Source organism: Lissotriton vulgaris, unplaced genomic scaffold (assembly GCF_964263255.1).
Source record: "Lissotriton vulgaris unplaced genomic scaffold, aLisVul1.2 SCAFFOLD_370, whole genome shotgun sequence".
NCBI classification, from domain to species: Eukaryota; Metazoa; Chordata; class Amphibia; order Caudata; family Salamandridae; genus Lissotriton; species Lissotriton vulgaris.
Genome location: NW_028247800.1, coordinates 1297744 through 1441922, shown reverse-complemented (window position 1 = coordinate 1441922; position 144179 = coordinate 1297744).

Genomic DNA, 144179 nt, shown 5'->3' with positions numbered 1-144179 from the left:
TAATACTTCACTGTAGTTCACACATTAACACTGTCCTGGGAAAGGTTACACCTCTTTAGTACCACTGTAACACAGAAAAACAGCAATAGCCAACTGAAAGGTGAGCAGTCTACATGTTGCGGAGGGCCTTCGCAACATATATCACTGCATTTTAGTGACTTTCATTCAATTTGAGCTTGAAACAATATTTTGTTTTGATAAGATCTGCAAATTATACAGCAGATAATGGAGTATGTGACAAATGTGGCAAATCCATGACTATGCATAATCTGCTGCTGCCGCGGAATCACCCATTTACAGTGGCCCAGCTTATGGCACTATATTAGGCAAAAAAGCACTGATAATTGCAAAGTTTTGACTCCATATTTCCTTCGGTGCTCATGACGAGCCCAGCTCGTCATGAGTCACAGTGGAGCTGTGCTCATGACGAGCTGGGCTCGTCATAACGGCTGTGCGTCACCCACGTTCAATTGATTCCCCACCTGTGCGGGCGAATTAATCCGTAGGCGGGGTCGTGACGAGCCCAGCTCGTCATGAGCACAGCTCCACTGTGACTCATGAAGAGCTGGGCTCGTCACGAGCACCGCGGCACCGCGCTCACCCCTGCCTCCCGGCACCGTGGGGGAATTACTCCCGCAGTGAAGGGATTAAATGAAAAGGCTTCTCACGTTTCACTAAAACAACACAAAATCAGAATGGGAAGGAGGAGTGCTAGTGCCTACTATATACAGAGAAGCACTTGCAACAATCCCATGGTAGGACTGACAATACGTGCCGCATCTGTCCTGCTTCCTGTCTATCTCCGAGGTGCTCACAGAAGGTGGAGCTCGCTAATATGAGCAGAAAGAACTTAAAGAACAGACACCCCACTTTAGAGCACCGGTGACTGCATTTATTCTCTCCCAACAAATTATCTCATTTTTGTAATGTGAATAGACAAAAATAGATTATAGTGAGAGCCACTGAAATTCTCCAATTCTGCAGTATTTTATGCGTAATTATGGATTTGCCACATAATCCGACATCTGCTGCATAATATGCAGAGTTTAATAAAAAGCCATAGTAAACTGATCAAATTTACTATGACGCAGTGACATGTTGCTGCATAGTGGAAGAACTTTCGCAGAGGTTTACTGATCACGTTTAAGCTGCTTATTGCTGAAGTTATGTTTTAAACTGGTACTAATGAGATGAAACTTGTTTCCAGACAGTGTTAACCTGTGTAAAAAATGACAAAATAATAAAGTTATACTATCCCACATTACGCTGCATAATTTAGTCACCCTAGTTATACTATCCCGCATTACGCTGCATAATTTAGTCAACCCTGATGCATAATTTGGTCCCCCCATTGGAAAGACCTTATTCTAGTGCTGCTGTTCCTCCTTTGGTTGTACACTTTCTGTGGAGATGTTCCTACCATCTGTGGCTTCACAAGTCCAAATCTTGCTCCTCGGCCTTTCATTTCTGGAAAAAAAGCGTGAGGCGGTGCAGGAAACCTGCCTTTTCGGCATGATCAGACCAGATTTTGTTGCCTTTTTCTGGAAACTATTATGCTGGTTTTTAAACTATGTATAACTTAACCCCACTAAGCAGGAGTAAAGTGCCTGTGCTCCCCTTTTATACATGGTTAAACAGGCTTATTCCTAATTGACACATTTAACATGCCTATAAATCCATACGTTATGGTCTAGATTAGAGAATGCACTTTGGGCCTGGAAATTAAATGTCACTTGTGGACTGTAGCACCTATTGCGAGAGCCACAGAGTGGGCCTGCAAATCATGGCCTCAGGTCTACCATTGTAACCTGACTGCTGCAGGTTAAGACCCACAGTGGCATTATTAATGGTATTAGAGAGGTTTAATGTAGTTTAGGAGGATGAAATTTGAAATTTTAGTTGAGCATATGTATATAATTAATGGTTTTATACTTTTTTTAGTAGCAGGATATTGGGTTTTTAAGAGATAAGGATGGAAAGACTTTTAAGAAGTGTATATTTTAAAGTAAAGTGTATGATCCAATTTTCAATGATATGCAAATTAATATTTTATCATTCCATTATTTATTTTGTTAATAGATTGCTTTTTTATTTTAATTTAATGTTAATAAAATACATATTAATGTTATTAACTGTAAGATATATTTACTTTAAATAAAAATAATAAATTATTATTTTATAGAAATTTTACATTTTATACATTTTCTGGAATAAAATCTAATTTAAGATTTAAAAATATCAAATATAAACAAAGTAATCTGAATATATATTAATGGTGTAAAAATTTAACAATTAAAAAAAATAAAAGTAAATGGGCTGCTTACGATCTTGGCCAAGGCAATAATACTCCGTCACAAACATGCCTGATATCCCATCCCCCATATTGCAAGTTACATAAGATATAATGGAACTTTTAATATGATGGATGGGATATCTTTCACTTTTGTTACATATTATATATTATACATATTATATGTTTACTTAAACGTAACAATACTTTTGTTCTGATATTTCTGTTCTCAATATAGGTTAAAATCAATATTTTTAACAACAATATTTGTGGTTTTATTAGTTAAGTATAGGAAGATGATATTTTTGTTTCCAGAGATTTTTGTGTTTTGATATTGTATGCATTAATATTATGTCAGTAATCCATAGCGAAGGATAGGCTTACGGAAGAGGATGAGGTGAAGAGAGAGAAGAGAGAGGTTAAGAGAGGGGGAGGTGGAGCAGAGGGACAGATGGTATTAGGTAGGAGGCTGAGGCAGGTGGAGGATAGTGAGAAGAAAGTAGGATGATGAGGGGTAGAGAAGGAGGGGAAGTTAGAAACACAGGAGGATGAGTGGACGAGTGAGAGGAGGGCACGTAACAGAGATAAAGGTGAGGAAGAGAGAGAAGTGTGAGAAAGAGAGAGAAGGGTGAGGTGGAGGAAGAAGGGTGGGGTGGAAATAGAAGGATGAAGTCAAGTGAGAGTAAGTTGACACACAGTGAGAGGATGTCAAGGTCAGCAGAGATTAGGATAAGGCAGAAAGGGAAGAGGTTGAGGTGAGAGAAATATGAGGGTGACATGGAGAAAAAGAAAGACACAGCACGGAAACCGATGGATAAGGTGGCGAGAGAATAGGATGAGGTGAAGATAATGAGGTGGGAAGAAGTAGAGGACCAGGTGAGTAGGACAGCAGGCTGAAGGGTAGAGAAAGGAGACTGCAGTTAGCAAAGAGTAGGAGACAGAGAGAAAAAAGCGTGAGGTGGAGAGAGCAGAAGATAGTTTTAAACCTCTAGAAATACACAATTAAAGCTAGCAGACAGAAGCCAGCAGCAGGAATGTTATGCAGCTCACATCCATACAAGACCATCCAGCATGTCCAGACCCAGCTCTCAGACACTTGGTAAACTCTGGACAACCCAAATTATCTTTATGGCCCTCCCATGCTTCTTTATGGCCCTTGTGGCGTGAACTCTGTGTCTTTCCACTAGGTGCATTCCACCAGACACGTGTTTGTGGTGGGTTCAGGACAAGGGGTGTAACAGTAACCCCAGTAGCCCCTGCAGTGCAGGGGGAACTCTTCAGAAGACTTCTCAACTTTGCAGATGGCCTCCATTCAGCACAATGCCAGGTTTAATATGATAGACTCAGGAACGACTTAACATATTCTGCACAGGGAGGGCATCATTTTGTGTTACGCCACTGTACATTAAGTTCTTGTGTTCCAGATAGAGGAGTTTGATACCATTAGAGGAAGGGAAGGTCTAGTGACCCTGGACTAAACACGTGTGTATATCATGCTATTAACCCCTTCACTGCGGGGGTAATTTCCCCCATGGTGCCGGGGGGCGGGGGGGGTGATCGCGGTGCTCGTGACGAGCCCAGCTCCTCATGAGTCACAGTGGAACTGTGCTCATGACGAGCTGGGCTCGTCACAACCCCGCCTACTGATTAATTTGCCTGTACAGGCGGGGAATCAATTGTACATGGGTGGCGCGCAGCCATTATGACGAGTGCAGCTCGTCATGAGCACCGAAGGAGTTAATGCTGGTGGCCCATTTCGAGGTCTCGCCTATGGACAGCTTTAGTGGTTGCTGTTGAAGTCCTATTGTGGGCAATACCACTGCTTACAGTGGCTCTTTGATTTGTGGTCAAACTCGTTTGCTTGCATTTTGCTGGTGTCTTTCGTTCTGCTTCTTGTGTTTGTCCCTCCCATGGAGCATACGTTTTTTACCTCCTTTTTGATTGGATGACTTGTATCCTTCCTCAGCGCCTAAACAGGAACTGCTAGTCAGTCAGTCAAATAAACTTTATTCGGTTTTACATCAAAAACCATAAAAGTTATACATATAAGAGTGCATAAAAACATAAAACAGATACATAAAACAGTAATTCATTAAAACATATTGGAGTCAGATCTCTTTTATAGGTTATAAATAAGGCCCAAAGCCCACCCTGTGTTTGGGGTCTTCATATGTAAAATACCGCAAGAGCATGCACAATATCAGCTAAACCGTTAAAGCCTTAAACTTCCACTATCTACACATCCATACAGGCCCTTGATTTCACAGTAGCTTTTAAAAATCCTACTATGAAAATAATGCAGTCCTCTTTTAGCAATTGAAGGTACATTAGGGCAGGACGGGCCTGACTAAAATTCAATCTTTTTAAAATAGGAACCAGAAAGCACCTTCGTGGAGTTTCATACAACTTACATAGAAACATAAAGTGTAGCAGATCCTGCAGAGACTGTCCATCGCAGCCGCAGGGAGCTAACACTTGGAACTACTATTTTCTTTTGTTTTCATAATTTTATGGGAGTGCTGTGTGTAGATAGCCGAGCAGTGGATGGTAGACGTAGGTGATTAGCCTTTTGCCACGAAAGGGAACTAATACGTTGTACTTCGTGAAGCACCCTACCCCCTGCCCGTTGAAGCCTAACAGGATAACGCCTCAAGTTTTTACTGATGCTCCACATTTTTAAGAGTGTCTTCCCAATGGTATATTCTACCACTGATTGATAAAGGATTTAGGACAGGGTGAGTCTTTTAGGGGACCCAGACCTCCCATTTCCTTTTTTGGTCCTGATGAATACCGGGGATTTCCCCCATATGGTTGAAACATGTTGACCGATACACTACCAACACATAACTGAGATACGTAGGTCGTAACTCCCCTTCCAGTATCTCACCCTTTATTTTAATATTGTCCAGTTGCTTTTTCATTAAAATTCTTTTACAAAGCCATAACCAGGACAATTTTTAACACTATATTTGTTTTTTGCACCTACACTTCACAACCTGCTCCACTGCAATCCAGGTTTCGAAGCACACCCTGGTGACGCTAGGCCACCAGGGTGGACCCCGATGATGAAGCAAGTCACCACTAGGTGGTGAGTGAGGGTTTTTTTTAACAAGGAATATTGATTCCATGTTTGGAAAACCTTCTACCTACTCATCGGGTGATACTCCTTCATTTGTTTTCTAATGTAGATTTCCCCTCACATCTCGCCCCCTTTATGCTCGTTATTTCTCCCCATCAAACTCATCCTTTGCGTCCCCATCCCCATGCTCCACATTACTCCTGCTATGATGTTGACAGTGCTTTATTTGAGCTGGTGGTTTCTGGTGCTCTGCACCGCCACTTAAATGGTTTCCAGTGCTCTGCACTTAATTGTCAACACAGCACTCAGGACAGTCTTTCACATGGTGGCGTTGCTCATCTAATTTCGAGATAAGCAGAACAACAGTTGTTTATGAATACAATTTACATTACAAATTGCTAATACCTGCCTCCCCAGCCATTCCTTTACCTTTGGGGAGCTGGAATAATCTGAACTGTCAAACTTGCAGGCGAAAAAGATGGTTAGTAGTTGTTTTGGCAGGGATGACAGGGGCAATGGGTGGTGCAAGCTGCAGTGGTGTCCTGGTCAGGGCCCTGGCGCTTATTATTTTACAAAGAAAGCACTGGATATTGACTTGCAACCCTCACCTCAGTTGCTGACCAGCCCCTCTCCATCACATTCTTATTGCTTTATGATTTCCTTTCCTTTTTAGAGGTCCCACTCCTTTGTATTTGATGCATTTTCACATATCAACTACAAATGGTGACGTTCACCACTCCAAGAATGGTGCCTGCAGGCAGTTATGCTTGAGTGCAAATATGTCATCATGCTGCAGCAGCTCTTTTTGTTCTTTTTGCTTCTGCTATTCTACGTTGGCAAACAAGCATGTTTTCTTTTTGTGATGCGTAACAGCTTGGCAAAGTCAGACCGTCATGCTTAGTAGAGTGAGGGCTGCATTTTGGCCCATATGGAGGTATTGGGTGAGGTACATGAAGTTCCAAGAAGTGATGGATACATAATGAGGTAATTTAGTCTCTCTAACACACAGAAGACATGTATAAAAACACATACATCACTCCTTTTAACAGTCTGTTTGTAAAATCACTACTCAAATGCAGTAAGAATATTGTACAACTACTCTTATGTAATACTTTATTACTATTCTGTTTCTGCAGTGACAAGTCTGCTACCAAAGTAAGCACAATGTTGAGAGTAGTCTGTGAGTATTACCTCCTCATTTTCCTTTCTCATCCCATCCTATGGTGGAAAGAAGCCCAGCATTTCTGCAGACACCCCTAGAGCGATCCCTAAAAATAGGAAGATCCTGTTCCCATATTAGCCCATAAAACGAGTCCTAAACCTTCAACCATCCTGGTTATTTTATCTGATGTGCAAGCCCTTGTTGGAGTCCTTAAACTCTATCTCTGTCCCCCGGTGGCGTAGCTTGCCAGTTGCCTTGAGGTGAGTGGAGTGCAGGTCAGTGCGGCAGGGAGTCCATGTTTGATTCCTGACTTGGCAGATATTTTTCTCCCCAGTTGGGCGACCAATACTCTTAACATCTTCCACCGTGGACTTGATGGGGGGAAGTTATGTGCTTTCTCCCAAGAATGTGCCTTTCGCTGTAGCCATGTTGGACTAAACCAGTAGTGTGTTTGGTGGAGTTAGCTGGTGTTGGAAATGCTTCTGTTCCCAGGAACAGGACCTCTCTGGTTTGCAAGGAGGAGTGTGTGCCAAATATTAAATGAGACAGAGGAGGCAGGTAAGTGCTTCTAGCATCTAGGTACTGCCTCTAATGATAATTGTGGTTGCCTGGGTGAAAGTGTACCAGCTGTTTGTTATGGAGGAAATGCATTTCTCCAAAAGGTCTCACCTGATAGAAGTTCTTGTGCTGACAGTCAGGTAAGAGTTGAGAGCATCTCCGAAGGCAGGATACAAGGGGGATATGTGACATTACAACACATGCCATTACATCGCATGCTCTTGCAGCACCAAACTTTACCTCGACATTCTGTTGTGGGAGTGCTGGAAGTTAAATCCAACACCTTCTACCCACTGCTGCACACCTTTTGTGTTGCAACGCACATGGCATGCGTTGTAATGTCACATATCCCCCTTGTATCCCCCTTGCTACAAGCTCTGATGTCTGAAACCTTTAGAGAATTAATGGGTCAGCACAAGACCATTAAACATTCTTCAGTGGTCATGCCTTCATTGTGCTCTTGTCATAGGCCAGATTAGGATTTGGGCTCTTCAGAATTGCCAGATTTATCAGGGTGAAACACACAAGATGATGGACGGAATGTTGCACATTGACAAAACATTCACCCCCAGTCACAGATCTGGGTTTCATCCATTATTATTTTGCTCACTACACCACCCCAGTTCAGACATGGCCATATGCAAATAAGTCTTGACCCTGGACCGGTTTCAGGCTATCACCGTCATCAGCCTGTATAGATTGACTCCAGTGGCATAGTAAGCACGGGACCCATGTCTGGGCATACCCTTCCCACATAGGGTGAACAGCAAAACACACAAGATGATGGACGGAATGTTGCAAAGATGATGTTCTCCTTCCTTAGTCTGTCTCTCAGGGCCAAGAAACCTTTCCTTAAGTCCACAGTGGGTTTGGAGTAATCTTGTGGCCATTCCATTTCATATTCTGGGTTTTTCTTGCTACACCAAAAATGGCTTCAGTATGTTCAGACCGTAGTGGTTTACATATCATTGGACGCGGACCTGCCCTGTTCGTGGTCTTGAAGGCTGGCTCTCTGTATGCTTTTTCTAGCTCGAAAGGGTGATTGAATTTGATGTTGGTGACTTTGGGGATCATGTCTTCGATTAGAGCCATGCAGGACCCAATTTTGTCTTCCTCCCCTTCCGGGACACCAAGAATCCTTATGTTACTCCTCCTCCTGTTGCAGTCGTCAAGTTCGGCTGTCTGTCTTTCCAGTATTGCCGTTTTCTCCGTTAGTGCCTTGAGGGCTTTATTTGTCTGGTGGTCTCTATCTTCTATATCGCTAACCCTTTGTTCAACCACCGACAGTCTATTGTTCGCCGCATGGATATCTGCTCTGACTGCGGCCAGCTCTAGTTGTATTGCGTCCGTAGTTTGTTTTGTAGTTTTGGCTAGATCATGGACCTCCGCTAGCTTTTTCAGGATAATGTCCAGTGTGCTGTTAATGTCTTGTTTTTGTTTGATGGGAGAGTCTGTTAGTATTTACCCCCTGTTTTTCTTGGACTGCTGTGTGATTTTGCCTTCGTTCCCGGCCATGGTTGTCAGGCCCCTCTTCTCTAGTAGTGCCTCAAATCTTCTTTACCCTGTCCGCGCTGTGTTCTTGTGCTTTCACTCTTGGGTAAGACTGCTAGGGTCCACTTTGCAATCCCCTTAACTCAGCGCTTGTTGTATGGTCTTGTCTTGTTGCCTTGTGGAGCCTCCTCGCGTTCCACTATCCTTTATGGCTTCTGACGTACTGGGGATCGTCTCCTGGTCTTGCTCAAGTTGTTTTCATGCAGCTCTCGTTGGCGCCACACTTTGGTCAGCGGTATCTGCATGCCCCTCTTTTTCCCTGCTGTCAGAGGTTCTGCCCCCCCAGGCCGACCCACCGGTTTGCGGTATTGTAGCTGTTTGCGCCTCCCTTCTGCCCCTGCTGCGTGTATTGCTTGCTTGGCTGGCTTTGATGGCTGAATTTGGTAATAGTTGTTGTTGACCTTACTTGGGTGTTCGGGTCAGCTTTTGATCAGTTGGTATCTTATCCACCTGTTGGTCGCTGTTTTTGTCTCATTTGGGTTGTTTAAGGTTATGTTGGAATCCCTCCCTTTGGGCAACTCTTCTGGCTCTCGGCAGTGCCTGACCTTGGCGTGTTCCGGCCTCTACTATGTGTCTTTCCTCTTTTTTTTTTTTTACCAAAATGACGAACCCCCTTCTAAGTTTCGTTTTTTTTTTTATTTTTCTATTTTCGGGCTTCCTGTGCGTGGAAATGCACCCTTCTGCAGATCTCCTTTGGTCTTTTTGGGGCTTATTTTGCTTTCTTTCTCCTTTATTTGTCCCTTTTCCAGTTGCTCCTCGCTCCCTCGCTCGCCCCCCTCACTGCTGTGCCCCTCTTTGTTTGCACGTCTTGTAAAATGGCGGCCCCCATCGGGTTACATTCAGTTTCAGTTTTGATTCTGGCTCAGGCTTCAGGGGGACGTCCCGCAAGGGTGCTCAGTGGTTCTCGGGCTCACTAACCTTCAGGTAGGCAGATTTTTATTCGGTTGGCTCGCACACCTGATCCGATCATCTTGCAGGCGCCTTGGTCGAGGATTTGTTCTCTCTTTGGTGAGTAGGGTTATGGAGCTTTGTTCTTTGTTTCCAAGATGGCGGCCCCCACTCAGTAGTATCGGTTTCGCCTACAGCTGGGCTATTCTCACTCTTCTACACCCCCGGGGGTGTCTTGCGAAGGGGTCCCCAGCAGTTGCAGCATCCAAATAATCCTCGATGTTGGCCTTCCTTACATAGTTTCCTTGTGGGCGTTTCTCTTCTCTTCTAAGTCGCTATCTTGGATGCCTCTGCTTAGGGGCTGTCGGGGATATCTTTCCATGACTTTGGTCGCTATAGCTCACTGAAAATATTCGGTTTTAGCTCCTTCTTCCTCTGGTTCCTTTCTGATTTTCTTGAAGGTGTCTTTATCCCATCTTAGTATGGCTTAAGTTCGGGAAATCTTTGCTCGCTCACATGATTTCAGTAACAGAGAAGAAAGCGCTGAAACTTCGATGGTGGATTCTTCAAGGTAATATCAAGAGGGCGTTCCCCTGTTGCCACTATATTCAATAATCCTTCCCAGAGAAGTTTTAGGGAGGCGCTCTGGAGGAACGCTAGACTCTCCCTATTTCTGATCAGTGCTTCTGGAAAAACGGAGCTATGGTCCATTCCTCCAAATAGAAGGAGTTGACTACCATACTTCTGGCTCTGAAATTCATAGCCAAACTTGTTCAGAGTAAGTCTGTGATGTTAAGGAGTTCAGATCTGTATTTGGGCTGATGCCAATCTGCTCTCTTTATAAGCAGCTGACATCAGTTGGGTGGACAACTTGAGAGCAGATTCCCTGAGTTGAGAGCTCCAATCATCTTAGAAGTTCTGTTTTTCTCTAACTGTATTTTAGGCCTTCTACTTAAGATTTGGCATACATGCGGTGGATCTCTTTGCCCATGGAGACAATGCTCGTCTTCCACCTTTGCTCGAGATTTCAGGTGCTGGGATGTTGGGGAGTAAATGCCTTGATTTATCTTTGGCCAGGGCTCTTTTCCTTTCCTGCCTACCAAGTCATTCTTAGGCTAGTAGCTCACCTCCTGAGGATCTTTCTCCCAGTTTTTCATCCTAATCTCTGGAACCCAGAGCAGTGGCATAACGAAACTTGAGGGGACCCCCTTGTAATGTACATGAAGGGGCCCCCTCCGGACTCAACCAGAAGCTCTCAGACCAGGGCATTATGCTGAGGGGGCCCTCTGAGGCTCGGGTCTCCCCACACCGCGGGAGCCTGTGTTATGCCACTGATCCAGAGCAGGCAGCCTTGAGTTCCTTGCACATTTACAGAGCTGTTTTTATCTATTTAGAGATTGTTTCTTTCTTTTGTCAGTGCAAAAAGCGCTTTGTGAATTTTGGTCCAGCAGCGAAGGGTAGTCCCTCTTCCTCCTCAATGTTTTGCAGTGGGTAAGTGTCACTAGTTCTTATACATTGAGGGTCAGATGTACGTAGGGAAAAGTTTGCCATGACCAAATAGCAAATTTTTGTGATTTGCTATCTGGTAATCGCAAACACCAATGTACGAAAGTGTGCTTTACACTTTCTGCAATTCCCAGTGGGTTGCAAATAGTCCTACCTCATTAATATTCATAAGATAGGTCTCGGGTTGCGACCCAGTGGGAATCGCAAACTCACAGAGGTGGTGGCATGTTGGGGTAGGCAGACCACCATGTCTGTGACTGCTTTTCAATAAAGCAACAGCTTTTTTTTATTTTTATGCAGCCTGTTTTCCGTAAAGGAAAGCAGAATGCATCTCAAAAAGAAAAATGAAAAGTTTTCTATAAATTTTTTAAGAGTAGGAAGTGGCCCATGGAACCACTGCCTTCTCTAGAAAAGTGTTTTTAAAAACATTCACAAAGAGAAAGGGGTCCCTCCTAGTTGAAGTAGGTGGTAAAATGCGAAATTATTTGCGACCGCATTTCAGTTGCAAAATGTTTATCCATACCAGTGCAATTCGGTATTAGGAAGTGACACCCTAAACATGCCCCTTCCTAATACCTATTTGCGAACCCAATTTGTGATTTGGCAAAAGGTAACCAAATCGCAAATTGGGCCTTTGTATATCAAAAATTGTTTCTTTTACGTTTGCAAAGAACCAGATTCTGCAAATTGGGCCGTTTGTGACGTCAAAAAAGTTTTGTCCATCTGGCCCGTAGTCACTCAGGAGAGGAGGGACCTGGGGCCAGATGTATCAAAGGGGTTTGCCCATTCTGTGTCTATGGGGAAATGTGTTGATACATATGGCCCCTGGTCGCATTCAGGGTCGCTCTACTCGAGGCATGGTTGTTTCATGGGCTGAAGCACAATGCGCCCCAATCACAGACATTTGTCAAGAGGCTTTGTGGGCTGTTCCTTCGACCTTTGCATCTCATTACAGACTACAAGTCAGCACTCAAGGCCTCCTATCCTTTGCCAAGTAGGTTTTGTCTGCTGTCTCAAGATGATTTGTTCATATTTTTGCCATCAGACGGACAGGGTGTCTCAGACTTATGACTGGTCACTCTTGTGTTGTTCTTTATCTCATTTCCACAGCTGCTGTGTGGCCTGGGTGTGACCTTACACACAAGGACGGGGATGACGAACGGAAACGAGGAGGTCATGTTTGGAATACTTGTTGATAATCACATCACTCTGACTTTTCGTTTCTCGTCCCAGGGCTGCCTCCCTCCCTTCCTCCCTCCTGTTCGCAGCTTCAACCTTAGGCTGGGATAGTTGCATCAGGAAGGTGGTCTGGTATGGACCCTTGTATGGGTATTGTGAGAGGAACAGGCTCTTTTGGTTTTTATGAATCACTTATGTCTGATGGAGGCGAACTTCCTCACATGTAAGGCCTGGAATAGAGAAGGAAAAATCGGAGCAAAGTGATTGCCAACAAGTAATTCAAACATTATTACAACTGTTAATTCATTTAATTGAATGACTCTTAACACAGTTCCCAATTCTCAAAGGCAGGGATTTAAACGTCACATATTTAATTCTGTAGTTTGACTCCTACTCTTTAAGTGAATCCAGACTTGAATGGGATTCACAAAAATCATAGCAGTCCGTTACTTATAAGACAGGTGAAAATTAACCCGTGCAGATTTTTGACTAGGTGAAAAATTCAAGTGAGAAAACAGCACACAATTATGCGTTTTCAAAAGCATTTTTTCTTCTTTTGGTGAAAATCCAGTAACTATAAGTGTATTCCCTTTGATTGCCAGAATGGTCCACTTTGAGCAGGGAGATAGCTTTGGGGGATGTTTGGAGTGTTACTCCCCCCCCATAATAAATGTATTATTTGATCAATAGTTGGGTCCGGGAGATTTCAGTCAGATATGGTAAGATGGCTGTTCGATTTCACCTGAGATTTTTAAATACTCAGACAAAAACACACATACTCATCTCTGTTTTGAAGGACTTAAAACATGGGGGCATATTATCAAGGGGGTTTATCTCCGCTTTTTTGGCTTTAAAAGCCAAGAAAGGTGAGATAAAATTATCTCCCTATTACCTAGCTGTCGCTAACACCAGTTAGCGACAGCTAGTAGGAGATAGCAACCATCTTGGGCCTCGCTTTACATGTCAGTGACATTTATCACTAATGACATGCAAAGTGGGCGTGCCAAGATGTTAGCGACTGGAAACAGTCGCTAACATCGCTATCTCCTATTACCAACTTTTGGAGATATTCGCGCTAAGCGCGATTATCTCCAAAAGCTAACACCTGCCCCTGAGCAGTTCTTAGCCATGTTATCCAATGGTAGGTGGATAACATGGCTAAGAGCATTAGATCTGTAATGCATGAATATCGCTGACTTTTCAGCGATATTCATGCATTTCGGCCGATTTTTATCGCTTATGAGATAAACCTTGATAATAGCAAGGTTCCTAAGCGATAAAAATCGCCGCAGCTCGGCGATAAAAATATTGCCGCTAAGCCAACATAGCGATAATTATCGCTAGTTGTTGGTAATATGCCCCATGGTTATTTTAGAAAATACTATTTTATACTTAAGAATTACGTACTATTTACGAAGAAGCAAAATCCATCATAATACAGCACAATGCATTAGAGGTTAATCACAAAATATTTACTTGAGTCGAAAAACATATACTAAAATATATGTTGGCTGGTCTAATAAATGGATTATTTTCTATGCATTTATACATTGTTGGGAAATGAGAAGAGAGAGAGAAGAAGGGAAGATGTAGAAGAAAAGTAAAGAGTAAAGAAAAGGAGATGAGGTGGTTTGCTTACGTTTATTCATGATTAATTAATAACAATGCATATTCAGAGAGGATTCATTTTTTGTAGGTAAAGGTAGTAGGCGAGCGGTTTTAGAGCTAAAAGTATTATTATGTAATAAATTAACAGCACTTCTAATGAACCAAACCCATGCCCACCATGTATGGTATGAGATGTTATTGTAGTTCTTCCAGTTGGAAAGTATAATGTTAATCCCTATAGTCAAAAAAGGTTGATAAGCATGTTATCCCACGAAGTTAGGCAATTGACCAGTTGGGTAAGAGTGGAGGCATGTATACCCAAGGATAAAAGAGGATGAGTTAAGGACAATTTACCATTGAAGATATTGCAAATTATGGTTTCCATTACTTTCGAGAAAGGGTGAATGTAGTTGCAGTCAAATAGTAGATGATCTAGGTCATCTAGAAGCTGATTGCAAAGCCAACAAGCCTCTGAAGGCAAAGGCCCTGGTTACAGAAGCTTACAGGAGTCCAGTATGATCTATAAGCAGTCTAGAATTTGCATTGCAACAGTAAGGGAAAAACTTTATATTGCGGCAAACATTTCCATATTGTATTCCAATTATTTGGAGGGATGCATTTGGTATTTTACTAGAGCAAGAGTCATCCAATTTTCTTTGAATCTTTTCTGTCTCAGGTTTGGATATTTTTGTAGGGTTTTATATATTGCTGAAGCTGTATGGGGCTTTGAGATACGTTTCTGAAGAAAATTTTAACAGTCAGATTTATGTATCCTTTTAGGTCCCTGAGTGCTACCTGTAATGTTAGAAAATGGTAAAAGGCCACAGACAGAAGACAAAATTGTTTAGATCACATGTCAAAGGAAACAGAGTTTTCGGGTTGAGTAATATCTTTGACAAAACTTATTTCTGGAGATGACCATTGTTTCCGAATGTAGGGGTTAGGGTCTAGTTTAATAGTTTTGTTAAACCAGAAGGACCCACACTCTGATCCCTTAAGTTTATAAGGGAAGCATTTGTCTGGATATTCAATAGCTAAAACAGAATCATTAGCAAAGCGGAAGGAGGTAGATACTTTTAGTTGTTTGATTGTTAGGATGCCAAGGAGAGAGATTGGGTGGAACAACTCTGATTCAATATCAACCCAGGCCGGTTGGTCTACAGCTGTTGGGTGAAGCAATATAGTGTTAGCCTAACCAAGAAGGTTATTTAAAGGTTTTTAAAATTTGGAAAATTTGGACCTAGACTGTTGGCAGTTTGAAGTTTATGAAGAGAGATTCTTGCTCTTTTACCTATGAAAAGAAATGGAAAGGCTAGCTGGAAACATGCCTAAGAAAAAATAATTTGTGGTGCAAGAATCATTTTAACAGATTCTACCCGTCCCCACCATGTAATGAATTTTGGTGACCATGCTTCTGTTAATTTCTTGACTTTAGACAGGAATGAATCTTCAATATGGGCCTGGGTATCCGCAACAGTACCTTCAAATTCAATACCCAAATATTTCAGTTTCTTCGGTTGCCATTTCGAATTGAAGGTATTTGCTACGTGTGGAAGACAACGTTTATTTAGGTGGAAAATGTCAGTCTTTTCCTTAATCAGAGTGTATCCTGATATACTTGTAAAGGATGCTATGATCTTGAGCATTTCAGGGATGGCTGGGTCCACATCCTTGGAAAAGATCAGCTCATCATTAGCGCACACCAACAATTTTTGTGAGCCATTCTTGAAGGGGATACCTTGAATTAGTTCTAATGGAGTGTCAGAACGGTTCAATTGACAGACAGAAGGAAAAGGAGAGGGGACAATGGACATCCTTGTCAGGTACCTTAAGATTATCTAAACCTATCTGACAGATAGCCATTGATTTATTACAAGCTGAGGGGTTTTGATAAATAGCCATAGCCATACGAATAAAACAAAAGGCTAAGTTACATTTTTCAAAAGTTGATCCAGACAGAAGTGCATCTCATATCCAAAGTCTATAAGGCCTGCTCCACAATGATCCCGGTTAACAATGACAAAGTCCGTAGTGCATGGGAGGGAGACGGACGACTAATGGGCCAAATGCTGTGCGGTCACGAGGGACATCTCTTTTAACAGCCGGCATAAACTGCTGCATTTTAAATTCCTGCGCCGGATCTACATTACGCCAGCCAAAGCTCATAGGCTTGACCCTACCAGACCCCATACTTGTAGGAAATGTGATGCTCCACATGCCGATTTTGCACATCTTACCTGGACGTGTCCCCAGTTACTCTAGTATTGGGAAATTGTTCAATAAACTCTAGGCAAAATGACTAAACTGTCCCTAATCCCCACTCCTGAGGTGGCGCTCCTAAGCTACACAGTGAATTTCCCCAAACCAGTGCAAAAAAGTGCATTCCGTAGCTTATTGTTGGCCAAACAAGAAATCTCCCTTCACTTGGGACGCAAGACTATCCCACCTTACAAAGCTGGTTGAACAGTTTAGCTTACTGCAGTACCAACAGTAAACTATATTCAAGCACAATGCCTTGCTCTTCCCGCCCCAAGGACATCTGGGACCCTTACAGAACCTACGTTGACTCCCTATACAATGCCTCTGGTGCACAGCTGGGGTCAGGAATAGTCCCTACTGGGGTGGGTTAGATGGTAAAGAGTATATATACATCACACTTCACATTGTGGGTCCTACTAATGCGCTCTTAATACCGCCCACGCTGGGCTACGACCTAGATGAGCACGAGCTGCCTGGCTATACCCCAAAGACCGGTCCTGTCGTCACCACACAGGAATCCGCTGGTAATAATATTCTAATACACCTGTATACATGCCGGGATGTAAGTGTCAACTGCTGTTACTCGAAGCTTTGATAAAAAATATTACGCACCATGGTCGATTTTGGTATTTAATTATGGAATGCAATGTACTACAATGTACATCTATGACTACAATGTTCTGTTGTGCAAAAAATGATCTATAAATACAGTTTAAAAAAAAAAGTTGATCTTGAAAAAAGTCCATGAGCCTTTTTTAAATCTCTGCATTTAAGGCCATAGCCATAGAGGGAAAAGGGGTGTATTTTGCCTTCTCTATTACAATGCAGAAAGTTTGAATCTTTTCACCTGCCAGGCATCCCTTGACAAAGCCAGTTTGTGAGGGATGAATGAGAGATGGGAGGACCTTTTCCAATCTTAAGGCTTGGACCTTGGTATATATTTTATAATCGGTGGTAAGTGGGGAAATGGAACAGAAGTTGTTAATTTCTAAGGGGTCCTTACTTTCCTTAGGTATTACTACTATATGTGCTTCAGGAGTAGAGCCCAAGAGTGCACCTTTCAAATAGAATTACAAACAGTGCCAGAAGATGAGATGCTAAGATATGTTGAAAGGTCTGATAAAGGAAGCCGGAAATCGATCTGGACCCTGGGCTTTTTTCAGTGTAAGAGATTTGATGGCTGTAAGAATTTCTTCCTGAGACATTGGATTATCAATAATTTTCAGATCACTATCTGAAGGGGTGGGAAGTTAAAGAGGATCAAGGAACTTTTTACATGCTTCCAAATTAGATGTAATACCTATTTGGGAGGGATTATATAATTCTGAATAAAAACACGTGGAATGCTACAAGTATTTCAGCTGGATCTGTTTATAACCTATTGTTTTTATCTTTAATAGCTGCTATGTGAGCAGATTTCTTTCAGGGGCATCTCGTCCATTAGGGCGGAGGAGCATCGTCCCACTGCTTCTCTCAGTGCAAGAAGCAGAAACATAAAATGGTATTTTAAATACCATTTTATGTTTCTGCTTCTCATGCTGCGAGAAAGCAGAATTGTATGCCTGGTTGGGGTGGGCGGGGCGGGAAGGAGTGACTTGCCCAATGCTGTGGGCCCTCACTGTTTGGTAGGCCCTCTGGGGCCGACCAAACCAGTCATGCGCACTTCCATTTTCTCTATGTAGCCTACATAGCGAAAATGGCCACCCTACAGGCACCCAGGTTGGGCGCCGTCCGCACCAATCACAATGCTGCCATTGCAGCATTGTGATTGGCTTAGGGGATGGGAGGGAGGATGCCTGCTTCCTTTTCCTGCCGGAGGCAGGAGAGCAGGAAATCAACAGTGAAACTCGGTACCCGACTAGGAGCAGAGGTGGCGCCGGACCCGGTAAGGTACTTTTTGTTTTACTTTTTAAATTCTCGAACGCCCCCCTCCCGCACGAACCCTCCACCTGCCCCCCACCCGCGAGTCATGCCGGCCACGACTGATTTCTTTGTGTCATTGGGGGTAAGCAATCTTCCGACTTTGTTGCGTTCAAGAAGATTAGTAGCTTTAATATTGGTAGACCATACATGTGTTCTATGTGCTCTATTGCTTACAATGATATTAAATACATATTTAAGCTGTCTAATTTGAAAGGTTATTGATGGACCAAGGGTTGAGATTCTACATTTTTCAAGTGAACCTATTTGTTTCCCCAGACGGCTTAGTTTTGCATTGAGCCGTTTGTTTTCATTTGATATTATGGCTGTCATGTTGCCCCTAATACTGGCTTTCAGGTCATCCTATATTGTTTCCATATCCATCTCCGGGCTAACATTCGCCACAAAAAAATTAGTTAAGTATTGTGTGATGTGATCTCTTGGGTCCATGTCCACTAACGCCTCATTGTTCATTCTCCTGATAGCTTGTCTTATTTGAGTCGATAAGGGGTCATATGTCATGACCACCAGCAGGCAATAACTCCTTTGTCTAATGTTCCTTTCAAGGAGGGCATCCTGGGATGTATTTAAAGCTCTTTTCTTAGCTCTTTTAACCACCCTTGTTGGATAAGCCCTTTGTACCAATTTGTTCGGCAAATCCTCGGATTGCTCCATATATGCCTCTGTAGAGGAACAATTCCTTCAGAGGCCTATACGGAGCAATCCGAGGACACCCCGGGATGCCCTCCTTAAAAGGAACTTTAGAGAAAGGAGTGATTGCCTGCCGGTGATCATGACCTATGACTCATTGTCGACTCAAATAAGACAAGCTATCAGGAAGCTTGGTCACTACTATCTACAGGGGAATTTAAGATGCCACCTCCCAGTTTCGCCTTTAAGCCAGCCTGTAAGTTAAAAGATAAGTTGGTACACACCTGTCCGATGCAGTGCATAAAACACTCAACAGCTCCTCCCGGACACTACCCTTGTGGGGGCTGTTCTGTATGTGACCTAACAGAGAAGACCAGTTGTTTGCAGTTGCTGAGTGGTAAAATGTGGCATCAGAATAAATTCAGTAACTGCAATACTTCAAATGTTGTATACAGACTAAGATGTGAGTGTGGTTTATAGTACATAGGTTTAACCACTCATAAGATCAAAGTACGAATTCAAGAACATCTGAGTACTATAAAGGCTGAGAAATTAACAACAAGATTAGCACGCCATTTTAAAAAACAACGCCACAATCATAGAGCATTGAAATGGACTGTTCTAGAACGAGTAATTTGTGCAACAGGCGATATAGAAGGAATCCTTGCGAGGAAAGAGGCTTGTTGGATTTACTCTGAAAAGGCTGATCAAGCAGGTTTAAATGATTCCATTGAGTGGACTAGGATCAGCAGATAGGATTTATGAGAGCTTATCCTAGAACATACAGCTAGCCGCTGATGAGAGATGACAGCGGCTATCCTGGTGTCAGCGAAAATTGCAACGTTGGTTTCTGTGAGGATGACTACTGTGGTCTTAGGAGTTGAATTTTCAATAAGGGAGTGCGTACCAATAGACTAAAGAGCAATTAAGTCTGTGAAAACTGTTGAATGGACTGTGATTGGTTACTAAATGAGGTCCCCATTGGTGTAGTTTCTCCAACTTGTAGGTTGCTAATTTCACCTCGATAAAACAAATCTCTTTCTAAATAAAGAAAGGTTGCCTTAATGTACGGGTTATGGTAAAATCAGCATATTGGTGGTATCCATATTTAAGGCACGATAGAGTTGAATGGTTCCCAAGAATGATGGCCGGCTAATAATAAAAACTGTGCAAGTGTTTAAATTGGATTCATACTGGATGGTAATTGTGAAGCGTAGAATAGGCGCGACAAACCTTTGGAGTAAAGTGCAGGATTCACTTCATAATGGGTTCCCGGGGGGACTTGGCACGAGCCGGTGTCCCCCTGGGATATTTCGTGCAATGGGACTTCCCACACGGCGCGATTGGATGGTTGGGGGAATTGGGAGGGGCTGTTGTTGTGCTCAGGGTGGGAGCGGGAAGGTGACGTCACTCGACAGGAGTGAGGGAGCGGTGGCGTCGTGTTTTTGAGCGTCAGCTGAGAGAATTCCTGTCAGCGTTTGACAGTTATCGACTGTAGCGTTGTTTTCAGTGTCAGTGGAGGTGCGGAGAGGCAATGTCAGCTGACGACATCGCCAGGGAGGCGATACGAGAGTTGGTGGTGGTCGGGCGCACAGATTTATTGCGCCAAGGAGCCGTCATGGAAGGCGCAGTGGAAGTGAAGCGTCCGAGGCGTTTGGCGGCTGAGGGGGTGAGTCGTGCTGTTGCGGCATGTAGGTCGGTGGTGAGCTGCTCTACAGAGCCTGCCTTTGAGGCCGCACCGTCATCATTAAGGCCCCGTCGAGCTCGCTCAGCAGGAAGGAGTGCTAGAGGAAAGAAAGCCCCAGCTTCGGTCCCAGGTGTTTTGAGGGAAGGTCCGTTTGTTTTAGAGCTCCAGGCAAGGAAGAGAACAGGGAAAAGAGGCGGAAGGGCCAGCATTGCCTTGGAGAATAGGCAGCAGCAGGTAGAGCTGAGTGAGGAGGCTATGTTTAGTGAGTACGTCACAGGAGACAGAGTTGCGCCGCAGGCACCAGGTGTGTTATTTCTTCAGAAAGACGCTAATTTTCAGGAGGAATTCCCTCAGCGAGATATGCTGTGGGCACCGCTAGCAATAAAATTGACATAGCGCCAGAGTTGTGTTTTTGAGGTCAGGCCAATGCGTTGGTGGACTACTCCAGCGACAGTGCGGAGGAAGATTTTTGTCAGGTGGAATCGGTGGGGTCTGAAGGCGCTAGGAGTGGAGAGCCGGCGCCGTCCGCCCGCGGCATGCAGATTCAGGAGATTTCAGAATTTCAAGAGGTTTTCCTGCCTAAACCTCGAGGCCCCCCGAAAGCGAAAAGGGGCACGGAGTCCCTGCATGAGTAAGACAATACTGACTTGTGTACATATGACTTCCAGCCTGTTGAGGGAGGTTTGTTGGGCAGAAGGGGGGGGCAATTTCTGGTTGGGCGGGGGGTCAGGGTGCGTGTGGAGTTGATAACAGGGGCAGTGATGTGGTAGTGGTTTTTCCGGCCACCTCAGCGCCACCCACATGTGGAGTTTGATTCAGATATGGGTCCACAGCAAGGACAGTGGATATGGGTGAAACACTCTGATGTGCCTAAGAAAGTCTTATCTGGAGTACACATGGATCAGGTAAAGGGTAAGTTAAGAGCAGTTCCTCGCTGGAGCGGCGGGAACTTGGTAGCGGACTCTGGCTACAGGTCTGTGGCTCAGAGTTCTGTTCCTCTTATGGTGAAGCAAAGTGCGGCTTTCACCACATCACAGCATATCAGTAGCGAATCTGGTGCGGATTTAGGTTCATCGGCCAGGCGCTCGCAACAGAGGCCTGTGTCCATTTGGGTAAGATACGATGGTGGCATTGGAGATGGCTCCATGCCGAGCACGAGTTTTGAGGATTCTAGGATATCTGATGATTATGGTGGTGAATATGATGATTTTGACAAAGAAAATGAAGAGAATCCAAGGGAGTGGGGGTCAAGGGAGGTGGCTCCTGGCTTGGGCGGTCAAGAGTTTGGTGTGAGGGGGGGGGTCATCTCACATCTTCTAGTGTTTTTCAGAGAACTGGAGCGGTTTTCTCTGCAGATCAGGGTCAGCGTGGCGGACATCATCAGCGTGATGGTCTTAAAGAATTTCAGCAAGGGCTACACAGCTGCCATCAGGTAAGGAAGACTGGTGGGCTGCATGGACACGGCCTTTGGTGAGCGGCTCACGTGTGGGGCCTGGGGAAAGTGGTCTTGAAGGGTGTGCGAAGGTTCAAAGTGAATTGAACAAGGTACCGCAGGAAGCACCGCAGTCAATTATAGAGTCTAGGGGTCAGGTGGAGGGAGGTGGGGGGCAAGTCCTGTTTCATCTACAGGTAGTTCCTTGCAGAGTGAGGGTCCAGGGTTTGATCGTACGAAACTACCCTATATGGGTCTCGCCATGCCTTTGGGCACGCATTTATCACAAAGAACGAGGCAAAGAATTTAGAGTCATGATTATGTGGACGTTTTCCATCTACTGCAGGCTAGGGAGGGTTCGAAGGAGGAGGAATTGGAGTTGTCCCGCTGCCCCAAAGTGCCTAAGACCATAGAGAACTGGACGGCTGCTTTGGTGCAGAGCGGGAATATTGTCGTAAAAATATCGACTAACCTTAATATCGCTGCAGAAATATCTACAAGAAGAAATATCGATGTCAAAAATATAGTTTGACCAGAATATCGACAGACAGGTAAGTAATATCGTTAACATTAATATAGTTGTAATAAATATCATCTACAAAAACATAGTTTACAAAAATATCGTTTTTTAAGTAATTATAAGTAATTTAGTGTTTTTAATGAGTATTGGTTGTCAAAGTAGTATTTTTTGTAGTATTTTATTAGTTAATAACGTATTTTATGTTGAATTTAGTGTTAATAGTTCCGTAGCGGGTTGTGGGTTTATAGGGGAGTAGGGTGGGAAGTATTTTAAATATAATAAAATAATTGATTAATTAATGTGTTAATTGAATATAAATAGTGTAATAAATAATAGTTAATTAATTTCAATTAGTTAATTGATTAATAATTATGTAAATTAATTATGTTAATTGTTTAATTAATTTTAGGTGTGTGTAGTGGAATTTTTAAGTGAAAATGTAGTGAATTAAATACATTTTAATTGGATAATTATTTAATTAATGATTAATTAAATAAAAATAAAGATTTGTTAATTTTTAAACAATGTAAATACATTTAGTAATTTTTACCCCTACAATATCCAATACCTTCCTTACTGTTGCACCCTCTGGAGTGGGAATAGTAATTTTTACCCCTACGCTATTCAACGCTTTTCCTACTGTTGCATCCTCTGGAGTGGGAATAGTAATTTTTACCCCTACGCTATCCAACGCTTTCCCTACTGTTGCACCCTCTGGAGTGGGAATAGTAATTTTTACCCCTACGCTATCCAACGCTTTCCCTACTGTTGCACCCTCTGGAGTGGGAATAGTAATTTTTACCCCTACGCTATCCAACGCTTTCCCTACTGTTGCACCCTCTGGAGTGGGAATAGTAATTTTTACCCCTACGCTATCCAACGCTTTCCCTACTGTTGCACCCTCTGGAGTGGGAATAGTAATTTTTACCCCTACGCTATCCAACGCTTTCCCTACTGTTGCACCCTCTGGAGTGGGAATAGTAATTTTTACCCCTACGCTATCCAACGCTTTCCCTACTGTTGCACCCTTTGGAGTGGGAATAGTCATTTTTACCCCTACGCTATCCAACGCTTTCCCTACTGTTGCACCCTCTGGAGTGGGAATAGTAATTTTTACTCCTACGCTATCCAACGCTTTCCCTACTGTTGCACCCTCTGGAGTGGGAATAGTAAATTTTACCCCTACGATATCCAACGCTTTCCCTACTGTTGCACCCTTTGGAGTGGGAGTAGTAATTTTTACCCCTACGCTATCCAACGCTTTCCCTACTGTTTCACCCTCTGGAGTGGGAGTAGTAATTGTTACCCCTACACTATCCAACGCTTTCCCTACTGTTGCACCCTCTGGAGTGGGAATAGTAATTTTTACCCCTACGCTATCCAACGCTTTCCCTACTGTTGCACCCTCTGGAGTGGGAATAGTAATTTTTACCCCTACGCTATCCAACGCTTTCCCTACTGTTGCACCCTCTGGAGTGGGAATAGTAATTTTTACCCCTACGCTATCCAACGCTTTCCCCACTGTTGCACCCTCTGGAGTGGGAATAGTAATTTTTACCCCTACGCTATCCAACGCTTTCCCTACTGTTGCACCCTCTGGAGTGGGAATAGTAATTTTTATCCCTTCGCTATCAAATGTTTTAACTAATAATATATTTTATATTTTAATTATATGTATGTATTATTGTTGTTATATAAAGTAATGTGTTAAATATATGTATATGTACACATTTATTAAGTTTATAATGAAAAAGTGTAGTTAATTTGTTTTAAATAGTCAAAAAATAAAAGTAATGTAATGTATTTTGTTAATAGTACTTATATGTATTTATTATTTAATGTAAATTTAATTAATTTAAAAGTAGGGGTGGGCGGAGAAATACGCTCCGTTCGCGGAGTTTGCGAAGTTTCGGCAACTTCGCACTTCGCGGAGAGCGCGAAGCTGTCGTCTACTTTGCTATCTACAGCGTCGCGTAGTAGTTTTTCTTCCTCCCGCGCTCAATAGCATTCTCGCGTGCGCGGTAATGACTTACCGTGGTTCTGCGTTCTCTTTCTCGCTTTTCTCTCCCGGTCGCGTTCGCTACGATGTTTGGAATCCGGCCGCACAATCCAACCCGACTGTGAGAATGCGATTACGTCATTCGGACGCGTGACCACGTCATTAGGACGCACGATCTTCTTACAGCGCTATGTTGGTAAGATCGTGTTTCCGAACACGCAGAAACTGCAATCTGGCACAGAATATCTCTCGAGCATGTTAAAATTTTCTCTAAAATGTTCATTTAACCCCTCAGATTGTGATTTGGCTGTTTGTTTTTGGGCTAGGAGTCCTCTTTTTGTTTCTACTCTTTTTTTCAAGAGAAAGGAAGTGCCCCTGAGTCTCCAACTTCCTGTTCCTGTCCACCAGGCTCCTCCTAGTGCTTTGTCCATGTGGTGTTCACTTTCATTTGGAATTGGAGCTGGAAGGATCACTCTTTGTGTTTGTCTGCTGCAACATAGCATTTAATTGTATTTATTGAGGAATTTTGGATTTGAACTTTTCTTTCACAAGTAAGTTTGAGAATTGGTGTACTGTATAAATGGTTTTTTTTTAACTACAGTTTTCTGTGCTTCTTAATCTTTCCTAAATATTATTATTGGGGGAGGCCTGTACTGTTTTGGTATGTTTGCACAGTGCTGCAACGCGACCTTACAGTTTTTGTCGTCTTCGCGCGCTCAATGTGCGTGCTCAGGGGCGCGATCACGACGTTTTGTTCAGTTCGCGCCGCCGAACATGCCGAATTTGCATTCTCGCGAGCAATATCTCTCGAGTTGCCTAAAATATTTCCGAAAATGTAGATGCTGTTCATTTTGCTAATAGAAACTCCTCAGGTTGTCATTTGCTCGTACTTTTTGGAGCATGGACCACTCACTGTTTCTGTCCTCTATGTACCTTGTTTTTTGAGGGTGGCCTGGCTTGGTGGCGGCCATGTTGTCAAGCCAAGCATTGTCCTTTTGCCATAGGAATGTATTGTCTATTTGTCTGTCTTCTCTTTCTTTTCCTGTTTTTGGGGGTGGCACTGGCCCGGCCATGTGGGGGCGGCCATTTTGTGTGACCTTCCATCCTGGTTGCCACAGGCCTCCAAAGTAGTGTGATTTTTTTTCTGCCAGTAGGCCTAGAGTCCCAGAGATAGTCAGCGGGGATGCTTGATGTAGCGGTTTCCATTTTGTCTGTTGAATTTAACATCATTTAGGGCATGGGTGGCAATGCATTGAATTTTCAGATGTGGTGTTTGGGGTGTAGTTAACTAGTTAACTCATTGGGGGAAAACTCCAAATGCCTTTGTTGTTTGTGTTGTTGTGTAACTTTCAAACCTTGTAGCCATGGGGATTTTCTTTTTTGCATTAAGCTGTGATGTATGCATCCTCCTTTTTCTGGCCATATAGGAAGGGATATAGGCCTGGTTGAGTTTATTTTTTTCTGGCCTTTGCCCTTTACCCATGTACCTGTGATGAGTGCCCATGTGGAGCTGTGGTGGTAGTAGTAGTAGTAGTGTGCCGTTTTGTTTTTGACAAATTGGCCTGTGTCTTGCCTTTGCTCCTGTTGGCTTACTACTGTTCACATCCCCATTGCTATCTGCTGCAGGTCACTGATGCTGCATCCATGATGCACAAATAATGGCTAAACAAGTTCCACTTCCACAACATTTACATTTTAAATATTTTCTATTCTTACTCTTACTGGATGTACTAATACTTCTAGTAGTAATTAAAGCTAAAATAAATCCATATTCGACTGATGTTGTTCTGCCTTCTTTGCTTGTAGGTGCACAAAAGACTGGAGGAGGTGTCTGGCATCATTCATCGCCTGTTCTACTGCCAGACGTACGTCCTTCTGTATTACGTCACGTGTGGTGTGAGTGACTAACCTGACCAGACATCATTCTCAGCAACTTGTGCAACTGAGTGCTGCTGCTGACATCTGAAGAAGATGGGCCCAAAGAAAGCAGGTACCAGGTCCTCCAAAATAGTTGCTGAGAAGAAGGAAGAGCAGAAGAAGGAAGTGCCACTTAAGTCTGGTGTTGACCCGAAAACCTTTTTTGGGAGAAAAAAAAATACACCTGCAGCAGCAGTGACCGTGGTCCAAGCTGGGGCCAGCACCTCCGCATCAGTGGGCCCAAGCCACCAACCCAGGCCCAAGCAGATGAGTGGGGAAGAGGTAGCCAGCCTAATGTTGGAAAGCAGTGATACTGAGCATGACCTGAACTTATCGCAAAGTAGTACACATTCCACGCAAGAGGGAACACAGCAGAAAAGTGGTGAACAACAACTAGCGCCCGCAATAGTAGAAGTTCAACAACCACCGCCTGCAATAGTACATGCGCAACGAAAAGAACAACCACAACCACCACCTGTAATAGTAGTTGTTGTTCCTCCCGAAGTCGGGGCAGTTCAGGAAATTGAGCCTGATGCAGAGCAAGAAGAGGCAGCACATCCTGCAGGAGATCTATTGGGTTCCAAATCCCCACCAATGAAAAGGAGGGTTAGTCCATTGAGTTCTTCGCCAAGCATCCCTTCTGATGATCTTGATCTCAATTGGGAGCCAGAACGATCTGAGCATGAGAGGGAGAGACATCCCAAGAAGACCAGGCTAGGGAAAAGGAAGGTTCCAGGAAGCCTACCACTTATGGAGTGCAATGTTCAGCAGCCGGATAATGATAATGATGGTGATGAAGAGTCAGACCCAGTCATCACAAGCATTACTCCTGGCCCTGAGGACATGGAGACCAACATTTTTACCCTATCAAGAATGGCTGCGACTAGGGATATAGTAGCATGCATACCACCAACACAGGCCACACCAAAACTACCTCCAGCTTCCATTTTTACATTTGCACACAGCCGGCAGCGTCCTACATCCAGCACAAGTTCCACCTCAGCAGAAGGAGGTAGTGGTACTACTGCGCAGCCACATAGTGCAGTTCACCACACAACCTCCAGTTCATCCGGCATTGGAAGTGGCACCTCTAGCAGGAGACAAAAGTTAAGCTCCCCAGTGTGGGACTTCTTTACAGTTAGCGCAAATGAGGACAACATTGCTATATGCTCCATTTGTCATTCCTCTGTTAGTCGTGGTAAGCTTGGCACAAACTATGGTACCGGAGGCCAAATGACCCATTTGAAAAAACACCACGCAATCAAGTGGGAGGACCACCTACGTATCATGAAAGCTGGAACCATTAATGTTGGTGGGGAAGGGACCCGGAGAGTGCTGGTGGTGCATCAATGCAGCAGCAATTTGACCGCGTCTTGGAGGCGATTGTGACCACGCGCTCGGCCCTCCAGCAGGACATTGCCCAGGTAGCGACAAGCCTAGGCCTCCTTAGAGCGGATCACGGCAAACTCTCGGACAGGGTCAAGGAAGTGGAGAGTTCGGTGAAAACCTTGGAGCCGGCGCAGCGAACCCTGGCTGCGACTATGAAGGATGCCCTGTCCCGGATTACGGCCCTAGAGCAGAGAGCGGAGGATGCGGAAGGCCGCAACAGGAGGAATAACATTCGGGTGGTGGGCCTGCCGGAGAAGATTGAGGATGGCAACATGGTGGCATACTTGGAAGCCTGGCTCCGAGACACGGTGGCCCCGGAGGGTCTATCCTCCTTTTACACCTTGGAGCGCGCCCATAGAGTCCCAGCGAGGCCACCGCAACAGGGTCGGACCCCGCGACCGGTGGTGGCACGGTTGTTGCACTTTCGGGACAGGGACCTCATCCTCAACGCCGCCAGACATAATGGTCCATTCAAAGTGGCGAACAGCCAGGTGAACATCTTCCCGGATTACACCTATGAAACTCAACGTAGACGGTTTTCCTTCCTGGCGGTCAAGCGTGAGCTCAGGAGCGAGGGCATCCAGTACTCGCTCCTATTTCCTGCGAGGCTCCGCATAATTGTCGATGACAAGACTCAATTCTTTGATACCCCGGAGGACGTCTGCAACTGGCTCGAACTCTACAGAGCAGGGAAAGATGGCTTCGGCACCTCATCACAGCAGGCGGCAGAGCCGGAGCAGAGACGGCGGTCCAAAAGAATTCGGAGTCGCCGTGGCCGCTCAGGCGGACCCTCGACTGCGGAGACATCGACGGAGCGGAAGGGAGTGCTGGAGGTGTTATCTGCGCTGTCTGGCTCACGGGACGATGCCATTGAGGAGGAAGCGGACCCTGGTGACGAAGGGGTGCCAACGGACTCCGAGGAATCGGTGACTGATAGTGTCCATACGCCGGTGATCACACCGAAATCGGTGGAGGACCTTCTAGATGGACAGGGGTAATGGGGTGAGCTACTTCCTTTTGGGAGGGGGCCCGGCACGGGGGCGGTGGGTGCCGACACTTGATGCTGACTCCCGGGAGAGGGGGGTGGGGTGCCTTGTTTTTGCCCCAAGCGTGTCTGGCACTGTTTTGGGCTTGTCTTAGTCCTGGTGGCCTGAGCGTCGAGGGCCCACTGCCCGGCCCGCACCTGGCCCTTAAGGCCTTGCTACGGTGGCGACCGCAGGATTAGTAGGGGATAGTGGGTTTTTGGAGGGTATGGTTTGGATGGGAACTAGATGGTGCTATTTGGGTCCTGTTCTGGGGAGGGTGGATGGGGGTTTGGTTCATACTTGGGTTGTTAAGTTTTGGTTGGGGAAAATGGCCGCCATCAGTGCTGGGATGATTGATGTCCTTTCTTTGTTGGGACCCAGATGGGGAGACTTTGCGAGAACGATCTGGGACAATGGCTAATGTTGCTAATCTGAAATGTGTTACTTGGAATGTGCGGGGCTTCATACCATGTCTAGGCGGCACAAAGTCCACGCTTATTTAGTGCGTAGGGGGGTACAAATGGCGCTGCTGCAGGAAACACATCTGAACAAGGCGGAAGGGGCGGCGCTACAGCGTAGATGGAGTGGGCAGGTCTTTTGCACTTCGTACTCCGCGTATGCCAGAGGGGCGCTGATTTGGGTTAGAGCTGGGGTTCCCTTCCAGGTCACGAAAACAGTGATAGATCCAGAGGGGCGATATGTGGCCATTTCGGGCACTTTGGGAGGGAGAGACCTAAACGTTTGCTGTGTGTACGCTCCTAATGTAGACCAGACTGCCTTCCTTTCCAGGTTATCGGGGTCGTTGGCCCACTTCTTTTCCGGGCCCCTCCTGCTCGGTGGAGATTTTAACTCGGTAGTGGATGTAGACACTGACCGATCGCATCCACCCCTACCTGATTCTCCGGTTCGCCGCGTGGCTAAGGGTCGTAGGGACTGGCAGACTCACTGGGGTTTAATGGATATCTGGAGGGCGCAGCACCCCACAACTAGGGACTATTCCTATTTCTCGAGCCTCCATGAGCTGCACGTTAGACTGGACGGGTTCCTTGGCTCGCCAGAACTGGTTTCGGCAGCGGTTCGGTCTGAATATTTGACCAGGACCATATCAGATCATAACCCCCTCCTGCTGGACCTTCGTTGGTTCCTTGGGGTGCCTGCGGTGCCCACCTGGAAGTTACGGCCCGAGATCCTTGAGGACAGTGTTTTCAGAGCGGACCTAGGCGATAAGATCTCGGAGTACTTTGCGTCCAACGGTGGCACCGCGAGCTCGAGAGCGCTAGAGTGGGACGCTTTTAAGGTGGTGGTGAGGGGATACTGTATTTCTAAGAAGGTCGGCATGAGACGAATTATCCTCGCAGACCTAGACGCAGCGGACCGGAAACTCCGCGAGCTGGAACTCCGCCGCCCCGGGCGCCCTGAATTACAGATACGCGCAGCGGAGGCGAAGGAGGCGGTAGCGGCGGAGGTCGAACGGCTCCGCTGTTTTGACTACAAGGCCTATACGGTTCGGTCCATCGCAGAGGGGGATAGGTCGAGCGCGCTGCTGGCATGGCTAGCCAACCCTACGCGCCAGTCCTCACTGACGACGTCCATGCGCAAGGCAGACGGAACTGTGGTGTGCACTCAGCCTGAGATTCTGAGTTGCTACCGGCAATACTACGAAAGTTTGTACCGTAGTCGCTCTAACCGAGACCCTGATTTGCTTCATAATTATCTGCAGCCTCTGGAGCTCCGAACACTGGAGCAGGACGTGGCGAAAGCCCTGGGGTCCGACATAGAATTGGGAGAGATCCGCAGCGCCATTAAAAAGATGGCGAGGAATAAGACCCCGGGCCTGGACGGCCTTCCGGTGGAGTTCTATGCAGCTTATGCTGATCTCCTAGCCCCTAGGTTATTGATAGTCTACAGGGAGGCGAAGAGGCTTGGGCGACTCCCGGGCTCGATGTGCGAGGCCTTGGTGGTTCCCCTCCTCAAGCCCGGAAGGGACTCATCCGACCCGGGGTCTTACCGTCCCTTATCAATGCTGACGGTTGACTATAAAATACTGAGCAGCATCTTGGCCTCGAGGCTGTTGGGGCACATGAGCTCCCTGGTACATGAGGACCAAGCTGGATTCATCCCCAGGCGTAACACGACCATGAACATTCGCAGGTTGTTCCGCTTGCTGGGAGAACCGCTTGTGGACGCCCCGTGCCCGGTTGTCTTATCGGTGGACTTAGAGAAGGCTTTTGACAGCCTGGAATGGGACTACCTTGGTACTGTGTTACGGAGGTTCGGTCTCGGTGAGGGCTTCATCAGGTGGACCAAGGTTCTGTATGCCTCTGCATCGGCCAGGGTTCGGGCGGGACCGCTCATTTCCTCACAATATCTGGTGGAGAGGGGCACGAGGCAGGGATGTTCGTTATCCCCGCTTCTCTTTGCGCTGGCGGTGGAGCCACTGGCACTGCACCTACGGTCGGGAGCCCATTATACAGGCCTGTGGACTCCTTCGGGCCCGCACTACATTTCGCTGTATGCGGACGACCTGCTGCTCTTCCTCGAGGACCCGTTCGCTGCCTTACAGGGAGCGGCGACGGCGCTCACGAAGTTTGGGGAGGTCTCGGGCCTCCGGGTGAACTGGACTAAGACCTGTCTTTTCCCGGTTCGCAGGGGCACCCCTAGCCCTGCTCTCAGCAGGGAGATTAGATGGGAACCTGACTGCTTTAAATACCTAGGGGTGTACGTCTATCATGAACCATCTGACCTCCTGGATGGGAACATTGCCCGCGGCACTCGAGCACTTCGAGGCAGCATGGACTTCTGGGCCACACTACCGCTTTCGGTGGCAGGGCGGATCGCTTTGCTCAAAATGGTGGCGCTTCCTCGGTTGTTATATTATTTCCGGACGCTGCCAATATGGGTCCCACCGGCCACGTTTAGACTATTACGATCTATGATAGTCGGATTCCTCTGGGGCTCGGGCCGCCGGCTGGTGGCCCTCAAGACCCTGATGAGACCGAAGGATGAGGGTGGGCTTGCAGTGCCGGACTTTGAGAAGTATTATTTGGCGGCGCAGCTCCAGACCTTCACCCAGGAGATCGCCCGGGAATTCCGGGGCCCAGAAGACAGAAGGGGTACGGGTATAGCCAGGCATGTTCTCTCCTTCATAGCGCTGCGACAACGTTTGGCCTTACAGGACTTGTCGCTGGAGGAGCGGACCGTTCGCCTGTGTTGGAACCGAGCTCACGCCCGGGGCCACCTGAGAATACCGTATGCGCCCGAAATACCTTTGGGGATGCTGACGGCTTTGCCCCATGGCGGCGATTGGTCGCGGTTGGCGAACTGAGAGGACGCAGGCTTACAGTTGATAGGTGACCTATACGAGGACGGAGCGCTTTTGCCCTTTCAGGAGCTCATCGATCGCTTCGAGATTCCTCGCGGCGACTTTCTGTTGCACTCGGCCCTCATCCGAGCGATTCAGGCGCACTGGAAACATGGGCAGGAGGAACTCCCTTTATCTCCGGTGTGCCAATATGTGATGATGTCTGCGGGCACGGTGAAGGCGGTCACCTGCCTTTATGGCAGACTGATCAATGAGGGGCTGGCTCCCCTCACTACTCTGAGAACCCATTGGGAGGTGGACATTGGCAAGGAGATCCCGGAGACGACCTGGTCCCAGCTGATGCGGCGAGCCTGGAAGGGCACACGCCACGCCCGCTTCCAATTGGTCCACTATTACGTGCTCCATAGAGCTTATCTGACCCCGATGAAAATCAGGCGTTATTTTGCTACGATTTCAGCGGACTGCCCCAGGTGCCCGGCCCAGGAGGCGGACCTTCTCCACATGTTATGGGCCTGCCCGGGATTATCATCCTATTGGGTAGAAGTGGGGAAGACCCTGGAGGAGGTGACAGGGAGATCCTTATCGATTGACGCGGCGGTGGGACTCCTGCACTGGTTCCCTCATACCCCCAAGAACAAAATATCCAGCAAGTTCATCGATTTAGGGCTGCTCCTTGCTAAGCGGGAGGTGACCAGGAACTGGAAGGCACGGGCTGGTCCGACGGGAGGCCGGTGGCACAGCGAACTTTTGAAGTGGGCAGCGGGGGAGAGCACACTGAGATACCAGCTAGCTTGGAGGCAGCGTAATGAGAAGGCACAGGAGGCAGCGCTGGAGTGGGAAACGTTAGTGCAGGCCCTTAGGGATTATTGCGCCCCCAGTGACTCTGACAGTGAGGATGCAGCTCGCCCCATGTCCCGTTAGATGATTGAACTTCTCGGCTCTGTTGTTTTCCCCATGGGTCCTTTAGCAGATCCTGTTGCGGTAGTTACCGTGCGCTGATGGCGGGGTTGGGTAGGGGTTACTTTGGTTCTTAGCGTTTCGAGGGTGGGGTTTCTCTTTTTGGGTTTATAGGCTTGTTTGGAAAAGCAGATGACAGACAGTGAATTATCCGGACCAGCTTTGATATCCTGCTGAGCCCCCATTGACTTTCGCCGCCCGACCCCAGGGTTGTGGGCTGAATGGCTGTGTACGAGAAATACGGCGGGGGGACAGAGGGTTGTGTCTCATCGATTTTGCTCGTTTTATAATGCTGGTCGATTTTGTAACGATTTACTGATTCCTGCAATAAAAATATATTAAAAAAAAAAAAAAAATTAATGTTGGTGGGGAAGCAGTAGAAGGTCCACAGAACACACAGGAAGAAGAGGGAGACATTCTATTTGGTAGTGGTACACCAAGTACCCCTGTCCCACTCCCCAGCACTGCAGTGGTAGAACCCAGATCCTCTGGATCAGCAACATCTCTGTGGCACCAGAGTACGAGTAGCCCGGAGACACCAAGGAGTACGGGTGCGAAGTCTGCGACACGAAGTACTGCACCGGGCAAATCTGAAAGAAATACCAAGCAGCGTACCATTCTTAGCATGTTTGGGCAGGAGGGAAAGTACGAGCGCAACCACCCAATAGCACGTTTATACAATGCTAAGCTTGCTAAAATGTTAGCTCTGGACCTTCTCCCATTTTCTTTTGTTGAAGGGATGGGTTTCCTGGAATTTGTGTCAACCCTCTGCCCAAAATGGAATGTTCCCAGCCGCTACTATTTTGCCAGAGTTGCTGTTCCAACACTACACCACGACGTGCTGGAATTGCTTGGAAAAACCTTGCAGCAGAGTGCAGTGCATAGTATCCACCTGACAACAGACATGTGGAGCAGTACCCAAGCCACAGATTACATGTGCATCACTGCACACTGGATCTCTTTTTCAGGTGTTAGAGACAAGATATCTACAGGCATTGACATTACTGAGATTTTTAATGATACTCGCAAACATGCAACTGTAGCCATGTTTGCTATGGAGAAATCGCATACTGCTGCAAACATTTTGGATGAGTTCAACAGCAAGGTCTTTGAATGGCTGCGACCAAGAGGCCTCAATATTGGTTTTGTTGCCACCGACAATGGCAGTAATGTAGTTAAGGCCATGGAAGATGGCGGCTATTTCAGGGTCCTGTGTTTGGCACACTGCATCAACATTGTGGTTCAAGACTTTCTGAAAAGTGAAAGCAAAGTCAGCAACTTACTGACCATTTGCAGAAGAATCTGCACGCATTTCAATCATTCTTTTAAAGCCCGGAAGCAGCTACGGGTCATTCAACGTGAGTATAAAATGCCAGTCAAAGCACTCATTCAGGAGGTACCAACACGTTGGAACTCTACGTATTACATGCTTGAACGACTGTTTGAGCAGTACATACCGCTCAATGAATATGTCATGACAAGATCAGGGGATAATGCTGTTAAAGACATGACCGTTGAGATGTGGCAATGGGACCTCATTAAATGTCTGACTGAGATGCTACTTCCTTTTGAGGTCTTCACACGTGCAGTCAGCAGGGAGGACTGTACTATGAGCCAAGCAATCCCACTGTTGTACATGCTTGAGCAAGAGCTGAAGGAGGTGTCTGAAACGTACGAAGGTATGGAAGGAAAACGTGAAGCATGTAATTTTGCGAAGTCCTTAGCAAGGCGCTTATCTCAGAATACAAGGATTCAAAATAAGATTTTGTCAAATGAACATTACATTACTGCCACAATTTTGGATCCACGGTACACATTATTTGTGAACAGTAATGCAGTAATTCCTTTTTCTAAAGAGGATGTTTCCAAGTACAAAACTGTAATAGCCAAGGAAGCCACTAATTTAGACAGGACAGTGCAAGTACTACTGAGCATCCTACAGAGTCAAGGTCTTCTTCACAGCATGCGAGCAGTGCGTTTGCTTCCCAGCAGTCACCAACACAAACAATAACACCAACCACACCAACAGGATCTGATTCATCAGACACAAGCAAAAAAATAGCTGCTTGGTTTCTACAGAAAGGGATGGGGAAGTCCGTTGCTGCCGCAAAGCAAAAAGAGGACGAGCAAACCAGAGCACCAATGAACATTGAGCGGATGGTCCAGGCCTATCTGGATGACACAACAGAGGTGTTCATGGAGCAAAGCCCATTGGTGTCTTGGTATAGGACAAGAAGCCAATGGCCACTGCTTAGCAGGCTGGCGATAAAGTATCTAGCTTGCCCTGTTGCAAGTGTCTCTTCTGAGCATGTGTTCAGTGCTGCTGGTGCCATTGTGACTGTGAGAAGGACCAGTCTCTCGCCTAAAAGCGTGGAGAGGTTAACCATGATAAAAATGAACCAGCACTTGATACCACCAGACTACAAAGTCCGTGAATCAGAGCTGGAAGAGGAGAGCGAACCCGAAGAAATAAGTATTGGGTTACAGGACCTACTTCTGTCAGAAGAACCACCAGGGTTTGAGGACGAGCTCCTCTTCCCTGACAACTAGCCCTTGCGGTGCCAAACGTAATCAACATCAATCACAGGTAAGAAGAGAAGTTTGCTGGGAGGTATACTGGAGGAGAGGCTGGTAGTACTAATAGGACAAATATAACTTTGAGTGAGGGGCACAGCATCTATCTGTTTGCATGTTACACATGTGGTCAGTTAATAAAGTATTTCAATCAAACACTGTCCGCTGCCCTGCATCTAGAGTAAACCTTGTGACGTACAACAGTAACCCCACCACAAAACAACATCATATCATATCTGTATAAGTTGAAAATAAATAACATGTATTCATGTATAAAAATAATATCCTCCTATCCCACCCCTATCCCCACCCTAACCCCAACCAATGTCCAAGTCCAAAGAATGTCCCACAAAAATAACCCCAACACCCAATTCCCACCCACCAACAAAAGTATTAAAAAAGGGGCAAATCAACAGGGTCCGGGTCCATTACAGTTGGCGGGCTTTAAGGTGTTTGTCCACAATGATTTTTACGCGCTCCTCTAATTGGTGCTCCAGCTGGGCCATCCGGAGGAGAAGTTTTTGCCGAAAAGCAGGGCACCTGCATTTGCATCCATTGTGTGTGGGGGTGGCAGATGTTAAAGGCCGGCGGTGAGCGGCTGCCTGGCCACGGCGCCGTACTCCTGCAGGTGGAGCCTTGCTGGGGCCAGACGCATTGGAAGAGGCAGCAGCTGCTGCTGCCGCCTCCTCCTCCTCCTCAGCCTCAGCCACCAGCTTGTGGTACTCCTCCACAATGGCCTGCAGTTTCCTTTGCCGGGCCCTGGCTGCCAACTCCTTCTGCGATGGTTTTGAGGAAGGAGTATGAGTATCTATAAAAAAAGAAACAGAATTGTAACTGAAACTCTTCATAATTAATTCAACAGTACATTGTGGCATAGTAGCACTACCAAGCGCAGTACATACAATTGGTGTCAACTTTTAGTATCTATCTAATCTGTCCTCCTGCTTCCCCTGCCTGTAGCATTTGTTGAAGTTTTTTTCCGGCATTATACTTGCCCTAGTACTGGGTGGCCTTGAGTACACATAAGAAGAACAAAAGTCTTTTTTGTATCCTTTTAGTTTTTCAAAGTAAGACTCTGCTTCCAGTGACAGTCTTCACCTATGATGAATGTACAAATACATTTAAGGGGCATCCACCCATTAAAAGTCAATGTCTATCATTCTTTATTATCGGCTTACCTGGTTTCACTTTCACCAGCAACCATCCATGCGTCCACTCCTTCCTTGCCTTGGGTTTCATTGACACAAACTCCGCTCATGATTCTTGCTATCCACTGTATCCATGCACCCATTTCTTTTGCCCAGCCAGGCCTGCATTTTCTTTGACCTTGCAGTTCTACCCATCCTTTAACAACCTATATATCCGATTCATATCAGCCATGTGAATGAACCTTACAAAGTATCCTTCTATGCTAGTTTGTCTTATTATTACATCTCTTTAGTCCTTCCTCCTTCCACCCTAGTTCACTTCTTTCCCTTTTTGTTCAACACATCCCTCAGGTCATCTGATCTGACTTTTAGTCTTCTCCAAAAGTTACACAGCTGAGTTGGAGTCTGATGGAAGAGGCCTTGTTTACTCAACTCAAACTGGTAATGCTACAAAGGGTGTCTTCTTCAACCATTGTATTTTGTCCAGTACAACTTCAAATTCATACTTTCCTAATAAGTCTCATAGCACAGTGAGGAAAAAAATGTCCCCCATCCACCTAGTAATGCAAATAAGTAATGAATATAACTTACCACCGCCCACCGCTGAACTTTCCTCCCCCACTGATGCTCCTGCAGGTGCCGCGTCCTCTGTCCCCTCCTGGATAGCAACCTCTTAGCCGCTGGCCCCATCGGCACTGGTGGTTAGTATTGATTGTGCACCTATAAAAACAAGTACACCTTTTCAGATGCCTGCACACCTCCCCCCATTTTACTAGTTGTACTTTTTTCACCAGGAAGGAAGATTGAAAAAACAGTTACGTACAACAAGAATCGTTGTGACAGTGTAACTAGTCAAATTGCGTCCAATGTACAGCAGTCACATTAGACAGAGTTTTGTTTTAATTTATTAGATGGTCCATAGGCTCATCTAATCTACTCCTACTATAGTCTTTGGAAAGTTAGCCTGAGCCATATAAACATTTTTTGATCCGTGTCTACTGCTTTGCCCATGTTACCTTGCAGCTTGTTGCACAGTAAGAAAGACACCATTGAGGCCACATGAGTCTCGCATACAATTGACAAACCAGTATTGTTAGTCCATAATGTTGCACTTGTTGCCATGTGATGACTGCTAAAAACTGGCATAGTTGTATTCACTGTCTAACGTGCAACATTTTTCTCATAGGCAGAGAGATGAGAAGAGAAGATTGCCTTCTACGAAACAAGGGATTTGCAGAGCTTTCGAAAGATGCATGTGTAACCACTAACAGTATACGTTCAATGGAGAGAGGTCTCCCACAATTCACACATTTCTCTATCGTGCACTAGATGTACAAAATGTACAGTATTTAATCTTCTTCATTTTGCATGGTGGAGCAGGATGTTTTTCATCGAAATACTTACAAGTTACAACAATACAAAGCTTGTTAATTATTACAAAAAATAAAGTTTTTGAACTTGCACGTAGACTCTGTGGTATATTTTCAGTGTCTGGGGTGCTGGGGACTGAAACGAGTGAGTGAGCGAAAGGGTCTTCTACTCTTCTTTTTCTGTTCTGGCGTGGGTTGTGTATTAAAGTCATTGGGTATATCTAACTATCTTCGTGTGGGGGTCGGGAGTGGGACACTTGACTATGACCGAGACACTTAGGTAGGTAGACTAGACGGTCATTGGATTATGGGTTCTTCTGACTGAGTTCTGTGACCAAGGTGTAAGGTCCAACCTCCCTATCACCAACATCAACAACATCCTATTTTCTTCTTGTACATAGTTGTGTATGTGCAGAGAGAGAATAATAATAACCACAACAGTAGTAGAAGTATACTAACTGAACAAAAATTAGTAAGCAAACATCTGGTTGTGCATTTTTGTTGGTGGGAATTGAGAGACTGGAGATTACAGAGGACAACGAAAAAGACAGGAGTGGACCCAATGGCTACAGCTATTCTATCACAGCTTTATTCAAAAGAATACCTTAACTAAAGAGTGGCCACCAGGGCAAGCTTAGCTACACACAGTCTAATAGTAGTAGCACAGAGACTCTAGGGGCAGAGGCAGTTTGAAGGAACTGAAAGTCAGGGATGGCATTGGATAGTTACACAAAATTTGGAAAACAAATTTAAGACCAAAGAAGGTTTTGCTAACATTGAATTACGAAGGAGGATTAATAGGTTGGAAAAAATAAGGTGCGTTAAAAAGTTAGGGAAATATAATTGTTAATAATATAAGCACTGTAGGACTTACTGGGGCCAGCAGCAGGATCCGCGGTAGAGGAGCGGTCCTCCTGTGGTTGTCCCGCCAACTCGGACCCCGTCTTCTTGCCCTTGGGTGGTGCTGATCATGTAAGAAATAATAAAGAAAGAGAAGCATTAAGTGCTGTGAAACAAAGACCTCATTCAAAAATCCTCTCAAACATTTTAGGGAACAACAATTCCAATAAAATTGACTTCGAAGTATAAATGTCTACTGGCTTGCAAGATCCACAGACCGTCTACTTATAGAACACTAATCAAATGTGCCATAAACATTCTGATTGCAGAATACTAACGAAGCCAGTACCACCTGACCTACACCACCTATTCAAGAATCCAGATGGGCCAATTGTTCAGTAAGTCGGCATTTCAATTTTATTTTTACCCGCAAACATGCATAGATGATTAGATGGAGGACACATGCATAAATTTGTATATACACATAATTGTTGGTTGCTTGCGTCAGAACTGCTAATGACTGACTCACCTGACCATGCTATTGCTGTGCTAAGCCTACCACACAGTAAACAAACTCAAACCGGTTCTATGGAGGGGTGGGGTAAATAAGAACTAACTAAGCATTCAGTGACAGAGGAGGCGTCTTGCAGACCGTTAAAAAATATGAAGCAAATAATAGTATCCATCCACCACTATTTCACTAAAGGACAATGGGACTAGACTCTAGCAATAGCATTAACTAACTTCAGTTCTCTAAAAACTCTAACATCAATAATCAGCAGCCCAAGCTAGCGCTAAGTTACAAACCAGTAAGAGAAGTGGCGAGCAGCACCTGTGTCATACAATAACAGAAGAATTTGAGACTGAATTCATCGGCAATGTAACAAAGCACACCAGTAACCGTGTTACTTATTCATCCAAGAATTATACACAATACTTGTACTACTATAATATATATTAAATTATTAATATTACTAGCTACTCACCAATCCCCACGACTTCAACACCTATCAGGTCCAACAGGTCCTGCTCCCTGTCCAGAATTCCCGCCCACCGGTGGGCCAGCTGCTGGTGGGTGCGCCGGATTTCTGAGCGACGGTAGACTGCCCGGCACACCTTCGCCCACCGGCGGTGACGCTCCTCTGGCAGGTAACCACCTGCTGCCAAGGTCAAGGGGAGGTGGCGCTGGATGAAAAAAACCAGGGCGGCCACCTCCGCCTCCCCGAAAAGATTCCGGGCCTGCACCCCTGCAGGTCGCATTCTGCCGCAAGGCAGCCGGCTCTTGGGCGCAGGCGCCTTGCCCTTCGAGCCGGTTCTGCTGCTCCCCTTTGCCATGGTTCCGGGGTGGAGGTGGAGGTGGAAAAGAAAGTTAGGGGGAAGAAGTAGGAGCTTAAATAAAGAAGGAAAATAAAACTGTAAAAAAAGGTGGAAAAGTAGAAATAAAATGCAAAATATAAACTTAGGGACAGAGAGAAATAGATGAGAAGTAAAAAAAGTAAGAAAAACTGTGAAAAGAGGTAAGGATTGAAGAGATATAAGGTGGATAGAAAACTAGGCCCAGAACCATAGCATAGAGTGTGAAAAACAAGATGGCCGTGCCCATCGCGACCACGTGGGTAAGTTCGCGCGAGATTTCACGCGAACACGCACTTTGTCAGTGTAAACAAGTAGTTGCGTTCCCGAACAAGACGTGCACCGCGCGAACGCGTAATTCGCGACCCGGAAGAGGAAGTAGGGGACACGGGCGGGTGGGACAATTGAAAAAACAAGATGGCCGCGCCCATAGCCCACCACATGGGTAAGGTCGCACGCTACAATCCCCTGAACACGCAGACAGCGCTCCGAACACGCACTACGCGCTCCCGAGCAAGAAAAACGGCTCGCGAACGGGACCAGCAAGCTACTAAGCAAGCTCGCGAAGCTACGCGAAGGTCGCGTAGTGCGAGAACGGCTTCGCGTAGCTTCGCGGAGTGCGGCTACGCGGACTACGCCCACCCCTATTTAAAAGGTCGATATTTTTTACATCTATATTTATTACAACGATATTTTTGAGTAGATATTTATGTACTTACCTGTTTAGGTATAGGGTGTCGATATTTTTGTAAACGATATTTTTACAACTATATTTTTGTAACCTTTATTTTTTAATAGATATTTCAACACCCTACCTGCTGCTTTTATAATTTATGCAAGCGTATATTGCGAGCGGCATCCAGAGAGGGCGGTGGCACTATTCAAGTACATTGATATCATCAGAAGGGCACATTTGCAGGCGGGAGGCTATGCCTGGTTGAACTACGACGAAGAGTTTAGGGCTAGAGTGAGTTTGTTCAATGACAAACCGTGGGGAGAGGTTGATCAGGAGCTGTGGCTCCAATGGATGTCAGGGCATCAGGCATGGGCTATAATTCACACGGCAAGTGGTCTTCCCATAACTTATCGGCCCTTTCTCCAGCGTCCCGCTCCATTGGGGACGGGTGGGTTGGGAAGGGGACAGTTGTCTGCCACGGCAGCTTGTTGGGGCTTTAATCGGGGTACCTGTGTCCAACAATATTGCAGGTTCAAGCATGAGTGTGCCCAGTGTGGGGGCCGGCATGCCATATTTCAGTGTTTCCCCAATCACCACCAAGCGGAGCATGGGAGAGGGCAGAGAGGCAGAGGGACCCTTCCACCTCTTGTACCAAAAGGCTCCTACCCCAATTAGGCTTCAGGCCATGCTGTCCTGCCTAGAAGCCTACAAGGATGCGGTGGCAGCTATGAAATTGCTCTGGGGTTTCAGAGTAGGTTTTCGGATTGGTTATCAAGGTCCTAGGGTACAGCGTTGGGCCGATAATTTAAAATCAGCAAAAGACTTACCTCATGTAGTCAGAGCTAAGCTGGATAAGGAATTGGAACTGGGCAGAATAGCGGGTCCTTTTCGACGCTGTCCCCTGCCCAACTTGATGGTCTCGCCTTTGGGGGTTGTTCCAAAGAAAGTACAAGGTGAGTTTCGGCTCATTCACCATCTGTCCTGGCCGGAAGGCCAGTCGATAAATGATTTCATCTCGGTGGAGGACACTGCGGTGTCTTACGCCTCAGTAGACGATGCTTTGCGTATGGTTTGTGTGGCTGGAGTGGGGGCTCAGCTTGCGAAATGTGATATTCAAGCAGCTTTTCAGTTGATGGCTATCCACCCATTGGATTTTGAACTGCTGGGAATGTATTTTGAGGAAGCATTTTATGTAGATTGTGTGTTGCCCATGGGATGTTCCATCTCGTGGTCTCTTTTCGAGACTTTTAGCACGTTTTTGGAATGGTGTTTAATACGAAAATCTGGGCATACAGCATTTTGTCACTACTTGGACGACTTTCTGTTTATTGGTGAGGCAGGCAGTGAGCAATGCCACAAGGTGTTGGCTTGCTCTCAGGAGATGCCAGGCGTATTTGCAGTGCCTTTGGCCCCAGAAAGGTCCAGCGACAAAGATAGTCTTCTTGGGCATTGAGATTGATACTGAGGCAATGGTAGCTCGTTTGCCCTTGGCTAAGGTGCAGGAGATCAAGGCCTTTTTGAAGGAAGTTCTGGGTGCAAAGAAGTTGGAGCTCAGGCAGGTTCAGCGGCTATTGGGGTATCTCAATTTCGCCTGCAGATTGATGAGAGCGGGAAGAACATTCTGCAGACGACTTTGTTTTGCTATGTCGGGAGCCTCCTTGCCGCATCACCACATAAGATTGACAAACAAGGTGAAAGAGGATTTGATCATTTGGTTGCGATTCTTGGAGGAATTTAATGTTGTGTCGATCAACTTTGTGGAGGACGACACGGTGTGGCAGGTACAGATTTTCTCAGACGCTTCAGGGGCCCAAGGTTTTGGGCTGTTTTGGGAAGGGCACTAGTGCGCTGAGAGTTGGCCAGAGAGTTGGTTAGTACAGGGCCGTAGGATCGCCTTCCTGGAGTTCTTTCCTTTATTGGTGGCCTTGCAGGTGTGGGGAGAGGAGTTCAGGGATCGCTGTGTACTATTTCACATCGACAATGTGGCGGGGGTGAGTTTGGTCAATGGGCAGAGATCGAGAGATGTGAGGGTGCTGCATTTGTTACGAGCATTTATGTTGCAAATCCTTAAGCTGGACATCGTTTTTAGAGCCAAGCATATTCCTGGGGTGAACAACTCAATCGCCGATGCTCTGTCTTGTTGCAATTGGCAGAAGTTCCGGTTGTTGGCGCCAAAAGCGGACAGATGCAAGACGACGATCCCTTCGGCCATTTGGGACCTGGGGGAGTGAGGATCGCGGAGCTGGTGGAGCATTCCATAGCTAAGTCCACGATAAGGAGCTACCAGCAAGCGTGGTCTGAATTTTTAACTTATGCTTCGGCTCAAGATCAGGATGGTACTGCAGTTGGAAATGAACAGTTCATGTTAGGTTTTGTGTTACAATTGATGGACAAGAGTTTGTCCCATACAACAATTTCTGGCAAACTTGCTGGCATTTCATTTTACAGTCATTTGCTGTTAGGTAAGGTAGTACAGGTTGGGTTTTTGTTGCGGAGGATGTTGAAGGGCTTTGGGAGAAGCAAAGTTCCTGTTAAGTTTTTGAGAGAACCTATTACTTTTGAATTGTTGAGGCGGATCTTAAAAGTTCTGCCTACCTGTTGCTATAGCGAATGGGAATTAGTTAGGTTCTGGTTATGCATGGTCTGGATGTTCTTTGGCGCGTTCCGGGTTTCGGAACTTTTGGGTTTAAGGCACCAGGCTGGGATCCAGACATCAGATGTACAAATTTTGAATGAGAAAGTTTTACAGATCAGGCTGAGGCAGTCAAAGACAGACCAAAAAGGAGTTGGAATTTGTATAAAATTGGGAGGGAGTGGGGTGGTGGGTTGTTGTCCGTTGGAAGAGTGGGAGGCATTTCTACAGTCAAATGTTTTCCGTTCTGGGGTAATTTTTTGTCATGAACAAGGGGGCAGTTGACTGGTTTTCAGTTTTTAGCCGTACTGAGAAAAGGTCTATCATTGGAGGGAGAAAACCCACAGTGCTTTGGGACTCATTCTTTTAGAATAGGAGCTGCTGCGGAAGCTGCCAGATTGGGTTGGGGGAGGGAGGAGATTCAGCGCATTGGAAGGTGGAAGTCAAACTGTTGCTACAGATATGTTCGGCTATGAAATGCATTTTCCCCATTTTTGCATACTAGTTAATGTTGGTTTTTTATCATAGGTCGAGTTTTGGATTTCCCCCGGAAAAAGAGGACATGGATTGTGGGCCATTCTTTGGTCAAATGGTCATCAGTTTTTACAGAACAGCAAATATGTGGAAGTGGTTTGGGTTTGTATGGAAAAGACCATGAGGAGTTGTGGAAAGGGGTGGGGGGAATGAAGTGGAATGAGCTATTTCCTTTGCTGTCCAAACTGGCTGCTATATGGGGAATCCCAGATCTCCTCATCATACACCTGGGAGAAAATGATTTGGTCTAATTATCAGGCCTAACCCTGATAAAGCAAATGAAGCTGGACCTAGCCGTACTTAAAAATAATTGGGTGAGAACAACGGTTGTATGGACAGAATTTGTGTACAGGCACCAATGTAGAGGGGCTCGATTAAATTCGGCGGTGGAAAAATCCAGTCGGAAATTGAACAGAGCCATGAAACTTTTCTGCACGGCAATGGGTATAACTGTCTTGGCGCATGAACATTTTTCAAGTAAGATGCTTCACTCGATGCGGTGCATTTGTCACAGATGGGATAAGCGTATTATCTTATGGAACTACGGGATGTGTTGGCAAAGTTGTGGGGTGTTGATCTATGGTGTTCTCATAAGGACGTTTAATTTGGTTTTATTTTGCAGAGGTTTTGGGTGGTGCAGGAAAACACTTGGGGATTTCCTGGGTGGCGTGTTTTTGGGGATAGGATTGTCTAGAGCGGACGTATCCTTTCTCTCTGGGGAAGGAGGGTAGGTGGAAAAGGGAATGGAAAAGTTGGAAAGAAAAAACATTGGTTTGGTATTAAAACAGTTTTGGATTTGGCGAATACTGAAATAATTGGGGAATGGTGATGCAAATAAACCAGTTGGGGAAAAGGTTTTTGGAAAATAATATAAAGGTGCTTGTTTAATAAATGTAAGGTTCGGAGTCTGTTTATGGCTGTCCTAATAATAAGGTGACCTTTTATGCTATATACCAGAGTTGTGCGGAGTGTCACACTCGGTAACTCTGGGCATTAAGCTTGCCTCATCTCTACAACGGCCCCCCACAGACGCCGGGGATGCCTGGCTGCACCTTGGAGATACCCAGCATGGGACCATCTCACAGGGAAAGCCAGGACGGGTTCCCCAGCGGTCATTCGCGCCAGGATACTCCGGTAGTAATTGAGCGCGCTATAAAACACCTTACATTTACATTTACATTTGCGCGATGGGTCCCAGGGGGACTTGGCACGAGCCGGTGTCCCCCTGGGATATTTCGCGCAATGGGACTTCCCACGCGGCGCGATTGGCTGGTTGGGGGAATTGGGAGGGGCTGTTGTTGTGCTCAGGGTGAGAGCGGGAAGGTGACGTCACTCGACAGGTGTGAGGGAGTGGTGGCGTCGTGTTTTTGACCCACCCGCCCTCATTTTTTGGGGTACGTCGGTGAGGGGTTTTTTTTTGTATATATGTCAGTTTTTTGTTTGTTGTTTAAAAAAAAAAAAAGAGACTCTAAAACAGAAAAAGAAATGTCACTCTAGGACAGTCTTGACAGTTCTCCTTTTGTGTTATGTTTTGTTTAGGCGTGTTTTGGGGGGATAGGATTGTCTAGAGCGGACGTATCCTTTCTCTCTGGGGGGAAGGGTAGGTGGAAAAGGGAAAGGAAAAGTTGGAAAGAAAAAACATTGGTTTGGTATTAAAACAGTTTTGGATTTGGCGAATAATGAAAACATTGGGGAATGGTGATGTAAATAAACCAGTTGGGGAAAAGGTTTTTGGAAAATTATATAAAGGTGTTTGTTTAATAAATGTAAGGTTCGGAGTCTGTCTTTGGCTGTCCTAATAATAAAGTGACCTTTTATGCTATATAGCAGAGTTGTGCGGAGTGTCCTTATTTGCGCGATGGATAGATGCACCATTCAAAGATGGTGCTCAGGCCAGCCATGAGCAGTGACGTGACGCAGGGAAGTCAGCTGACCACGAGCGCCCCGCCGGTATGCACGCATTTAAAAAGTCTGCAGTTTGCTAGCAGCAGTGCACCGGAACAAGTTAAGGTTAATAGTCCAGGGAGGCGCGGGTGTGTGTGTCCAGTTATGAACATCGAGGGCTATTTGGTTGTTGCTTCTTCAGGAAGCGTTTTAAAAGAAACTCATTGCATCTTGACCAGAGAAGCACGCCTAAAAGAGGAAAGGCTAACCCGGTAGTATATGCGACATGGGGTGTGTGTGGAACTTGACAAAGCTCTTTGTGTAATATATGAAGCTCACAATTGAAGGGAGTGAGAGGTTAACATATAGTGGAGTTACCACTATAATTGGATTGAGAATGTCTACTATGCTAAGGTTCTAAAATAGATCACAAATTGTTGTTTAAATGGATAAAGTTACTTGGCAGTTGGCAGTGAAATTGCCATGTTGACTGTAGAAAGTTGCGGAAAGACACGGCGTGCAGGTTGGCCGTAGTTTTCCTTGTGATTAGTGTTAATCTTGTGATGCATGTTTTCGCAGGTATAATTTCTGTAACTGAGTGTGCCGGATAAGGGGGGTTTTTACGGTTGAAGACAACGCCCCTTGACAAGGTGGGAAGCCGGTCTGATTGAGTTTGGCTGCCACATGGTAAATATACATTGAATAGTAATGTGGCATGAGTCAATTTTGACTTGTGCATTTGTAGAAGCCATGGAGGTTTCCCAACCGGTTGGGAGTTTTAATTACTGTTCTCTTTGTTTACCAGTCACTCATCACATGAAAGTTGGAGTCCAGTGAGGTGAATGACGACCTCAAGCCCTGATGAAATTGCCGCAAAAAGCGAGAGGCAATGAAACATGTTGGCCCATCTTTAAATGGTCTATAACATACAATTTGGTTTTAATCTTGAGTAAGGCTCACAATTTGGAATAAAATTGAAGTTTGGCATATGTGAGCCTTAACTCAATTTTATTTTGGATGGATTTTGTCCTTTGCACATCACGGGGTCTGTTCTAGACATATATATTACTGTCTGCACCTCTTTTTTCTGAGAGAACCAACCAGTAAAGCGCACGCGAGGGACTCTCTCACCTGCACACAATTTTTTGTTTGCTTTCATACACTTTGTTATTAGGGGGTATGCCTGCAGTGAGGAGACAGGTAAACAATTGTTTTAGGAAATAATTTGGGGTATGGATAAGGTTGGTACATTTCTGGTAACCAGCAGAGGGTTTGAAGACATAGAAGTGTTTGTTTCCCTCCCAGTGTCATAAAGGAAGCTGTGTAGATTTGGTGCCCTTCTTTGTCAGGTCTTTGTGATTATTGTGACTTATGAGTGAAGGGCGACCTGATGAATTACCCTCTATAGCTCCTTATTGTATTAGGCTTTACTATGAGCCTACCAAAGCCACCTCGTGAGACCGCTACCACAACACCCTTCCTGGATTAAAGTAATAATCCGGCGGGTGGGCTCACTATGGCCTTGGCAGTCTTCCTTGGACCGCCACAATGGCGGCCCCATTGGAAGACCGCTAATGTTGTAACAAGGCCCTTAGACTTTTCTTGATTTGAGGAAAGTGGTGTTTTGTGGAGAAGTGTGGCTCAATAGTTAGAGCGGCAGAGTGGAGAAGTGTGGCTCAATGGTTAGAGCGGCAGACCCTGATGCAGAGGTCTGGGCCGAGACCAGGGTTCAATTCCCGCCTCAGCGGATCTTGGGCTCAATTTCCTCGGACCTGATAATTCTCGCCTCAGTACATATTTTAATCATGGACCCCACTCTGCAACTCTGGGCAATAGCTTGCTTAATCTTCACAACGGCCCCAACAGCGCTAGGATGCCTGGCTGCCCCTTGGGGGTGCCCAGGAGTGGACGCCTCACAGAGAAAAAGCCAGGAAGGGTTCCACAGCGGTATTCGTACAAGTGCCGGAGAGACCCCATGTGTGGTGATTCGGGCGCAATACAAGTAATACAACATTTACATTTACATTTACATTTTGTCCATACAGCCACCTGCATAATGTAGAACCAGTATCCTCACATGTATTTTTATTCCTGTCAACTGCAATTGTTCTTGCTATGGCCTCCTCTCCTGTGACATTTACTTTACAAGTCATGCCTCATTACAACCTCATTGCTCCCACCTTTGTTGTGCATGAATCTATTATCTTCCTTGCATCGCCTCAATCCCTCCCAGCTTGGTCTGAACAAACCTGACGGTTCCCCTGCTGCACTTTATTGTTACTATCTATTCAGTCTGCAAGGAACGCATTGTGCCATGCAGTGCCTCGCTGCTGCCCTTCCATCCGATCTGCATGGGACACATGGACAGATCTTCAGCACCTCTTTTTCTCTCCCCAATGTGTCCGCCAACCTCAGGGTACTTCTGCACGCTTCATTCTCACTGTCTATTCAGTTTGCACGGACCTCATTGAGGCCCTTTAGCACCTCATTCTCTCGCCCCAAAGTCTGCACTGACCTCAAGGTATCCCTGCAGCACTTCATTTTCACTATCCTCTTAGTTTGCATAGACCTCATTGAGATTCTTCAGTGCCTTATTCCCTCTCCTCAAGGTCTGTACCAGCATCAAAGTACCCTCCATCAGTTAATTTCGACTCTTCTCAGTTTGCACAGATGCAACTGTGGCCATGCAGCACCCCATTCCCGCTCCCCAAGGTCTGTGCAACATCACAGTGCTCCTACATCATCCCTCTCAATTTGCACAGACATCATCATGACCTGCTGCTACTGATCGGGAGTGGCAGGGCTGGGGCCCTGGAGGGCGTGGGGGCAGTACAGAATGAAATAACAAAAAAACACTTACCTGGGCCAGCCGCCCGGGGCCTGCCGCCTCTTCTCCGTCCTCTTCTTCCTGTCTCCACCGGCTGCAGGAAGGAGCAGGAAACACCCGGGTTCGAAGGCTCCCTTAGCCAATCAAAATGCTGCAATGTAGCACTGTGATTAGTCTGAGGGCCGAACCACGCGCTCAGACGGGGACTGGGAGGCTTTGCATGTTCCTCACCAGGCTCTGTAAAGCAAGCCTGGTTGGGCAGATACAAAGTGCGCAGGACTTTATGGCTGGCCCGAGAGGGCCAAGCCGTCATACGCACTTAGCAATGGAAACCACACCTCCCCCCGCTCTGGCCAGCTACACCCCAAGAGCCACTCACTTCAATAAGGGAAAACATTATAATAACGATGCTTGAAGTCAGTGGGGCGACGCTCCTCCACCTTAGCAGAGGAGCCGCCACTGATCGTGACCATGGCACACCTCATTCCATCTCTCATAAGCATGCATTGGCATCCTTCCTCCTCCTTTTGATCTCCATAGACCTCATTTCAGTGCTGCATCACCTGATCTCATCTCCCCTAAATTTACATAGCCCTGAAGATGCCCTTGTATTCCTTCATTTCATACGCCAATGGCTCTGCAACTGCCTCATTTTGGCAACATAGGATTGAGCTGGTTGTCATTCGTTATAGGAAGTGAATAAAGGTTGCCCAGGAGTTAATGCCCCTGCACCTAGCTGCTGGGCTCCCCCTGGTGATAAATGTGGCTGAAAGAAAAAGTGTCAGTGCTGTGCAAGATAATGGGCTTCCGAGGACCTTCAGAGATAGGCTGGTACCCTTAGCGGATGATTGAGGGTCGAGCTGAGAAAAAGTTTCAGGGGAGAAACAGTTTCTTTGAGTATCAGTAGCCAAACCCTCACTGCAGAAAGGAAGAGGGAGACATTTCTACTCAGGGCATGGAAATTTAGAGTATATAAGGAATAAAGATCTCACTAATGAGGCAGCCCTCTTCTAATGAAGTTAGAGCCAGACGTTTAGCATTTTTAAGGGGCGAAGCTTGCCGACTCGCATGATGGCTGCGAGATAGCTGAGCTCCGCTGAGCCACTGATCCTATCCTACATCATCCTCGCAGTTTTTGCTGATTGACTTGCCCAACAGCGGTTGCCCGGAATATCGAAAGTCTTCCATACCAAAATCGGCTGAGGACGTGGAGCGGAAGCTGCGCTGATCCCGCAGCGAAGAAGTGTGCACAGCTTACCAGCCCTGAGGCTGCTGTGAGGTGCGGCGGTCTCCTGGGGGGTGCCTCTGTGGCGAATGCACTCTCACTTGCCAGATAGCTGCGGTGTTCCTGATTGACTACCCCGCGGAGAGGAGCGTGAAAGCTGCCTGAGGCTACGATTGAATATCGCCACGCAGGTCTGGCGACCTGGAAAGCCTGCCTTGGGTCGTGTCTGGACCTTGTGGCGGTGACCTGGAGACCCGGCTGGGTGCTGCAGCATGGTAGGCGGGAGACCGAGTGACTCATCATGGGCCAACCAGCATAGTAGATCATCGGCAGCGGTGTTGCTGTTGACTGGGCCCCCCTGGAGAGACAATATAGTGGTGTGCGCAGGCAAGACGTGCTGGTAGAGATGCAGAGAGAGGCCCGATGCCGGCCGGTGCAACCTGATCCCAGTCAGTCAGGTGCTGCGAGGGCCTCTGCGAGGCTGCTGGGAGACCTGGCGCTCAACACTGCCTCATCCAATAAAATTGATTGACTGGATTTGGAGCATGTGAAGCGCTCTGGACTGCAAGAGACTACAGAATAAGCCCATAGGGGGAGCATCTCTATAGCTCACCTCTGCTCACGATTAGTCCCATGAGGAAGGGAAATTGAATTGAGAAGTAGTGCCTGATTGTGGTGTAACGATCCTGGTGAACCCTACAGGACAGACCAGAACCTATGGGTGCCCCCTTCTGTCTCCTTCACGTCTCCTCATATTTGCCTCCTTCACGTCTCCTCATATTTGCCTCCTTATTGCATTGGTGGAACGCATGGAGGGAACGTGCCCAATTGACTCATACTACCTGTGCCTTCACAACTGTAAGTGCTTGCTGTGTCGCCCCCTGGGGTGGTTCCGATCCGGAAAGTAGCGTAAATACACGGACCCTTCAGCAATGAGGAAGGTGGATAAGGTCCAGACCAAGCTCCCGTTTGAACAACGTAAACCAGAACCCGGGAGCTGGGTGATTCCCAACCCCCCCTAGAGCAGTGTGATATGTGGAAGAAACACCTGCAGATCTCCGCCAAATCTTAGCCACTATGCAAACAAGTCTTAGTTCAATATATGGGAAAATTGAGTCATTGGTCTATCGTATGGACCTTATGTCAGAACTCCTCGACACACACACCGAACAACTGGACATGGCAGAGAGACGAGTGACCGAGGTGAAGGAGGCGCACATGGAGACTGATGTAGCGCAAAAGCAGATGAGTAAGACCCTTGATCAGCGGCAATACAAAGCGGAGGATTTGGAAGCCAGGTCTAGGAGAAGCAATATACGAATTACTGCCTTCATAAGTCCACATCCACAGGAAACATGGAATTATTTACTGAAACTCTCTTAGTGTCCCTCCTGGGCCATGAAACCTTCTTCTCTATGTTTGTAATTGAGCGTGCGCACTGCTCTTTGGGCCCTAGACCTCCTCCGGGGGCTCCATCATGCCTGATTATCGCAAAACTCCTAAACTATAGGGATAGAGATGCGGCCCTGAAAAGAGCAAGAGAAATAGGGAACTTTCATAATGAGGGTTCTACTATAGATCTGTTCCCTGATTTCGCTGCTAAGTTGCTGGAGGCGCTTAGGCAGTTTGCCTCATTAAAGCGTGTACTGCGCGCCCAAGACCTTGACTATGCTAAGCTCTAACAGAAAAAGAACAAACGACAGACCAAGGTCAAGCACATCCTGTCCATATGTACAATAAATTGTAAAATGGTGCAATCACTTTCTATACCCGCCATCCGGAGGTGCCACTAATAGACAACATTTCAAGGAAGATGGAAGGTGCACTTGTGTGGAGTCAATCATGCAAGCAGAGATCTATTCCAAAATTACATCTTTCATTCAGTCAATCTTAAAAACTGGCACACAGCCAACGCGTTTCATTCCCAAATTTGCCAGAGGGAACTTCGACAGAGCGCTTAAATATCCAGTTGGTTGGTAGTTTTCAGAAGTATGTATGGTGAGTAGGGGCCTCAGATGCAAATATGACCTCAGTAGTAGTGTGTATTTGCGAAATCTAGTGCCCAAGAGCTGTAGGGTATCAAGTTTCCAGAGTTCTGTATTGGAAATATGAGAAAATCCCAGTCACCACTGTCCCATCAGGGGACATAATATCTATGCAGTCCTGGTATATATACTTTAGAACGTCATGGTCGCATACATATTGGCATGATAACCGGCAATCATGCCGATATGTATGCAACCTTCCTTCTTTCTTGAAAATTATGCTATGCTCTACCCTGCACGTCTCAGAGTAACAATGAATGGCGTTTGGAAGATCTTTGTTAGATGCGGATACGTTTTCTTACCCAAGCTTGCACAGGAACAGAGACGCTGGTTCTCTACTCCCTCTCAAAGATGCCCCGGAGATCCAGTATTTACCTAGACTCCAAGTCACCCTAAAGGGAAAAATGGGAGTGGATAAAATAATAAAGTAAGAAGAGACTGGTCCTGGAACCTGGTTCTCTCTCTTCTTCTGTCTTCATCGTCAGACCAGCAGACTTTTCTTATGAGAGAATCTAAACATCAAACAGAAGGATTATTGAACCTGCTATCCTATTCTAATCTGTCCTTATTTCTATTCTTTGTCTTTTCCTTTCACCTACCATTAGTTCCAAGAACTGTGCTTCTCTCCTACTTATTCTTAATTTTGTTATTTTCGTATTTTCTCAACTCAACCTTTTTTAACTCTGTAATAACCTATTAAGGAATAACAAGATACCTCTTTAAAACTTATTTCCTTCCTTCTTTACTTGCTTAATCTTTTCTATGTGTTTCCACTTTTTCGAATTGGTCTTTTTATCTTCTATATTGTCCTTTTTATTCCTTAGCTCAGTGATTCCCAAACTGTGCGCCGCGGCACCCCAGTGCGCCGTAATGAGGTGCCAGGGGCAACGCGCACAGTCTAGGGTGACCAACTGTCCGTAAATTTCACGGACCGTCAGTACACCTTTTGTCTGTAATTTTGGCCATCACAGGGAGCAGCGCTGCTCTCCTGTGAGAGGCCTCACCCCCGCTGATGGAGCCGTCTCACACTCCTCCTGGAGCACAAGAGCAGCCCCTCCCGCCCATTGTCATTCAGTATGCCGCTGATTGCCACACAAAGAATGACAATGAAGCAGTCTAGGGTGTTAAAACATGTGGCGGCCTCCTCCTGCCTCAGTGTACAGAAGGGCATTCTGTTAGATAAAAAGTAAAACGCCCAAGCTGCAATGTTAGGCAACACTTCATTTAAAGAAGCCTGTAAAACAAGTTAAAAAGAACGGGTTATCGTTCTTTCTCTGTCTCGTCATTTTAGAACTGAAGTATTTTCAATATTATATTCAACAAAGCCATGGTTGCTGCTTTTTTATTTTAAGGAACTAGCAACCATTGACAAAGCCAATAGTCCTGGCTCGTTGTTGGTGTAATGATACTTGCTGCATTATATATCTGGATGCAATGACAGAATTAGCATAATACCAGTCCAGCGCAACACTATGCTAAGAGCAGATTTTTAGCCTAGGTGTTTTAAACTTCGCTCTTAATTACTTCCAACACCCCCTTTGAAGAGACCCCACAGTTTTTTTTACACCACTTAAAGCCCTGGAAACAACACCGTGTTACAGTCACCTCACATCCTGGCACTGTGCATCATGTGTGACTCATGACTTCTACATTTTCAGTCTGCCTACGTGCAGGGGCATAGTGAACTCTCCCTCACCGCACCCCTTGCTGTAGTTTGTTCTTGATAGGCCTCTTCTGCCTGCAACTCTGCAGTTAAAGGCTCAGCTCATAATGTGAAAAGGTGGGTGAGTAAATAAATGAAGGGATGTCTGAATGGCTCGGTGGATTACTGAAAGGATGAATGGATGAATGAAAGGAGGAATGGATAGATAATAAAAGAAAGGATGGATGGATGAGTGAATGAGTCGAAGTATGGATGAGAGAAAGGGTAAATAGATGGATGTATGGGTGGAAGGGTGGATGGATGGGTAAAAGGGTGGATGGATGTGTAAAAGGGCTGATGGGTGGGTAAAAGGGTGGATGGGTGTGTGAAAGGATGGATGGATGAGTGAAAGGGCAGCTGATGGGCGAGTAAATTGGTGGATGGGTGTGTGAAAGGATGGATGGATGAATGAAAGGGTAGATGATGGGCAAGTGAATGGGTAGATGGATTAATTGATAAGTGAAATGGTGAATGGATGAGTGAAAGGGTGGATGTAAGGATTGATGAGTGAGTGCAAGGGGGTAGATGGACAAAAGGGTGGATAGATGAGTGAAGTGAAAGATGAGATTAAGAATTCAAGCATTCCAACCATTATAACACCTTAATTGTGTCCCAATTACTGACAACAGGAAGTACATACCCACCACCCACCCACCGGTAAAAAAATAGGTGTGGCAGGGTATACTCAGACATGAGTCCCTTTCTCACTGCACCATCAGGATTCAAGCAAGCCGGAATGAAGAAGGCTGAAATGCCAGAAACCCGTCCCCGGTAGCTTGTCTCCCTTCTGGTGAAGAATTGGCTTGGTAGTTTAGTCTGCCCTGTTCCCATGATGCACTGGGCCAGGGATAGACTGATTTGCATATAGCCAGGTTCTGAGCTGGGATGGTGCAGTGAGCTAAAAAACGGTGTTGGATCTAGCCCTGATCTCTTGACTGGGTGAGAGTATTCTGCTTAATTCAGAAACTCTGTCCATCACCACCCCTTGTTGTTAAATATTTTGTCCACCATAAGCATGGAAGGGTATACTCAGATGTGAGTCCCTTGCTCATTGCACCATCAGGATTCAAGCAAGCCGGGCCGACGACGGCTGAAATGCCAGAAACCGGTCCCCGGAAGTTTGTTTCCTTCCCAGTGTAAGAATTGGCTTGGTAGTTTGGTTTGCCCTGTTCCCATCATGCACTGGGACAGGAACAGACTAATTTGCATATAGCCAGGTTCTGAGCTGGGATGGTGCAGTGAGCTAAAAAACGGTGTTGGATCTAGCCCTGATCTCTTGACTGGGTGAGAGTATTCTGCTTAATTCAGAAACTCTGTCCATCACCACCCCTTGTTGTTAAATACGTCTGTCTCGGGTGGTAGCTGTTTGACAATCTGGCTTCAATTCCCAACCCTTCCATAAAGGACTTCCAAAAATGGGACACAAATTGTGAGCCCATGTCAGAGATAACAACCTTTGGGATTCCGTGAATTTTCACTATTTGTGTACTGAAGTGGTTAGCTAATTGTTTTGCAGTGGGAATCTCCTTTAGAGTCATGAAATGTGCCATCTTTGTGAATGCATCTGCAACCACCAGAATGGTGTTGAAGCCCTGACTAAGAGGTAAATCTACAATAAGGTCCAGCGTGACTTTATGCCAAGGATAGGGAGGTGTAGGCAAAGGTTGTAGTAAACTCTTGGGAACTTGCCATTCAGATTTTCCCTGAGCGCAGATTTCACAGTTCTCAACATACCTTTCAATATCTTTAGTCATATGTGGCCACCAATACTGCCTTTTAACCAGTTCTTCGTTCTTAGCCTCTCCTTTGTGTCCTGCCAACAGATTATCGTGGCACTCGTGCATTACTTGAATTTGCAACTCCTGGGTGGGCAAGTACAAGGCTCCTTTATAGTAAGGAAGTTGATGTCGAATTTCTCTTCCTGTTTCTTCCTTGATCCAATCTTGCATTGCTTCTGGACTCATGGTCTTAGTGATTTGTTCTTCCAATCCAATCGACATTGTGGCACTGATGATACTGGAACTCGGAATTATGGTTTGACTCTAGATTTGATTCTTCTGATTGTCAGTTCCTAGTCTAGATAAGGCATCAGCTTTACCATTCTGAGCTCCAGGCCTGTAAGTGATTACAAAGTCATAGTCAGCAAAATACGATGACCATCAAAGTTGTCTAGGAGTTAGCATTCTGGCTGATTTTAAATTTTTTACATTTCTATGATCAGTGAAGACTGTTACATGATGTGAGCTCCCATGAGATAATGTTGCCACTCTTTAAAGGCATCTTTAATGGCCCACAATTTCTTCTTAGTAATCATGTAATTCACTTCGGTAGAGGTTAGTTTTTTCGACCTGTAGGCGACTGGGTGCAGCTGACCGGTCACTTTATGTCATTGGGATAGCATACCTCCACCTGGTAGATCCGAAGCATTTGTCTCTACATAAAATGGTTCAGAAATATCTGCATGTACGAGTAATGGTGCTCTGGTGACATTTTCTTTTAAAGATTTAAAAGCTTCTTCGGCCTCTTTTGTCCATTCAAAGCGAATACCTTTTCTGAGCAATCTTGTGAGAGGGAGAATTTTCCGCGAGAATTCACTTATAAATCTTCTAGAGAAATTTGCGAACCCTATGAAGCTTTGGACCTCCTTCACGCTTATAGGGGACTTCCATTCGACTACTGCCTTGATCTTCTTCTCATCCATGTTTATTCCCATTTGGGAGAGGACAAAACCCCAAAACTCCACTTGAGAAACATTGAATGCACACTTGTCCAGTTTCACAAATAACTTGTTTTCTCTTAGTTTCTGTAAGACTCCTCTAACTTATCCTCGACGCTTACTTTTGTCGGATGAATAAATCAGAATATCATCAATGTATACTATTGCGCATTAATCTATGTATTCCTTGAGGACATCGTTGATAAAATGCTGGAAGGCAGCCAGAGCATGACTTGGTATTCGAATAGTCCAAATCTTGTTCTGAAGGCTGTTTTCCATTTGTCACCCTCGCGCATTCAAACAAGTTGATAGGCTCCTCTCAGGTCTAGCTTTGTGTATATTTGTGCTCCTTTCACTTGGTCTAACAAGACCGAGATGAGAGGAAGCGGATAATTTTTTTTCTTGGTGATTTTGTTTATTGCGCGATAATCGATGTAAGGCCTTAAATCTCCTTCTTTCTTTGGCATGAAAAATAATGGTGATGATACAGGAGATTAAAATGGCCGGATGAATCCATTTGCCAGGTATTTATCTAAATATTCCATCAAATGATGATTTTCTTTCTCAGTTAGAGCATAGACTCGACTGCAAGGCAGATTTGAGCCTGTCTATAGATCTATCTTACAGTCGTACACTCGATGAGGGGGAAGTTGTTCTGCCTCGGTCTCATTGAATGCAAAAACAACAGTTGAAGGACAGAATGCAGAACAATGTCATACATTCACCCCAGGAAAGAGATCTGGGCCTAAATCCATTGTTTTTTTGCACTCCACACCACCCCAGTTCAGACATGGCCATATGCAAATCAGCCTTGACCCTGTGCCTCATGGGAACAGTCCAGTCCGAACTACCAAGCCATGTCTTTCCTGGACTGGAATCAAGCATCCTAGGACCGGTTTCTGGCTTTCAGCCGTCTTTCAGCCAGGATAGCTTGACTCCAGTGGTGTGGAGAGCATGGGACTCACGTCTGAGCATACCCATCCTACTCGGGGTGACAATTGCAAAAACAACAGTTGATGGACAGAATGCAGAACAATGTCATACATTCACCCCAGTACAGAGATCTGGGCCTAAATCCATAATTTTTTGCACTCCACACCACCTCAGTTCAGACATGGCCATATGCAAATCAGCCTTGACCCTGTGCCTCATGGGAACAGTCCAGCCCAAACTGCCAAGCCATGTTTTTCCTGGACCGGAAGACATCTTCAAAATCTTGGTATTCTGGTGCTATTTCTTGGGAATCGATGACACACACTGACACTCCTGTCAAACACAAGGAATGTGCAGGATTACTTTCGTTGTTTTTTTCTTTCTCATCAAAACAGTTCCTTTTACAATAGTCTGAATCCATTACTATTGTTCTTGAGCTCCAATTAATGGTTGGATTGTGTTCTGTTAGCCACAGAAAGCCTAAAATGAGTTGAAATTGCTGCACATCAATTAGGTTGAATTGGATTACTTCTTCATGTCCGTCAATTGAAATCAGTTGCACTTGTTCGGTATGGCTCACTATGGGACCGGAGGAGAAGTTCGTCCCGGACTGGTTCACTTTTGGGTTTTAGGATTGCTCGCAACCTTACCTTAGCTGCAAACTTTAGATCACAAAAGTTTCCAGTGACTCTGGAGTCTATCATTACTGAGATCTCCGTCAGCGTTATCTGCCGAAACTGAATTACCATGTACGGGATTAAGTGAGGGGCAGACGATTGCAGGGTATTTGCCACTTGATATTCCTTTGGAGTTGAGTTTTGATTTGCATCCACCGGTCCAACTCCCGCTACAGGTGGTGCTACTAGTTTTCCTTCAGCTTGAAGGGAGTCTTCGGTTTCTTTGGGCAGCCTCTAACAAAATATCAGCTTGAGCCACAGTACATACGTACATTGCCAGTTCTCCTCTTCTCTTTTTCCTCTTTTGTTAAAGGGCCCCTAATGCCGAAATTTCCTTGAGTCTATTTGGTATTTGCGCCAGCACGTCCTTGAGTTCATCTCTTAAACCTCGATAAAAGACTGCCGCTCTTTAACTCTCGGGCCAGTCAGTCTCCACTATCAGCTTATTAAACTGGGCCAAATAAGCCACTAAGTCTCGGTTTCCTTGCCTTAGATCAAGTAATTCATCATCAACTACTTGGGAAATTCTTCGTCTGTCAAAAATCCTAAGGAACTCCTGTTTGAATTCATCATAATTATGCAATAAAGGGTCATCACTGGAAACCAAAGGCATGGATCAAGATGCTGCGTCACCACTTAAGTATGACAAGACAAAGGCTACTTTTGACTGCGAAGGGTGACATAAAGTGTAATGAGCACTGAGTGATGAAGATCTGTGCCTTTCACGGATCCCCACTAAATCGCTCTGGAGAGGCTAATGGAATAATGGGGGACAAGGAATGGATAACTTGTGTTGTCATCCTATTTGTACTTTCCATAGGGGGTTCTAATGTCTCTCGTCCTGAACCAAATGGTTGTCTTAGTTTTTGCGCTAATTCCACAGTTTCCTTCCTGGAGTTTACCACTTCCTGTCTAAGGCTCTGATTTTCTTCCTTAACTGCTACCAACTCTTTTTGTATTGTGTCCAAGAACGTTCCTAAGGTCTGCAAATGTATTCCTTCTGCCATATCTGTTCGGGTGCAAGTATATAGCGTGGGCACTTCACTCTGTCAGATGCAGATACGTTTTCTTACCCAAGCTTGCACAGGAACAGAGACGCTGGTTCCCTAATCCCTCTCAAAGATGCCCCGGAGATCCAGTATTTACCTAGGCTCCAAGTCATCCTCAAGGGGGAAGGGGGAGTGGATAAAATAATAACCTAAGAAAAGACTGGTCCTGGAACCTGGTTCTCTCTCTTCTTCCGCCTTCGTTGTCAGACCAGCAGACTTTTCTTATGAGAGAATCTAAACATCAAACACAAGGATTATTGAACCTGTTATCCTATTCTAATCTGTCCTTATTTGTATTCTTTGTCTTTTCCTTTCACCTACCCTTAGTTCCAAGAACTGTGCTTCTCTCCTACTTATTCTTAATTTTGTTATTTTCGTATTTTCTCAACTCAACCTTTTTTAACTCTGTATTAACCTATTAAAGAATAACAAGATACCTCTTTAAAACTTATTTCCTTCCTTCTCTACTTGCTTAATCTTTTCTATCTATGTGTTTCCACGTACTTCTTCGAATTGGTCTTTTTATCTTCTATATTGTCCTTTTTATTCCTTAGCTGTATAGTGCATGCTTACATCCTATCTGTACAATTTCTATTATAACTAATATTTTCTTCCTTTTTATTTTACAGTGTTCCTTGAATGCTAGCAGTATAATGGTAAGTAACTTTCTTTTCTTTTAAATTATGTACAATGCTTTTCAATGCTGAAATATTCTATAAGTAATCACAGTTTTCTTTTTCTCATCACTTAGCTCTGTCTTCTTTCTCTCTCTGTATTCTTCTTTGTTGACATTAGGTTTTGGAAAGGGCCGACGTCGAACTGCTGACGCTCTTCTGATAGAGATGGATTTCCCTTTAACTTGGTCTACAGATCCAGTTCGATATCTAGGCATTCAGATTCACACTTACCCGGAGATAGTTTTTAGGGAAAATCATGGAAGGGCAGTTACTAAACTTGAGGAGGATGTGGACCGCTGGATACCGTTGCTTATCTCTCTACTTGGGCGGATATTGCTGATGAAAATGGTGATTCTCCTGAGGTTCTTGTTTCTATTTTTAAATATTCCCATGGTCTTTCCTGCACACTTTTTTAAAAACATTACCTCCATACTGACAAAACTGGCTTGGGCGGGAAAGCAGCCACAAGCTCAGTGGAAGGTGCTCATTCTACTTTTTTTTTGAAAACCTTTATTAAACGAATGCACAGTACACAGCGTCTGCCTACAACCCAATCGGGCCGGCCGCTACGACATCAAAGTGAAATATAAACCACATTGCGCTATGGGAAGGCCAAAAGTCGATTCAGTACGGTGCAGTGGTATAAACATCATATAAAGGATAAGGAAGGTTAAATTTTGTAATTTTGTCGAAAGTCAAACAAACAACAAGACACTCACATGGTAGCAAAAATATCCAGTTCATGGGAGGGAGGGACAGGGGAAATCAATATATAAGAATGAAATCAGTTTCGCAAGGGGCAGGGAGACAATGAAAGGAGTGTTAAAAAGAATGGATACCAGTCTAAGGGAACATTAATTACGGGGATGAGGGAATAGGTTCAGTATAATCAAGTGGTGGGGTACAAATGTCTCCCCGGTATTCGTTCCACTGTGCCCAGATTCTACCCCATTTCTTAGGACGACCTCGAGCCTCATAGACTGTCTTTTCGCGAAACATGCACCAGTCCATGTTATCTTTCCAGGCACTTACTCCCGGTGGTCTGTGGGAGCCCCAAAGTTGCGCTATGTCTCTTTTAGCAATCATGTTGCCCAGGGTGACCCAGAAAGTCTGAGCGGTCGTACAATCCGTGGGTTCCCACACATTAAGCAGGCAGCGCCTCGCCTCAGGAAGGAGGGAGACCCCAGTGACTCACCCCATCACATCATGCACCCTAGACCAAAAGGCGGAAATAACCGAACATTCCCACAAAATATGAAGAAAGGTGCCGTTCATTCCACAGCCACGCCTACACAATCCATCAGTTGCGAGCCCCATCCGTACCAGACGCACACCAGTCACATACACTCGGTGGAGGATCTTCAGTTGTACAAAGTGTAGCCGAGCCGGAATGGCCACCTCCTTGGGAGAAGAAATCGCCATTTGCCAGTCCTCGTCATCCAATTCGAGGCCATCCGCCACCCAGGAGGCCCGAAGTTTCACCAGAAGATCAGCCCTGGTGTTAATGAGCTTTTTGTAGATTAAAGAAATTGTACTATCCGGGACATGGCCGTCCAGAATACGGTCCTCCAGCGGGGATGACTGGGGAACTTCCGTCCCAGGGGGGAAAGTTGAGAGCAGGGCGTGCCGTACCTGAAGGTAGCGAAAATATTCCTTGTAGTCCAGTTGATACTCTAACTTCAGGGCCTCAAAGGATTTGACTGTGCCTTTGGCCCAAAGATCCTCCACCTTACTAATACCAATCATATCCCATCTATCAAACCCTTTCGTACGCCACAGGTTACCCAGTCGTTCAGAATCATACAGCGGGGTCATTCGCGTCAATCTATCACTCCAACCAGTAGCCAAAGTCGCGTCCTTCCAGGCACGCATGGCACACTTCGTCGGGCCAGTCAGAAGCCGGAATGGCGGCTTCGAATACAAGGCTCTGTTGAAGTTACCTCCCGGCAGCAAGAGTTTATCCATGGCGGTAGCGGGAGTGGGCCCTGGAGAATACGTCACATGGTTGATCGCACTTAACTGCGAGGCCCAATAATAACGCCTGATGTCAGGCAGAGCTATACCGCCATCCTACCATGGAAGTGTGAGTTTTGATAGGGAAATACGGGCCCGTCCGTCCCAAATTAACTGCCTCTGAAGGCCTTCAACCTCACGGAAATAACGGGAAGGAACAGGATCGAAGAAATTCTGTAAGGCATATAAAAACCTGGGGAGAGACATCATTTTAAAAAGCGCCGCTCGTCCCAGCGGAGATAAAGGCAAAGCACGCCACCTTCGTACATCCTGCTTGAGGCGACGAAGAGGAGCATAGAGATTACGGTCGTAGCACACGGAGGAATCCATAGTAATAAAAACTCCCAAATATTTAAAGCCATCCGCAGCCACTTCAATCGGGAATCGACGGGGTAATGGAGGCAGTACCCCCGCTATAACATAGACACACGATTTGGTCCAGTTAATAACAAGCCCAGAGTTCTTCCCAAAGGAGGTAAGAACATCGAAAAGCACGTTGAGGGACTTCTGGGGTGAAGTGAAATAAAGAAGAATATCGTCTGCGTATAGCGAGACACGATCCTCCAGATCCGGTGTCCACTGTATCCCTTTTATCAAGGGCTCCCAGCGAAGCCACGCTGCAAGGGGTTCCAACGCCAATGCGAAAAGAAGTGGAGAGAGCGGGCACCCCTGACGGGTGCCACGTCCCAATGGGAACGATTCAGAAACTCTGCCGTTTACTACAACTTGGGCCAATGGCTGCTCATATAGGAGCCGCACCCATGCAATGAAACCAGGACCAAAACCAAACTTAGAAAGGGCAGCCCATAGGTACGGCCACTCAATGGTGTCGAAAGCCATCGTGGCGTCCAGGGACGCCACCACTGCGGGTTCAGAGAGGGTCTCAGCTCTCGTGAGGACGCTGTGGAGCCTACAAAGATTGAGAGCCGTATTCCGATGGGGAATAAAACCGGACTGATCCGGATGGATCAAGTCACAGATCACTGACAATAGACGATTAGCCAGAACTTTGGCGAGAATCTTAGGCTCGGCGTTGAGCAATGAAATGGGGCGATACGAGGTACATCGATCACGAGGCTTGCCATCCTTGTGAATGACCACTATAGTAGCCAGGCGCTGTTCGGGGGGAAGGAGGCCCGCTTCGAACGCATCGACAAACATAGTACGCAAATGGGCAGCCATTTTGTCCGGTCGCAGTTTGTAGAGTTCGATAGGCAAACCGTTGGGACCCATTGCTTTGCCCGAGCGCAAGGACCTAATGGCAATGGCAATCTCGTCCGCCGTGATAGGTGCCTCTAGGGCCAATCTATCCTCCTCCGACACAGAGGGCAGTGCGATGTCGCGCAAAAGCAAACAGGAGTCAGCCTCATCACGGTCACTCACAGATCTGTATACCGTTCGGAAATGGTCCACAAAACATCCAACAATCTCGCCCGGGTCAGTCACACTCTCACCAGTTTCACAGATTATTTCTGGCACCACACGGTTCAGTCTATCAGCCTTATCCAACCACGCCAGGAGCTTACTAGCCTTATCACCCACATCATATAGACGACCTAGCTGATTCATACGCATCACCTTAGCAGCGTCAGTGACCAGGGCTCTATAATCTTCCTGTTTCAGTTCCAGGGAGTGCAAAAGTGCAGGTGTATCATCACTGCCCAACTCAGTTTCGAGCTCTGTTATTTCGGCCCCAAGAGCTGACACAGCTTCCCTCCTTGCCTTCCTATCAGCAGCAATGAGGGACAACGCGGAGCCCCGTATGACAGTTTTGAAGGCCTCCCACAGAGTCGTAGGGGAAGCAACCGATCCCACATTCTCATCAAAATAACAATCGATCGCCTTAACCAAGTTCGAGCGAAGCTGAGGATTCCCAAAGTGCCAAGGAGGAATAGGAGGGACCATACAGCCAGGAAAGCCGCCCACCGAAACCTCAAGTAACAGAGGGGAATGGTCAGAGATGCCCCTAGGGAGATGTCGGATCCCACTAACCAAGGAGGAAGTAGCAGTTAACATCAAAAAGTAATCAATCCTCGAGAGGCTACCATGAGCACCGGAGTGAAAAGTGTACTGAGTTTGCGTGGGGTGCAACATCCGCCAAACGTCCACCAGCCCAAAGGTCTCAAGCAAGTCAGTCAGCCACATCTGGGACAATGGTAGAACCCTGGGGGGCAATCGATCACACTCGCCAGATATCACAGAATTAAAATCCCCACCCATGATCAGGAGACCATCTGGAAGCCCTAGAAGAGTCCTACCAAGGTCAGCATAAGTGGTAGCCTGCAGTCCCGGGGGAATATAAACAGCAACAATTACAACCAGCCTCCCCTCCCATCTCCCCGAGACAGCAGCATATCGGCCCCGGTCATCGAGGGTGACATCATCAATTGCAAGGGCCAAAGAGGATTTCATCATTATGCCAACCCCCCGGGAACCGGATGTAAAGCCAGCATGAGCTACAAGTCGGTAACCTCGGCGGTCAAGAGCTTTGCAAGCATTCCCTATCAGATGGGTCTCCTGGAGTAAAACAACATCAGGGGAATGGCGTCTGATAAATTGAAGCACAATACCACGTTTAATCCTATCTCCCAAACCATTAACGTTCCAAGACAGTACCTTCATGTCACCCCCCCCCCCCATTCCAGCATGACTCCCATACCACCTCCCCCCAAAACCTCAGAGCAAGGATATGTGCGAGCGATAAAGCACCATGTGAGAAAAAACATAGAACACAAAAACAGCCAAAACCCCTCCCCCCACATCCCAACCAAGAACCCGTTACAACACCCCCCACCCTGCACCCCTGCTGACTCATAAGCCACCCCAAACTGCAGTGTGCCTGTCGCCCCTTCCAAAAATCTACACAAAGAACCCCTAAGGAGGAAGGGAGAGACTGTCCCAACCCGCCCCACCCCTGGGCCTAAAAGTGAAGGCATAGAAAAATACTCTGCAAATGATTACGACCCAGAATCGGACCTCAGGACCCAAAGTCATTCCTGTGCCGATGCACCTCCGTCCGCGCCTCCGGGGCCCCCGCTCTCGGCGTTGTCCTTTGGCAGTGAATCCAGCCAGTCACTAACACTATCCGGTTGATCAAAATGAAAGCACGTTCTCTGTACTCGATACGTAGATGAGCGGGGAACAGCATAGCATATTTAAGTCCCAAGTCTCTCAGGTGACGTTTCACTCCCAGGAATCCCGATCGTTGCCGCTGCACCTGAGGAGTAAAGTCAGGGTATATAGAAATGGAGCTGTTCTCAAATTTCAGCGGGCCGTGTCTACGAGAGGCCTGGAGGATGGCGTCTCTGTCCCGAAAGTGAAATAGCCTAGCAATAATAGGCCTCGGGGGAGCCCCCGGTTTGACCTGTCCACCCGGGAAACGGTATGCACGCTCCACCGCAAAGAACTTACTAAGGCCTGCGGGAGCCAGTTTGGCAACAATCAACTCCTCGACCAGTAAATCGATCGAAGCAGCACCACTGTCCTCCGGCACCCCGACCAGGCAAATGTTGTTCTGTCGTGCCCGGTTATCGTACTCCTCCATACGTCTGGTCAACAGATCATGCGATGACCGGAGATTCCCGATCTCCGATTGTGCTTCCGCCATATCAGTAACCAGACTGGTAGCCTTAAGGTCCAAGTCTTTGACCCGCTCATTAGTTTTAGCCAGGTCGGCTCGGATAAGGGTGACATCGACCGCCACCGTGTCTATCTTGGACACGATGGCCTCATATTGTTGACCCATATCCGCCTTGAGACCTGAAATGGCGGCCATTAGATCTTGAAGGGACACCTCCGATGTAGCCATCAGGTCCGTCCTCGTGTCCTCAGTACCGCGGCCAGCAGCGCTGGGGGAGCCTCTTGGCTGAGTATAACGATCTATTACGTTACTCTGGACTGATCCCCCACGGTTGGTGACTTTCCTGCGCTTCTCCAGCTCGGGCTTCGACGCCATGTTAGAATCGGCACCTCGTTGGGTCTTCCCGGTCGCGAGAAGATGGCAGCGACCCACTGGACTCCAAAGCCACACTTTCGCTGAAAATTCACAGATCGCCGGCCCAGGCTTGATCAGACGTACAGCCGGTTGGACCACCAGAGCCAGGAAGGCAGACCAGATCCTCGGCAATCCGTTCAACAGAGAAACAGAAACCGAAAGTGAAAGTGGCAACACCACCGGTTGAGCAGATGCCAGGTGACCGTTCTGGCCTAGCCCCGTCCGGGGCTAGGCCAGAAAACTCAGGACGACGTAGAAAGGGTTCCCGAAGTCCGATCTCGGTCCGGAAAAGTGTAATAGCACCAGTAAGCGTAGTTCTTCAAAAGCCCATCGAAGTAACCAGGATATTAGGATAGATCAAGAAGGGCGGCGCGGGTCTCGGGAGCTCTCTGCTCACGCGACCATCTTGAAAGCCCGCGTAGCTCCTCCTCCTACTTTACAGTCTTGGTGGGCTGGCAGCCCCTGATATGGACCTGTATTATAGAGTAGCACAAAGCTCCAACGCCTTTCATTGGATGCACCAGAATTTTGACCCACCACACTTACGTATCGAAAAGGTGGCTGTCCCCCCTACTGATCACCCCACTCACTTGTTTAGCTCCCCAGACCGTCGTACGGGAATTTTTGACTCAATTAACTCTACTGTACATGCGTGGCACGATCTGGTGAAAAGACAAGCTTGCAATATATTATACTCCCCAATTGCCCCGCTAGAATGATGTGCTTGGCTACCTATGAGCGAGGACCAGGCAACACTCAAAGCATTAAAGACCATAAACATAACTAAAGCTGGTGACCTCTTCTTGGAAGGGAGAGCTCGTATGTGGGCTGGTTTTGAGGCGGAGAGTCATGAAGTCACACCATTAGTGAAATTTCAGTACCACAGGGTGAGTCACGCCATGCGAGAGATACTAGGCGTCAAAATGGCAGAGCCACCAAAGGTAGCTCCTCTCACAGTTATATTGAAATCGGAATCCCCCTGCAGATTGGTGTCCAATATTTTTATACAAAGTCAAGGCTGGAGTGGCAGAATGATCTGGACATGATCATAGATGACGACACCTGGAGATACAGTTGTGAAGCGACGCAGCAAGTCTCCTTGAACGGCCGCCACCAACTAATTTATTTAAAATACTTACAAAGAGTCTACTACACGCCTGAGCGTCTTTTTAGGTATGGGTTGCGTGGGACAGCTGAGTGTGAAAGGTTCAGAGCGAGCCCTGCAGATTTCTTACATGTGGCTTGGTTATGTCCAACGATCGCCAAATATTGGGAGCAGATATTCCAGACACTGAGTGACATTACTGGGGTGGCTATATCCCCTGATCCTTTGAATACCTTGTTGGGTTATGCTAAGAAAATAAAGAAGGAAATCCGAAGATTGGTTGAAAATGTGTTTATTAATTGCAAAGTGTAGAATAGCAATGCGCTGGGCACGTGGCCCTCCCACCCACTATGCAGGAGTGGTCATGAGATATGTTATACTGCAACACAGAGACGGAATTGGATAGTAAGCTACTCCCCCGCCCCCCCAGAGTCGCCCTTAGAACTTCTGGGGATGAACCATGCCTATTTAGCGGAAAAGGCTCTACCGGCCTCAGACTCAGTCCCTGACAGGGCAGACACCTCAGTGTGGTTGAAAATGCTGGCTGCTAACACGTCACTGGTTCTTGGGTTCAAATTGAGTAACCAACCTGACATCTGTTTTAAAGCATGTGTGGCACATAGTCATACCCGCTGTGTATTTTCGAAGACACTACAGTGGTTCTTGTATGTTCACCATTGGATATAATGTCTTCCTTTTTTTTCTTCCTTATGTAAATGCTTCAAGTATGCATACTATGTCATGTACTATTTATGTTGCTCGGCTAAAAGAAGCAAGGAATGTCTTTATTAAAATGTAAATCTCAATAAATACAACAAAGAAAACAATTTTTTTGCATTGTTATCTTCTGACACACGGTGCCTTTATAAACACTCAAGAATTTTTTTTTTTAATTTAAAATCGTTTTTATTGAAAATTTAGGAAAAAAGAAAGGAAAAAACAATACAGTAAAGCTTCAAGTACATAATTTGGTTCAAACATACTATTAAATGACACTTACACGTAACTAAAAGAAAAAGAAAGAGAAAAGGACCAAATACATGACATCAAAGCTATAATCAATTATGGTATTCACAGTGTGATCAGGTGCAGAGCTATACAAGCAAAGGACCATACATGAATAAATACAGCATTATACGTTGCTTCACGGGGGATCATAGTGAAAAGACGTTACATCAAGAGATATCCATAGTTTCTTATTTGAAGGCTGCCATGTGGCAGATTGCAACGTCGGATTGTCTGCTCCTCTCAAGAAGGAGAGCCATTCCTGCCAGATTTTGAAATTGACCTCCGATGAGCTTTTCCATTTGCACAAGATAACCTTGCATGCCAGTGTTAGCATCAGATCTAGAAGTTGACAGTCATGAGTGTCATGAAGCTGTGGGTCTAGTGCTCCTAGTATGACATATACAAAATCCCTTGCGGGATTAATGTTAAAGACTTGGTGAATATAATCAAAGATCTTCCCCCAGAATGTCTGCAGTATAGGGCAGTGAAAAAGCATATGGGCGAGATCCCCGATCCCTGTCTGGCAGTTCCAGCAAGTAGGTGTATCTCTCAGGTGACATTTAAATAGCCTCTGTGGAGTCCAGAAGTTCTGTTCAGCAGCATATATTTTGTCTGGCAGAGAATTGGGGACACTTTGTTGGCTAAGGCGGTTTTATGTATCATGTCCCAGTCTAACATCACCCCCGTCGAGTTGGGTTCCGATTCCCATTTGCCTTCCGTCTGTCTGTGGGATTTCCCGGGCAAAGGGAAGAGTAGTTTATAGACTCTAGACACGAAGTGGCCAGCATGAATGAGATGTGGTAGGTGTGTCACAAGCCAAGGTGTGTCAGTGGTGAGGTTACGCTTTGAAATGATGGATTTCAATTTCAGGAAGTGGTAGAAGTCTATGGGGGACAGGTTATATGTCATCTGTAATTTCGAGAAAGGAATGGGTTGCGTTCCCTCATAGAGGTCCTTAACCATATTAATGCCCCTTTCAGACCATGATTCCCAAAAAAGGGTTTTGCCGTCTAATTTGAACATAGGGTTTCTCCAAAGTGACATAAAAGTGTTTTTTTTGATAATAGAGTTAGTTTTATGGGATTGGTCGAGCCTTAGTAAGGCTCGTCTGGTATTCAGCAGGATGTATTTGGAATGAGGTAAGTGTGCTAAGTTCATACTAAGGAGGGTTGGCAGAGGTGCATGTGCGATGATAGATTTTTCAATGGCTAACCACACTGGGACATAGGATGGAGAGTCTACCAGCCAGAGAGCTCCCTGCTTGCAGAGGAAAGCCGTCTGGTAATTCCTTAACGAGGGAAGACCCAGGCCGCCTTTTTGCTTTTGCCATTTGCAGCTTTTTCACCGGTATTTGGGTTTTCAGATGTAGGGGCATATATTTTACAGAATCTGTAAATTTACCGAATCAGTAAATTTACCGATTCTGTAAAATACCGAATCGGTATTTTTACCGATTCGGTATATCCAAATGTAGGTGGCACTCCTGAGAGTGCCACAGGCCTTACAGATTCGGTATTTTACCACCCAATCCAATTGGGTGGTAAAATACCGAATCCAGGTGTGCATGCACATGTGTGCATGCACACCTAGCCATGTGACCGACAGACATGCCCTTAGGGCATGTCTGTGTGCCACATGGCTCACATGCCCGTCTTTGGGGTGCTAGAGGGTGTCAAAGTGACACCCCCTGCACCCTTGCTGGAATCGGTATTTACCGAATCGGTAAATACCGATTCGGTAATGCCCATTGATTCCTATGGGCTTCAATGCCCATAGGAATCAATGGCATTACCGAATCGGTATTTACCGATTCGGTAAATACCGATTTTTACAGATTCAGTAATTCTATTACCGAATTTTCCTACATCTCACACCTTCATATTTACCGATTCATAAATATCGAATCGGTAAAATTCGGTATTTATGAATCGGTAAATACGATTTTCCTACATCTGGCCCTTAGTCTTTCCCAAAATCAAGACCCAAGTACTTAAAACATTGTGGCTGCCAGGTGAGGCCGGAAGTTCCAAGGATGTCACTATTCCCAATATTGTTCAGGAGTTTGACCTCCGTTTTGTCCTTGTTCAGCTTGTAGCCTGAGACCCTAGAGAACTCATCGATGGTGTACATGAGCGCAGGAATAGCCTCATCTGCTCTCTCCGACATAATGAGTACATCGTCAGCATATGCGGTTAATTTTATGGTGCAATCTTGAAATGGGATACCGGCAATGGCTTCATTATGCCTTATGTGATATAGGAACGGCTCAATTGCTAACAAAAACAAGGATGGGGAGAGAGGACACCCTTGCCTTGTACCCTGTTTCAGAGACAAGGAAGAGGAAAAAGAGCCACCTGCTCTAAACCTTGCAGTGGGACAGGCGTAGAGGGACATGACAAGTTTTGTAAATGTTGCTCCTAAGTTGAATTTATGCAACACTACTTCAAGAAACGCCCAGTCGACTTTGTCAAAAGGCTTTTCGGCATCTAAAGGTCATTGCCGCAGTGGGTGTATCTAGAAGCTTTGATTTTTCCAGCACATGCGCCAGTACTCTAGTATTATTACTAGATAGTCTATGTTTTAGAAATACTGCTTGAGAAGGGTGGATTAAGCACCCCCCCCCCAAGCGCCTTGAGACCCTCCGGGTAAGTAGTGCGCTCTACAAATGTCTTTGATTGATTGATTGATTAAGTTAGGAAGAACTCGCTGTAGACGGGCCGAGAGGATCATGGCTAGGATCTTGCAGTCCAGATTAATTAAGGAAATGGGTCTATAATTTTTTGGGAGGGAGGGGTCCTTACCATCTTTTGGGAGTACAGCGATAATAGCCTCAGCCAGGGTACCCTTCACTTCACCCGTGTCGCTTATTTCTCGGAACAAGTGGAGAAGGGGGTCCACCAGAAAAGAGCCAAAACTTTTGTAAAATTTAGCAGTGAAGCCATCAGGGCCGGGAGCTTTACCGCATTTTAAGACTTTAATCGCTTTCTCTATTTTAATTGCCGTGATCGAATCATTAAGACACAGTTGCTCTTCCGGGGAGAGCTTTGGTAAGTCACATTCGTTCAGGTAGTCCTGAATCTTTCCCTCTTCTACAGATGCATTTTTGGCATAAAGGGTTTCATAGAAGTCCTTAAATACTTCTGCTATTTCGTCTGGCTCTGAGTGACCCACCCCGATGTATCCTTAATGATATTTATTGAGTTCTTCTGAACTTTGAATTTTAGGTAAGCGGCCAGGCTTTTGCCCACTTTATTTGATTCACAGAGTTTAAGTCTACGTCTCCTGTCTAACCATATGCCTGCCCTTTCGCTCACAAGTTTATTGTATTCATACTTCTCATTAGTCATTGTGTTGAGTCTCACATTGTCCCTGTCTACTTGATGTTTAATTTCTAATTCCGATATCTCTCGTTCTAGTGTTTCCAATTTAGTGTTATGGTCTTTGTTCATTGCTGAACGAATTTTGATGCATACCCCCCTGATTGTGCTTTTCAAGGCCTCCCAGCGTACAAGATCAGAGGTGTCCCCCCCTTTCATTCAACTCCAGATACGAGCGAATGGCAGATTGGATAGCAATTCGGTGTTGATCTTTATTCAATATTTCGTCATTTAAATGCCACGATGTTTGTCGTAAAGAGGGCCTAATATTGGTAATGGAGAGGGAGATACATGAATGATCGGACATAACTCTTGGTTCAATAGATGTATCATCTATCCTCGGAACCCCATTCTGTGTAATTAAGATGTAATCGATACGTGAGTAAGAATAATGTGGGGAGGAGTAGAACGTATAATCCCTATCCGTGGGGTTTTGTAGTCTCCATGTGTCAACCAGATGGAAACGTTGGCACAGGTTAAGGAATGCTTTGTGTGACTTGTTTGATTTGAAGGTGCACCGTGAGTCTCTATCTAGGATTGGGTCCATTGGAAGATTGAAATCCCCAGCCATTATGTGTACAGCAGAGTCTGGAATATTCTCAACCTGCTTCGCTAGGCCCTCCCAGAAACGTAAGTCGCTAGTATTAGGAGCATAAATGTTGGTGACATAAAACTCTGTGTTATCTCTGCTTAGTTTGGCCGTAACCCATCTGCCCTTTTCGTCTGCCGATGAAGAGAGTAATTCCACTTTGGATCTTTTCGCTATCAGCACCAATACTCCATTCTTCTTCCCCACCGCCTCAGAACCTACTACCTCAGAATAGTGTTTGTTCCTTAACGTATAGAATTGTTTACTGTCTAGTTTGGTTTCCTGCAATAGTACAATATCCCCTTTTTGCCTGCGCAAATAATCCAGTATCTTTTGTCTTTTAATGGGTTGATTTAATCCTTTTACATCCAGGGACAGAATTTTCAATTTGTCTACAGTGGCCACCCCAAGAGGCGTGTCAAATGTAGAATGCATCATTTCAAGCAGTTACAGACATTATATGATCCATATGATTCTCAGGGAAGTTTGTTCTATGCAGCCCAGTTTAAGCATGGTTTGTATAAGTCCCAACGACCTGCTGAGTGTGGTACCCGACCAGTTAAGATATTGAGTAATCGTGTAAGCTTGTAAGGATGACATGCAAACGTCAGATCTTGTCAATACAAAAAATAAGCAAGAAAATGAAAACCAATACAAAGAACACCCCCCCCCAATCCTCCCACTCCCCCCACCCCACCCTCCCCAACCGCAAACAGAAAGCATGGTGACTTGAGGAAAATCGCAGTGTTCCCTCCTGTCCATGCTAATATAGTAGAAACATCGGAACAAACCCTTTAAATATTAAACCTAGTGATAGATCTGCTAGACCCATGAGAGAAGTGTCTCAGGTTTGGAGCTGCAGTTCTGTCAATTCAACATAGGAACCTCTATGCGTACCAATAAGTGGATCAGCTTTTGTGCTTTGAAAGAGCTAGAGGAAGCATTTATAAGCTGTCTATTATTATCAGTTATTCTGAGTCGACATATCTTAAAATCTAAGAAATGAACTGTGAAAGAAAGTGTCTTGTTGGAACCTGTCATATTCATCACGAAAAGTCCTAACAATCTGCATAAAAATAGCATTTCAAGTACGGGTCATAACCTATCGCTTAGTGTCTAAACCCCCATCTACATTATTCGGAGCAGTTAAAGGTGACCACAGTGGCATGCAATGCCTAGCAACATAATAGGTTAGGACAATAGAACGCTTATTGAGACAAACACTCCGTGTGATGAGTGATACAGTAAAGTCAAGAGCATAATGGATTACATGGGTTGTGTCCAGGAGTGGTGCGCTAGAACATAGTTTATAAGTGTAGAGGGAGTCCTGAAAGATATCAATAGATGACCATCTAATTGCCAGTAGATCCCTTCCAATAACCAAAGAGCAGCAACCCTGTCAATACCTTATGCAGAAAGACAGACCCTTGGCCATGTTATTTCAGAATACCCAATGGAATTTTACATAGCCAACTTAAGCAAAGGATACTCATTTGTAGCCAGAGGCTGAGGCCGCCATATTGTCCGAATTGTTGGTGTCCATGTCACGTTCTTCCAGGTCATCCAGCATATGCTTGAGTTTCATGGGATCTGAAATGATGTGAGGGGACCCATGAACGATCACTCTATATTTTGCTGGGCCCACGAAGCCGAATTGATAGCCTTTCATTTCAACTGCGGCCGAAGTGCCAGGAACGCTTTCCTCACATCCACCGTTTCCTTACTATAATCCTGTGAGATGTAGATCTTTGCGTCCTTCCATAAAATGTGGTTGTGCTTCCGAACAAAGGCAAGGATTTGTTCCACGTGCTGGTATCGTAGTGGCTTACAAATGATAGGTCTAGGGCCTTTTTGCGTTTTGGCGATCCTTCCCGGTACTCTGTGTGCCCTGTCGAATTCTAGGGGATGGACGAAGGTCAGATTGGTAGCCTGTGCAAACCATGATTCCAGGAATTGGACACAGGAGCCCTGTGAATCCTCGGATCCCTCTGGTATGCCGAAAATGCATAGGTTCCCCCTTCGGTTCCTGTCCTCCAATTCGGCCAGCTTCCTTGTTGTTTGGTCCGAGGTTATGTTCAAATGTTTTAGAGCGGCACACGTTTTAACTTCAATGTCTTAAAGTCGGCTAATCCTTGACTCCGTCTCTGCAAGACGTGCGTTGGTGTCCCTTATGTCCTGCCGAATTGCTACTACTTCTTCTTTGGTTGTCCTGGCCAGGTCTTTCACCTCATCCAGCCTGCTTAGGATCATGTCTATTGCGTCGGCTTTGACTTTCTTGGTCTTGATAGGTGATCCTGGGTTTCAATGGTCAGATTTAACCCTTTTCAGGGTATTTTGCTCCTTGGTATCCATTATTCCTGCTCCGGAACTTAGTTGATGTCTCGTAGGAGACGTGACTGCAAGCACGTGAGTTTGATATGTACTGTCTTCGATTGTAATTTTCCCGGCTCGGGCAGCCTAGCGGTGTAACCCTAGAGGAGCTGATCCAGAATGAGGCTTATAGGATCAGATGGCGACAACAGGACAGAGTACCTTCTTCGCGTTACATAGGGTGATACTCCCTGGTAGGTATGCTCATTGGTCAGTGGTTGTGACTCGGCGGAAACAGCAGCAATGCACTTCATCTTTTTTATGATAGTTTCAAGGACATTGAGAACCTCTTACTGTATTTGTGAACGTATTGCCATAGGTCGTACAGCAGAACACACAATTTATATGAGCTCATTATCATTCTCATCGTTCGTGAATTGACCAGGTGAATTAGATCTTCAATGCCATTCCTTTGGGCCGAAGTCAATGTCAATGAGAGCTGACTCTTTTGGGCACTGTACGGTACTTGGCGACTGAGAGTGACTGGAGAAGCCACATTTCTCCATGCACCAAACGATCTTGTCCCTCACCAGAAACAGCTTTATGTTGAGAACGCAGCGCAGCACGTATTCAGGATTCAGGATGCATGTCGAGATCGACACAAAGGGTCCAGCCTGTGTTTATAATGCAGTGTGGAAGAATCTGTGAGCCTGACCTTGAATGTTCGTTAAGCCGCAGTGATCAGTCTTCCGGGTCTGCCAGGACACGTGGCTTCATAGATACAAGCACTGCGCATTGGAGACTCGTGCGCGCTACTCGCTGACAAAACCCTCCTCAGATAGTCGATCCATTGTGTCAGAGTAATGCGGGGATTATTGTTAGTGTGGAAGTTGGCCGCTACTGAACATTCGAGTATAACGGCGGGATTATATCGCATCGGGCATTTGTGAGAATGGCGGCCACCATCTTGGTAAAGGCTCCGTGCGCGAGATACAGTGGGCCGTTACGAACAGTCCGAAAGTTAGAAAGTACTCACGCGCCCATGGTAAAAGTTAAGAATCCGTTGTTGCCTCACGACGGGCACGAGTCCTCTGATCCTTCAGTGCATTGGTGGGTGTATCGGTCTCTTCTGGTGAACGCGGAGGCACCGCACACTCGCTCTCCCGCCAGCATCGCGGCAGGGGCGTTCTGGGATTCTTCAAAGTTTTGCTGTTCCCCGAGCACCTTCACTTCTAAAAATCAGCTCGCCACACTCCCCTCACATTCCGATTCGCGGAACTGCTACCGCATCTAGGATTGGGCTAGCTATAACAGTTCCGATCCCGTTTAGGAAGCCGAGTTACGGGAGGAGAAAAGCTCTAGACCGCCATCTTCCTTGGCGTCCAAACCACGCCCCTCAACACTCAAGAAATTTTGACCACTAAAAATGCATGAAGAGGAAAGGGAAAAAAGTCAGAAAAGGAGTAAGAACTTAATTTAGAGGTTGCTGGACAAGAAGTGGTTTAAGAACTGTGCTGTAGGCTGTACTGCACTTGTAATTATGTGGATGGGACATCTGCCATGTTTGTGACAGAATATCCCATCCGCTAAACTCTAAGGGTCTCATTTAAGAGAAGTGTTGCGTCGCTGCGAAAAAGCAGCAATGCAACACTTCACAGTGCACCCTCCTTGCAACACCATTGATGCGTCGGCTTAACAGTATGGAGCATCATGTCGCAAGGAGTTACAGATTCGTAGTATTACTGATGTATCTGTATGTGCAAAAGTGGTGCATTGCTGCAGTTGTGTCAAAAGCATGTTTCAACTCCAGCAATCCGGGGGAGACCTTCCTTTAATGCACTGCGTCAACCTTATGCCTGCCATGAGGCAGGCCTAAGGAATTGACAAAATGTCGTCCTAGCAGTGGTGCACTGAAATCTTATAGATTTCAATGCACCACTTCTATGAGGATTTGATGCGGGGGAACGCCCACCCTGCATACATTACACATGGCGCAGGTAAAATGTAGCTCAGGGGTTTACGAAGTGGCGCATCTGCCTAGATGCGTCACTTCGTAAATATGGCACAACGTGGTGTATTATTTATGCCACTGCAGGTCACAAAAAGTAAAACAATGTCAGAGTAAATGTGATGCAAGGCCTCATAAAGGAGGCCCTATATAAGGCCTGAGGCCTTGCTCAATAGGCGATCATATTAAAGACGTTGGAAACCGACAAGTGGTTAATAAGAAATCCAGCACTGTAAAAATTTTGAAAGTCACCTAAGTAGAGGAAGGAGAGGAAAAAATGGGGATAAGAGTGTATAGGTGGGAGAAGGAAAACCCACATTGCCTAAGGATTAGACCATGTGGCGAAGCCACTTAGGAAAGGCTTATAGTAAACAATTCAACAAATGTGGTTTGGATGGAGTAAACAGTGCGCTAATTAATAAAAGGTTATAACAAACTGGCTAATCAAGACCACTAACGTGTGCCATCCAATTCAAAATCTTTCACACACTATGCCATGCTCGAAATAAGCACATGTAACAAAATGGCAGACAATGTAATCGCAGATGGCATTGCATCAACCAGGGGTGGCTTAAAATTTTCTTTTTTTAGGTGGTGGTGGGGGGGGGGGGAGGGACTCTGTGGGAGGCCTATAAGATAGTGATGCGGGATAGGGCCCAAAATCGCATAGCATCGGAAAAAAAGGAAAGGGACAAGTGCCTAAAAGACCTGGAACAAAAAATAAACGATTTAGACAGACTGGTTGTACATATCAACGACCCGGGAATATCCCACAAACTTGAGTCCCTAAGACTGGAATATAAGGAACTGGCCTCTGATAATGCTGGGAAATTGCACTACATCGCCTCTACGAGGTAGGGGATAAGGCAGGGAAACTCCTAGCTTGGCTTCGCAGGAAAGAGGCTCGCGATAGATGGGTAAAGGAAGTGATAGGCCTCCAGGGGACAAAACAGTCTATGGATGTTGGGGTAGCTACGGCCTTTACTGAATACTTCAAAGAACTATTTCGGGCACTGCCGCAAAAATCACAGGAGAAGATTCAAGAGTTCATGGTGGCTATTCCCTCCCCTGGGTTAGAAGAGATAGACATGAAGGCCCTAGACGAAGACCTGTCCCTGAAGGAGGCCCGGGAGGCAGTGACAAGACTACATGTCGGAGGGCCCCTTGGCACTAATGGGCTACCTGCGGAATTTTATAGGCGATACATAGATATCCTGTGATCAATGTGGGTCCTATAGACCCATTTCTTTGCTAAACTCAGAAGTCAAGATCTTGACCACTATTCTGGCTTCTTGCCTTCTGGGTGTGATTAAGGGTCTGATCCACGAAGATCAGTCTGGATTTATGCCCGGTAGATCTACTCGCTTAAACCTTAGACGCATGCACAATTGGCTCATGGAGGTGCGAAACAGACAAGTCCCCATGCTTTTCCATCATTAGACGCTGAAAAAGCATTTTACGCTGTAAACTGGAAGTTCCTCGATGTTACCCTAGCCAAATTTGGGCTTGAGCCGAAGTTTCGTAGGGTGGCACTTCTATACCAACAGCCGATGGCCGCGCTGCGAGTTAATGGTCAGTGTTCGGCGCCCTTCCCCATTGAGAGGGGAATGAGAAAGGGCTGCCTCCTCTTGCCTCTCCTCTATGCGCTCACTTTGGAGTAACTGGCCTGTGCCATTAGGATACACCATTGATTTGAGGTTTACGCTTAGCGCCCGAGGATACGGAAAAGGAGAAGATCTCTCTCTGTGCCGATTATATCCTGATGTACATTATACATCAAGAGATGACTATTCCAGCCCTTTTGACTTGATTACGGATTACGGGCGACACTCGGGGTAAAAAATTAATTGGAATAAATCTACATTCTAGTGCCCGACTAACACACAACTAGAATGTACCCCGCCCGGTGATCTGCGAGTGCTGCTGAGGGGCTTTAAGTTAAGTATCTGGGTATTTGTGTCGCACCCCACGCAGAGAACTGTAGACGGGAGAATCTGGGGGCCATCCTGAGCAACTTCAGGGCTGACGTAGAGAGATGAAAAGATCTACCTCTCATCATGCTCGGTCGAGCGGCTCTCTTTAAAATGATCACACTGCCTCAACATTTATATGTCCTCCAAAATTCATACCACCCCCTGCCCAGGGCCATCTTTGCTGATGTAGATAGTAAAATCAGAACACTACTATGGCAAGATAGACACCCCAGAATTGCACTTCGGACACTACAGCGCAACACCTACAACGGAAGTATTGCGCTCCCTGATATAGAGGCTTACTATTGGGTGTCCCATATGCTGCCCATAAACAAATGGACACATAGGGATAGAGACCACCCCACATACCGCCTTGAGAGGGAGACGATGCAACCATCACATACCCATCTACACTCCCTCTATGGGGGGAAGGGAATTTCACGTCTACTACCCATGACTCAAGTGAGTTTGCTGACATGGCAGAGAGTTGGAAAAACCCTGGGGTGGACGAAACGGATTACGTGGACCACACTGCTCTGGGAGGGGAACTGGTTTAGAGAATGACATAAACGTACAGGATTTGAATTCTGGGATCTTCTCTGGATCACCATGATAGGGGACATCATTGAAAAAGGAGAACTTCAAACCTGGGAAAGATTATTTAAACAGGAATATAACATAAATGAGTCCCAATTCCTTAAATATGCACAACTGCGCCATGCATGGCAGGCGGAAAACACCCCTAGTGAGCAATTTCCAGAATACACCCCCCTAGAGGGTAGACTCCTACAAGAGGAACTGACTGATAAAGCGGTCTCCCTCACATATAAACCCATTAACAACAACATCCCTGATAGTTTACTAGGCCTTTGTGCCAGGTGAGAGAGAGATGTGGGATCAATGGAAGACATTTATTGGGAGGCAGCGTTAATGCACCACAGAGAGGTGACTATAAAGGCAAGACTTAGATTTATCTAACTTAAAATACTGCATCGAACATACTACAATAGAGATAGATGACATAAGATGGGAAGGGCGGAGTCGCCACGTTGCCTGATGTGTACTACCACTAAGGGCGATTTGTTTTCCACATGATGTGAGCATTTCCCGCTCTCATACCTTTCTGGACGCAGGTGTTGAGGCTATTGGGAACCATCCTAGGGGTAATGTTGCCGGCAGAGACCAAATTCGTGGTTTTGGGGATCCTGAGCAAGGTGGACATAACCAGAACGCAGCTGATCTTCACATCTTTGGGGCTGGCTGTGGCAAAAAGTGACATTGCTAGGAAATGGGGAGTGGCCGACAAGCCGACCATGCAGGAATGGATGAGAGGACTGGACATATACATGATGGCTGAACAAGTCACGTATCGGAGCAGAGGTTGCCCGAAAAAGTTCCACAAGATTTGGGACCCCTGGAGACGCTACTTTGGGCTAAACGTAGGATGTGAAACACAACAGCCCATTGGGCACACCTGAAGTACCATAAAAATAACATAAAGGGCTATACCTACCAATAGCCCCAATCCCATTACCAAATAATCAATCAGTTGGCAGTGAAGAAAGTTCAATCATTTATGAAGCAAAAATACTCTATAGAGGAGCCTCTCCAACCCTCACCCATCATGTGCGTGGAGAAGACTGTTGGCTCGCATTCAAACATGAGGTTATATACTTTTCAGTTCAACACATATAATCACTGTAAAAGGAAAAACACCAGTTGGCCCTCGAGCTCCAGCAAAGGACCATATATGGCACACATGATTAGTTCAAAGCTTAACTATTTATTACTGGGAAGGTGAGGAGGGGTGACTCCCTTTCATCTCGGTACCCGGGAGTGTAGGCACAATGCCTCCAGCAATGTGCTTATCGCACCTAAAGCCAGATGCGACCTTGAGTGTCAGGACAGTCGAGTAAACAGCCTACATTCAGCTGCTCCCAGTAATTCAGACAAACTGGGGCTTGACAACTGCCGGAGGCTAACACGTGATCACAGCCCGTGTGCTGAGGTTCTGTAAATTACGAATTTGTTTGTGCTCAGCCTCCATTTTGTGATCGCCGCCATTTTATGTTGCCCTCACTCAGGCAGCTCGGTGAACGCGATGTTTTTGTCGTTTCTGCTTTGCGTGTCAGGTGGCATCCTCGCCTATGTTTACTAATGAGTGTCAGGGTCTGGCCGAGTACACTAATTCCTGTCTGAGCTGATTAATCCCCGTCCGGACTACATATCGCTTCACACCATTGTTCCCTCTAAGTTATCTTATCTGCTGTCCTTCGCTAGACGTCTTATGCATTCTCCTGTTTCACGAACTGTCCTTCTACAACACGCAGCTGTGTTTTCTCTGCTTGTAAATCGAATTGTGTGGATTCATTTGTGATTTACTTAAGGGGTCGAATGACAAACAAGAACCGGGAACTTGAGTTGCTTTAGTCTTAAAACATTGTCTATAACGTTTGCCTACAGCTCATGCTCGTGTGTGATTGCATTTTGCATTGTATTGTATCATATATAAACCTGTGCGCCACGGAGTTAAGTGGCAGTCTCTTTTGAACCTCTTTGTACTGACGACTTCTAAGACCACTGTACTAGCTGCAGCTAATAAATACCATCTTCTACGCCAGACAAAGAGTCCGTGTCTCTGTTTTAGACAAGGTGAACCCCGGGGATTTAGGCGTACCCTACGCCGCCGGGCCTTAAGGCTGCGGTTCTCCAACTGGCGCCCAACGTGGGGCGACTTCAGCGGTAGCGGTTGAGCCCGAGGGTCGTGAGGAGCCCCGCAAGAAAACTCTGGAGGAAGCGCACTATGTGATCGACCCCTGTATGCCGGAAGTGGACCGAAGGTCTTTTACAGCGCGGCTACTCCTTTCCGACGGCTGCTGACGACTGCTGCCCTGACTGTCGCCCTGCCTTGGACCCTTCTGAAGAGTTTGGTAGAGCGAGACGATAGACGGACCTTCGCCTGTGTAGAACGATTCTTAGTTAAGTATTTGGTGGGTCGCTCCCACAGACCTTTGTTTTGCTTTGTTTTTGTTCCTATTCAGATATTGCAATAGCTGAAGCCAAGGGGTAAGTACGATTGTACTGTATCGCCGATTTGAACCCCTTGTTGTTTGTGATCAGTCTAGAGAAGTGACGATGCCTGGGCTGAGTAAGTTCAAAAAATGTTGTTGTTTGGGTTGTACAAGGGATTCCCAGTTGGAGGAATCATGTCTGATCCCTCCAGCTGGAACTCCCACTTATGAGCTCTATTCGAAACATGGTATTGGTCCCATTACCTTTAACGAGACATGGGTCCGATACACGAAAAATAGTGGTGTTTTGAGATGGCCCCAGAATGGTAGCTTTGATCCTGCTATATTAGATAATTTGGAAATTATGTTGTTTAGTAGAAAAGCCCGGCCAGCTATGTTTGACTCCTTTCGCCTTTGGTGTAAAGAAGCAAAACAGAAAGAAATCAAACAAGCGAAAAAGGATAAGAAAGCACAAGATATGTCAATTCTACAGGCTGCCCAGCAGTTTAAAGATAACGAAGTAGATGATGCGAAGGAGGTATTAGAGAGACAACATTGTATGGCGATAGATAGATGCTATCCGATGTTGCCTACTTCCTCTTCAGATAAAAGTAAGGAATTAGAAGAAGATCCCTTAATGTCTTGTTTATTGAATTCTCCTCTGCCCTATGTTCAGAATGTTAATGCACCTCCGTTACCCCCTCCTGTCCCACAACCACTGGTTGCTCAGTTACCGATTGCCCTGCAACAGGCTCAGCCCCTTAATGCTTCTTTGCCTGCTTCTGCTCCGCCTTCGCAGCTTATACTTCAGCCCCATCTTCTCCCGCTCCTACTCTTCGGTCTGCTACGTTTCAGTCTTCGTTGCCTTCTACATCTGTGACACCTCCTACACTCTCGAGGGATTCTCCTATTTCACAGAGGAGGATAGCAGATGCTGTTTCGAATTTTTTTTCTCCTTTTGTTAGGTCTATACAAATGTCTCCAGCTTTTTCTAGACGACAATCTCGTGGTCAACTCCCCCTTGTGAACAAGAAAGTAGTTTTAGGCTCTTTCGCTCGTAAATGGATTGAGCATGGACCAGAATACAGTACTGAAGATATCATGAGTTGTTTTCGCCAATGGGGAGAGCCCACACAGAGATATGTTTTCAACAACTATGTGTCAAACTCTTATTAGAGTTTGGGAAGATATGGAGTTAGATACAGTTCCCTCGGAACTACTGAAATTACAAGCTGATTTTGATAAGGGTTTTATTGTAGGAAATAGAGTTGAGGAGGCAGTGAGTGGACTTATTGCGTTTCAAACAATGTTTTTATCCCTGTCTTTTTCCGAGGTTGATCCCACTAATAAGCAAGGTAGCAAGAATTATCGGATCTGTGAAGTTCCTCCCGTATGGAGAGAAGCGGTGGTTGGTCCCCCTCCTGTCGCTGCTCATTGTCAGCGTATATGGGCTCACGAACCCTGGAAGAGGTCTGAAGTATTGGCGCTTAAGCAAACTCTCCCCGACCCCCGTAAAAATCCTGCTGGATATTACAAAGAATTGTCTCAAACAGTTGACGCTTGTATTATGAATTTGGCCGACATTGATATGTTATTTGGAAATGTTGTTCCGCAAGGTATATGGGCACGGATTCGTAGGGAAAATCATTTAGCTGAATTGGGTGGTGATTGGGCTGCTATTAGAGCTGCGGATGCAAATCAGGTCGGTGGTGCAAACCAGAGGATTTGATTACGGCTCTTCCAGGTAGAATAATTGAATTGATGAAGACAATGATGCCTGCATTGCGAGTAAATTGGGATAAGCTGGCCGCATGTAAGCAAAAGAAAGATGAAAGCGTTTCGGATTTCTTCACTCGCTTTGAGGAAACGTTTATAGACCACAGTGGTCAGGATTTGAGTGTAGAGGGTGGTCAGCGATTGTTTGTGGACAAGTTTGTATATAATCTGCTTCCCGAGTTATCGAATAAACTAAAGAGTTCTGAAAGTGCATGGGCTGTCTCTTCTCCTGCTAAGGTATTGGCTACTGCACAGTATTACGAGAATAGGAATAAGGAGGAGAAGGAGAAGCAAGAGAAGAAAAATAAAGATTGGAAAACAAAAGTGCTTTTGCAGCAGGCGTATCCACCTCGCTCGAATCAGCATCAGCAAAACTCTCAGTTTCAGCAGCCTCCACAGTTTCAGAGACTGTTACAAAAGCCTGAGTATTTTACGCCGCGACCCTCATTAGGTCCTAATCAATGTGTATATTGTAGGGAAGAAGGACATTTTAAGAATAGTTGTCCGGTCTTATTACAGCGTAATAATGGGATGTCTGCTCCCCGAGGTCGTGGTAATTTTCAGACAGGACCTAGAGGTAGAGGACGAGATGCGTCCTCCCAGGAGCAGCGTTCTCTTACCCCATCTACTTCGAATTACTTCGATCGGCAGACAGTTCCGTCTACGCAATATTACAGTGATGATTATTACACTGGGGGGGGGGCTGACAATTTTCAGACTGAATAGGACAGCCATGGACGAAGTGAGGGAGTTGTGTCGATTCCAGTAGATCAAAATGGGCCGTATGTCACTGTCAATACCATGGCTGTTTCAGAACCGTTTCTTTTGGATACTGGTGCGATGAGAAGTTCTATCATTTCTTCTAAACTCCCTGGGGCACCTTTGTCTGACTTAATAAATACATCTGTGGGATTTTCTGGCGCTCCAGCCCGTAATCCAGTTTCTTGCCCCTTGCCTGTTTCGATTGGTCCTTATGACTTGGAAGCTCCACTTATCTTGACAACAGGTTGTGGTGAGAATTTACTGGGTTTGGATCTGTTGAAAAGACTGCATGCAACGTTGTATTGTTCCCCTTCTGGTGTGCATCTTACGTTGGGAAAAAGATTGATGTCCCCCATGTATTTGTCACGGGACCAGTTTCCACCTGAGTTACCTTCTCTCCCAGAAAGCCTTTGGGCCACGGTCCCGAATGACGTGGGTCGTCTTGCGATCCCACCGTATGTTGTCACAGTTAAAGATAATGTTAGAATGCCACGCATTCCCCAATATCGAATTTCTAGTGATGGAGAGAGAGCACTGTTGGCTATTGTTGATGGCTTTATTCAGAAAGGTGTGGTCGAAGAGACTAGAGGCAATGTTTGTAACAGTCCTGTTCTTCCGATCCTTAAGAGGACGGATCTCTCACAGCCTCCTGTCTATAGATTTGTCATTGACCTGAGGGAAGTCAATAAAATAGTGGTACCACAGTTCCCTGTTGTTCCGGACATTACAGCTTTATTGACAATGATTCCTGCTTCGGCGACTTGGTTCTCAGTGATAGACCTTAAGAACGCTTTCTTTAGCATTCCCATTGCTGAAGAAAGTAGGGATATCTTTGGTTTCTCTTTGGGTGGCCAAAGTTTTCGATTTAGGGGAGCTCCTCAAGGCTATTGTGAAAGTCCCACCATCTATAGCAAAGCTCTTAAATGTCAACTTGATACTTTCTCTTTGCCTCCAGGCGCTATGCTTGTTCAGTATGTGGATGATTTACTGGTGGCTGCTGATACGGAAGATGTGTGTAGGAATGTGACTGTTGCGTTGTTGCATCATTTGGCTGTTTTGAATCATAAAGTATCGCCCTCCAAGTTGCAGTATGTCCGACAAGAAGTGACCTACTTAGGTCATCTCTTGTCGAAGGAGGGAAGGCGATTGACCCCAGAACGTATTCATGCTATTTCACAGATGTCTGTACCCACCACACAGAGAGAAGTACGTGCCTTTTTGGGTATTACTTCCTACTGTAGACAATGGATTCCCAATTTTTCACTTTTGGCGAAGCCATTGGTGGCACTAACGTTGAAAGATACACCCCATCCACTCCCTTGGACGGATGATTGTCAGAAAAGTTTTGTTGACTTACGTACTGCCCTGTGTTCCGCTCCAATGTTGGGTACCCCAGATTATAGTAAGACCTTTACATTGTATGTTCATGAGAGAGAAGGTTGCGCGTTGTCAGTGTTGACACAGCAATTCGGAGATAATCAAAGGCCATGTGCCTATTTCTCCGCTACATTAGACCCAGTAGCTAAAGCTTTGCCCAGTTGTCTCAGAGCTACAGCAGCTGCCGCAATTTCTATTAGACAGTCTGCCAGATTCGTGTTGGATAACACACTCATTGTTATGGTTCCACATGCAGTGGATACTTTGTTAAATAGAACCAAGACACAGCATCTCACCAGTGCTTGTTTGTCTGGTTACGAGTTGACACTTCTAGCAAGCCATATACATATCAAAAGATGTAACACGTTGAATCCAACTACACTGTTGCCACTCCCGGAGGAGAAAGACGATCAGGAAAAGCATGATTGTTTTCTTCGAACAGAAGAAGAAACGAAGGGGAGGATTGATTTGAAGGACACTCCGCTCAAGGACCCGGACGGGATCCTGTGGGTTGACGGTTCTTGTTTTAAGCTTCCGAATGGAGAAACCACTTCACCACTTCTGCCTATGCTGTTACCACCTTATGTACTATTGTTGAGATGGCATGCATTGGACATAATTCAGCCCAAGCAGCTGAATTGATAGCCCTGACTAGAGCGTGTGTGCTGTCGAAGGGAAAAAGAGTGAATGTGTACACGGATAGTCAGTACGCATTCGGCGTTGCGCATAGTTTCCGAAAGCTGTGGAGGGAGAGAGGATTCTTTACCTCCCATGGGACAAAGATTCAACATGGTCAGTTAGTGACTGATCTTCTTGAGTCACTTACCTTACCTGCACAGATAGCGATCATAAAGTGCAGTGCACATAAGAAAATTACAGACGATGTGGGTCGTGGAAATGCGTTTGCAGATGAGGTAGCGAAAGCTACAGCTAGAAACATCACTAGTCGAATGTATGTGGCAGGTCCTGCGAATTGGGTGAGGGAAATTGGAATGTGTTGTTGGACAGAATTGTCGGAATATCAGCGATGGTTGTTACCGGACGCTTATGTGTTGCCGGTCGTGACTATGGCTCATGGCCCAGCTCACATTAGTGAAAAAGGCATATGTAATCTTTTGACTCCGGTATGGTAGAATGAAGGAATCCCGAAATGTGCAAAAAATGTAGTTAAACATTGCATTGTTTGTTTAATGCATAACCCCGGAAAGGGTACACCAACCCCAGCAGGTCATTTTGCTCCCCCGTCATATCCTTTCGAGGTGTTGTAGATTGATTACAATCATATGGATCGCTGCAACAACCTCAAGTATGTTCTGGTGGTGGTATGTGCCTTTTCCCGCTGGATAGAGGCCTACCCCTTGAAAGATAACACTGCTTTGTCCACTGCTAAAGTACTAATGAAGGAATTTTTTCCTAGATTTGGTTTGCCGCGCATTGTCTGGAGTGACAATGGAACTAAATTTGTGGGCCAGATTATGCAGAAAGTATGTTCTGGTCTTGGAATTAGACAAAAATTCCATGCGGCAAACCATCCACAGTCAGCGGGTTTGGTTGAGTGTTACAATGGTACGCTCAAGCTTAAGCTGGCGAAAATTCAAGCCAGTACAGGTCTTGCTTGGCCTGACGCGCTGCCCCTAGCTCTTTTGTCAACCAGATCTACTGTGCACTCTCGTATGGGACTTAGCCAATATGAAGTAGTATTCGGACGCCCAGCTAATGTTTGGGGCGTCCCCCGTCCCAAAAGATACTCAGACATACCATATCCTCTGTTAATTGACTATTTACATGATCTGACTACTAAATTAAGCGTTATTTGTCAACAGGTACAAAGTGTTCTGCCTGAGGCCTCCACAGACCCAGGTCACACCATCTTGCCCGGTGACTGGGTCAGTGTGAAAAATTTTCAACGGACTAAGAATTTGGAGCCTCGTTGGTCTACGCCTACGCAAGTTCTGCTTGTCACTCACACGGCTGTAAAAGTAGTTGGAAAGCGAAACTGGGTACATGGAGTGCACTGTAAAAAGGTGCCACTTCCATTACCCTTTGATCAGTGGATTCGCAGTGGTGTAAGAGAATCGGATACTGCAGCGGTCCCTTGTTTTGTTCCATTCAGTGACGCTCAGATTTATGGGACTCAGTCTGAAAAAGCCGATGACGATATTCTTCAAGCTGCTGTGCCTGTACATCGTCGAATAGACACTACGAATCCAGAAACATTGTTTAAGGAGCAAACCGTGCCGAGTAAAACACACTACAACTTACGTCTAAGGGCCAACGAATAAGAACTGAATATTTTTTATTGAACACTTCTTTTATTGATTAAAGGACAATTTTTTGGGGTTCTTTTTGCTTTTCTAGTGTCACATTAGTATTAGATATGCCATCTGTCTCCCTCGCAGGGTCACGGTAGGAGACTCAGACTATAACCTGATTTTGTTCCTTTAGTAAGTGGCTAGTGCCTCAGGATATACAGAAGTAACTAGCTGAGTGATTGAGGAAGAGTGCCGTGAGCGACATTTTTTTTTAGATAAAGATGGATGGTACAACAATTGTAGGTAGGGAAAATAGGAAGCAGGAAATGAGATAAAAATATTGTAAATTATTACGTAGTCGATTTGGCGTAACTTTGTGTGTATTTCTGTGTATTTCATTAGCTTGCACAGGTTGGGTTGTTCATGTCTTGCAATCAAGAAATGTTGTTAATTCTACGACTCCTTTGCCTTCTCGTCTTTCTGTCTTTTCACACAAAATGCATACTCTACCCCCTCATGAACAGATAAGGAGAGCCGAGTATATGAATAATACGTTTGTTCAGTTGTTGCACCAACATCAGTTGGCCATTAATATGACTGATTGTTGGGTGTGCGGACTCATGCCACACAATACACAAAAAGGGAATGCCATATTTGGATCTTCCTTTCTCATGCGAAGGTTTAGCTTGGGCCTATTTGACAATGTTTTCAGCCGCATACCACAACAGACTTAGAAGCCCTATGAGAACTTCTGGAAACGGATTAGATTTTAGCCACAGTTCCTTGATCAAAGGTATAGTGGTAATGGCCAAGATTATAGAGAAGAGTAAGATTCCATTAGATGAGAAGAAGGCCTATGATGGATGGAATGTTACCCACTATGTCTCTATTCTTGGTGACAAAACTAAAAAGGGCGAGTCTTCCCCAGTGTGGACTGTGTCCCATAAAGGTAATTTTTGTCTCCAAATCAATAGCAAGAAAGCCGACGACAATCAGAAATGTACATACACATATATTTTCTTGTCTCCTGATTTCCCTCCGTTAGTTCCGTCTCAAGGAACATATTTTGTTTGTAACAATCGAGCTCATACTTGGCTACCTTCCAACTTTTTCTGGAACATGCTACATAGCTTTCCTTCTTCCGCCTACATATATGGCTTCGTCAGACCACCACAGAGTTAGACATAGCAGAGGTGTAATTGATGCCAAAGACACGGCAGAACAAGAGGGAGGAGATTTTCTTAAAGGATTCCTTCCCTTTTGGGGCCCGATGGTTAATAGTAGACACATCAGGCAACTGGTTCGAGTGGTTGAGACCACTATCGATGTTACTGCAGGTGCGATAGGTAACATTACAGCAGAGCTTCAAGCTGACCGTCTTATGGCGCTGCAAAATCGAATTGTGTTAGACGTGATCTTAGCAGACCGAGGTGGTGTCTGTAGATTGATCGGATCTAGTTGCTGAATTTATATTCCAGATGACGCTCCAGCAGTATACCAAGCTATTTCCAAATTGCACACTGTCTCCGAGTCGATTCATCAAGATGAAGGAGATTGGTCTTTTTTGGGATGGTTTTGGGGAATATTGTCAACTTGGGGATGGAAGATCTTACCGTTCCTTGGAGAAATTTTAGCCGTCATATTCTCTTGTTGCCTATGCATTTAGTGTGGTACAGCAGTCTGTGGCCTGTTGGCTACTTTATGTGTTCCACAATCTGCTGCTCAGAAGACAGAGAATATTAGAATGATGGTGCAGCAACAACTTGAAGATCTCATGAACATCAGTGTTGAATCTGACAGATTAGCATGAGTTGGTCTGTTTTTGCCTGAGTAATAGCAAAAGGAGGGTCTGAGGTTCTGTAAATTACGAATTTGTTCGTGCTCAGCCTCCATTTTGTGATCGCCGCCATTTTATGTTGCCCTCACTCAGGCAGCTCGGCGAACGCAATGTTTTTGTCATTTCTGCTTTGCGTGTCAGGTGGCATCCTCGCCTATGTTTACTAATGAGTGTCAGGGTCTGGCCGAGTACACTAATTCCTGTCTGAGCTAATTAATCCCCGCCCGGACTACATGTCTTTTCACACCATTGTTTCCTCTAAGTTATCTTATCTGCTGTCCTTCGCTACACGTCTCATGCATTCTCCTGTTTCACGAACTGTCCTTCTACAACACGCATCTGTGTTTTCTCTGCTTGTAAATCAAATTGTGTGGATTCATTTGTGATTTACTTAAGGGGTCGAATGACAAACAAGAACCTGGAACTTGAGTTGCTTTAGTCTTAAAACATTGTCTATAACGTTTGCCTATAGCTCATGCTTGTGTGTGATTGCATTTTGCATTGTGTTGTATCATATATAAACCTGTGTGCCACGGAGTTAAGTGGCAGTCTCTTTTGAACCTCGTTGTACTGACGACTTGTAAGACCACTGTACTAGCTGCAGCTAATAAATACCATCTTCTACGCCAGACAAAGAGTCCGTGTCTCTGTTTTTGACAAGGCAGGTGAACCCCGGGGATTTAGGCGTACCCTGCGCCGCCGGGCCTTAAGGCTGCGGTTCTCCAGTGCGAGAATAGATGTCGAAAATGGCGTCTCTATGGTTCTCGGCCTACTCTGTTAGCAATAGAGACGCAAAGAGTGAATAAACATTTCCCCATTGCAAGCGCATATGAAATATACACATATAGTTTTAGAAAAAGAGGGTACGTATAGATGCATCATGCTAACATAATATGGTCCGATACTCCTTATGTATTGGAAATCAATTTTTTTATCCCTCACACCACACAAAAGACCCAAACGTGGAGTCCCGAGCATGCTGATAATGTCTATATTCGATCGGGTTTGAAACCTAGTTCCATTCCTGCACTCTTGTGCTAATTGTTTTGTTGAATAAAAATAAAATAAAAATGTTTCATACATTTTTTTTATTGTCTTTTTTGGAGTTTGATAGTGAATCAAATTAAACATTCAGGGCAGGATAGTAAAACCACTGGAGCACCTACAGAAATCAAGACATATTTGGAACAGTTGGGCCAGAGTGTGCTCCCCATAGAGGGCTGTCCAGTCGAACCATCAGGGCACCCCCCTCTGAATGGGAAAAAAAACCTTAAACTGGCTTTAGCCTTGTTGGGCCTCATCAGTGAGGTGCAGTTGGAGTTCAGTGGCAGAGCAAGCTGGAGACATTGGCTTGTGCATACCCCTCTCACTGAGGAAGACTCAGTGCAAAAAATGATAAAATACTTGTTACGCCACAGTTAATTACATGAGTCACATTTCATTCCATTGTTTTTTGCTTGTCTGTGCCAAACATGCAAATTATTTTTGCCCCTGTTCAAAAAGAAGAAGTCCAGCAAGAACGCCCGGGCCATGTCCTCTCTGAAAGTGCACACAGCAGTGCTTAACTTGAGCCGGTGTTTACCGGTGCTCAGCACCAGCACTTAACTGTCAACACTGACATGACAGTCTACCACAAGGTGGAGCTGTCTGCCAATTTGGAGATGACCACAACTACCGTAAATTAATAATTTAATATACATTAAAAATGGCTTTTACCGGCAACCCAAGCCATTTATTTATTTATTTATTTATTAATAACATTTCTAGACCGCGAAACATATGCCCTTCGGCGTCTCGGCGCTTAAATATCTGCAGATAATTCTCCAGCCGGAGGGGAAAGAACTGAGGTTACTGTTTAAACAGCCAGGTTTTTAACTGCTTGCGAAATGCCCAGAGTGAGGGGCTGCCTTTGATTGACTGGGGTAATGTGCTCCAAAGTTTCGGGGCCGATACCAGGAACCTACGGTCCCCCCAGGAAACTGTCTTAGTGCGGGGAACCACCAAATCGTTTAGAGAGGCGGAACGTAGAGTTCTGGATGGGCAGTACGAAATAAGATGTTGTTTGAAAACTGAAGGTCCTTGATTGTGCAGAGAGTTATACACAATACAGAGGGTTTTAAACTCAATACTTTTTCTAATGGGCAGCCAGTGTAAACTTCTAATGGTTTCGGTCGCAGACTTAAACTTTGGAATTCTGGCCAGAAGTCTGGCTGCTGAATTTTCGATGGTTTGCATTTTGTTAATGACCCTTACTTGGGCATTTGCAAATAAAGAGTTACAGTAGTAGTGCCTGGAATAGTCTGAATTCTCACACTTGTGTGTGATGTTTAGTAATTGTGTTGTTTCTATCCTTGGCAGTACGGCAAGGGCAATGTGTGGTGCAAGCTGCAGTGGTCTCCTGACGAGAACCATGGCACTTAGGTTTTTTTTACAAATTAAGCACTGGCACACAGGCAACCTTCTGGGCATCATCAATGAAGTAAAGCTTCAATCATGTTACACAGTAAACTCAGAACCCACCTTCTTAAAGAGCGGCATGACTGTATGCAAACATATGGTCACCTTTGACCTGCACTGGGACTAGTTAAAAAAAGAAGCTACTTTTGAGGTCAAAGATGTGAAGTATCATTATCCATTACCCTGAAAGTACCAATTCTTTTGTTTGCGGCAGTCTGATTTATGAATGACCAGTCCCCGGGCTGCAGAAATAAGTTTTATGAATGCCTCAAAGTGGAGAGGAAGAACCAATGGTCGCTGCAAAGAGGAAACACTTTGACTTTGGTCTATCTGAGATAGAATACACCCAAACACCTACTGCACAGCAACCTTCCCTTGCCCACTTATAGCTACAAAAATCTAGGACTTTACCAGAGCGCCTCAAACACCGCCATATAAGGATCCACAACCCACAACAAAACATGTCCCACCGCCACTGAACGTGCACAACCTTCAATTAATTTGCATCCCCTTGCTTTGATAAAATACTTCACATGTATTCCCTCTCAGCTCTCTAACTCTAGACTTCACATCGGATTTCTTAAAAATGTGTGTTGGCTGGTGGAATAAAAGTTTAAAAACAACTTTATTTTATTGCTTAAAAAAGACCAGATGGTAGCCCTCTGATGAAGTTTTCGTTTGAACTGAATAGGGAGCACCAGTTAACTAACCACTTAGAAAACCAAACCACCTAAGAAAGGACAGCAGATATTGAACATCCATCCCATAGCACATTAGCAGGACCACTGGAATTATGCGTCAGGATATGACCAATAATGCGGCAGGGTTGACTAAATTACACAGCAACAAAAGGAAAATTATGCAGCGAAATGCAACACATTTTGTGATCGTATTACTTTATTATTTTGTAATTTGTACACATGGTAACACTGGCTGGGCAAAGATTGCACCTCGTTATTGCAAATGTAACAATAAACTGCAGGAATAATCATCTGAAAGACGACTAGTCAACCTTCGAGAAGGGCCTTCCACTGCGCGTGCGTGACAACAAATGTTTGCCATTTTTTAATTACTTTTGATCCGTTTAAACAAGAAGCATTTTTTTCTCGTAAAAAAATCTGCAGATTATGCAGCAGATGACGGGTTATGTGGAAAATATATGCGGAAAACATCGCACAATCGGGGACTTCCAGTCAGCCTGCTGATAAGAAATTGGAATTACTGCTCAGGGTTGACTACCCCCTTATTCAGTCATTTCCATTGTCGCAAGCATCACTGTTACAGAGCAGATACCCTGTTCCTGGTTATGTAATCTGAGGAGTATCTTGATAGAGCAATGACTTGTGCCTACACATCATCTATGCATGATGTGAACCTGATGTTCCAGGTTCCTGGCCTCTCTAGTCTCAACCAATCAGCTTGTGGTCTCCATAATAAGTGTTGGTAAAATAATGTGTCAGTCTAGGGCTTCCAAGACTTCCACCCCATAACTATCAGCATCTTAACCTGTATCAATCGAGCTTTGGCCACAGTCAAATGTTTCTTTTTCTTACCTCTTTGAAGCATCCCCTGCAACCAAACCTGAGATGTAGTTTCTATCCTTCAGCTTGTGATTACACATTACGATCTCCCAGAATCCCCTTAATTCCAGACACGCCCAAACCACGTGTGAATTCTGTACCTTTTGTGTTACACGAAGGTATCTCAAATCTGAATCTGGATTTATCCCACAAACCACCCTGGGTGTTATGTTTGTATGTTGTGCATTCATGCACATCCAAGATTTAAAGTGTGAATTTTGCGACTCTTCCCTAATGTGCAGGTGCACACTGTTACAAAGCAATCAGGAAGCAGTTGTAGTACTAAGGTATAGGTTTATTAGAACAGCCCCACACCGGTGGTGGTGCGTGGGTCAGCGGATGAGATACAACACACACTCCCACAAAGCCTCCTCCCCAATCTCCTCAACCAGCAATGCTTGGCAGTGATACTTCGGAGCACTGGCATGTTAACACCTGCCCCAAATTGACCAAGTGAAGACAGCAAGCCTGGCTTCCTCCAAAGAAATTCAGAGACTATTTTTCCCATAAGGTATTTTGAGGCTAAAATAGTGTTTATATAGCACAATTTTCACATAAACTTTCCAAAAAACAAGGGCTTTAAAGAGGCACGGATGAAATGTTCTAATATTTGTGGCAGATGTGCAACTAGACCGAAACCTTGGGTGGGGTGGGGGGCACAATTTGAATAGCAAGGACAAAGACATATGGATAGGCTAAATCGAAATTACTCATTGGAGCTACCTTCACTGTTCAATCTTTCAATTTAATACAAATTGGGCAGTACACCTGCCTGTAGTGTCGGTAGGCGGGAACAGACGACACAGACACAAGGTGTTTCTGGTGGGAGTTTTATTACTGCACTTATGCCCTCATACTTCTCCTGCTCTTCCTTACTTCCTAACTCCTCCTCTTTCTCCACCCTGTTCCCTTCCTACATTACAATTGCTGGGCCAGTCCTAGTGCCCGTCACACCCTGCAACATTACACTGCCAGGATGTGGAATTTCAACTCTAATTTCCAGGACAATCAGTGCCAACTGTGTATTCTAAAACACTTTAAGGCTTAAAAATAACTTTGCAGCTTTTCCATGTTTATGAACGATGGTATAGGGATGCCCCAACGCTCTATCCTGGGTGGCATTTTAGCTCAGGGATTTCCAAAAATGGTTAACAGGGCCTGGTGGTCCGTGATAAGCGTAAAGTGTTTGCCGTAGATGAAAATATGAAAATGTTCACAGGCCCAGACTACCGCCAAGCTTTCCTTTTCAGGTTGAGAGTACGCTCTCTCTGTATCAGTTAGGCTCTGGCGGCATATGCTACGATGTAACGTTGATCACCCTCTCGGTCATATTGAGCTAATATAGCTCCAAGTCCCACAGGACTCGCATCCACAGTGAGTTAAGTTTTTCGCCGAGGGTTGAAATAAGCAAGGTCATTGGCAGACTCAACAGAAGCTTTTATCGAGTGGAAGACTTGATCACATCTCGTGGTCCATTGGAATGGGTGGCCTTGTTTGGTCAGCTTTCTCAGAGGTTAACTGATAGTGGCGTAGTCCTTGATATAACATGCTCAGTAGCTTGCCATGCCTAGAAACTAATGCATATCCCAAGCATCTCGAGGTCTAGGAGTGTCATTCAATGCTGCGATCTTTTCAGGATCAGGTCTCATACCCGCGCCTAAGAAAATGTGTCCAAAGAACATCAATGTGGATTTGTGGGATTCGCATTTGTCTTTAGTTAATGTGAGGTTGGCATCCAAAAGAGCGTGACACACCTGGTCCAGCGCCTTGTCATGTTCTTGTATCGTTCCTCCATCCACAAGAATGCCATCACTGTAATTTAGAGTGTTGGGAATGTGATGAATTACTCTTCTGATTACCTCTTGAAAGATCTCTGCGGCAGACGAGACCACATAACTGAGGCTTTTGTATCTTAACAGTCCTTGGTGAGTCGAGAATGTGGTGACATATCTCAATTTTTCGTGAAGTTCAAGCTGATGCTAGCCCTTGTTGAGGTCTAATTTGGAGAACATTTGCGCCCCATTGAGTGATCATGTCATGTCACTGATATGCGGTCCTGGGTGTCCCTCTCTTTCGATGGCGGTATTGGGTGCTCTTATATCAACACAGAGGTGCACTTTTGCCAGGGGAGCCCTGTTTTGGGTACTACAACCACTGGAGAGACCCTTGGAGCGGGTCGTGATGTTCTGTCAATGATGTCAGCCCGGAGAAGATCCTGCAGTTCATCCTCTATGGACTGTTGAAGATGAAATGGAATTTTCCTGTGATGCTGCGCTACAGGTGTCACACGTTCATTTATGTGCAAACCAACGAGACAATGGGCCATTTTTTTGAGCCCGGTGAATAGTTTTGGAAACTTGTGAACTATGTCAGGTTTGTCATCAACTCTGTACAATATTTCTACTAATTAAAGTTGTTCCGCCATGGACAGGCTAAGAAGATAATCTGCTTCAGGATCGTCAATGACATGAATACAAGCTGGAATGGTTCCATCCTTGTATGTAAGATTAGTCTGCAATTGTCCTAGGCAAGGTAGAGGTTCTTTTGACATCCATGTGTATACTCGCATGGCAGCTATGTGAAGGTGCAGATGTGGATCCATTTTATTGTATTGTGCAACTGAAATGTAGTTGCCCCACTGTCCAGTACAAACTTGGCCATGTGTGTATCTATTTGTAGATAGAGTCGCAAGTATTTCTTCAGCCTATCAGGATCTGTGACCATGCATACATATTCATCACTGTCTTGAGATACTGGTGACAGTGACCTTGACTCTCGAGATTGTGATCGTCGTAATTTGTATGTGCCATGAGAATGAAGGCTGGACCTTGAAGAGCCTGTGGATGGATCTCTGTGGTCCCACACTGCATTGGCATGATGGCGAGTGTTGGATTGTTTGTGATTATCTCTGTGAGTGTCTTTGCGAGGTGCTCTGCAGACATTTTCAAAATTATTGTCCCTGCCACACTCCCTACTTCTATGGCCTAGCGCAGGGCAAGTCTCAGTGTGAGGGAAAACACATCCACACCGATAACATTTAAGTTGGCAGTCCTGTTGCTTGTCAGTCCAACTGTGACTGCGCCAACGATTTGTATGGTGAGACTGAGTTTTGGATCTCGATGATCGTTGTTTTGCAGGGGAGTGCCTGTCTGTGGTATGAGATTGGAGCCGGAATTCCTGTTCTCGTTTTTCACCTCTTCCAGCTTCCATTCGCTTTGCATGTTCTTCCACCTGATCGTGGACTCGCGTCATTTCTTTAATCTCGGCAAGAGAGAAACTTTTCTTTAAGAGGCGTCTTCGTAACGTCTCAGACTGGCATCCTTCTATGATTCGCAGACGAAGACCATCTTCCGTCGTGAAATAATTAAACTCACAGTAGCGAACCAAACGTCTGAGACGCGTGATGAATGTAATCATGGACTCATCCTTTTCTTGAGATGCCAGATTGAATGTGTACCTTTCATAATTGATGCTCTTCTTGTGAAGACATTTTCTGTTTAGAGCATCACGCACATCTGCGTAAGACAACACACTCTCAGTCGGAAGTTCCATTATAATCAGACCAACTTCTTTCCCAATTAAATTGCATAGTGCAATTAGTTGCTGATCCTCATCAGTCACATGTGAACCTTTCATGAAGTCCTCAAAATCTTCAAGCCATTCTTGCCAGCGAAGGCCCATGCCTCCCCCAGATATGACAACTAGGGGTTCCAGCGGGTGTAGAAATGGGACCCCGATCAGGGTGATTCTGTGGCCTCCTGCCTGGGATGTTGAAGTAGGGGAGGCATGACTCTTTCTCGACGATGGAGACCTAGACATGATGTATGGATGTGCAGTGCACGGGGATGTAACTGATGGACAAAGAAATATCTGACCACTGGAAACTGCACAGCTCCTTGTCACTTGGTGCAGATACAGGAAATTTTATGATGTCAGTACTTGCAGTAGTGTGTAGAATAAGCAGCGAGGGGCCCAGGAGTACAGTGGTCCCAACAACTGATAAATATGGACCTAGGACTATTAACATGAATAGTCTTCAGATATCTGCAGCAGGAAAATGTGTGGTCCATTCCACTATTTGAAATCCGTCTTTATTTGCAGGCAAAACTATATATATTTTACTTCAGTGGTGATTTTTTGGGATTCTAGGCACTGTTCGGACTTTAACATGGCACCCTACCCTCCTCAAAGGGGATTGATGAGGTGCCTAACCTCAAGATGGCCACCAGGGAAATCTTGCTCCTTGCGAGAGTACAGGCCAGGATCAGATTGCAGGCAACGTGGGAACAGGCAGGCACTGGGGACCTACTTGAAAAGAGACGACCAGCCACCGGGTCCAATGCAAGTATCCCCGCTGCTTCAGTAGGCATAGGCAGGCACAGGGCAGCAACACAGGCACTGCACAGCCCAAATTGGGTGCGACCGGGGTGTGTTTCTGTCTATCGGTCGGCACAGCAAGAAGCAGACGCGACCAGGGTGAGCTCCTGGGTTGCGACACCGCACAACAGCTCAGAGGCCGCTGAGCATTCACCAGAACGGCATGGCAGGAGTGGCAGACACAGACTGGGGTGGGCCCCCCGATAGTAGTACAACTCAGCAGCTCCAGGGCAGCGGAGCGCTCAGCGGGACACCTTGGCACCAGTCACGCGCAGCCAGAGTCCACAACCACCTTCGTCACCAGCTGTAGTGTCGGTAGGCGGGAACAGACGACACAAAGTTTTTCTGGTGGGAGCTTTATTACGGCACTTCGGCCCTCGTACTTCTCCTGCTCCTTTCTTACTTTCTAACTCCTCCTCTTACTCCTCCCTGTTCCCTTCCCACATTACACTTGCTGGGCTGGTCCTAGTGCCCATCACATCCCGCAACATTACACTGCCAGTATGTGCAAACTTCTCTGACTATGCTTTAGAATATGGATGGTCAATTGTGCAGCGTAAGGACAATTGTTTAGTTATTGTTCTGTTTATATTGCATTAACAGCATCTGTTATCTTTGTAATATTTACAGGATAGGATGTTGGTACATGAGACACCTTTCTTGCTGCCATGGGGAGAATTCCTTATGCCCAGGCACAGTAATGCATAGGATGCTAAATATGTACTCGCTGGTAATATATGGTAACACTGAGACCCTCACCATCAAAACATCTTGGCATTGATAGACTTGGGCTCTCCCAAAGCTGGAAATTCGACCCACATTTGGGAAGATGTTGGGGCAAATTTACAACAGAATGGCAAAGTGTGGTGTTAAGCAAAAATTGGTAACTCCACTCTTTGTCATTCTGAAAAAGCAGGGAACCTGCGGTTAATTTAGTGCTGGTGCTAAATCTAGCTGCCTAGCGCTAACAAAGGCACCCTTGCACCATAGTGCAAGGATGTTTGCATTGGGGGAAATGATTGTTTATGTGCAGAAAGGTGTCCCTTCATGCACGTAAACAATCCAAAATGCTGATTGAAACTCCTATGTGTGATTGTGCAGCACACATAGAAGTTGCAAATCGCCATTTGTTCAATGATTGTTTACGTGCAGAAAGGGAAACCTTCCTACACATACACAATCATTCATGGCTATCTGATGTTTCTATGTATGCTGCACAATTGTTCAGCACACTTAGAAACAGCGTAAACGAGGAGAGATTACCCATTTCTTTTTGTTCTGCCATGTTTAGATCAGTTTTTCCCTGGTCTTTATTTTGGTGCTGCCTGCTATTTACGCCACCCTTGTAAATAGGGAGCAGCATCGAAATTAATGGGTGTTGCGGTGAAACACCCATCGCAACACCCATTGCCCACTCCTTCCACGCTAAGTCTAGCGTGAAAGGGGGCTTTATTTACAACTGGTTTAAGACTGCCATTTAAATAGGGTGAAGGGATTATCGCCACAGGAGCGTCGCAAAAGGTGAAGTTCCTGTGGCGATAGGAGCTTGTAAATATGCCTTGTTGGCTATAAAAGAACACAAAAGACAGGAACAAAGAACAAAGTGAGAGCATCTGTGGTGCAGCCACAGCAAAGAGCAGATATTCCATTACCTAACACACCCATGGTCACCGGTAGCCCTAGCCTATAAATAGTAACACACTTTGTGAAATAATCTGCCAGTAGTGTATAAAAAAAATCCGAGCTATAACTTAAGTCACTGGAGTTTTTTCACTAATAGCATTGTGGGTGAAATTCAATAGGGTTCTTGGGAAATCATGCACAAAGCCTTCTTGGGGAACAGTGCAGTGAACAAAACTCTTGCATGACAAATGGTAATTGCATACAAATGGTGTGATGTGGCTTAATAAGAAAACTAACTGGAAAGGTTTTGAACAAGCAGGAGTAATCAATGTGAGAAAAATACCGAGTTACAGACAAACTCAGGTCTAATCAGTTGCAGAGTGCAGGGAAAGGGTCACAATAGGAAAACTCAGCAATCCTAAACATAATCTGATTTGATTTTCAGGGAGAGGACTGGCTCTTCTCAACTGGAAATACAGCAGTTTCGTTTTCAAGCACTTCCGTCCTGTTAACCCCATGTTTCCTCTAATCTCTAACCCCGATGATCCCTGTCCTTCCAGGTCCAAGCTCTCCCTCCCTACCTACCCTTTTCAGCCATGGGCACATAGAGAAAACTGACTGACTGAGTGTGCCCTGGGCTCCTGCTAATCAGGTACCCAGGGCCTATGTGCCTTCCCTAAAACTGCATTGAAGCCTAAACCCAATTGGCATCTCTGGCCACATGTCAGCCCCTGGTAAATGGAACCACAGGTACCCAGGGAAGTGTGACCAGAGAAGGCCTCTATGGGCTGCAGCACTTATTGTGCCGCCCTTAGAGGTCCTGTACCTTGACACTCACACACTGCCTTTGCAGGCTATGTGTCTTGGTGCAGAACAAAGTGAAGAGTCGACATGGCACACATCTCTGTGTGCCATGCCCACAAACCACTGCCCTGGCATACATCCGTCACCCCTCTAGCTGGGTGCCCTATGCCAGTGATGAGGGTACAGGTGCACGAGCCCTGTATAGCTACAGTATCTAGGTCCATTCCTGGGCACTGTAAGTGCAGTGCTGCCATTAAGAGTATGTGGTGCTGGGAGTTTGTCATTACGGACTCCACAACACCATAATGGCTACACTGAAGACTGGGAAGTTTGGTATCAAACTTTTCAGCACATTAAACCCACATTGATGCCAGTGTGGGATTTAATGTAAAATGCACCACAGGGGGATCTTAGATATGCCCCCTGAAACTCGAGCAACTTCTAGTGACCTGACTGAGAGGATGCTTAGGTTGCCACTGCCTGACATATTTCTGGACCCCTGGGTCGAGAGCTGCTGCTCTCGGGCCTGAAACAATGCACATCCTGGGACGAGGTGCCAAGCCTCCTCCCCCAGGATGGGCAGGGTTCACGAAGGAGAAGCTTCAAAGGTATACCGCCGTTGTGAGCCTCTCCAGACGATTTGCTGTTTTCAGCAACTAGTCTCCACTGTTTCCACCCCCCACTTTGGGTGGGAGAACCGGCGGAAAAAACAAGTGAGGAAGAGAGGTTGGCCCACCTCTACCAACTCCACCCATAAGGTGGGGGAGGCGAGGTGAAGCACAACCTCGAGTCCTCGCCATCTTGAGGATGGAGGGACCCAGCCAACCAGGGACAGGCTCCTGCCCCCTCTCACTAGAGAGTGGCAGAATAGGGGGTGTACCCACCCCAGGGAAGGGACCCATTGGTCCCTGCCCTCACCTACCTTTAAAGTCCCTAAATCTAGTATTTAGGGGGCACCCTGAACCTTACTTCTTCAGATCCAGCCTGACAAGAAAAGAAGATAAGAAGAAGTACTGAATAGCTGTACAGAGCTAACAAGAGGATGACGCCTACTGACTTGGTCCCAGCCCTACAGGCCTGTCTCCCCTTGAACCTGCTCCTGCGAGAACCCCGTTGTGTCCTGCAGTCAGCAACCTCAAAAACCCTGGAGGACCTGTCTGCATTCTCATCAAAGACTGAAATCTCCCGTGAACACCGGTCTTTTTCAAAACTGCCGCTTCTGGTGCCAGTCAGAGACCATAAATCCAGACCACTCGGCACTCGCGGAACCTGGCCCGAGCTCGAGTGGAAAAACACCACGAGGAGGTTACCGCGGTGATCCTGACCCAAGATCCAGTTACCCCATACCTGCCTCAAGCCTCCAGATGACGCCTGCAGCCTCAATCCAGAGGAACCCCCTACCGCGACCAGAGCGGGTAAGAAAATCAGACGTCCCAAGGCACCCCTGCACCCGACACCCCACGGACTTGTGTGCCCAAACAAACGGTGCCTAACCAACCCACGACATCCCAACTTACCCCTCAAAGTGGTGGTCACTCCTGGAAGATCCTCGTCCCCGATCCTGCAGTGTTTCTTTGTCCCAGAGGTTCTCCATTGGAAACAACAGGGTACCTGACCTCAAAACAGCACCCTTCACCCGGTCTCCCTAGTGCCGCTGAGGGTGCACCTTTGGTGATACTTTGGTCCCCAACTTGCCCTGAGCTAAACCCTAGGAGCTTTCCTCCCACAACCCCGTGGCCTGCTTGCCAACAGCCACTAACCGGAGACCCCCTATCCTCCGTAGGATAACATTGGGCCTCAACACTCTGCACCCGGCCGCCCTAGTACCGCTGAGGGTGCAATCTCAGTGCATCACTGACCCTGGAGATCCCTGAGTCTAACCCCAGAACCTTAACTCCCACAGTCTTTTACTTACCTGCAAACTGATGACCTGTTTTTCCTCCGTAGGATAACATTGACAATTTTGCCTCCAAAAAAACGACTAAGTGTGGCGTTTTGAAAATTAAAGATATTCTTCAAAAATCGTACAAATATCAAACACGCATTTCCTCACCTGTTTTTAGGAAATGTCCCAACGCAATCTAGGCATCCAGCACTCAGTTAGAAAAAGTAACGTAAAAGTAACTTACCTGCAGTTTGGTGAAAAAGCCTATTCAATTCAATGTATTGTGTTTGCTGCAACCTACTACATTAACTGTAAATGAAATCAAGTACAATTTCTACTGCATTTTCAAACTATATTCAATCAAGTAGCTTATTACTGAAAGTATTCAATGCTCACCTGTGCCAGGCTTGCTTGGTTCAAAAAACAAAACACAGTATATTTTTGTATACAACAATAATTGGCCTAGAGTTCAGTTATGGAGTGTGTGAATTCATTTGCTAGCTGAGTGTGTACATCAAATGCTTAACACTATCCTCCGATACTGCCTTACTGCTCGACCAAGCTACCACAGTTAGAGAGCAAGGTTCTATCTAACTTTAACCTCTGCCTACCTCTGGGGACTCCTGGACTCTATACACACTATACCTCATTTTGGTATAGTATATATAGAGCCAGTTTCTTACACCTCCTTCTTAGGTGCTCTCTCTGCCTGCCCTAGTATTTCATGAAAAATGAATCCATTTCTCTCCGTCTCATCCCACATATCTACCTCTTTCCTCTGCTGCTTCCTCCTGCCCTCTCCTATTCCACATTATTGCCCCTTTTTCTTCCTTCCATACCTGTAGGCATCTCCGGACTGGGAACTGAAACAGGCCCTGGCAAACAGCACAGCCGGCTTCCGGGAGGCAGGGGTGCGAGCTGTTTGGATGAGCCGGTTTCACCCGTTTTTGTTACAGGGGGCCGATATTGCAGTTATGCTGCAAAACCGTCCCTCGGTAACACAAAACAGCCACCCAGGCGTCCAAAACCCACCCCCACCTGGAAAACGCCTGGTGCCCGCTACAGCCAGTCCAGCCCTGCCTGTTGGTCAGATGCCCTTAGCCCTTTCTCTGCCCTCTTCCATCTTTGGTCAACAATTCCCCTTCCCATTTCCTCTCCAAAGTTGCTCCAGCTCACTTCGTCAAAGGGAAAGAGAAAAACAGCACCATTTCTACTAAGATAGGGCACTGTTATTCTGTCCCTCAAAACAGCTGCACTTTAGGCTGCCATTCACCAACGCACACACACTTGCACCGCGGTCCAGATAAGTGTGCGTTCTGTCACACTGGAGAGCCTTCCTATACAAAATCTGTTTCCCATTTTGTGTGTGTTCTACAATGCAGAATACATGCAAAGTTTGAAAGTATGGAAAAATTAAAACATTTCCCCTCTGTTATGTGTTCCTCGATGAGGCATAAGGTTTTGGCACAAATCACAGTCTGCAATTATTAGTAGATAGGGATTTGCATCAAAACCTATGGGTACCTGCATTGGAATGCCCAGGTACCACCTATTGAACACCCCTTTGACACAAAGATTCACAAAATAATAATAATAGCTTTGGTATGCATTGGGAAACAACCTTTACAATGCAGTCATCACATCGCACTACATTTACAACGCAGTCATTACATCCCAACATCCTTTACAACGCATGTCACTACAACGCAACCATTACATTGCATGTCACTACAACGCATGTCACTACAATGCATGACACTACAACGCAGGCATTACATCGCATGTCATTACAACACAAACCATTACAATTCATTGTACCTCTACACTATCCAACATTTACCCTTCTGGTGAACCCCCTGGAGTTAGAATAGAAATTTTTACCCCTACACTATCCAACACTTACCCTACTGTTGCACCCCCTGGAGTAGGTATAGTAATTTTTACCCCCACACTATCCAACACGTACCCTACTGTTGCTCCCCCTGGAGTAGGAATAGCAATTTTTACCCCCACACTATCCAACACTTACCCTACTGTTGCACCCCCTGGAGTTAGAATAGTAATTTTCACCCCTCCACTATACAACACTTACCCTAAATGCAATGTAATCGTATGCATTGTAATGGTATGCGTTGTAAAGATATAATGTGATGTAATGGAATGCGTTGTAAATGCAGTTTAAAAAAATTTGTTGCAATGGCATGCGATGTAAATGTATGCGTTGTAAGGGATGTTGCGGTGTAAAAACTGAGTTGTAACGGCATGCGTTGTAAATGTATGCGTTGTAACGTCATACATTCGTATGCATTAAGTTAGCTAACTTTCCAACCAAATCCTGTTTAGTGCTGGAAAGTAAATGCCACCACAACGTTTGCACTGGGTTTGTGTTACGTAAACCCGGCACAAAGTGTTAGTAAATCTGGGCCTAAATTACAGCAGCAAGGACAAGCCGCACTAATGTCTCTATTTGCTTTACTTGGCCCATTAAGCACACAGTTTGATTAGTCTTAAGTTACTCTGCAACTTCATTGTGGTGGAGGTAGAACCGTGAGGACTGACTGATGACCCGCACATGTCAACACCTGCAAATATCAAACAATACAAGTAGAGAAGGAAGCGCGAGCTGCAGGACTGAACTCCTGAGGGCTTCTTGCCTGATTCCTCAAGGGGCATTCCTGAATATTCACCACTATTCAGTTCATGGGGCTGTGTACGTCACGAGACACCTTATCTGTGACAGCATCTCATCAGCACGCGGCCGTCAATGGCTCATCTGTCATGACCGTGCAGGTGAGTGAAGGCGCCCCAAAACTCTTCACCTTTGGTCAATCACCGATCAGTTCTCACTTTGATGCCTAAGTAAGCCTGGTGAATTAAGTGAATCTTTTGTTTTTATATTTGCTCTGATTATATTTGCATAATTGTGCATCGAATACCCCAAAATCATTCAAACACAGGTGTAAGGGTGATTGGGCGCAATTTATTAGTTGATGTTTGGAAATGTAGACGTTAAATGCCATGATGTTTCTTTTTAGGTCTGGCCTTTGAGACAGCTTTAGCTGCCTTGCAGTACTTGTTGTCCCAAAAAAATCAGACAAAATAGTCTTATATGGAGGAGATTTTGGTAAATGGGCTTTATCTCTGGTCTGTTAAATTGTCATTACTATTTTGCTTTCATTCACCAAAGCATACTGCATGGGGCAAGGGGTCAGCCGACTTTACCCACTGACTCCTATCACTTTGAGTGGCTGCACAAAGCCTGTGCACATTGTTCGCATAAACCTAAAAATATTTCCATCTCTTAAGTTGCAAAGCTGGATCAAAGTGGGGCTTTTTATTGAATTCATTTTTTATATTAGTTTCAAATTCCAGCTTTTTTTTAGCATCCCCTACTTTTTAAAGTTTGTGCTATAAAGTGCTCAAGTGGCAATGTAACACTCTAGGTGCTTGTAGTTTGAGTGTTTAGTTAGATGGAGATGTACTCTTGTCTCCTTCATAAATACTAATGTTAATAAAATAGACTGAACTTGTTTAAAAATATTCCTAGTAAAACAGTGCTCCAATGAATCTTTTTTAATTTTAATTTAATGTGCAAACTTAAGATAGTCACCTTTTTGAGAAGGCATATTTTGTTTTTAATTTATCTGGCATATGCTTGCAATAAAAAAAAAAATCCACCGCTCACACTTGCCTAGTCCAGCTCTATTGGGTTTGCCAATGCTTGTTTAAAAACAGGGATTGTTTTCATGGTGTGTATTTACTAGCAACAGCATTAGAAACAAAGTGTTTTTTCTACACCTGGGCAAGATGTATCCTGGACTCTGATGGCGGTGTTATTTAATTGCAGAACTGGATTCTAACCAGTTCATTAATCCGACGTTGGCAGTAAGTCATGCACACAGATCATACAATGAGGACATTCACCTTCACGCTTGTACCCTAAGACATATAGCAGGTGTTTAAACCCAGGCAGAGCAGTGCTTAAAAGTGTGAATAGGTAATCGAGGAAGACAACATTATTGATTATGCGGATAGTTGGCCTACAACTTAGATCATATAGGGGCATATTCTCAAGGAGGTATCGCCGATTTAACAGCAATTTAACGCAGCTAAAGTCACAATAAATGTATCACCCCATTCACAAGCTGGTGCTAACAGCCCATAGCACCAGTTTACCTGTGATAGCAGCCACAAAAAACATCGCCACAGATGACCCCAGCAACTATCGCTAATGAGTTGCAGAGTAGGCGCTCCCGTACAAAAAGCTGTGACTACACTACTCCGCAGCATTCTCAACGACCAGCCAGACCGGCGATACGACCACAAAACATTTGATAAGGTCCGTTAGTAGTAGGAAAGTAACACCTGCTTTGACCTGGTGTAAAGTCGGACGGCGACCGGCACCAGAAAAGGGAGCCCAGCCCACAGCCACACCTGAAGAACAACAGATGCCATGGAGCTACTGATCATGCAGCTCGGAGCCCCAACAGGTCCACAACACCCACCACCACCACGCCCAGGCCCGCTACAACCCCCCGGGCCCCCCCGCACCACCCCCCCAGACCACCACAGAGGCAGGGCAGACACAGACCGGGGACCTTCAGAAAACGTACCAGCCTCACATACTTAACACCAGAGAATGTCATTGCCCACTACAGGCTCAAAAGGACAACTATCCTCCGCATCCTGAACATCATTGCCCACAGGCTGATGGTACCAACACAGCGGACAACCAACATCCCTCCGCAGACAAAGCTGCTGGCTGTGCTGGACCTGTTGGCCTCTGGTACCTTCCAACCAACAGCCGCCAGAGTTGGAGGAGTCTCACAGCCAGCCCTACCAAAGTTCCTCAAACCTGTCCTGGATGCCATCATCAGCTTGGTACCCCAGTACCTATACTTCCCCCACACTGCGCAGGAACATCTGGAGACCAAGCAAGGCTTCTACGCCATAGCTGGCTTCCCGCACGTGTTGGGGGCAATTGACTGCAGCCATGTCCTATTTGTGCCTCTGCCGACACTGCACACAATTACCACACCAGAAAGCACACACATTCATTCAATTTGCAGGCAATAGTGGACCACGGGGGACTCTTCACCAATGTCGTCGCCAACTACCCAGGCAGTATGCATGATGCCTTCATCTTCCAACAGTCCATCATCAACCGGCGCTTCCAGGATCACACCTACGGAGATGCACTGCTCTGTGGTAAGTACCAAAAGAACACACCACACACCTCAACTCCACAATCATGCAACTCACAACACTGGGAATACACACGTAACAAGCTCACATACAACATGCCAAACAACATGCCCACCTACCAGACACAACAGCCCAACTTACTGTGGGAACCTGGCTAGCCATGCACACAAGATATCAACGGCATGGCACCTCAGTCACACAATAGCAGATTGTGGGAAGAGGTGGGAACCAGGCATGTTTGAAGGAGGCTTTTGACCCATGAATAAGCATGTACACAATGTCAAAAGTGGCATGGATGTGCTGGACAGACTGCAGTATGCAGACCGCACACATCTCCATGTCGACACACACCACCGGTGTATGGAGTGTAGTGGACAGTGGATGCAACCATGTCACCCCAGCCACTGGGGTAGATTGCGGAAATGTAGCTTGTTACGTCCCCCCGTAAGCGTGAGCGGAGTGGGCCGGCCAGTTGTACGCCAGGCCAGAGTAGGGTTGTGAATAAAAAGCACGTACCTCTGGGCATGGTTCTCTTCTGGAATGCCCAACATCTCTGCCGTGCCGGCGCCTCTCGCCCCGCCATGAGGCCGACTCTGTGAGCAGAGTTGCCTGTGATCCTGTGCACCCGGGACGCTGATCCCCGAACCAGTCCTGCCCGCCCCTGCGCACCCAGGCCTCACTGCCCAACTGCAGACACCAGCATGTGTCGAAGAGGGCCCACCACGTGCCAGTGCAAGCTCCAGGCCTGAGGCCCACACCCCTGGCAGCCTCCTCGGACCATCACGGCCTCCGCGACACAGGCCTGCTGAACTCCATTCACGTTGACGTACCCCACCGACATACACAGCGGACAAGTAGGACACACCTTTGGAACTGAGTCTTGATTACACTATGGCAGTGTACATTATTTAAGGCTGAGGTTATGCCACTATACTCCCTTCAATGTGGTGCCACCAAGGCTGCGCATAGGACTCGCACCAAATTTGCCGATGGGCACTTGCTGACTGCGGACTTCGGCCTAGACTGCAGTCCTGCAGGCCTCACACCAATCCAATGTAATCCGTCACAGGCAGGACACTGCATCGTCGCTGGTGCCGCTACTTATGTCACGCACAAATCTAATACAAAAGCCATTCCAACATTGTGTGTTAGAGATCCAGGAGGAGATGGCTGGACAGCGGTTAACCCACGCTGACCGCAGCCTCCATCCGACACTGCGGCCGACTAGGTCGCACTTTTCAAACTGAGTCTTGATTTCTTCATGGCAGTGTACATGTCACAGTATGCAAGGAGAGGAGTAAGAGGAAGACGTGCTTCAGTCCGGAGGAGAAAAGGCTCACCTTTATGGCGGTGATGGGACACTACCAACAACTGCACTGACTCTGTGCAGCGCATGCCTACCACAAGTGGCTGTGGGCCCCTAATGACCGCTGGCTCCGGCACACACTGCGGTGGAGTAGGTTACACATTTTGACTGAGTCTTGCCCTCTACATGGCAGAGTCCATGTCATTGTACAGGCCTCATCGCAGACTGCATACCCTTCCAGCTCTGTTGCCTTTGAGTGTGTGCCCTGAAATTCATGGTCAATCTCTGTTCGTACGTCGGTGGCGCCTCGGCCCATGGGCTGGAGGTTGTCTCCCTCTACATGTAGCTGATACTGACAAGGTGGAAAAGTGGAGTCTGTAGCAGTCAACTGCCTGTTCCTGCCCTCTGCATCATGCCCTGGAGGGGCACCTTCCACTGTCCCCTTTAACCCTCCGCGACATTTCCCTTGGACACTGACGAGTGCTCGCTCAGCTCACGTGGCACTACCTCAGTGCACCACAAGTCACCGTCCATTGGCGGCATGCCTGTTGTTGCTGCTGTGCATCCGGGGCCACTAACTCTGTGCCGCTCAAGTCAGGGACCCTTGCTGTTCGCAACTTGTACTGCTGATTGCCTGATCACTGTTGTGGTTGTTGCCAGCACCAACCAACCCCTGAGGGCCAATGGGGTACATGGGTGAGGGCATGCCGGCTCAGGGTCAGAGATCACATATGCCAACTGTTGTGTGAGTCGCTATTAGTGCTGCATGATCCAAATATGTACCCTCAACTGCCTGCCGAGTTCAGCCGGGCAGGTGCTCTACATCTGGTCAGCTCTGTCCTTGCAAATGGGCATACACACATGTGGGTGGCCACATTCTGCGCAGCATCATCACTGTGTCATAGACAGTCTTGTAGACATGTGCAGACAGGCATGTCAATAGTGTGCCATAATCACTCTGCACACACTTCTGAATGTGCTCGGGGAGGTGCAGCAGTGAGGCTACGTACTACGCAGTGATACAGCTCATTTGCAACATGCAGTACTTATCATACAGGAATCACTACGTCACACATATCACACACCAATGAACCAGTGCGCCTGCCAACACATCATGCAGTACATAGTCTTGCGTCATGTCTCTCTGCACTGTCACAGGTGACCAAGGATATGCATTCTGCACTTGAATGATGACACCCCTCCGAGCCCCGAACACACAGGCCCAGAGGAAGTATAATGTGGCTCGCAAACACACCAGGGGCATTGTGGAGCACACATTTGGCGTGTTGAATTCACGTTTGAGGTGCCTGGACGTCACATGTGGTAAGCTACTGTACAGCCCTGACCTCGTGTGCAAGATGGTCTTTGCATGCTGTGTGTTGCACAACATATGTGTCCGCAGCAAAGCCCCATGGATACAAACGCCAGATGCACCGGACGATGCTGATGAAGATGAGGCAGGTGAACCACATCCCACTGCAGCTGCAGCAGGAATAGCCCGTAGGGACTACATCATTGACAATTTCTTCTCTGGTTGACGTCACATTATGTGGGTCCTTAGCAGTAATGGAACAATTTGTTGACTGCCACAGGCACTACATGTGCTAATAAAGCATTCCAATATGCATTCCCTGCATGCATGTTACTCATCTGTACAGGCACTTCACTCAGACCAGTGTGGGTGCGACATGTTGTGCTGTCAATTGAGGGATTTGTTGATGGATGGTGGGTGTGTCACCTCTGTGCAGTGAGGCTGTTTATGGTGTCACGTATTTGAACTGCCAGTTCTGTGTGTCACAGTTGTTATGGTACCCCACTCTTCTGTGTTTCACATGTGTCCCGATTCTTTCCATTTTAGCTGTTATTTGTGGCCTACAAGTGTCAACAGGGATTCTTTTATGCTCTGATATGTGCCGCCATGATGCAGGGATGCACCCTGTGACTCAAGTCCCACGACATGAGCAAGACGTACATAAGGGGGAGTCACTGCCCCTACATTGGTCCCTGCTTTCATTCTTGTTTGATCATGGACATGGCACGTCGGTGTGCAGGGGGTGTTGTTTGTCCCTCTGCAATGGGAGGGGGAGATGCGGTTTCACAGTGTATACCATCGCAAGATTTATCGCGTTAGAGTTTTGCATTTTTGCAGCGTGGTGATGATTTTAATGCGGTCAGTTGACGCGTTATCTGGTGACTATCGCATGGTACTGTAGTGTTGAGAAAGCTTCGTTAACACAGTGTAATTTTCCCACAATAGACTGCGATGTCGGAGGTTGCGTTAAGTTACTTTTGCGATGGTTATCACGCGTTCTTGGAAATATTCCCCATTGCGTAGTGACTACAGCTTCCTGGCCACTGACACCAGTCTATGTATCTAGGTCCATGTGTTGTGCTGTATCTTGGGTGTGCAAGTAGCCAAAAGGCTATATTGAGTCAGAGCTACAGTTTTTGCTTTATTCATCTTCACATACCATCAACCCACCTCCCGATAACTACCCTACAGCGTTTCATTTGAGCCGGTGGTTACTGGTTTTGGGGTCCAGATCTTATTTTTCATTATCAGACTTTGTCCCAAAGCAAAAAAAGGGAAAGACAGAAACTTCAGAAAAACGAGGAAGAGAAATATAGAAAAACAGTGACAAAGGAAGAAAGCAGGGTTGAAAAAATGTGCAAGAGTATACAAAAAAGACACCAAGTGTAGGATGGTAGAAGAGAGAGGGATGATATGGAATGGAGGCTAGGCGACCTTGATGGTCTGCAACTCCAGCATTCAGCAGCAACAGTGGCAGGCTCCTACGACAAATTGTGGGGGGGCTTTACTTATAATTTTTTTTACCCGGGGCAGCTCCTCCGTGAGAGTGGATGAGCATCGCCCCACCAAGTAAAATGCCCCCCAAAAGCCCCAGAGATGAAAAATAATATGGCAATAAAGTTAATTTATTACCATTTTATTTTTCATTCCCCCACCCGAACTGATGGTCAGGACGGGGCGGGGCTTGCTGAGTGCCAGCAGCAGGGAGGCGAGTGGGCTGCCTGGGCACTTCAGTTCAAAGTGAGTATGCCCCTTTGGCCAGGCTGTCTTGCGATGGCCAGCCAGACATCCGCACTTTGAAAGGGTTAGAGCAAGTGCAGGCCTCCAGTGCCCTCAGGAGCTCAAGAGAGGTTACTCCATCCATTCCTGTCACTTCTCTCATGCTGATTAACAGCATGAGAGTAGCACCAGGATTGGTTAAGGCATTTTGCTGAGGCCCGTTGAACACTGACTGCAGCAGCAGGAGGAGGACGTGTTGAAGGTAAGTGGATTTTTATTATTTTATTTTTTCCTAGCACTCATTTGCCCATCCCACCACTCCTCATATATGCCAGCAGTCACAGTTTTTTACAAGCTCATCACTGCTGCCATGGCCTGTGCACATAAAGTTGAATGGACAATGCTTAATATACTTTGGGGCATATGTACAGGGAAATGTCGGAGCGTGAATCTACTCTAAATTTGGCAGCGCCACGCTCGAACATTTCCAAAATAAACGGATGTGCCGTATTTACAACAATACGGCGCACCTCTGTGTTTTCCCTATGTTGGCGTTAAAATTAGCTGCCTAGCGCCAATGCAGGCACCCTGCACCATAGTGCAAGGGTGCCTGCATTGCAGGGAATGATTGTTTGTGTGCAGGAAGGTGTCCCTTCTTGCACATAAACAATCAATAATGGCGATTTGATACTTCTATGTGTGCTGCATTCTGCAGCACACATAGAAGTAGCATATTGTCATTGTTTAATGATTGTATATGTCCAGGAAGGGGCATCTTGTACATAAACAATCATTAATGGCATTTTGCTCTTCCTATGTGTGCTGAAAAATGCAAGGAGAAATAAGTATTTTTCCTCCTTGCTCCATGCATGGCATTAGTTTTTGGCATTGCCTCTGATTTACAGATCCTTGCTATTCTGGGGCAACGCCAAAAAGCAATTGGTGACACTTATGGCAAAGTCTAAAGAAGGAGGAAAGATCCCCTTTAATGGTGCCTCGATGTTGCTGTTTCAAGATATGTTACCAATCACTTTGGCCAAACGCTTTTCCTTCAAACCAGTCACGGACTTCTTGTGGTCCAAAAGTAGCACCTACCGGTGGAGGCATACATTTTGACTCCTCTTCCAGTGAGAAAGCAGGGTGATGTCACTCACCTCATTAGAGGTGGCTTGGGAGCTCACTGCAGGACTCACTGGGACACCGGGGCACACCAGAGGAGTGCCAAAGGAGGGGAGCTGGACCGCGGTGGACCAGGCCGCTGGACTCAGAAGTCCAACAACAAGGAGATAGAGGCTACCAAGTAGAGACTCCTCACACACCAGAGACGACCTACTGGAGAAAGCCCTGGGAGGATGTGAGTGATGAGATCCTGTTGCAGCACACCACTGAGGAACCTTGAGGACTGCCAGAACATCAGCTCTGCTCTAGAGGCTTCCTGCTCCAGTACAAGGCCTCAGCCCCAACGAAGGCCACAGGGGTGCAATCCTATTTTGGGACACCACGAAATATGAAGAACGACAGGTCCTGACTGATGACCAGTAGGGATGGCAATAGGAAGGTACCCCGATAACGATCAGTATCATTTACTGTCCCAACACGGGGCAAGAAGCCTTTTTGATACCCATAGCTGAAACATTCACCGGAGTTCCTGGACATCCCCTTTTAATCGGGGAGTCTTCAATAGCATCATGCATGAAGCACTAGAAAAGTTCCAACAGAAAGTGGAGGCCGGTGCTCTGTCTGCAGTGGGCAAGGTAACCCTTGATGAGCTGGGCCTGACTGACTCATGATGCTTTTGCCACTCAGTAGCGACTGATTATTCTCATTTCTCGGCAGTGCATACCATATATGCCAAAATTGACTACATCCTTCTGGACCACATCTTGCTGGCCTAGGTGAAGGAGGTATCTCAAGAGCCGATGACCATCTAGGATCATGGTGGGGTCCAGGTTACCCTGACAAGGAGCCCCTTTTGCACCACACAAGGGGATCCAGGGTGATGCAAAACCTAGAATGAGATTTATCAAACCACGCAATGCCCCCTTGTTGGACCCTGCGTGGCTTAGTAAATCTGTAATAACGCCAGGCAGCACAAGTTGCTGCCTTGTGTTACTCTGTCAGAAGGAAGCATTCAATTGTGGAGTGTGGATGTTTTCACTCATTACCCATGATTATTGGCGCATTGCCAGATTTATCATTGGTGGTAGACCTGGGAATGCGTCAAAATGCTAGTCTTCCCAGAGGAGGAATAATGAGGAGAAATATCTTTATTTCTCCTTTATTTTCTTTCTCTTTCTACGCTCGCTGCATTTTGTGGCACACATAGAAAGAACAAAAAGCCTCAAAATATTGTTTTTGTGCAGGAAGGCGTCCCTTCCTGCACAAAAACAATCCTTCCTGCAAAGCAGGCAGCCTTGCACCATCGTGCAAGACTGCCTGCAATTGCACTAGGCAGTACATAGTGAACCAGCACAAGGAGCGGACAAGAACGTGCCATATGATGTTAAATATGGACCATCCCTGCCCTCTCCCTGTCACGCAATGCAGCACAGCAAGGTGTATTGCTACACTGCGTTGCAGGACATTTTGATAGATCTGCCCCTAAATGATTCCCTATTGAAGGACCAGGTAGTGCAAAAGGAGATCATGACTGCAGTGCACGAATACCTGCAAATTAATCACACGGGAGAGATGAATTGCCAGATCGTATGGGATGTTCTTAAGGCGGTGGTCTTTGGGCGTATATATTAAAGAGGTGAATCATCTAAAGCAGGTGAGGTAGATCAAATTGCTCGAGCTCTGGTATGCCCTCCTTCGATCTGACCATGTCCATAAAACTCACCTCTCCAATAAACCCTCGAGGAACCTTACAGCACTCTGTGGACAGATCCACACCCTGGAATATGACACAGCCAATTATATCCTAGCCAGCTCCCAAATCCACACAGAATTAAAGTGGCCTCACTTCTAGCAAATAAATTAGGAGCCCAGCTAACTGAGGGATATATTCAGAAGGTCAAAAACACCGCCGAAGTCCTCTGCTCCTCAGGAGGAGAAACCTGAGGTATTTTGTGAATTTTATTGCACGCTCTACACAGCCAACAGCTCGGATATAGAGGCCCAACGCACCTCCTTACTGTCCCTTTTCCTCCCTTCACTCACCCAGTCGGAGCGGGACACTATAGATGAGCCAATCACGTAGAGAGAGTTATTAGTGGCCGAAAACGGGAAAGACCCCGGGGCCTGACAGCTTCTCAGCCACGTTCTATAAACATCATGTGCACCAGATAGCCCCTCTGTTGGTGGAGGTCTATAACAAACAGTCCCAGTCCAATAACCTGTAATCAGTAATAGCTGTGGCCACGATAACTCTCGTAGCCAAACTGGATACGGGCCCAACACTATGCCAATCCTACTGCCCCTTCTCCCTCTTGAACATTGATAGCAAAATATCTGCTAAGATTCTTGCGACCAACCTTGAAAGGTATCTCCCCAATCTAATACAAGCTGATCAGTCAGGATTTGTTCCATTCTGATTCATGAGTGACAGTTCCAAACGTGTCCTCCATGTCATAAGCCTAGCACAGAAGGGCCATAGGGAGGCGATTCTGCTTTCCCTCGATGCGGAGATGGCTTTTGACTTGGTTGACTGGTCAATGCTTAAGGTCACTCTGAGCAGGGCAGGCTTTGGGGCCCGCTTCCGCGGATGGAATGAGGCGCTGTATCCCTCCCCCTGGGCCAGGATCAACATCAATGGCCTCAAATTGCAGGGCCTCCAGATCCAAAGGGGCACCCGTCAGGAATGTCCCCATCTGCCCCATGCTATTTGTGCTGTACTTAGAACCCCTTCTTCAAAAGATTCAGGACCAGGCGAAGATCCGGGGAGTCCCCTTTCATCAGGATACTTTCAAGTTCTCAGCCTTCTTAGACAATGTTTTGCTTTCATTATTAAACCCGGTCCAATTATTAAACCACCTAATTCCTCTCTTGGAGAAATATGGAGTCCTGGCAAGCCTCAAGATCAACTGGGGGAAATCAGCGGGTCTTGTCGCATCTGCGGGAAGATACTTCTCCACAAGCTTCAGTCAATGACCCCCTTTAGGTTGACAATTGACTCCTTAATATATCTGGGGCTGAGCCTAGACCCCAATCTGTAAACATGCACCAGACGCAATTTCAAGAAGCTGGCATAGTCGCTCAAAGCAATGATCTTTTGCTGGTGCCTGCACGCTCATTCATGGGTAGGGAAAATGGCCTCCTTTAAAATGACTGCCCTTCCAAAGATTCTCTATATGTTTCAGGGTCTACCACTCTCCTCTGTGAAACACCAAGCTGGTGCAGCTGATGGACATCTGCAAATCTTTTATCTGGGCCAGGAATCATCTTACACTTAGATATTAGATTAGCACATGGTATATGGATCCCCAATATTCGTCTCTACTACCTACGACTCAGGTGCCATACATGGTGGAGTGGCTCCTGGTCCTTTATTGACCAGAACATGATGGCCAAGCCACTCACCAAAGTCCTCTGGTTCACTAGGGGGCAAAGATGCCAGTTTATTTACCTCCTCAGTCACAAGGGACTCTTTTGAGGCCTGAGACTACCTCTTTTGTTATAAGGTGGTAACCACATTTCCATTATTTGCAAACTTAGTATTGGGTCCTTCACCCCCTCTAAAGGCAGAGGCCACGAAACCCCTCACATATCTGGAGAAATTCCTGCAGAGCCTTTTGACAACCCGTCACTGAGTCTCCCACATTTACAACACAATGCAGGAAAATAATCTTCAGCCACTTCCTCTTTATAAGAGGGCTTGGGAAGAGGACCTGGGTGTGATATTGGGGGATAAACTGTGGTGAGCCAATCCACATCCGCACAACCAACTTTGCTAAGCTAAACAAGGGAGGGAAGCACTTTGCAAGATAATCTGCAGATGGCAATACACCCCAGCACAGCCTCACATAAGGGATGACAGTAGATCCAGGAAATGCTGGAGAGGATGTGGGGAATGGGGACCATTTTTCATATCCTGGGGACTTGCCCACTGTTAAACAATTCTGGAGGGAGGTCCATGCCGACATTGCATAGAAATACATCGCTAGTTATCCTGCATCAATCTTATTGGGGCTACCTCATTAGAATACATATCCCTAAAGGGAAGAGATTTTCCCATCTCCTCCTTGCAGAAAAACAGGCCATTCTAGGCCTCTGGGGTAAAGATTTCATCTCTGATACTACAATGAGTTTGGGCAGGACGTGGCAATTACTAGCCTACAAAAAGATTATATGTGATCTAGAGAACACATCAGAGAAGTTTACAAGAATGTGGGATCCCATTCTGGAGTATCTTAGCAAGAGCAATAGAAGCATCACATGCCCCAATAGGCTGAGGGCATTTGTGTTGTCCCACAGCGGATTGCTAACTGTTGAGGTCACATGATCCCGGTGAAGCTCATAGGCCATATCCTTACTTGATTCCGCCCTGATTCCTGCTATGGTGGTACCAAGCGGGAGAGATGGTGTGTCGTTGGGGGCTGACAGTTGAAATAGTTTCTTTGTTGGAACAGTTCTTGTCACATAGGTGGGATTGCCCACCTTGTTGCTGTATGTATCTTATAAAACAATAAAAAGTGCTTGAAACTAAAAGCGACATTGTTCTGCAAGCATCCTACAATTTTGCCCATTTAAATTGTGTGCGACAAACACCCAGATTATTATTCTCCTGGGTAATGTAAATACCCAAAATTTAAAAGATAGAATTGCTCCAAGGTGAGAGTATTTCAGGGTTGGGGGCCCAAAACACTACAAGATCTCTCTACAGACCAGTCCTGCTTAAAACAAGAGACTCTAGGAGCATTTATCTTCGTGTTCTGACAAGCTTGAATAGTGTCACTATGCGTATTAAGAACACAATCACAGTTTGGCGACTAGTCTGGTGTACCATATAGAGTTCTCTTTTTTATGAGGGCTCTCTTTGACTGGGAGGTAGTGTCAGACCCTCCATGCTGTTAGAACGAACGTGAAGACCACATGCCAATCTTACTATGAGATTATGCACCATTGAGGTTTGTCGAAGGTCTTGCTTGGAAGGATAAAGTATATGGAATTGCATTGCCTGAGATGACAAAGCACTCAAGCCCACACTACTGGCAAGACATTTCAGGGGATTTTAAGTTGCAGGAAACCTGCAGTTCATACCTTTTGTACCTGGGTGTTGAATGCGAGATTGAGGTCAACCAAGACTCCTAGGTTTATAACAGAAGCTTATGAAATTGGCAAAGGCTTTAGATCCTCTGACCAGTAAGTGACCGACCAACACATAGAGTTACCACCGACCACTAAAACATCTTTTGTATCCTCATTGATTTTCAGGACATTTTCCATTATCCAAGTCAGTATTGTGGAAATACAGTTCTCAAGCCTGAAGTTGCAGTTGGATACAACCTGACAAGCCTCAATGGCAACTGTCTGTCATCTGTGTATGGGAAGGTTTTGAAACAAAATGGCGGTATCACCTCCACCAATGGCTATACATACAGATTAAATAAACTAAATGAGCCAGAGAACATATCCTTGGGGAACCCCACATTTCAGATGGGTGATAGCAGAAGGAGGGAAGTGTCACTCTATGGGTCCAATCTAAGAGAAAGGACTGGAACCAATGGATGGGAGATCCCATCATCCCCACAGCAGTCACCCCGATGATCACTACCTTGTTATTGACTATATCAAATGCAGCAGAGGGATCCAGCAGAATGAACCCCCCTACATTCCCCTTCATAACCAATGGTTTGTGATTCATCAAGGATCGCGCTAACCACTGTTGGGACAGAAAAGGTCTCTGAATAACTCTGGAGACTGCTCCCCACTACCTTGAGGTCCCCCAAAACAAATTCTGTTCGTTTTTGCCTCACCACACACAACAGTCATGCGTACGCACCCAGAGCTCCATGAGCCCAGGTTGTTTCTCAGCTTGGCGCTGTGGTTCGGAGGGGCACGCCGTGTATGCCCTCCTTGCTGTTTGTCAGCTTACCGGGTTGTAGAGGACTGACAGTACAATAAGACACAAATTATAGTGGCAGAGCAGGGCATTTTATCTGTTGCCTGCCAAGCAGTGTTGCCCACAGACCTCTCTTGAGTATTTAAATAGATATACCAGCTCCCGGCAACTGGTCCTTCAATCCATTCACAATGTGGGTGACGCACATCAGCGCTTGACACTGTAATCCAGGGAAGGCTCTGCAGTGCCAGGCCATGAAGTGTGGTCTTGAGGCCCTGAGGCCCCTGTGGCATGCCCAGAAGTAATGCACCAAGAGAACTTTGGCACTGCTGAGAATTACAATGACATCCACCATGAACAGACTAAATGCCTGTGACAGTGTGGTGTCTGAAGAACCAACACCATTCTCTGGCAGTCATGTCAACCAAAGGCAAAACATCTAGAGAAGGTTGGTGATATGTGGAAATAGCATACAGCAATCAATAGTTTTGCTGACCCCTGTAGCATCACCTCTGTGATTCATGGTGGGTTCTTTGCTATGTTTGGATGATGGGTGTATGTCTGGGCCAAAGGAAGGATCACCTCCGAAGAAACATCTGATCGAGATTTCCACGGGCAGGGCATAGACTCCCTTTCTCCTTAGTTTATGCCTCCGTGGCTACCTCCTCAGACCGAGCATATGCCGGCGAACAAAAAGCAAGCTAATGACATTGGCAGCACTAGCAGTTTCAAGGCTGAGTAGGTGCGATTGTTCCTGGCAGAATCACCAGACTTGCCCTCAAATGGCAGAAGTAGGCTTATATGCCACAGACTGAGTAATGAAGGTGCACTGTGGCAATGTGGCAGAGTGTGAGAGTACTTTGAACTTTGGGACCATTTAGTGTGTTTTCAACAGCCTGATCCTAACTCTAATTGGGGCTAGTTCGGTGGGAACCAAGAGGGACATCTATAGAACTATAACTACCCATTCCGCCTTAGGGCAAAGTGCCGTAAATTGCCCTGCTTGAATTGTGATACTTTGCCTTACATATGGAAGAAGCTTATCCAAATACTGTCTGATTTCTCTTGCCCAGTGATTAATACCTCCACTTTTGTGTCCCATATTTCTGATCCTCTGAATTTTGAGGGTACTACATAAAGTTGTTTAGTAGTAATAAAGTACTTTTTCCTTTATGTAAAATCAGTGACTGGTCATTGATCAATTACTATTATGTGTTTCATGTAGAGTTTCTGCCCCGCATCAAGCTCACTGAGAAAGCCTTGGACTGCTCCACATCACTCTCTAAAGGAGTATACTTGGTGTTCAATTTTGAGTCCAACATTAAGCTAACTTTCCATGACACCACTGGGTAAAGGCTGCCCTGGAACTCCTGAAAAACTTCCTGCAACCACCACTTCAGAGCTATGCTGAGGATAAAATCCTGCCTGAGCCCAAACACAGAGACCATAATCATTGAAATGGTTAGAAAATCACTTGGTTGGATGTTTCTGCATCACTTTAGCTATTAATAGTAGGAAAATATTGGGCTGATACTTAAGACTATCTGCATTCAGGCATGCTTTTTTTAAGTACTGGAGTGACATACCACTTTTTCCACCGTTCTTGCACTCTGCCCAAAGAGAGAGAAGCAATGATGGGCTTTTGGATCTGTGCCCTTCTAACTGGGGTCAAGGCTTGGAGGATGCCCCCTTGGTGTTTGAGATGGTCCCTCAGAATACCTTGGCTGAAGTGCAACTGGACTATAGGAGGCATATGTCTAAGTTGTTCATTAGACAGGTATGTTTTTTCAGATACTAGGCTTATTAGCATATTGTGGTGTTTGCATTTGACTTGCCAAATGTCTGTATGAATGTGTGTGCTTTCGCTCAGGCTCCTTCTCAGGTCCATCAGTTCTGTAGAGGGTTGTACTGAATGTTTGGGGTGAAGGTCACAAAGCTGTGGAGGATCATTCTTTTGAGGAGAGATTGGGATTGAGTAAAATCTAAAGAAAAGTGGTCACATAGGGGCAGATTTATGAAAAAGTCGGGCAATACAACGCAGCAAAACAACTAGCTGTACTGCGCTGCGTTACAGGGAGAAAGCAAGAATGTGCCATATCTACTAAGATGTGATTCAACCCTGCCCTCTCCCTGCACAGGCGTACTGGGTGCTGTCTAGCACCAATGCAGAGACCCTTGTCCCATGGTGTTTTGTATTACTTTGAATTTACTAAACCAGGCATAGCCACACAATGTGGATTTGCGTCGCTTTTTAAATCTTACTTTAATCCTTGCATTGCCTTGCGCTGCCTTGGGTAACGCAAGAGCACAGACAAGGGCTTTTTAAATTTGGCCTGAATTTCTTTTTAAAATCTACTTGGGCCCTCCCTAATGTCACATGAGAGAGGTCTCAGACTCACAAATGTTGGCCCAAACATGCTTGAACTACCATCTTACTTTAATCTAGTGCTGTCAAGTGAGAGTTAGATCTGCTAATTACAGGATTATTGGCGAACCACCTGGATCCCAAATAAAACAACACTAAATAAAGATGTAAGTCTGGTGATGATAGCATGAGGCAACCGGTAGAAGGGAACATAGGAGGAGTAAGAGCAGAGGTGATTGTGTGTTCCCACTGAGATCTAATAATGCTTAGTACCACAGTTAAGAGTTAGGTAGGAGCCCTGATTTGACCTCAGTTAAATAATGCCCAAAGGTAGTTCCGCTTACCAAGGATAGATATTTGGTGGTTTACCCTCAGTTTGGTATTTCTATTGTTGGAGGGGATACATTGACAAGACAACTGTAGTATTGCAAAAGTTAACCAAACCAGGAATGCCCCATAAACCTGAGCAGCAGAAAGTTGGCTATTCGTCTACTCATGATATGTTTTCATACATTCATTTCAGAAAATTGCCAAATGCAAACTGGGATTTAGGATACAAAATCCTACAAAAGTTTGCGTTTCAATTTTTCAATCTTATCTTGACTAAAGCAAATGTAGGTGTCTGCTTTTAGGTGACATTAAATGAGCAACAGTTATTCAGAAAACGAAAATGTACAACCCATGTACTAGCATGGGTAGAAGTAGGTGGGTTAGTGGGCATAGAAGGAGCACAGTGATGTCTACCCATGATGGTGTAAAGATAAACCACACTCTTTAATCTTTCGATGCTGATGTTCACACTGTGTTTGTAGAGTTATGGATTTAAATAACTCGATATCAATGCAAATATATAACAAACGCATGTGTGGATATGCTGTGGAATCACGAGGTTTCCTTAGTTATATAAAACTAGTCAAGAAAAGCTCATATTTAAAAATCTGTTGTTTGTATATACTACAGTTGAAATAGAATGCTTTACACCACGACAACACAGTGTTTTTGCTATCAATTGTTTGAGGATTGCAACATGGCTCCGTCCATCCCATCTACACAGTATACTTAGGTGCTTAAATGACACAGAGGAGTCACTATGCTTAGTAGTAGGCTTGTTGAGAAGTAGTTATTAACGGATCACTGAAATAATATCGAGGGACAAAATATCGACTTGCAAAAATATCGTGGACAAAATATCGACAGTCAAAATATCGAGTTTGTATCTACAAACAGGTAAGTACAAAAATATCGAGTACAAAATATCGTTTACAATAATATAGTTGTAAAAAATATCGACTTTATTAAAAACAGTGTTAAATTACATTAATATTAAATTTTAATTACTAAAATATACTTAAAAATACTTAAATTACCTTATAATAATTAAATAATAAATAAAATTAATAAAAATAATTTTTTACAATCATATTTGTTAAAACATATATATAGTAACATACTATAATTAAATAAGATACTATTATATTACCGTACAATACCAGAAGTGTAAAAAATACTATTCCCACTTCAAAGAGTGCAAGCGTAGGGAAAGCATTGGATAGCGTAGGGGTTAAAATTACTATTCCCACTCCAGTGGGTGCAACAGTAGGGAAAGCGTTGGATAGCGTAGGGGTTAAAATTACTATTCCAACTCCAGTGGATGCAACAGTAGGGAAAGCGTTGGATAGCGTAGGGGTTAAAATTACTATTCCAACTCCAGTGGGTGCAACAGTAGGGAAAGCGTTGGATAGCGTAGGGGTTAAAACTACTATTCCAACTCCAGTGGATGCAACAGTAGGGAAAGCGTTGGATAGCGTAGGGGTTAAAATTACTATTCCAACTCCAGTGGGTGCAACAGTAGGGAAAGCGTTGGATAGCGTAGGGGTTAAAATTACTATTCCCACTCCAGTGGGTGCAACAGTAGGGAAAGCGTTGGATAGCGTAGGGGTTACAATTACTATTCCAACTCCAGTGGGTGCAACAGTAGGGAAAGCGTTGGATAGCATAGGGGTTAAAATTACTATTCCAACTCCAGTGGGTGCAACAGTAGGGAAAGCGTTGGATAGCGTAGGGGTTAAAACTACTATTCCAACTCCAGTGGGTGCAACAGTAGGGAAAGCGTTGGATAGCGTAGGGGTTAAAATTACTATTCCCACTCCAGTGGGTGCAACAGTAGGGAAAGCGTTGGATAGCGTAGGGGTTAAAATTACTATTCCAACTCCAGTGGGTGCAACAGTAGGGAAAGCGTTGGATAGCGAAGGGGTTAAAATTACTATTCCCACTCCAGTGGGTGCAACAGTAGGGAAAGTGTTGGATAGCGTATGGGTTAAAATTACTATTCCCACTCCAGTGGGTGCAACAGTAGGGAAAGCGTTGGAAAGCGCAGTTGTAATAATTAAATTTGTAAAAATCACATATTAACAAATTAATCAATTAATATAAAAATATTAACAATTACTATTTAATTAATTAACACATATAAATTAATTTTCAATTATTTACTAATTGCTATCAATAAATATATTAACATATTTAATTATTATTAATTAATTTACTTCCCACCCTATTCCCCTATAATCCCACAACCCGCTACTGCATTAAATTAGTAAAATTTACATATTTACCAATTATTCAATTATTATTAATTAATTTGCAATTACTATTAAATTAATTAACACATATAAATTAATTTTAAATTAATATCAATTAATTAATTTACATATTTAATTAATTATAATTAAATTACTTCCCACCCTATTCCCCTATAAACCCACAACCCGCTACAGAATTACATTACGCAATTATTATAAAAACAAAATTCTTTTAATAAAATTATTTATAACATTAACACACACTTTTCACACATTTTATTACTTAAAAATACACTATAAATTATTATATATTATTAAAAATTCGATATTTTTGCTATCTATATTTTATACAGTCGATATTACTTCACTTACCTTAAAAACGATATTTTTGTAGTCGATATAATGTCCAGTCGATATTTTGTCCAGTCTATATTTAAAAGTCAATTTTATGTCCAGTCGATATTTTGGAGTCGATATTTTGTCTGTGCACCGTTATGAACCTGTAAACTATGTCACACTAGAGCACAATGTTTGTGCTCATAAGAATTTAGATTGATTTAGACTCAAGAAACTGACAGAGTGACACCACCCACTCCTGTTATTTCTGTATGGCCATAGGGGTTTGTATGCACCACTCCAAGGGATGCAATAATATTTGTGTTACAGAAAGACCAACGAGACAGAGATACTTCTACTACTTGTTTGCAACTTGCCAATGAGTTGGGGTATCTGGGCCTGAAACAAACAGTGAAAGACTCCACACATAAATACGGGCATACATTAGACCAGATGTTGTTTAAGTCAATTGAGGTTGTGGATAGGATTTACATCATCCCTCTCTCCTGGGCAAACAACTATTGATCAACTTCTTAGTAGTTCTATCCCCCAGTAAACTAGGAGCTGCACATGAGGAGAGGCTGATTTGACAGGAAAGAGGGGGCATTTTATTATGGAGGAAGCCTGCTCTCTACAAAGAGCTATACATAGCTTCAGGTTACATGCAGCCGTCTATACTACTCATGGAAGCAGTTTAAATGGCCATTACTCAATGGCTCCTTCGATAAACAGTTGGCGTAAACCAGCAACACTGTGTAATAGAAGGTTCACTATAGAGCTGAGAACTAAGGGGCATATTAGCAAGGGGAAGTATCGCCGCTTTTTCGGCGAATTGTGCAGAGAAAGCGGCGATACTTCTAGAGCCCTATCCACAAGGGCATTTTAACGCCTGGCTCAAGCCCACTTTGCATGTCAGCGACAAACATCGCTAATGACATGCAAAGTGGGCGTTCCCACGTCCAAACACATGTAAAATGTGGTTGGAGGTGGGAACACCCTATTACCAAGGCAGGCTTTGGGAGAGGCAGACCTGCGATAAACTCGTTTATCGCAGGTCTCCCAACGCCTGCTCTGACCAGGTGTTAGGGCATTGATAACATGGGGGTGTGGATCATAACGCTGATTCCACCCTCCCATATTATCAATGCACACATTAGTGCATGAAAACAACGTTTGTTTTCATGCGCTAATGTGCCATATCGCCGGCTATCGCCGGATTTCATTTCGCCTACATGATGAGCATTGATAATTGTGCGCTATCACGGCGAAAAAATCCGGCGATAGCCGGCGATATGGGAATGTGCGTTGTGCGTTTTCTAATGCACTTCTAGGTAATATGCCTCATAATACCTCAGGCAATGTGAGCGCAAATGGAAGAATGGCTATCACCCTCTCCAAGAAGAATATAGAAAAAAATTGAAAGATACAAGATCCTCATGGCGGGAGCAAATACAGCTTCTATACTAGAGGAGCAACAAAAAAACACCAAACGAACCAGTTTTCTTTACATTTATTAAAGACTTTTAGTCTCATGATACAGTTTTCCCCATCTCATGACAATCCGGCAGAACTGTTTCCAACAAAGATTAGCAAACTTCATGGTGGGCCACATGCATCAACCTAAAAACTGGTTGCAAAGGGGCAGATTTGTAGAATCTGCCCCTTTGTGACTGATATTTAGCATTTCGGATGAATCATCCTAAATGTAAAAATCGTAATTTAAGAAATCACAAAATATGCGATTACTTAAATTGCGATTGCATTTAAGGAATCGCAAATTGCGATTCCTTAAATGCAATGCATTAAACAAAAAACATTTGTGATTTCGCAAATATGAATCGCAAATTACCGTCAATCTGAAGTTGATGGTAATTTATGATTTCTCCATGTTACACACACAAATAAAGGGCATGTGTGCGCGCAACATGTGGATAAATTGTAATTTCACAGGTGCAACAGGGTGTCGTTTTGGCACCCTTGAAATAGCATGTGCAATTTGCGAGTACCTATTTGGTACTCGCAAATTGGGCATGCAATTCCCATTCATTCCTATGGGCCCATAGGAATGAATAGGAAGCCATTGCTTATTTGCGACTCACAATTTGTGAGTCGCAAATAAGGAATGTGTAGGAATCACAATTTTTTGGGCGGTTTCTACATGCATAGGCAATTGCGATTCCTTCATAATCGCAATTGAGGAATCACAATTGCCTATGTTGATGCATGTGCACCTGAATGCCAACTGTCCCCCCAATGAAACCATTTGCTATTTGCAAGTACGACATTTTCTGACAAAGGGAGAGGATCTCCCCGAATCGTCCCACTGGAAAACAGACTATTGACTAATTATATGCCCAGACAGGCAATTTCCCTCACTTACCGTAAATTGATAAATAATTCCCCTGATACCATAACAAGGCTGAGGGCGTACTGGGAGCGACCCCTAGAAGGTCTGGAAGACGATGAGTGGCCAGAGGTCTTTACACCCCCCTGTGAGCTCCTTATGAGATCTAGGTTCCGACGGGTCCAACTAAAAGTCATACAAAGGTGTTGTTATGCATGCACCACTATGTTACAGATGTGAAGATTATCCTCAGCATTGTGTCATAGAAACTGTGGCCAGACAGGTACATTTTTTATCATTATCTGGAGCTGCACAGTAATTTAGCAATACTGGGAATCTGTGACTCAATAAAGGAACACAATATGCGGGAGTGCCCTGGGTGCTACTGCGAAGAAGTGCTTATGTTTGGGAGGAGACTCACCTTCCCTGAATGGATCAAATATGGATGAAGTTGGGATTTATGGTGACTAAGTGAATATTGCGCGGCTGTGGAGGGTGGACCTTGCACCACAATTTATTGATTTATTGATTAAAGGGGTGGTTAAAACTCTGTTAAAAACTGGGATTGAGTGCTAATTAACCCCTAAAATGTCAGTATAATCACCTTTCTACCTTTAATGGCCAAGAGGGTAGAATACCATTTGTCCGCCAGGCTGACACCATTCTGAGAAGAGAAAATTACCCTGGACATGCATCAATTAGATTTTTGCCCTAGGTAAGGCGCAGAGGGGCTCTTGGTGGATGTTCTCCATCAATTAAGGACTTGGCAAGATTAGGGGCATTGCTGAGGAAATCTAACTTTATATCTCTCTGCTTCTTTTGAGACTGTCAATCAAGAACTGTTAGGTTGACTTTAAAAAAGTGGGATTTAAAGAGGAGTTTAACAGGACCAGCTGCTTGAAAGTGGTGAGCCTCTGAGATTAAATGCCCACAGGTTCTACCAGTAGAGATCAAGAGAGATCCTCTGTACATAGAGAGAACTTCTCTGTGTGGAATGATCAGCCACATAAGCACCTATTTTTCCATCACTTTGTGGTAAGAAGGTTACGAGTGGCTGACCTCTGACTCCTGGAAGGTTATTAAGGCTAGAAAACCATAGTAAGGTACCCAAGTGTGCAGCTATGCAACACCTTCCGGATGTGACAACTGAGACCATCATCAATCCTGGGAACAAATTAGGACATGCCTGCATCTCTTTCCACTTTCTGTCTGGGTCTTGGCAAAGATAGAAAGCAGACTTCTTCTCCTTGTGCATGTGCTTTTTTAATGATTGCCCAAAACTCTCACATTCACCTAAAAAAATAATTAACTTACAATTCCTGTCTAATAGGTATCGTCAGTGGGGTTCATTTTTTTGTTTTTTTCCAGATTTGCGGATCCCGTGTTCCTTTTTTTTCTCCAGAAATACGTTACCAAATTCATTCAGAAAATACTTTTTGCTCAGTTTAGGAATGCAGAAAAATGGAGATTCACTGGTCTTGGGTTTTCAGGCCGGAGTTCTCCATTTTGTTTTTTCTCTTAAAGGAAGCAGAGCCAGTGAAGTGATGACAGTTTTTTGCTCAGTTTTCTTTTTATTATCAAAGCTCTTTATTCTGTATGTGTCAGAACAGAAGATTATCAACAACACACATTTCAAATACCAGCTTGTCACTGCAGTGACATCACAGCACTAAAAAAAACAACCAAGGGGCGTATTTATGACTTTGTTACATTGTGCAGTGAAGCGCAGCAAGTCACCTTGCTGCGCTGCATTGCCTGACAGGCAAAAGGCAGGAATGTGCTGTATAAAAGGAATGCGGTGCATTCCTTCCTTTCCCCTGCACTGGTGCCATGTTGGCTGCCTAGCGCCAACGCAGGCACCTTTTACATCATGGTGCAGGGTACCTGTGTTGCATGTAGGATTGGTTTTGAGCAGGAAGGGACACCTTCGGGCACAAAAACAATCCTGAGAGGCATCAGCATGCATCTATGTGTGCTGTGGTACTCTACATATAGCTCTTGATGCTACCCCTTATTTGCCCTTTGATTGTTGCTGGAATCGCCTCTGCCACCTCTTGCCTCCCAGGCCATGGAGCTAATGCCAGAACAGGAAGTAAACAGTGCTCTGAAATCTGTTTGCAGTTTCAGATCATTGGAATTCCCATAGCCCTCAAATATGTTGTAGCATTCATATAGTGATTGTTGCTGCTTGCACTGGTAGCATGCTATAAATTGTGGGGGTGGGGGTGATCAAAAGAGTTTTGTCTTTGTTGTGAGCCTATGGTGGAAGTGTTTTCGTGTTGCATGTGATTGACCAGAAAGGTAGCCATATCTTGTCTTGGGATGCATTGCTTAGCAAAGTGATGGATAATAGGTGCAAGCAACAGACATCCACCTTGAAATTGTGGTGGCACTGATTAGTTCAGCGGATCCTTTGAATCTATCGGGCCCTTTTGTACACTGGTTTTACCTAAGTGACCTCTTAGTAAAAGATGGTGGAGAAATGGTGCTTACAGTGAAGCCGGTGGTGAGTAATGTATGGGAGCAATAATCCCTGATGTGTGGCTGTACCCACCCAGAGCTGCTGGTGTTGAGTGGTGCTCAGGGGTGGTGCCAGAGACGCTGGTGTTGAGTGGTGCTCAGGAGTAGTGCCAGAGAAGCTGGTAGTAGTGCCAGAGAAGCTGGTGTTGAGTGGTGCCGAGGAGCAGTGCCAGAGAAACTGGTGTTGAGTGGTGCCGAAGAGTAGTGCCAGAAAAGCTGGTGTTGAGTGGTGCCGAGGAGTAGTGCCAGAAAAGCTGGTGTTTGGCAGCACCTGGGAGTAGTGCCAGAGAAGCTGGTGTTGAGTGGGGCTCAGGAGTAGTGCAAGAAAAGCTGGTGTTGAGTGGGGCTCAGGAGTAGTGCCAGAAAAGCTGGTGTTGAGTGGTGCCGAGGAGTAGTGCCAGAGAAGCAGGCGTTTGGCAGTGCCTGGGAGTAGTGCCAGAGAAGCTGGTGTTGAGTGGTGCCGAGGAGTAGTGCCAGAGAAACTGGTGTTGAGTGGTGCCGAAGAGTAGTGCCAGAAAAGCTGGTGTTTGGCAGCACCTGGGAGTAGTGCCAGAGAAGATGGTGTTGAGTGGTGCCGAGGAGTAGTGCCAGAAAAGCTGGTGTTGAGTGGTGCCGAGGAGTAGTGCCAGAAAAGCTGGTGTTGAGTGGTGCCGAGGAGTAGTGGCAGAAAAGCTGGTGCTTGGCGGTGCCCAGGAGTCATGCCCATGAAGCTGGTATTTGGTGGTGCCCAGGAGCAGTGCCAGAGAATCTGGTGTTTGGTGGTGCCTGGGAGTACTGCCCGTGAAGCTGGTGGTTGGTGTGGCCCAGGAGTAGTGCCAGAAAGCAGGTGTTTCGTGGTGCCCGGGAGCAGTGCCAGAGAAGCTGGTGTTTGGTGGTGCCCAGAAGTCGTGCCCATGAAGCTGGTATTTGGTGGTGCCCAAGAGCAGTGCCAAAGAAGCTGGTGTTTGGTGGTGCCCTGGAGTACTGCCTGTGAAGCTGGTGTTTGGTGGTGCCCAGGAGTAGTGCCAGAGAAGCTGGTGGTTGGTGGTTCCCAGGAGTAGTACCAGAAAGCTAGTGCTGAGTGGTGCCCGGGAGCAATGCCAGAGAAGCTGGTGTTTGGTCGTGCCCAGGAGCAGTGCCAGAGAAGCTGGTGTTTGGTGGTGCCCGGGAGTAGTGCCTGTGAAGCTGGTGTTTGGTGGTGCCCAGGAGTAGTGTCAGAGAAACTGGTGGTTGGTGGTGCCCAGGAGTAGTGCCAGAAAGCTGGTGTTGAGTGGTGCCCAGGATCAGTGCCAGAGAAGTTGGTGTTTGGTGGTGCCCAGGAGTAGTATCTGAAAGCTGGTGTTGAGTGGTGCCCAGGAGCAGTGCCAGAGAAGCTGGTGTTTGGTGGTGCCCGGGAGTAGTGCCTGTGAAGCTGATGTTTGGTGGTGCCAAGGAGTAGTGCCAGAGAAACTGGTGGTTGGTGGTTCCCAGGAGTAGTGCCAGAAAGCTGGTGTTGACTGGTGCCCGGGAGCAGTGCCAGAGAAGCTGGTGTTTGGTGGTGCCCAGGAGCAGTGCCAGAGAAGTTGGTGTTTGGTGGTGCCCAGGAGTAGTACCAGTGAAGCTGGTGTTTGGTGGTGCCCAGTAGTAGTACCAGTGAAGCTGGAGTTTGGTGGTGCCCAGGAGTAGTGCCAGTGAAGCTGGTGCTGATTAAAGTGTGGGAGCTGTTATTCCAAAAGTCCAGGTGTGTCTCTAGCTACCCTGTGGTGCTTGGCAGTGAGCTTACCCCAGACCGAGGGTACCAGGAAGCTGGTAGCTCTTTCGGGAACATAACGCTGGAGCACGTGGCCAAATATGTGATATTGTTGGAGATGTCAAAGGCTCGAAATATTCCGTCCGCCACCACTGGCTTTTTAGTGAATTAGCATCCCTGCATATTACTGGTAAAGACATGGCGTCTGTTTCATCCCAGTGTGTTCAAATGTGTGACAGGGGGTCAGGGATGGCCTTTGACCCTGGCTGGTCCTTTCACACCTCATTAACTCTGCAACAATATTGGTAAACAGGTGTGTGATTACGAGGTTCAACTGTGGGTCAGCGTAAACGCCTCAGGATGAGGAGGACCAGTGGGGTTAGAGATAAGACACTCACCTTTAACCTGTAGGGCCAGGTACCTAGTCCAATTACAGAATTAAAACACAATGTGCCGTAAATAATTACACGTGCTGTTTTGTACAAAGCAAATAGCAGCTCCTGATTTAGAACTAAAGAATTAAGCCCTGGTCCCAAAGAATATGGCCTTCGATATCAGGACGCAGGGGCAAGGGTCAGTGCAAGGCCAAGGGATGTAGCTTAACGGCTAGAGCAGCCGACTTTGAAGCTGGGGAACCAGGTTCGAATCTGGCTGGAGGCGCAAGCATCCTGCGAGTCTGGGTAAATCACTTAATCTCCCTGTGCCTTAATATGTCCATCTGTAATGCAACTCGTGCTCATGTAAAGCCTCTGATACCTTCAGGTCGAGTTCTCGCTATATAAAACAGCAAAAAAACAAAAGCATCTTATGCCAAACGGTCCTGTACTACATTATTTAAAGTAGATTTCACTTTCCGAAAGTGAGCTGCCCCGGTGGTTCTCTTCTAGCTAGATTTTTTTGTTATGGCGCTTTCCAGTGCTTAATTTGTTTAAAAAAAATTAAGTGCCAGGCCCTCATGAGGATGCCACTGCGCTTACATCACCCATTGCCCCTGCCAGTGCGGCCCATGGTAGTACCAAACCATATACTAACCCTCACACTCCTACAAGTGTGACAATTCAGACTGTTCCAGGCACTCAAAGCTATAAGATTAGCATGGGAAACAGGTCATAGTCATTTTTAACGTGTATTGAATTAGTAAACAACTGTTGTTGTGCTCACTCTAAATCAGACAAGAAACCCACCATGTGGCAGACTGTCATAAGTGTCGATGCTGCCAATTAAGTGCTGGTGCAGAGCACCGGAAACCACCGGCTCAAATTAAGGACTGGCTTTGACTCATTTTGTTCTAAAGCACAGGCACCATAACAGTGTCCGACTTATAACTACAGTTATTAATACATGAAAATAGGCTCACAAAGTGATCACATCTGTGTTCCCTGAAAAATGAAGTTGAAGGGACGTTATGGGTGACCAATTCGATAACATTAGTTCTTGCAAAAATAAAAATAAAAAACATAAAAGTCAAGGCTCTTCCTCACTTACATCTCTAAAAGTAGGGCCAGCTTTAGGGTGCAGCCGCACTGGGCGCTAACCTGGGAAGTGGGCACTGACCGCAGGGACGGGGAGCTGTGATTAGCAATAACTTGCGATTTAAAAACATCTGCAGCTGAGTTCCTTGTGCGTCCAGTTTTCAGGCAGTAACATACATTTCAATATAACTCTTGTGATTAATTGTTCCTTTTAGAGACAGAGATAAGAGATTTGCTTAGGGGCAGTTTTGACTCGCCGTAAAGTAGTGCATATGGCTATTATGCCTACTGTAAAGAACTCGTTCATTGCAGATCAAAGATCTGTATTTCATGTGGATAGCTGGGTGGATTACTGCTTTTGTCACAGAGATCCTTTTGTTACCCCAGTGCGGTGACTGTTACGAACTGTCATCGAAGAGCTGCCTGCAAACTGCATAAAATAGGTTAGGACATTCTGTTTTTCACCCAGTCTTTCATTAACTATTACTAATGTTACTTAAAATGGTTTGTTTGATTAAATATACCTTCTTATTAGTAAAGCCAGCTTTTACCAGTGCTTTAAAACGAATGGAATGTATGTGCGGGAGGGGCTATGGAGAGATGAGAGGCACTTTTGCTAAGTCGTCATGAGGGAATCCGAGGAGGTGGTCATGGGGCGGGGTCACCAAAAATAATTGTCGCACCGGGCGCCAACAGCTTTAAAGCCACCCTGGTCATAAGTGACATAATGACTTAACCTTAACTTTCACTAAGAACTGTTTTTACGAACTCCATCCTGCCCAAGATTGGGGGTAGTATGTATCCCATTCCCCACTTTATCCCCTATGAAAGGTGTGGGAGGTATTATGTAAAATCCCACCTCTGACCTTCGACAAGGATGGAGTCGGGAAATGACTGTAATCCTCTGCCCTTCCACAAGGATGGAGTACTGAAATCCTCTGCATTCCCACAAGGATGGAGTGGGGAAATGAACAAAATCCTCTGCCCTTCCACAAGGATGAAGTGGGGAAATTATAGAAATCCTCTGCCCTTCCACAAGGATGGAGTGGGGAAAAGACTGAAATCCTCTGCTCTTCCACTATGATGGAGTGGGGAAATTACTGAAATCCTCCGCATTTCCACAAGATGGAGTGGGGAAATGACCGTAATCCTCTGCCCTTCCACAAGGATGGAGTGGGGAAATTACTGAAATCCTCTGCATTTCCACAAGGATGGAGTGGGGAAATGACCAAAATCCTCTGCCCTTCCACAAGGATGAAGTGGGGAAATTATAGAAATCCTCTGCCCTTCCTCAAGGATGAAGTGGGGAAAAGACCGAAATCCTCTGCCCTTCCACAAGGATGAAGTGGGGAAATTATAGAAATCCTCTGCCCTTCCACAAGGATGGAGTGGGGAAAAGACCGAAATCCTCTGCCCTTAGACAAGGATGGAGTAGTCAAATGTCCGAAATGCTCTGCCCTTCGCCAAGGATGGAGCTGGGAAATGACCAAAATCCTCTGTCCTTCGCAAGGATGGAGCGGGGAAATGACCAAAATCCTCTGTCCTTCGCAAAGATGGAGTGTGGAAATGACCGAAATCCTCTGTCCTTCGCCAAGGATGGAGCGGGGAAATGACCAAAATCCTCTGTCCTTCGACAAGGATGGAGCGGGGACATGACCAAAATCCTCTGTCCTTCGACAAGGATGGAGTAGGGAACTGACCGAAATCCTCTGTCCTTCGACAAGGATGGAGCGGGGACATGACCGAAATCCTCTGTCCTTCGACAAGGATGGAGTGGGGAAATGACCGAAATCCTCTGTCCTTCGACAAGGATGGAGCGGGGACATGACCGAAATCCTCTGTCCTTCAACAAGGATGGAGTGGGGAAATGACCGAAATCCTCTGTCCTTCGACAAGGATGGAGCGGGGACATGACCGAAATCCTCTGTCCTTCGACAAGGATGGAGCGGGGACATGACCGAAATCCTCTGCCCTTCCACAAGGATGGAGCAGGGAAATGACCGAAATCCTGACCCTTCACATTTGCCCAGTGCAGTTTAGCTTACTGAATAATTAGCACTCTACCACCCTTAGCAATGAAGGAGGGTTAAGGGTGTAAAGGCCCCTTATATCGTTCCCCTTCACAAACCGGAAATGTGCAATTTGCACACCAACTGCTTTACGAATGGGAATGCAATTTGCAATGCGACCTATGTACTAACAAGTCACATTCAAAACTGTCTGTTGACAGGGTACGCAAAACAACCTGCCTAATGAATAGTAATTATGCAATTTCAATAGCGGTCAATGCAGGTATGGGGGACTGAAATGGATAGTAGAGCTCCATCTAGTCATTAGCCTTACTAAATGGGAAACGTGTGTTTAAAGCAGCCAATGTTCATTAAAAGCACAGGTGCTCCTTTAAAAAACATATGCTCACCAGTTGAGAAGACATGGAGGGAGTAGGCAGTTTTCACTGTCTGCTCCCCTAAAGGAATCTTGTATGATACAAAAAGGGGAAGGAATTATAAGGGGACCGTTCTTGTCACCCAACTTGGGGTATCTCATCGAAGGTATGTGATACATTGCTTTCTGAATCGCAAATAGGAGTGAGACACCCATCACAAAAACCCTTTTATGAGTCAGAAAGAATTTTCCAACTTGCTTTTTGTGCATTAAGAAAATACCTTTTACTGTCACAAGCCCTGTGATTTTGTGAAACGCGGAGTGTGTGATTGCAAAAGGGATTTGAACATGGGGCCTTTGGGTAAGAAGTGAAGTGATCACATTTCCTCTGATCATGGTAATGCGCTGGTGGGTAGGGAATTTGGACAAGGTAAGGGTACGGGGAATATCATCACACCTTTGGGCAAGCTGAGGGGTGCAAAATGCCTCCTGCACTTGGACATCACTTGGACATAGCAGTGGTGGGTGTTACAGGAAATAATGGCACAGAGAAAGTTAAGAGCCCCCTTGTGCTGTTTCTTGTACTTCTCTCCCTCTCATCTTTGAACAAGGCACGTGGGGCGTATTTACCTCCCATGCATTTAGACAAGCAAGGGAAGGTCTTAAAAATGACCCTCCTCTGTGCAAACCCGTTGGTTTTGATAAGAAACATTGATATAGCCAAAAGGTCTCGCCGATGGGTGAGCTATTGGTTTTGTCGTTTTGTTAAGTAGTAGTAGTATAAGCTTTATTTCGATACAGTACATATCATAAAAGCAATACAGAGCATCAAATAAAACAATACAATATACATAATGTAAAATACCTTCAGGTTTGATAATAAAAGCAATAAAAGCAATAAGAGCGAGATGTGCAAATAAGGGCGACATTAACATTTGAACACCCATACGGAATATAGTTCATCAGTGGGCACTTTACTGGAGCAGCAGCTTCCTAGAGGTTCTTATACGCCAGGCCCAACCTAAAAATTTTGCCATACAACATGCAAAAAATGGGCGGGCATCTGAGCATAGTATGCGTAGGGCTTCTGAGTGTGATCTTGTTCCTAGGCTCCTACACAATGGTTTTAGCCATTTCGATCTAGGTGCTGCATAAGCCTTACACTCAAACAGTAGATGGGCGATGGACTCAACCCTTGAAACACAGAACGGGCAATGCGGAAGTGTTTGAAGAGGAGGTTTCCAGGTAGAAGTAAACGAGCCTAGGGGGAGCACACCCACTCTAAATTTAAAATACAGAGATCTGTCACCAGAATTATGAATCAGGTCCAGATAGGGTTCCCTATAGGGGATTAGGGGTGGGCGGAAAATCCGTTCCGCTCGCGGATTTTGCGGATTTTCGGGAAATCCGCAATCCGCGAGATTTGCGAATCTCCCGCAAAATCCGCAAATCCGCGAGCAGCGGATTTGGCTCGCACTGCTCGCACTGTTCGCGTGAGTTCGCGCCCCGCGAATAAGTGCGAATAAGTGCAAAATTGCAGAAATACGCTCTTAGCAAAACTGAAAGTAACTACTTACCAGGTTCAAAAGTTCAGGCTCATCATTAGTAGCCATTTTCTGTAGTGCTTCCTGAGGGGCCCCTCCAGAGTTCAGTTGCAGGTTGCAACTATTATGTGACCCTGCTCTGAACCTCAGAATAGTTACATATATGCCACAAAGGTCCTGAATTACAGCTAAGGGAGACAAGCAGGAGCCAGGCTGGAGGTTCAAATCCATTATTCAGCCCCTAATTCATTATTGTCAGTTGGGGCAGGGCAGGTGTTGTAACTAATTTTGCAACAATGAAAGCACTTAGCAAGTTCAAAAGATCACTAATCAGGAAGCACTAAGGAAGCAGGTGCCAGCTAAAAAAATATTCTGTGACACATTAATCAGCCCCAAATTAATTCAGGTCACTTGAGGCAGGGAAGGTGTGCTTGTTGCCACAATAATGTACACTGACTGGACAACCAGAGGGTGCTGTGATGAAACAGAGGGTGGCATGGGTGGGCCAGAGGGTGGCATGAGTAGTCAGAGAGTGGCAGTGGTGACAGAGAGTGGCAGTGATGAAGAAGAGTGTCCCAAACAGGCTGGACACGTAGAAACAACAAGTTCGCGAAACTTGCGACCCGACAGGTAAGTTCGCAATTTGCGACATTGTACAAAACCCTCGCGAACTGGCAGAAACCCGCGCAAACACAAAAAAAAAAAAAATCCGCAAATTCGCGGAAATTCGCGGATTTTGCGGATTGCGAATCCGCAAATCCGCAAAATTCGCGAACGCGAGATCCGCAAAATTCGCTCATGCTTATAGGGGATCTCTTTGACCAATAAAAACTTGGCGACAGATTTGCAGTGGTTGGAATTGTGTGTTCTCTTATTGTTTACCCATAGCCAATACACCTTCTTCAGGAACTGCTTGGGGGGTGCGGTTTTGTTGACCCAGGCGTCACCCAAATCCAGCTCATAAAGGAGGCGTTTGACTTCCCTAAACCAGGGTATCTTACTGCAACCTGGAAGCGACAGAAGGTCTTTTAAGGCATCAGCGTAGCTGCACAGTTCGGGGACGTTCCAGATCCGGGACCAGAGAAGCAAAGGTCGTAAATTAGCTTGCTCACAGATTGGGCGAGTACCTGTATCTAACAGTAGTGGGATTGTAGGAGTGCTATGGGGCAACCTCATCAAATCCTTGTGAAAATTATTTTCAAGGTGGGCCAGGGTATCAACTTTCTGTAAGCCCCACAGTTCAGCCCCATACAGGGCGGCACTCACAACCCTCGCTCTGTATATATCTATCAATGCCCCGATTGGTTTTAAAGATGAGGCTCGCTGTTCCTTAAGCAAGGCTCCTGTGGCCCTTTTGTGAGTCAGGAATACCTTTTGGTGGTGTGCCTTCCAGCTCATGGTATCACAGAGCCGTATTCCGAGGTAATCAAATTCCTTGACTCTTTCAAGGGGGATAGAGTCTAAGGCAGGAGGGGAAATCGATTTCTTAGGAGGGTTAAGGACAAGAAATTTAGTCTTGCCTATATTTATTGCCAATCCCCTGGAGTCACAAAAAGATTTAAAGCTTGTGAGCAATTTCTGAATGCCCGCAGGTGTTTTGGATATCAGAAGGGTGTCGTCCGCAAACAGGAGAGTTGGGACTTTTCTGCCCGCCAGGGTGGGTGCATCTGCTGGATGTTCCAGGAGATGCTCCACCACTCCGTTTACATAAAGAGAAAACAGAGTGGGGGCAAGCACACACCCCTGGCGGACACCCCTGTCTACTGGGATACGAGATGTTTTTTCTCCCTGGACACCCCATCTGATCTGGGCGAAATTGTCTTCGTGGAATTTTCTGAGCAAAAACAGCAAGTAGGGTGGTAGGCCTAGTCCATCGAGGACATTCCAAAGTAGTGCCCGTGGGACCAGGTCGAAGGCAGTACGCAAGTCTATAAAGACTAGGTACAACCTGCCCCCTCCCAGTACCACCACCTTCCAATATATCATTAGGAGACGGAATGTCTGCTCGATGGTGCCTATCCCTGATCTAAATCCTACCTGAAAATCAGACAGAATTTTTCCCTCGTCAACCCACTGCAAAATCCTACCCAGAACCACCTTGCCTGCCACCTTTTGGGATGAATCCAGCAAACTGATGGGACGATAGTTGGCTGGATCATCCCTGCTGCCTTTCTTAAATATTAGGTGGACAACCCATTAGTGATTGATCACTTGTATTTTATGGAAAAGTTTTTTTGAAACGTTTTTTGGCATCAAAAGATACACACCTCATTCACAAAAGTACACAAATGCATTGAAACCAAAACACAGTACATAAAATTACAATATACACGTAAAATAATTGTGATTACAATGAACAACTGTGCTATGCCTCAAAATATAACGTTGTGCTGAGGCACCAATCCTAAATTACAAATGAACAAGTGGACAGAGAAATGGAATACTAGCCTACTTGTTTCCACCACCACTAGATACGTGTTAATTTTAACATATGGTACAACAACATAGGAACACACAAAAAACTAAGCAGACATGTAGAATTTGTGCGAATTCTGTTCCTATTGTGCCCTAATATTTTGCGGTATCTGGGTGGAGCAGGACGCCGACGCGTTTCGAACCCATAGAATAAATTGAGGGTTCTCCTCAGGACAAGGATTGGGGGTCGTTGTTGCTTATACTTGAAATGTCAGGAAACTCTCTGTGGGTTTTCCTTGATGGATACAACACTACGTAGTGTAAGGGGTGCCGATGTGCGTGAAGTCAGAAATTACGAGAGTTATGCCTTGTTGGGTAGACGTTGGTTTAAGTGCACGAACTCGAGCGGCAGCCGCCGCTGTAGTTCGGAAAGTTTTTTGCGATTCGATCGGTCTTCACATCAGCACACCCAAGCTGCACTGGACAGGTAGCGCTACCTGTCCAGTGCACAGAGAGTTTCCTGACATTTCAAGTATAAGCAACAACGACCCCCAATCCTTGTCCTGAGGAGAACCCTCAATTTATTCTATGGGTTCGAAACGCGTCGGCGTCCTGCTCCACCCAGATACCGCAAAATATTAGGGCACAATAGGAACAGAATTCGCACAAATTCTACATGTCTGCTTAGTTTTTTGTGTGTTCCTATGTTGTTGTACCATATGTTAAAATTAACACGTATCTAGTGGTGGTGGAAACAAGTAGGCTAGTATTCCATTTCTCTGTCCACTTGTTCATTTGTAATTTAGGATTGGTGCCTCAGCACAACGTTATATTTTGAGGCATAGCACAGTTGTTCATTGTAATCACAATTATTTTACGTGTATATTGTAATTTTATGTACTGTGTTTTGGTTTCAATGCATTTGTGTACTTTTGTGAATGAGGTGTGTATCTTTTGATGCCAAAAAACGTTTCAAAAAAACTTTTCCATAAAATACAAGTGATCAATCACTAATGGGTTGTCCACCTAGCAATTATTCATACTAGGTGTGCATTTGTTTGTATTTATTCAGACTGTCCGGCACTTTCTTGTGTTTGGTTTCTAAGAGTGGTCCAAGCCGGTCAGAGACAGGACCCAGCCTTTCCCTCTTCTTTGTTTCTTAAATATTGGCACAACTTCAGCGCCCCTCCAAGAGTCAGGAAAGGAGCCTCCCATCAAGACCTCGTTTAGCAGTGAAGCAATTAATCTGCTCCATACTGCTGGATGGGACTTCAATAGGTCGCCTGGGATTCCATCGGGGCCCGGTGCCTTGTTAGAAACAATACCACCGATTGCCCTTTCAACTTCCTGGTTAGTGAAGGGGTCGACGATGACAGGGGAGAAGACTGTTGGGATGTTCAAGAGGCCCGGGCCCGGGCATGCAAGGGATATCCCCTGAGTCTCAGAGTATAGTTTGGAAAAATGAACAAACCAAACGTCACCGGGAATGTTGCAGGTTATCTGCTGGTCAATGGGCTTGTCCCTTGCTCTTAAAAGATCCCAAAAACCCTTCGAATCCTTCCTTTTACTTGCCTCAGTTAAATCACACCAAAAATGATATTCATAATTCTCTTTGGCCTCAGTCACCGTTTTTTTATAGAATTTCCTTGCTGATTTGATAATGACTGGATCCCTATTCTTTACTGCAGTGATGAGATCCCCCCTAGCAGCTCTACATTTGGCGGAATACCATTTAGCTCTAGCTTTGTTGGCACCATTAGCTACAGACCTGACCTTGGGTTGAGGAATAACAAACAAATCACTCAAGGATACTACGGTCTCTATAAATAATGGTAGTACTTTAGTGTTCGGTGGGCATAAAGAATCAAGCCGGGATGCCACCACAGACAAGATGGTCCCAGCTTGCATCAGTCTAGCCTCATCTTCTTTAACTTTAGCCCACTTCAATCGTCTGCCACAGTTCGTTGGTGCAATGTTATGGGATGATTTCCAGATGTGGGGAGGCTTGACCTGGTTCTTCATCTGCCACGGGGAAGACAAGGTTAGGGAGAGGGGGTTGTGGTCGCTGTCGGAAGACATGATGACCTCCATATCGTGGTGAAGAGGCCAGAGATTATAGTTCAACATGATAAAATCTATTCTGGAGGTATGGCCCGTCCTATTGTATGTGTGGGCACCCCCAGGATCCGATTTGGATCGACCATTCGTTGAGCGCAGGTTGTGTTCCATGCAAAGTGCAGTGATGTCTATCGCACTTTGCGTCCATTTTGGAATTGGGTCGAGAGTCAAAATCGGTATTCCTCTTTTAGTGTCCTCGTCGAAGGACTCCAAAATGTCCTCCCTTGCCAGTGGTTCAAAGCAACAGTTAAAATCGCCTGCAAGGAGGACGTAGGAGTTAATATTGCAAGCAGCCAGATCTTTAGTTAGGCCTGTCGATGGCAAACTGGATGACCCATTTCTAGCACCTCTCAGGTACAGATTAAAAATCTCTAGCATCCTTCCCCCATCACAATAAATTGAAATCCACAGTAGGTCGGGAGATTGGGTGGGCCTATGACTCACCTTTAGGCCCAGAGCAATACTGACCCATATCAAGAGGCCGCCAGATGGGCGACCCTTAGATCCGCTTTGCTGGTGAGCTGGGACAAAGTAAGTTGTGAACCCTACCCTATGTTTAGGTTCCTGAGACCAGGTTTCTTGCAGGATGCAGATGTTAAAAGGCTCTAAGAACGCATTCCACTCAGGGTTATCAAGATTGCGAGCAAGCCCTGCCACATTCCAGCTTACAATCTTTAACAGTGATACCACTAAGGAGGAATGGTTGATGGAATGGGTAAGTGCAAATGGAGAGGACACAGCCAATGACGGTTGTCTTTCTAAGGGCTCGTTTTTAGAGTTGTTAGGAGCCATAGTATCCTCCAGTGGGTAAGCCGGTGCTGGGGTGAGCCGGGGTAATGAAGACAGTGAAATATGGGAAGGAACCAACTGGGACTCCCTACCATAATAACAAGGCTCACCTAAGATGGTCGGATCAGCCAATGCAACCTTACTCATATCTGTCAACCCACCCTCTAACAGTGGAATGTTCGGTGTTCCTATTAAGTCAGAAGGGCGTTCGATGGCTAAGGATTCCTTAGAGACATGGGGGGATTTACAGGGCCTTCCGGCTTGTGATGATATTACAATCCCCCCTGTGTGGTGATCAGAGTGCTTAAGGAGTCAATCTACTTCCTCTAGGCCTCCAAATCTATTAGAGGTAGGGAAGCCATTCCAGTGTGAGTAGGGATCCACATTCTTAAAATGACCTTTCCTTGGTTGGTGGTGGACTAGTGACCAATTATTAGTTTGGTTGTGAGTAGGGTGTGGAGGATAAAAAAAGGACAATGGCCTGGGGATGACAGAGGAACCTTCGCTACAGGGCCATGAACATATATGCTGCGCCGTGTGGGGGTCATCGAATGTTACGACTATACAGTCCCCAGGAATGGATTTCCTAGTTGGGCCCACCCATGACGTTCTGCGCACCATCAGGACTCTACTTCTGTGGCCATTAGGGATGGGTCTATTGACATTAAGCCAATGCATTATTTTATTTTTCAGAGACCAGTGGTTCTCATGTTGGTCGATACCTATCTGGGGAACTCCCGTCAGGACAACCACAAAGTCATTGGCCTCCGGTGGAAGGTCAATGTAACCCCCTCTAAAGTTGTTCTTAGCTGGGAAGTCCTGGGTGGGCTGGCTGGCCGGTTTACTAAGATGTGGTTTGGTTGTGACTCCAGATTTGGGGTTAACCGGAGGGTGTGTAGGGGCACGTTTGGGGGCCTTAGGGTTTGAAATGGTTGGAATTTTATCCACAGCCACAGTCCTTGGTTTAGGGACCGGGCGTGTAGTACGTGGTATAGTAGGAGGAGGTTGGGGGGCTTGTGGTGTGGGAGCTGAAAGTGTTAAATCAGCGACAGGGACGCCCTTATTCTCAAGACTTCTCAGACCGAGAGTGGCAAGAGCAATAATGCTCTTTTCCATCTCTAGTAGATTATTTTCGATCCGCGAGAGTCTGAGATCTAGGGGAGAGAGGAGATTTTTTAGGGTTTCCCACACCAGCTCTATGAATTCTCTGTCATTCTTACCCAACCCATCCGCCTGCAAGCCCTCAGCCTCTACAGTCACATTGGCCAATACAGCGGTAGACCCGACCCCCCCTTCTATCATTTTGGGCTGTACCGCCGGAGCCTGACCACCTTGGATTAGAGTGGTCCGGCCATCAGGCAATACCAAATCGTGTGAAGCAACGATCTTCGCCTTCTTCCGGGAGTAAGCGGAACGTGAACGATGTTTCAGTTTGGTTTGGGATACACTGGGGGCGTTAAATATCACTGGGGGTGGAAGGTTAGAAATAGGATTCTCGGGACAGACAATGGCAGGTACACTCGTATCGCTTGGTTTGGGTGATAGTGTAGGTTGCGGAGTAAGGGTATGTGGGAGCAGAATTGGATGGACTTCGGCCTGAGTGATTACACAACGGGGTATGGTTGTTCGCTCTGGAGTGACTGCGGCAGCTATGGGGCCTAGGGAGGATTTTTTAGAGGTAGCAATAACCTCCGACAGTCTTCTAGCCGCTACCAACTCTAAGGATACACGAGCTTGAAGTTTCGATATTTCCTGATCTATGGCGAAGTTGGTACGGGTAATAAAATCATCCATGGGGCCACTGATTGGATGACCACCTTTAGAGGTTTTACTCCTAGTTAGCCTAGAACACATGTCGTAACAAGTGAAGAAAACAGTGAGATTGAGTATAGGCAGGTAGAAGTAAATCACAGACCTAAGTAGGTACTTGATGGAGAAGGAAGGGCGAAAGAGAGAGGGCCAGGCCAGTCCTCTTAGGCCTCGAACGGCCTCAAACAGTCCCGCCCTTGTCCCGGGCTTCTCCCGGCGCCCTTCCGCGCGCTCCCGCGCAGCGGGATCTTAGTACACTAATAAGGAGGAAAGGGTGGGGCAGGGGGCGTGGCGATCAGGGAGAGCAACCCAGGTGTTGAGGGTTGACCGCACGCAGGGACTCCTGGTAGTTAGAGTCCCTGCTGGTCCGCTCGCAGCCCTGTGCCTGCCTGTTCTTACTTCCCCAGTCCAAAATCCAGTCTCAGTAACACTGCGCCCCTTACAGCACACAGCGCCTCGCACCACGCAGCGAAGCGGGACCCGCGGAGCGGGTCCGGCGAGGAGCTGCTTTAGCAGGGAAGGGTCCAGGTGCAGAAGAAAGACCACAGCAACAAGCGGTCCAACAGGGAATCCCACGACGATCTAGGCGGAGGCTGCTTTCACTGCTGGGGCAGGGGGCGTGGCGATCAGGGAGAGCGACCCAGGTGTTGAGGGTTGACCGCACGCAGGGACTCCTGGTAGTTAGAGTCCCTGCTGGTCCGCTCGCAGCCCTGTGCCTGCCTGTTCTTACTTCCCCAGTCCAAAATCCAGTCTCAGTAACACTGCGCCCCTTACAGCACACAGCGCCTCGCACCACGCGGCGAAGCGGGACCCGCGGAGCGGGTCCGGCGAGGAGCTGCTTTAGCAGGGAAGGGTCCAGGTGCAGAAGAAAGACCACAGCAACAAGCGGTCCAACAGGGAATCCCACGACGATCTAGGCGGAGGCTGCTTTCACTGCTGGGGCAGGGGGCGTGGCGATCAGGGAGAGCGGCCCAGGTGTTGAGGGTTGACCGCACGCAGGGACTCCTGGTAGTTAGAGTCCCTGCTGGTCCGCTCGCAGCCCTGTGCCTGCCTGTTCTTACTTCCCCAGTCCAAAATCCAGTCTCAGTAACACTGCGCCCCTTACAGCACACAGCGCCTCGCACCACGCGGCGAAGCGGGACCCGCGGAGCGGGTCCGGCGAGGAGCTGCTTTAGCAGGGAAGGGTCCAGGTGCAGAAGAAAGACCACAGCAACAAGCGGTCCAACAGGGAATTTGTTAAGAAGCATTGGCATAACCGAAAGGTCTCGCATATGTGTGAGCTATTGGCTTTGTCAATTTATTTCATCCATGTTAAACAGCAGCCCGGCTGCTGTGCAGCATGCTGAAAGTAAGAAAAATAGGAACTAT